Raw genomic sequence first — 132310 nt, forward strand, 5'->3', positions numbered from 1 at the left:
TTGTTCGCTATCTTGGTCCTAGTAGATTCTAACCAGTTTATGTCTGTCCTCCATGGCTGTCATTCTTTTAACGGTTGTGCCCTGCCCCCTTCCTGTCCCACATGCATTGAAACAATCATATGATTTTTCTCCTTTAATCTGTGTATGTAGAGTATTAACACTAATTGATTTTATAATGTTCCATCAAATTTACAATCCTGGAATAAACCCAGTCTTATCCCAGTATATACTATCTTTCTTATATGTTGCTGGATTCAGTTTGCTAATATATGTTTTAGAATTTTTAGCATTGGTGTTCATGTTCATGATTGAGATTAACCTATAATTTTTGTTTTGATATCAAAGTTTATACACTGACTTCATAAAATGAGCTGGGGTGTGTGTGTGTGTGTGTGTGTGTGTGTGTGTTTGTGTGTTTTCCTCTGGAAGGGTTTGGGTAAGTTTGGAATTATTTCTTCCTTAAATATTTCACTCCCATGAGTGTCTACGGCCAAGAAATACAGGATCCTGACCTGAGTGTCTCACAACCATTTTGCTGTATGTTTCTCTCCAGAGCCCTGGAGCGCCCCTCGTGGGTTACACTGACCCTTTACAGCCAGGAGGAGAGCACGTGTAGCTCATCCTCTCTGGGCTTTGCAACACTGGAGGCAATGGGCTGATCGCAGATCATTTACACCAGTCGTTCCTTAGGCTGAAGATATGTGATGGTTGGGGGAGGTGCCCCCATGGGTGTGTTTTTGGGGGTGGGGAGGAGATGGGGGATTACAGAAAGCCAAGGTGTAGAGCCCCAGGCACCCAGTGCAGCAGGGAAATTCACCTTGACTCCAAAGCTGTTCCTTGGAGGTTTGTCCAGAAGCAGCAGAATCAGTGTAGAAGCATGGACGACAGACAGTCGTCCACGCTCTCCAGCTCCGCTTCCTCCCTCTAACCCTCTCTTCTCCCGCTGGCCAAGGCATTCTCAGCATCATCTTCCTTGATGGGGAAACCTCCAGGGGCATTTGTTTGGAAGGACAGGGTGTGACACCGGTGGGGAGGCTGGCGGGACACATTCCAGGAAAGGAAGCATGTGACACCAGTGGGGAGGCTGGCGGGGCACATTCCAGGAAAGGAAGCAAGAGAGAAGGGTTCTTTTTGCCTCTTCCTGTCCTGCATCCTGGGGAGGTTTGCTGTCCTGGAGGCAGGTTGAGGTTGTGCTGGCGGAGGAGTAGAAGGAGAATCTACTTTCCTTTCCAAAGCTCTGTCCTCAACAGACCCCTCAAGGTTTAGCTAAAGTCCTATGCTAGCCGTTCTCAAAAGCCTTGTTCTCTGGACCTTTCTTAAACATTAATTAATTAATTAATTTTTGGTTGCATTGGGTCTTTGTTGCTGCGCGTGGGCTTTCTCTAGTTGCGGCGAGCGGCGGCTACTCTTCGTTGCAGTGCGCAGGCTTCTCATTGCGGTGGCTTCTTTTGTTGTGGAGCACAGGCTCTAGGTGCATGGACTTCAGTAGTTGTGGCACGTGGGCTCAGTAGTTGTGGCTCGTGGGCTCTAGAGCACAGGCTCAGTAGTTGTGGCTCGTGGGCTCTAGAGCACAGGCTCAGTAGTTGTGGCGCACGGGCTTAGTTGCTCCGTGGCATGTGGGATCTTCCCAGACCAGGGCTCGAACCCGTGTCGCCTGCATTGGCAGGTGGATTCTTAACCACTGCGCCACCAGGGACGTCCCTGGACCTTTTTTTATACTTTAAAAAATTATTGAGGACCCCAAAGGGCTTTTGTCTATGTGGATCCTATCTAGGGTTATTTACTGTGCTAGAAAATAAAACTGAGGCATTTAAAAATATTTAATTCATCTAAAATAACAACAACTAACCCATTAACAACAGTCACCCCTGTAGGGTCTGAGGCTCACCGTGGTTGAGCACTTTAGTCCAGAGCCTGACCCCCAGTGAAAGGAGAGCCTCATCTCTGGGGAAGAAAGGATGAGAAATCTGCATGGCCAGTGAAGTGAGCTGGCTAGAATTCATGAAAGAAGAGGCCCCAGTTTCTTTAAGGTAGGAGGGGTCTTAAAACCAGCAGACCCAAACTCCCACCCAGGCTCCATGTGAGCCACCAGGTGATGTGGACCTGTTCTGCCACTTGACCCTGGACAAGTCAGTTTCCTCATCTCTAGAATAGAAATGGTAATGTACCAACTTGGCCCACAGGGCTACTGTGAGGTCCAAGGGAAGTAAGGAATGTTAAAGCGTTTTGTAAAGAGTGAGGCTCACCTGTTTCTGCGCTACACAGCATTGTTAGAACTTTCTTCTTTCTCTTAAGCGAGAAGATGGGTCCTGTAACTCTTTCCCACTGGTCGGGACCTGTCTTCTCACTATGTGATCCCAGGACCAGCAGCGTCAGCACCGTCTGGGGGTGTGTTAGAAATGCAGACGCCCAGGCCTCACCCTAGAGCTAATGAACCAGAAGTGCTGGGGATGGGGCTCAGCTGACTGCACTCTAACAAGCCCTCCTGGTGATGCTGAGCCCTGCCGGGCAGGACGAGTCCTCCACTCACACCAGATGCAACTCATCGCCCCGGTTCTGCAGCACCAACCATGGTCGGGGTGTGGTCCGCGGATCAGGAGATTGGATACCACTGCAGTCGTCACATGGCTTTAAAAGCCTCCAAACACTCTCAATTTCTGTACTTATCCTGCGGGAGACCGTTAACAAACAGTTCAGAGGTGGGCACTGGCCTCTGAACCACAACGTGAGTAGAATCGCTCCAGATCTGTGCTTCTCAAATTGAATGTGCTCACAGATCACCTGGAGATCCTGTTCAGGGGCACATTTGGATTCACTGCATGTGGGAGGGCCTGGGATTCTGCATTTCTGAGCACCCAGGGGATGCTTCTGTGACTAAGGTGACGCTTTTATGACCCTCTCTACAAGGATCCCCCATGCCCACCACCCGGAAGCCCCCTCCTCCATCTCTCAGGACCCCCCCAAAGCCAGCCTTCAGCCAGGGCTTTGTTTCAGAAGATCCTTGTAAAATGCATTTGCTGGGAAGGAGCAGAATTGAGTCAGTCTCATGTCCTAACATCTCAGCCAGGATTCATCTATCAGATTAGGGAATAGGTTGCCCAGCCCCCAGGGCATAAAACTCACAGGTAGATAACTTTAAAAAATTATACACAGCTTTACAGAGAAATGAAACCTCAAAGAGATAAGAAACTCCATTTCATCACCCTGATTGTGGGCTTGTCTGACACAGGGCTGTCATCAGCATGTATATATTAACTTAAGCTTCTTTCATTTAACTTCTTTTAGTAAATATGTTAATATCTACATCTTCATGTAGTCAAACGCTGTTTGTGCTGTTGCCTTTTAAAGGATACATAACCCTCCAATTAATCCTAGACTAGCGTGGTGATTGCAAGCTCGGGCCCTACCACTTACTAGCTGTGTGACATTAAGCAAATTCTTAACCTCTCTGAGCCACACTTGTAATATGAGGAGAAAATAGGAGCCACTAGCAGAGAAGTTTTGTAACTATTAAATGAGATGATGCATGTCAAGTTCTTAAAACAGCGTCTAGCACATAAAAAGTGCTCAATTAATGTCAGCTGCTGTTATAACTATTACCATAAGGTATTCAGGGAGCCCTCGATTACTAAGCATTTTAGGTTATTTGCAATTATTTTATTATTGTGAAAATGCTGTTATGAATGTTCATCCTTTCCAGCAACCTCTATGGACCGCCTCAGCTGCACTAGAGGATTCTAAGATGATGAAGACGGTGCTGGCCCTTGAAGAGATGGCAGTTTAGTGATGCTGAGAAACCAGGAAGTGGACGATTACAAGAATCCAAGGGACCAGAGAGGAATGCGAGAGGGCAAGTGGGGCAGGTGAGAGTCAGGAGCTGCTCGGTGGAGCTCTGGAGGTTTGAGATGAACTTGTAATACCTTTGGGAGGAAGGCACTTCTAAGGCTTGTTATTTATTTCCCCACTTTGTTCCCAGAGCTTAGAACGGCTCCTGGCATGTCATAGGCCCTCTGTCAATCCACTGTTGGCCGGAGGCGTTGTCTGCTTGCTCTCCAGAAGGAGCAATGCCCCGGCAGTGCCACCAGCCTGCTGTGGGCTGGCCCTGGGTCCAGATCCCAGCCGTGTCCTGATCTGGGTCCAGATGTTTTGTCTGGCTCCACCCGGACCTCTCCCTCCTGACTCGTGAGACAGGAAGCTCCTGGCCTTGGGGCAGTGCCTCTGAGCTCCGGGCTTTTCCTTCTCCCGCCAGCAGTGAGAGTCCCGACGTGGAATTCAGGTCACTGGTGGGGGAGGAAATGATGTGATGTTATGAGAAGTTGCACGCTAGCAGAGTGTTGAAGGACGAGGGGTGTCTGCCGTGCCAGCTGGGTCCACAGTGAGTGAAGAGAGATCCTATACATACCCTATGACTGAGAAACTTGTGTCAGCAGTGGTGCCTCTTTGGTGGGAAAGAGATAAGTAAGGAAGAAAGGAAAATGCCAGCTGGCATTTTAGAAGCGCACTCTGTGCCAGGGGGTTTACAGCTGTCATATGGATTTGTCCACACAGTGACCCTGTGGGCAGGCAGCCCAGTTCCAAAAGCAGAAAGCAGACTCAGCAGAGCCCATGGCCGTGTGCTCATGAGCCCTCGTAATGAAGAGTTGGTGCCCTTTTTCCCCCGACACTGCTTCTGGGAATAGGAGCTTGACCTAGTAGGAGGAATAGGAAACACCCCTCCTGACTCTGGGTTCATGGGGTTTGGGTGCAGCTGGTCCCCCATGACTGAGAACTGACCAGTCAAAGCCTCACATCCTCCTACCATCTCCTGACCAGGGGCCTGACCATCCGGGCAATTACAGCCAATGAAAACCAGCCCTTTGGCTTTTGCAGGAACTCCTGGGAAAGAGAAGCTCTTAGGCTGCTGGCATAAGATGGTAAGATACAGGATATAAGCCTGGCCATTTTGTAATCACAGAGGGGCAGCCTTCCTGGGAATAAAGTTAATTTAGAGGAAAGCAGAACGGAGAGATGGGAAGAGAAAAATAAGAAATCATCTGAAAACCTAGATCCAACTACACGTCTGTGGGCCCAGTCAGCCTGAATATTGACTACCCTTGAAATGTTCATTTAGGTGAACCAATAAATCTTCTTTTTTGCCTAGACATTGAAGCTGAACTTCTGTCACAGCTGAATGAGTTCCTATGCCCCAGCCGTGGAATTGGGACTTGGATGGCATGGTCCACATTTCCTTCCCGTCCTCCCCACCTTCCCTACACTCTGCAGGATGCAGTTCTTAGCCCTGAGAAATCCTCTCAATTTGCTGCCTTGAATCAGTTGACCTGGTAGGACTTGTGGGAACATGAGGGTGGGCTTGGCCCTACATACTCCAGTATCTTTATATACAGAATTGCACATTTGTTTTTACTTGGGTTTCATTGGTTCCACTTAGTGGTGTGCTGGTAAATGTTTAACAAGCTAACAAATAAAAAAGCCCTGCATTGACGTGTTTGCCAGTTTCCGTGGTGTAAATATTTCCACCACCGCCAGGTTCAGGATCCCCCGTGACATCACTGAATGCGGAGACAGGAAGAGATGTAAGCAGCCCTCCATTGGAGAGTATTCCTACCACACAGATTTAATAGTCATAAATCATAGATCATGACAGAATGTAGTAAATTAGTTATATGTATTGATTTTTTATTACCTTTGTTTTTAGTATACAGGTCCTCCCTGACTTAACGATGGTTCGACTCACAATTTTTCAACTTTATGAAAGCAGTATGCATTTAGTAGAAACCGTGCTTTGAATTTTGAATTTGGACCTTTTGCCCGGCCTAGCGGAATGCAGTCTGATCCTCTGGTGATGCTGGCGGGGCCGCAGCCACAGCTCCCAGGCAGCAATGCAGTCACAAGGGGAAACAACTGATACACTAACAGCCATTCTGCACCCAGACGACTACGGTATTTTTCACTTTCAGTACCGTATTCAGTACATTACACGAGACAGTCAACACTTTACTATCAAATAGGCCTTGTGTTAGGTGATTTTGCCCAACTATAGGCTAATGTAAGGGTTCTGACCGCGTTCAAGGGGGGCTGGGCTAAGCTACAATGTTTGGTAGGTTTGATGTATTAAATGCGTTTTTGACTTAACAATGTTTTCAATTTACAGTGGGTTTACTGGGATGTGTCTCCATCGTAAGTCGAGGAAGATCTGTAATTTATCTCATTGTAATATTACAAAATTTAATTTTAGTAATAAGTAAATTATGAAATCTAATTTTAAGAACTGGTTCACAGAACTCCTAAAAATTTTTATAATTGGCTCTTGCGAGCTGGTACGAGCTGGTTCCAGGACACCACCGATGCCACTTAGATCTCAGCAGGAAAGGACTGCTTCTTCCTGGGTTTAAGAGCTATGAGTTTAAATGGAAAAAAGGGACCTGGGTGAAATCCTAAAAGCTTGATTTGAGGGGAGGTCTGTGTCAAGTTGAAGTGTACAGTGAAACTGAATGGGTCATTAGCGATCCGAATGGGATTTATGACCTGGAGATGTACGCTGGCCGCAGCGAGGTCGTGGTGCTTTGCATGGTCAGCTGGCCCCGTTCCATAGGCGGGCCGTGGAGCAGGGAAATAGATGTGCAGGGTAGGGTGTGTATCAGCCAGGGCTCCGGCAGGAAGCAGGCGACACACTCAGATCAGCATAATGTGTGGGGTGTTTGAGGGAGAGACTCTTTTGGGAGGTGTGGGCAGGTTTAGGGAGGCCACAGGGGTAGGGCAGAGCTCCAGGTGCAAGCGGGGTGAGGGGACCGGTCACTGGAGGTGGACACAGAGAGGGCTGGGGAGTGCGATGCCTGAAGGAAATGGGACCTTTGCCTGCAGGGAGGGATGCAGGGAATAAAGGGCCTCTCTCTCCTCTTCCCCTCTGCTTTTCTGTCTCAGCTCCCTGTTGGCTGGATCCACCCAAAGGCCAGAGGGCAAGGAAACCCATTGTTTCGACCCCTTTTGGGACAGGAGAAAGGTGGGAGGGGTGTGAAAGATCCGATGGCAAAGGTCTTGACTTGGGTATCTCACTGTGGAGTGGACGCCCTGATTCTTTGTCTTGGGCCTAGGAAAAGGGCCAAGAGACTCACTTTTGGAAGCTCCACGGGCCATCTTCATCCCAGAGAAACCCGGGGTCTGATCGCCCATCCCTGCTAGGGGCAGAGGGCTGTTTGTGGAGGTCCACTGCCTTCCACTCTGGGGCCAGCACTTCTCTTCCAGCCTGGTGGTTCCTGGGGTGAGGAGAGTGGGGTCTGGGAGAAGACCCTTGGCCATGGTCCCACCTTCTGCTGCCAGGGCCATCACTGGGGCCCACTCTCTGCCTGTCCGGTCCTAGACCTCCATCTCAGATTCTGCAGGGTCCTCTTCTACGGACACTCAGTTGAGGGGGCCCTGGTCTGGGAGCCCCGAGACCTGGGCGTCTGGCTCTGACACTTCATCCTGTGGGGTTACCAGATCCTATCACGAATCTGAATTTTCTCATCTGCAAAACCAGGGGCCTGGACGCGATGATCCTGATTCCCAAGGACACCTCTGACTCTGAACGTCTAACGTCAAGACTTCAGGGGTGCAATCTCTAGGTCATTTGCAAAATGAAAAGCATGTCTTTCCATAGCCAGGAGGTGGCAGCAAAGTTCTGTTTTGAAGAGGCCTGTGGGTCCGGGTAGGTTCTGTTCTCCCAGGCCCCAGAACTCGAAGCCCAGGTTTGGTGGCTAGGTTTCACTGCTGAATGATAACAATAATAATGACAACAACAACGATATCATTATTATTATCATTCTTGTTAGTAAAACATCTCCAGTTTGCACAGTACTGCGTTTCTGGGGGAAATCTCTTGCACAGCATCATGCAGGAATCTTTCAACAACTTCATCCTGAGGTAGGAAGTTCCAGGACTTCCTACCCCATGTTGAGGCTCAGAGACATTCCCTTACTTGCCCAAGGCCTTCTGGAAAGTATGATGTGCTGGAGATCTGGGGGCCCAGGGTGGGGAGGTGGGGGACCAGGTAAGTGCAGAGATGCTGGGCAGTTCCAGGTGACCTGGGGAGTGTTTGAGCAGATGAAATTCAGATCTGCTTTTGTTGGGGTGTCAGAAAGGAGTGATTCCACAGGAAATTTTTTTTTTATATGTATATATTCTTTTTTTTAAAATTTATTTTTATTTATTTATTTATTTATTTATTTATTTATTTTTGGCTGTGTTGGGTCTTCGTTTCTGTGCGAGGGCTTTCTCTAGTTGCGGCAAGCGGGGGCCACTCTTCATCGCGGTGCGCGGGCCTCTCACTATCGCGGCCTCTCTTGTTGCGGAGCACAGGCTCCAGACGCGCAGGCTCAGTAGTTGTGGCTCACGGGCCTAGTTGCTCCACGGCATGTGGGATCTTCCCAGACCAGGGCTCGAACCTGTGTCCCCTGCATTGGCAGGCAGATTCTCAACCACTGCGCCACCAGGGAAGCCCAGGAAATTTTTTTGATGATCCTCAAATGCATGGTGTGTTAGCTCCTCAAACCAGAGGAAGCTCCTTAGAGACACAGTCAAAGCCCCAGCCCATCTGGACCCTTGTCTTACACTCCCCCTGTGCCCTTAGACCATGTGTTACCTCTGCCCACCATGATGACAGGCTACCAGGGTACAAACTGTGTGTCTGGCTCCAGACCAAGGGCGTTCCTTGCATATTCCCACTTACTTCTCAGTAAAGCCCTCTAAAGTACATTGTTACATCCCGTTTTATACGTGAGGAAGCTGAGGCTTAAAGTCATGAAGTAAGTTGTTCCAAATCACACAGCTATGAATGGCAGGGCAAGACTGGGACGCCGGCAGGTTGGCCCCCAGGGCTCTCACCACGGAAGCCCACGCCCGCACAGAGGGAAGGCCACTGTGTGTGTGAGACTCTGTGCTGTACGGTGTGTCCAAAGAGCTGCCATGTCAGCTCCCGCTCAGCATTGGAAAAGCCACGGTCCATCTGCAACCCCGTTAGAAAACGAAGGTATTAATATCTGCCTGACCTCCTGATGGGCTTGTTGGGAGGCCAGGATGGAAAAGAGGAAAACGGTCCCATAAATACTCAGCATCATACAAAATTGTTCGTGTATTTGAAATTGTATTACTTTTATTGGGAGGGCGAGGCAGTAGGGTGGCAGAGATGTAGGATTAGGATCTGGTATCTGGGGGCTTTGAGAACAGCCTTGGTTTCCTTGTCTGTAAAATTGAGGAGATTGAAGAGATCATTTTTAATGACTCTTTGAGTCCTCAAGTTTAGCCATGATGATGGTGAGGATGGTGATGATGGTGATGATGGTGATGATGGTGATGGTGATGTCAGACATCTGAGATCACCCGACCTCAGAATCATTTCCTGCCACCACTACTGGTGCCACCCATCCTTAACTTCCAGCCCCACTGTGTCAAAGGCACAAGGGGTGGGCTGGGGATGAGATGGAAAGGAGGATCTAGAAGGCCAGAGAGAAGGGACGATCTAAGATGTTAAGAGAGTGCATCTCAGTGCCTGGTACATAGTAAGCCAGAAACCCTGCACCCCTTGCCAACACCCCAACCCCCCATCTGTCCCAGGGAAGCTGTGATTTTTATTGGTATCTCTGCCTTACAGAATAAGGAAATTGAGGCTCAGACCGTTAGTCTTAAGTTGCCCAAGGCCACACAGTTGGTACGTGATAATACTGGGATTCCGTGCAGGTTTGCTGGAACCCGAAGCCCATGCCCCTGACCACACGGGTCAGTCTGACCATCGAGGCAACTCAGGTTCAGGGAATGTATGCGGCCAACCCAGGCCACTCAGCTGTTGCTGCTAAGTGGTCAGGCCGAGGCTCAGATTTAGTCTTGGCTTCTGATCCTGTGCTTGTTTGTCCTGCTGCTTTACTACCCTTCAGGGTAAGCAAGCCAACATGATCACACTCAGCAAGATCTGGCTGGGATCTGGGAGTGACCCTGAGACTAGCTGCGCCCCTCACCCTTGGCTCAAGCACCGGGGGGAGGTTACATGTGCGTGGAGAGGAGGAGCAGGGCTTGCAGGATAGGCCAGCCCCGAGGCAGTCCTCCCCGAAGCATCTGTCCTCCCAGGAATGAATCCCAGGTTCAGGAGCGCCTACTACCTCCAAAGATGCTCTGGGAGCTGTGGGTGGTCTGAGAGGAGTGGAGACACGGCCGCTGGGGGGGACGGGATGGAAAAGCAGAGCTGCTTGGTGGAAAGAGCCCTGCCTGGGGGGCCTGGGATCTTGGGGTCTAGTCTCCCACCGCCCTAGACAACTACAGTCAGAGTGCTTAGTCTAGCGGGGTCCAGTTTCTCTGTCTGTAAATTTAGGGGAACTGAATTGGAAAGAATTATGAGTTCCTAGGCAGAAAAAGGGGTATGATTGTCTGAAAGGGTTTTTATTTTTAACTGCTGGGGAGCTGGTGATATATCTCGCGATGGGTTGGATTTCCACCTTTCCTTCTCGGGGCCAGGAGGGTCTGCTTTCACATCCCTTACTTTCTTTATAGTTTATAAATAAACCTGGCAAGAATCTGAAAACCACCGCACGGAGGAGGAATGGACGGTGATGATAAACACAGCAGAGCCAGGGATCCGAGTAGTCAGGAGAATTTATTTCTCACGACACCTTCTGTCCGTTTTCCCGAGGTGTCCCATGGCAACGGGCATTGGGAAGGGCTCATTCTTCCATCTTCCGGGGGGAGAAAAAGAATCCTACGCAGGAAATGAGTTAAACCAAAGGTGAGGCTGGGCACTGTCTTAAGTGGGGGCAGCTGGAGATGCTGGAGCCTCAGAAAAATATTCAGGCGTGGCTTTATCCCCCTTTGCGCGTTGTAAAAACAAACCAGTCGAGCTCCCGGAGTTGGGGGAATCCTCCCAAAAGCAGGGGCTTCTTGGGCAGCGCCTCTTGCAACAGGGAGGGGCGGGGATGATAGGGTGGTCTGGCCCCTGGTCCCGCACTGCTCCCGTGAGCTTGGAACCACTGGGGTCCAGGCTAAAGCAGAGACATTCGTGGATGCACGGCCAGCAGCGGGGAAGATGCGCTGACAGGCACCCTCCAAACTCTGCTGGGTGCTGCCTGGTCCTGGGTCCTAGGACGTCTGGGGAGGAAGTCTGCTCTCACCTGGGCCCCCATGTCTCGGCTCTCGGCCCTCAGCTTGCTGAGCCGGGACTCGGCGATGTCCGCCCGGTCCTTGGCCTCCTCCAGCTCGTGCTGGGCCCTCCGGCACCTGGACGGCTGCGTGCTGCCCTCCTGCTCCTGGACGGAAGGGGGAGGGGGCAGGAGGCTGAGGGAGTCCCTCACTCTGGCGCTGAGGCCCCCGGTCCCTGATGGCCTCTGGGGAACCAGGAGAGCTTGGGCCCCCAGTTCCCTGAGGGCAGAGGAGGGAAAGCTGAGCTCTGCAGCGGTGAAGACGGTGCCCCTGGCTCCTGTGTACACTGCCTCGTTACCTTGCGGGTCTGCTGCCCCCCAGGATGCCTGCATGTCCCCCTGCACCCCGCCTCTCTGCCATCCCCCCAACCCCAGAGCTCTTTGGAGGAAATCCAAGTGTCCCAAGGCATGTGGAGCTGTCAGAGACCAAAGGTCCAGCGCCCCCCCCCCCCACCCCCCTGCCCTGGGCCTGCTCCTAGTACTGTCTGCCTGCAGTCAGGGCATTGTATGAGTCTGAGGGCCATCCAGGGGTTTCTGATGAAGGCGGCCTCCCGGGGCCCCTCCAGCCTGGCCAGTCCTGCTGCAACTGTACTGATCCTCCCCCAACTTAACCAGTTCAGATCTGCTTCCCAGAGGTCAGGACAGAAGCACCAGGCTCTTGGGCGGGGAGTAAAGAGGACGGGGGGGAAGCCACATCCTCAGTCATTTATCTAGGGCAGACTCCCCCAGGTTCTGTTCCTCAGGACAAGTCCTGTGGGAGGCTCTGCCTCCAGTACAGAGATGCCAAGGTCCATTAAAGGGTGGGAAATGCTACAATCTAGAGCGCGTTTTCCACTATGGGGTCCATCCCATATTACCTGCAAAATCTGAGAAATCCTTGAAGTAAAGCCACCCATCCAACTCTGTGTAACCCAGAGTTTCCCAAACGATTTCTTTTCTGTAAAATACCTCCCCCTCCCCCCCACCTGCTGCCCCAACTTCCTGCTATTAACATCCTCCAGACCTAGTGTCCCCAGAAGATATTTGGGAAATGTTGGTTTCAGCCCAAACTATTTCCTCACTGTTGGTTTCACCTGTTTGCTCAAGGGCAGATAAAAAACGATGACCTGGAGGAGTGGAGGAGAGAAGATGGCGGAAGAGTAAGACGCGGAGATCACCTTCCTTCCCACAGATACAGTAGAAATACATCTACACGTGGAACTGCTCCTACAGAACACCCACTGAACGCTGGCAGAAAACGTCCGACCTCCAAAAAGGCAAGAAACTCCCCCCGTACTTGGGTAGGGCAAAAGAGAAAAAAGAAATAACAGAGACAAAAGAATAGGGACGGCACCTGCGCCAGTGGGAGGGAGCTGTGAAGGAGGAAAGATTTCCACGCACTAGGAAGCCCCTTCGCGGGCAGAGACTGCGGGTGGCAGAAGGGGGAAGCTTCGGAGCCACGGAGGAGAGCGCAGCCACAGGGGTGCGGAGGGCAAAGCGGAGAGGCTCCCGCACGGAGGAGCGGTGCCGACCAGCACTCACCAGCCCGAGAGGCTTGTCTGCTCCCCCGCCGGGGCGGGCGGGGGCTGGGAGCTGAGGCTCGGGCTTCAGTCGGATCGCAGGGAGAGGACTGGGGTTGGCGGCGTGAACACAGCCTGAAGGGTTTAGCGCACCACAGCTGGCTGGGAGGGAGACCGGGAAAAAGTCTGCAGCTGCCGAAGAGGCAAGAGGCTTTTTCTTGCCTCTTTGTTTCGCTGCGCGCAAGGAGAGGGGATTCAGAGCGCCGCCTAAACGAACTCCAGAGAAAGGCGCGAGCCGCGGCGATCAGCGCGGACCCCAGAGACAGGCGTGAGACGCTGGGGCTGCTGCTGCCGCCTCCAAAAAGCCTGTGTGTGAGCACAGGTCACTCTCCACACCGCCCCTCCCGGGAGCCGGTGCAGCCCGCCACTGCCAGGGTCCCGTGATCCCCGGACAAATTCCCCGGGAGAACGCACTGCGTGCCTCAGGCTGGTGCAACGTCACGCCGGCCTCTGCCGCCGCAGGCTCGCCCCGCCTCTTCCGTACCCCTCCCTCCCCGCGGCCTGAGTGAGCCAGCGCCCCCGAAGCAGCTGCTCCTTTAACCCCGTTCTGTCTGGGCGGGGAATAGACGCCCTCAGGTGACCTACACGCAGAGGCGGGTCCAAATCCAAAGCTGAACCCCAGGAGCTGTGTGAACAGGGAAGAGAAGGGGAAATCTCTCCCAGCAGCCTCAGAAGTAGCGGATTAAAACTCCACAAACAACTTGATGTGCCTGCATCTGCTGAATACCTGAATAGACAACGAATCATCCCAAATTCAGGAGGTGGACTTTGGGAGCAGGATATATTAATTTTTCCCCTGTTCCTTTTTTTTTGTGAGTGTATATGTATATGCTTCTGGGTGAGATTTTGTCTGTATAGCTTTGCTTTACAATAGCTTTATTTTGCTTCACTATATTATAGCCTCTTTCTTTTTCTTTCTTCCTTTCTTTCTTTCTTTCTCTCTCTCTCTCTTTCTTTCTTTCTTTCCTCCTTTCTCTCTTTCTTTCTTTCTTTCTTTCTTTCTTTCTTTCTTTCTTTCTTTCTTTCTTTCATTTTTTCTCCCTTTTACTCTGAGCCGTGTGGACGAAAGGCTCTTGGTGCTCCAGCCAGGCATCAGGGCCGTGCCTCTGAGGTGGGAGAGCCAACTTCAGGACACTGGTCCACAAGAGACCTCCCAGCTCCACGTAATACCAAACGGTAAAAATCTCTCAGAGATCTCCATCTCAACATCAAGACCCAGCATCACTCAATGACCAGCAAGCTGCAGTGCTGAACACCCTATGCCAAACAACTAGCAAGACAGGAACACAGCCCCATCCATTAGCAGAGAGGCTGCCTAAAATCATAATAAGGCCACAGACACCCCCAAAATACACCACCAGACGTGGATGTGCCCACCAGAAAGACAAGATCCAGCCTCATCCACCAGAGCTCAGGCACTAGTTCCCTACACCAGGAAGCCTACACAACCCACTGAACCAAACTTAGCCACTGGGGACAGATACCAAAAACAACGGGAACTACAAACCTGCAGTCTGTGAAAAGGAGACCCCAAACACAGTAAGATAAGCAAAATGAGACGACAGAAAAACACACAGCAGATGAAGGAGCAGGGTCAAAGCACACTAGACTTAACAAATGAAGAGGAAATAGGTAGTCTACCTGAAAAAGAATTCAGAATAATGATAGTAAGGATGATCCAAAATCTTGGCAATAGAATAGACAAAATGCAAGAAACATTTAACAAGGATGTAGAAGAACTAAAGAGGAACCAAGCAATGATGAAAAACACAATAAATGAAATTAAAAATACTCTAGATGGGATCAATAGCAGAATAACTGAGGCAGAAGAAAGGATAAGTGACCTGGAAGATAAAATGGTGGAAATAACTACTACAGAGCAGGATAAAGAAAAAAGAATGAAAAGAACTGAGGACAGTCTCAGAGACCTCTGGGACAACATTAAACGCACCAACATTCGAATTATAGGGGTCCCAGAAGAAGAAGAGAAAAAGAAAGGGACTGAGAAAATATTTGAAGAGATTATAGTTGAAAACTTCCCTAATATGGGAAAGGAAATAGTTAATCAAGTCCTGGAAGCACAGAGAGTCCCATACAGGATAAACCCAAGGAGAAACACGCCAAGACACATATTAATCAAACTGTCAAAAATTAAATATAAGGAAAACATATTAAAGGCAGCAAGGGAAAAAAAACAAATAACACACAAGGGAATCCCCATAAGGTTAACATCTGATCTTTCAGCAGAAACTCTGCAAGCCAGAAGGGAGTGGCAGGATATACTTAAAGTGATGAAGGAGAAAAACCTACAACCAAGATTACTCTACCCAGCAAGGATCTCATTCAGATTCGATGGAGAAATTAAAACCTTTACAGACAAGCAAAAGCTGAGAGAGTTCAGCACCACCAAACCAGCTTTACAACAAATGCTAAAGGAACTTCTCTAGGCAAGAAACACAAGAGAAGGAAAACACCTACAATAACAAACCCAAAACATTTAAGAAAATGGGAATAGGAACATACATATCGATAATTACCTTGAATGTAAATGGATTAAATGCTCCCACCAAAAGACACAGGCTGGCTGAATGGATACAAAAACAAGACCCATATATATGCTGTCTACAAGAGACCCACTTCAGACCTAGAGACACATACAGACTGAAAGTGAGGGGATGGAAAAAGATATTCCATGCAAATGGAAATCAAAAGAAAGCTGGAGTAGCAATTCTCATATCAGACAAAATAGACTTTAAAATAAAGACTATTACAAGAGACAAAGAAGGACACTATATAATGATCAAGGGATTGATCCAAGAGGAAGCTATAACAATTGTAAATATTTATGCACCCAACATAGGAGCACCTCAATACATAAGGCAAATACTAACAGCCATAAAAGGGGAAATCGACAGCAACACAATCATAGTAGGGGACTTTAACACCCCACTTTCACCAATGGACAGATCATCCAAAATGAAAATAAATAAGGAAACACAAGCTTTAAATGATACATTAAACAAGATGGACTTAATTGATATTTATAGGACATTCTACCCAAAAACAACAGAATACACATTTTTCTCAAGTGCTCATGGAACATTCTCCAGGATAGATCATATCTTGGGTCATAAATCAAGCCTTGGTAAATTTAAGAAAATTGAAATCGTATCAAGTATCTTTTCCGACCACAACGCTATGAGACTAGATATCAATTACAGGAAAAGATCTGTAAAAAATACAAACACATGGAGGCTACACAATACACTACTTAATAACGAAGTGATTACTGAAGTAATCAAAGGGGAAATCAAAAAATACCTAGAAACAAATGACAATGGAGATACGACGACCCAAAACCTATGGGACGCAGCAAAAGCAGTGCTAAGAGGGAAGTTTATAGCAATACAAGCCTACCTCAAGAAACAGGAAACATCTCGAATAAACAACCTAACCTTGCACCCGAAGCAAATAGAGAAAGAAGAACAAAAAAACCCCAAAGCCAGCAGAAGGAAAGAAATTATAAAGATCAGGTCAGAAATAAATGAAAAAGAAATGAAGGAAACAATAGCAAAAATCAATGAAACTAAAAGCTGGTTCTTTGAGAAGATAAACAAAATTGATAAACCATTAGCCAGACTCATCAAGAGAAAAAGGGAGAAGACTCAAATCAATAGAATTAGAAATGAAAAAGGAGAAGTAACCACTGACACTGCAGAAATACAAAAGATCATGAGAGATTACTACAAGCAACTCTATGCCAATAAAATGGACAACCTGGAAGAAATGGACAGATTCTTAGAAATGCACAAACTGCCGAGACTGAACCAGGAAGAAATAGAAAATATGAACAGACCAATCACAAGCACTGAAATTGAAACTGTGATTAAAAACCTTCCAACAAACAAAAGCCCAGGACCAGATGGCTTCACAGGTGAATTCTATCAAACATTTAGAGATGAGCTAACACCTATCCTTCTCAAACTCTTCCAAAATATTGCAGAGGGAGGAACACTCCCAAACTCATTCTACGAGGCCACCATCACCCTGATACCAAAACCAGACAAAGATGTCACAAAGAAAGAAAACTACAGGCCAATATCACTGATGAACATAGATGCAAAAATCCTCAACAAAATACTAGCAAACAGAATCCAACAGCACATTAAAAGGATCATACACCATGATCAAGTGGGGTTTATCCCAGGAATGCAAGGATTCTTCAATATACGCAAATCAATCAATGTGATACACCATATTAACAAATTGAAGGAGAAAAACCATATGATCATCTCAATAGATGCAGAGAAAGCTTTCGACAAAATTCAACACCCATTTATGATAAAAGCCCTGCAGAAAGTAGGCATAGAGGGAACTTTCCTCAACATAATAAAGGCCATATATGACAAACCCACAGCCAACATTGTCCTCAATGGTGAAAAACTGAAACCATTTCCACTAAGATCAGGAAGAAGACAAGGTTGCCCACTCTCACCACTATTATTCAACATAGTTTTGGAAGTGCTAGCCACAGCAATCAGAGAAGACAAAGAAATAAAAGGAATCCAAGTCGGAAAAGAAGAAGTAAAGCTGTCACTATTTGCAGATGACATGATACTATACATAGAGAATCCTAAAGATGCTACCAGAAAACTCCTAGAGCTAATCAATGAATTTGGTAAAGTAGCAGGATACAAAATAAATGCACAGAAATCTCTTGCATTTCTATACACTAATGACGAAAAATCTGAAAGTGAAATTAAGAAAACACTCCCATTTACCATTGCAACAAAAAGAATAAAATATCTAGGAATAAACCTACCTAAGGAGACAAAAGACCTGTATGCAGAAAATTATAAGACACTGATGAAAGAAATTAAAGATGATACAAATAGATGGAGAGATATACCATGTTCCCGGATTGGAAGAATCAACATTGTGAAAATGACTCTACTACCCAAAGCAATCTACAGATTCAATGCAATCCCTATCAAACTACCACTGGCATTTTTCACAGAACTAGAACAAAAAATTTCACAATTTGTATGGAAACACAAAAGACCCCGAATAGCCAAAGCAATCTTGAGAACGAAAAATGGAGCTGGGGGAATCAGGCTCCCTGACTTCAGACTATATTACAAAGCTTCAGTAATCAAGACAGTTTGGTACTGGCACAAAAACAGAAATATAGATCAATGGAACAGGATAGAAAGCCCAGAGATAAACCCACACACATATGGTCACCTTATCTTTGATAAAGGTGGCAAGAATATACAGCGGAGAAAAGACAGCCTCTTCAATAAGTGGTGCTGGGAAAATTGGACAGGTACATGTAAAAGTATGAAATTAGAACACTCCCTGACACCATGCACAAAAATAAACTCAAAATGGATTAAAGACCTAAGTGTAAGGGCAGACACTATCAAACTGTTAGAGGAAAACATAGGCAGAACACTCTATGACATACATCACAGCAAGATTCTTTTTGACCCAGCTCCCAGAGAAATGGAAATAAGAACACAAATAAACAAATGGGACCTAATGAAACTTAAAAGCTTTTGCACAGCAAAGGAAACCATAAACAAGACCAAAAGACAACCCTCAGAATGGGAGAAAATATTTGCAAATGAAGCAACTGACAAAGGATTAATCTCCAAGATTTACAAGCAGCTCATGCAGCTCAATAACAAAAAAACCAACAACCCAATCCAAAAATGGGCAGAAGACCTAAATAGACATTTCTCCAAAGAAGATATACAGATGGCCTACAGACACATGAAAGAATGCTCAACATCATTAATCATTAGAGAAATGCAAATCAAAACTACAATGAGATATCATCTCACACCGGTCAGAATGGCCATCATCAAAAAATCTAGAAACAATAAATGCTGGAGAGGGTGTGGAGGAAAGGGAACACTCTTGCACTGTTGGTGGGAATGTAAATTGATACAGCCACTATGGAGAACAGTATGGAGGTTCCTGAAAAAACTACAAATAGAACTACCATACGACCCAGCAATCCCAATACTGGGCATATACCCTGAGAAAACCATAGGTCAAAAAGAGTCATGTACCAAAATGTTCATTGCAGCTCTATTTACAATAGCCAGGACATGGAAGCAACGTAAATGTCCATCGACAGATGAATGGATAAAGAAGATGTGGCACATATATACAATGGAATATTACTCAGCCATAAAAAGAAATGAAATGGAGGTATTTGTAATGAGGTGGATGGAGTTAGAGTCTGTCATACAGAGTGAAGTAAGTCAGAAAGAGAAAAACAAATACAGTATGCTAACACATATATACGGAATCTAAGGAAAAAAAAAAAAAAAAAGGCCATGAAGAACCTAGTGGCAAGACGGGAATAAAGACACAGACCTACTAGAGAATGGACTTGAGGATATGGGGAGGGGGTGGGGTGAGATGTGACAGGGTAAGAGAGTGTCATGGACATATATACACTACCAAATGTAAAATAGATAACTAGTGGGAAGCAGCCGCATAGCACAGGGAGATCAGCTCGGTGCTTTTTGACCACCTAGAGGGGTGGGATGGGGAGGGTGGGAGGGAGGGAGATGCAAGAGGGAAGAGAAATGGGAACATATTGTATATGTATAACTGATTCACTTTGTTATAAAGCAGAAGCTAACACACCATTGTAAGGCAATTATACTTCAATAAAGATGTTAAAAAAAAAACAAAACAAAACAAAAAACGATGACCTGGAGGGTGGGACCTAGGGAGGCCAGGGAAGGATGGAGGTGGTAGAAGCCAGAGCCAGGGCTGAGATGGGATGATGTGAATTAGGGTCACGTGTTCAAGGTTAGCTGACAGGGCAGGGAATTCTGAGTAAGTTGGGGGTGGGTGGAGTCAGCCAGTGTGGGTGGGATTAAAGCCAGGTGGGCTGAGGCAGAGGGAAGGGATGGAGGGGCGGGGCCGGGACTGATGAGGCAGGAAGCCCAGGGGAGGGGGAGGGGGGGGCAGGTTTGCAGAATGCAGACCGGGGAGGGAAAGGGCAGGCGTCCTGAGCTTGTGTTTATAGCCTGCAAATGAAAACTCAGGCCTCAGCTGCCGCGGGCGCTGTGAAACATGGACGGACTCCTGCTCGGGGCCAGGGCGCCCCCGGGACCCCCTACTCACGGCCTCCTCCCGCCTGCTTCCTGGAAGCCTTCACTTTGGCCTGCAGCTTGCCCACCAGGTCCTGGAGCCTGAGTATGTTCCTGCGGTCCTCCTCGGCCTGCCAACACAGCGTCGGTGCCAGGGCCCTGGGCCCCCTCCCCCGCTGCTTCTGTCCGGTCTGATCCGGGGGATGCAGGAGAGCCGTTGCCTACCTGGTAAGTCATTTCCTCCACCTTCCGTTCGTATCTGTGCGTGCCCTTCGGGGCCTCGGCTGCCCCCTTCTGCTCAGCCTCTAGCCCGCTATCTAACTCCTGCACCTGCGCCCAGAAGAGAACACAGAGGTCAGGTCACGCCTCCCAGGCTTTTTCACCCACTCATGTGCCGGTTGTTTTAGGGTAAACTCAAGATGCTCTAATTATATTTTGCGCAGATGTCTCCTCCTAGGGCTCAGGGACATATGTGGTTCCCAAGGCCTCCACGAGTCCGTGCCGTGGCTTTGTGCGAGTGGCAACGAGACGCCGTCTTTGGGCAGGAGCATCCCCGGGCGCACGCGCCTTGCCTCGCGGACCAGGCTTTACAAAAAAGTGACGCCTCCTCTGGGGCCATGCAGCTCGGTGAGGGCTTCCTGATCAAGGAAGGTGGCAGGGGTCGTGGAGAGAACCTGGGCCAGGTAGAGTCAAAGGTGTGTTTCAGGCCCCGGTCCAGCTGATCGATCCAAAGTAAGTCAGTTGTCATCACTGAGTATGAGTTTCTCTGTATTTAGAATGGTGATGATAATTCCTGCCCAAACTGCCTCGAATGTGGGGATCAAATGAGACAAAGTCTGTGAAAGTATTTTTCGATGATAAAGCACTACACAGGTATTGTTGACTTCATAGCTGTGTCTGCCGTTCCTGAACTCGTGAGGGGGCAGGGCAGCCACTGAGAGCGCAGGTCACCACCTGGGGCCCGGTTCCTCAATCCAGAGAGAGCCCAGTGGTGGAGGCGGCAGCCAGTCCCTGGGCATCCCAGTAGCCACAGAGAGGGCGGCTCTGGGCCTGCAGACTCACTGGAGCAACCTTGAAACCTACCAGTGGAACAGGCAGCTCTGGGCACTGTTCCAGAAGAGGCCCCGCCCACCGGCCCTGGGAAGCTGTCTTCCACCAGCTTCCCTGGGAATTCTCCCTAGGCCTCTGCAAGGTTCATGGAACTAAGATAACTGGGCAGCTGGGGGTTGGAGGACAGTCAAGGTGCCTCACCACGCCAGAGGGGAGGTTGGCGGAGGGTTCCCTGCCGACCCAGGAATCAAAGTATCAAAGAGGGTGGCATGGGATCTAGTTCCTCCGTCCAGGGAGGGGTCCATGTGAAGGACAAGCCCAAGTTTGTTTTAATAGAAGAGAACTGGGAATAATTAAAAATAAGCATTTGAAGAATTTTGGGGGGAGCTCTGACTTCCCTGGTGTTTACTTTTGTTACTCGTGTGTCTACCAGCCTTGTAGTTTTTAGCCAAAAAATTGTTTCACATTGAAAGTGCACAGGTGCTGCTGACCACATCCCTGGGAGGCTGGCATGAAGAATGTGTTTGGATTTTTCCTGCTGGGAGAAGGTGTTTCCTTCTCTTCTCCTCCCCTTCCTCCTCTTTCCCTCTTTCCTGCCCCTTCTCTGGGGGACAACAGGGACAGTTCAACATCCCCCCCCTCCGAGCCCTTCTCCAAACTGCAGATGGGTGATGCAGCCTGTTTAAGAAAACAAATAAAACAAACCATCCAGGGTCTAACGGGAAAAGCAAGGGGTATAGGAAACAAAGGGAACCACCAGCAAAGAAACTAAAAACTACAAAATATGCTCCCAGGTAAAGAAAAATCAGGACGGTCCTGTGTGTGGATCTCACTTTGCTGGCGAGTTAGCCTGGGGGAAGCGCCAATCACCCTGCATTTAGGGTGGCGTGAGAAAGGCAGCAGAATTGCAAGTTGTGTTTCGAAATTAGGAAATCTGGGAAGGGTATGAGATCCCGGAGTGGGAGGGGAAGGAAGACTGCATATCTTATGTAGGATGGGCCATTGTTTATCAAAGTGGAGCTTGGTCCAAAATGTAAATTACACCAAAATGTGTAATCTTATGATTGTAAAGTATGTTTCCCCCTCCGTTTATGTAGATCTGAATCTGTATAAAAACAGAATGTGAACATTTGACATGTCATTACATGGTAGGCATCGAGGGATGCGCATTCGAAAGTGGGTTTGTGTGTGTGTCTTGGAGCGTAGGGACCGGAGAGGGAGAAGGAGGGGGGACGTCTGGCTCACAGGGAGTTTCACAAGTGGTGCTCAAACTGAACCTACAGTCGACTCAGTGCCCAATTCCCCGCCACCTAAGTTTCGGGGCTGTGGTTCTGCCAGAGGCGGCTGAACTGGTGTCACTTTGGGAGCGAGAGTCCTCTCCCGCCGCCCCACCCGGTTCTCCAGCTTCTGGATCTGCTTCCTCCCGCTCCCCCCCCCCCCCCCCTTCAGGGCCGGCTGCTCAGCCTCATCCAGGCGGCGCTGCAGGTCCTTCACCGTGGGCTCCAGGTTCTTCTTCATCCGCTCCAGGTGGGCGCTGGTGTCCTGCTCCTTCTCTGTCAGCTCCTCGGCCATCATGGCCGCCCGGTTAAGTTCACAGGAGGCATCAGTGGGCCACCCACCCCTCCTATTCGGGCACACGGAGGGTGCTTTGAGGCTGGTACTAGGCACGCTGATGCTTTCCTCCTTCCCGCAGCCACCACTGATGCTGCACGGCTCCCCTCCCACTTTGCCTCTGCTGAGGCTCCGTCTCCTTCCGTCTCTCCGGGAAGCCACCACTGACTGAATGCAGGGGTGAGGAGAGGAAACCTACTTGCAGGTCCCGGCGGCGTAGAAGCCCCTTTCTTATCTCCAGACAGCTTCTCTGATAAGAAAGAATGGAGCGCACATCCGTGACGGACTTCTTGGCCTTGTCCTCTGCATTTCTGGACTCCTGGATAGAGTTCTCCACCTCTGCCTGGCATTGGGCTATGTCAGCTCCCAGTTTTTTCTTGGTATTTATCAGGCACGTGTTCTACAAGAAAAATTAGATAAGAGGTTCGGGCTACATTTGGACACTTACAACGATTGGAAGGGAGAGGGTTGGGTGGGGAAGGAGTCAAGCTCGAGAACATTCCATTTCTTATTTTTCACACAGGTGAAAAAAAATTAAAAAGACTTTCATTTTTGATAGGACAGATATCCCAAAACAGGCCCGAGAATTGTACATAAAAGAATTGAGTAAATGATAAATGTGGACATTCAAATATTTGAGGAAGGATAAATTATTCAGTTAAAGGTGCTGGAACAGGGAAATGGTTGACATAACTATGTGAAATGAAAAGTAATGATCAAAACATTGTACAGAGTTGTTAGGATGATGACAAACGAGAAAACATTTGCAATGTGCATTACCGAAAAAATATTTCCTTCCTTAATATGTAAAAAAGACAAATCATTAAGAAAAAAGGGCAAAAGTACAAATAGCTAAGACACACCAGAAGAAATACAAATAGCCAACAAATACGACAAAATGTTCCACCTCATTAGTAATCAGAGAAATAAGAATTTTTAAAATGAGGCATTTTCAACCATAAAATCGGTGAAGATTAAAAAAAAAAATAGCTAAGCACTCTCACTTATTTTCCCCATGGGAGTAAAAATTGGGACAACTTTGTTAAAGACCAATTTACAACATATCATAAATGTCTTTGCTGTTTTGACCATGAATATATACTTCCAGGAATTTACTTACTTTTAGGAATATTAAGGAAATAGTAATCATGGATATATGTGAAAATTTAGTTATGAAGAAGTTAGTCATACAATCTTCTAATCATAAAAATTTTTATTGGGAACAGTCTAAAAATATCCAACCGTAGAAGACTGATTAAATAAATGTGCCATAATACACAACTAAAATGGACTGCTTTTCTGCCATTAAAAAACTGTATCATAGAAAACTATTTTAAAATATAGAAGTATGTTCACAACACGTTGTTAAATGAAAAAAAGTTGCAAAAGGATTGATCACGTTTACAAAAAATATCATATTTACGTATAGAAACAAGAGCCTAGAATAGGAGATCCCAAAATGCTAACAATATGGTTGGTATTTTTCTATTTTTTTGGCTAATTCAAAAAATAGTTTTTAAAGCAAGGAATTTTGGGGGAATTCCCTGGCGGTCCAGTGATTAGGGCTTTGTGTTTCCACCGCGCAGGGCGCGGGTTCGATCCCTGGTTGGGGAACTAAGATCCCGTATGCCATGTGGTGTGGTCCAAAAAAATAAAAAATGAAACAAGGAATTCTTTAACTTTCCTACAAGTAATTATTTCAAAAGACAATCCTAATTTTCTAAGCTTGCAGCTTAAATGTTACTGCCTCTGTGAAGCCTTTTCCAGCCCTTTTATGCAATAGTTCGTCATGCCTTGCTCTGATTTCCCCATGATCTTTTATCTTCAGATAAAAGAAAGCTCAGCAATCTGTCCATCTAGAGACAAAGTTATTCCGAGAACTAGGCCTAATGAAAGTTTGTCTTGACCACTAGCCTGGAAGGAGCGGTGGGAACTCCTCTCCATCAAGCCTGGGTCCTGCCTGCCTCCAGGGTGGACCCAGAGTGGAGTGAGGACGGACACACGTGGGGGTGAAGGAGCTGCACGCGGTCGCTGGCCTCCAGCAGCTCGTGCTCCGCCAGCTTGCGGGTGCGCTCCGTCCGCGCCAGGGCCACCTTCCTCTCCTCCGGCTCCTCCAGCAAGAGGCCATTCCTGCGCTCCACGAGGGCCAGCTGCTCCTTGAGGTCCGCGCTGCTCCTCAGGGCGTCATCCAGATGCAGCTGGGAGTCCTTCACGAGAAACCAGGGGTGAGACCGGAGCCCAGGGCAGGCTGAGGTCCCGCCAGCTCCTCCAGGGGCCGTGCACTCACCTTGAGCTGGCTCTGGACTGAGCACAGGTGTTTCTGGGTCTCTGCCACCTGGCGGTTGGAGTGGCCCAGCTGAATCTCCATCTCACTGAGGTCTCTCTCCATCTTCTTCTTCAGCCTCAGAGCAACATTCCGGTTCCGGATCTCAGCATCCAGCACACGCTCTGCATGGCCTTTGCTGCCCGCTGGCTGTTTCTTTTCAGCTGCTCGATTTCTTCTTCCTTCTCAGTGATCTTGCGGTCAAGCTCAGATTTCAGCTGGTTCAACTCTAGCTGGACATGCAAAATCTTGCCCTCTTCTTGCTTCAAGGAACCCTGATAAAAGTAAAGGAGTGATTGGGATTGCCGGGGGGCAGCCACCTTCTTGAAGGAGGTTTTTCATCCCCATTAGGATAAAAAGGGTATTATTAGGCTCATTTTACAAATAAATAGAACAGTACTCAAAAAGGTCAAACAGTTTGCTCCCAGATTGTTACTAGTAATGAAACTAGAACTGAAGCTTTGTTGTTAACAATCTTATGTCTTGAGGAGGACAGAGCATCGTTTTCAATTAGTAAAAATTTTGATTACTGTGTCTTTTTAAATAGTGACCATAAGTCAGGAGCCAACCTCTTCTCAAAAAAGACAGAGAAAGACAGAGGAATTGCTCTCCTGTTATCCTGCATAGTGCAGATTTCCCTAGACCCTCTTAAGCATCCGCCCCTCACTGGCCACAGCTGGTGATTGCATCAGGATCCTGCACTCTTTGGACCACACAGAATTCCCAGCAGCCAAAGATGACCGTGTATAACTCTCTGTTAAAACTAAGGGATTCTGAGCTGGCTCTCAGGATGTTTGGTGATTGAGTTCTTGCTTTCTGAGAGGAAGACGTTGAGGACATAATGAACAAGTTTATTTATTCAATAGGAGAAATACGATGGACTAGAGAACACCCAGGAGGCGAGGCAGCAGAGAGCAGCTGGTCCCCCCCCAGGGCGGGGGTGGGGCTGGATTCTTCCCATTGGAGCCCCAGTGCCTCCTGCAGGAAGGGCCCCTGGGGGTGGTCCAGTCCCCTTCCTCAGTGCCCCGCCCTCCTTCACATCCCAGACACGTGCCTCCACCTCTTCCAGGGCAGCCTGGAGGTCTGACTTTTCTTGCTGCACTTGCTTCCTGGTCTTCTCCACTTCCTGAAGATTCTTGCTCATTTCCGCAATCTGCATGGTTAAGTCGGAAAACTCTTCTGCAAAGGACAGGCTTGATTTAGGCTGTTTTCACAGGCTCTGTCTGATAGCACAGGCATTTGCCAGGGAATTTGGGGATTGGTGATTCATTTATGACCTACATATAGGAGAGGACAAATACAGTGAAACCTTTCCGGGGAGGTGTCGACAAGACACAGGTGTGTGGCCTCACCTGAAGATGCAGAGGGAGGAGCAACAGAACACCTGTATGACCCTGAACCTTCACACGGTACACAAAAGAGTCACAGAGAGGACTGGGGGAGACTACTGTGGAGAAAACACATAGAATCATGGTCTCAGAAATAGAAGGGGATTTAGAGGGCATTGGATCTGGTCTAGTTTTGTAGGTCAGCGGTCTGAAATCCTAAGGGATCTAGTGACAGGATCAAGGACACAAAGCCATGTAGAGACAGAATCCATGGAAGATACGTTCCGTAGAAGAGCACGGAGCTTAGCAGCCCAGTGAGCCCTCTGTTCTCGAGAACAAGGCTTGGCTGTGACTATGCCTTACATGGGGGAAGTTTGGGTCTCAGGGTAAACTGAGTGGATGTGAGGATTTTGTGGGGCATCGGGAAGGAGGAGGCTGTGGCCAAATGGGGGAGGGGTGGCCAGAAGAGAAGGGGGGCTGTCACACACCTGTGATAGGGAGAGAGCTAGGGGCTGTCACATACCGGTGATGGGGAGAGAGCTGGGGGCTGTCACACACCTGTGATGGGGAGAGAGATGGGGACTGTCACGCACCTGTGATATGGAGAGAGCTGGGGACTGTCACACACCTGTGATGGGGAGAGAGATGGGGACTGTCACGCACCTGTGATATGGAGACAGCTGGGGACTGTCACATACCTGTGATGGGGAGAGAGCTTGGGGCAGTCACACACCTGTGATAGGGAGAGAGCTAGGGGCTGTCACATACCGGTGATGGGGAGAGAGCTGGGGGCTGGCACATACCTGTGATGGGGAGAGAGCTGGGGGCTGCCACGCACCTGTGATATGGAGACAGCTGGGGATGGTCACACACGTGTGATGGGGAGAGAGCTTGGGGTTGTCACATACCTATGATGTGGTGACAGCTGGTGGCTGTCACATACCTGTGATGTGCAAACAGCTGGGGGCTGTCACATACATGTGATGGGGAGAGAGCTGGGGGCTGTCACATACCTATGATGTGGTGACAGCTGGTGGCTGTCACATACCTGTGATGTGCAAACAGCTGGGGGCTGTCACATACATGTGATGGGGAGAGAGCTGGGGGCTGTCACATACCTATGATGTGGTGACAGCTGGTGGCTGTTACATACCTGTGATGTGGAGACAGCTGGGGCCTGTCACATACGTGAGATGAGGAGACAGCTGGGGGCTGTCACATACTTGTGATGGAGAGAGAGCTGGGGGCTGTCACACACCTGTGATGGGGAGAGAGATGGGGACTGTCACATACCTGTGATGGGGAGAGAGCTGGGGGCTTTCACTCACCTGTGATGGGGAGAGACCTGGGGACTGTTACTCACCTGTGATGGGGAGAGAGATGGGGGCTGTCACATACCTGTGATGGGGAGAGAGCTGGGGCTGTCACGCACCTGTGATATGGAGACAGCTGGGGACGGTCACACACCTGTGATTGGGAGAGAGTTGGGGGCTGTCAGGCAACTGTGATGCGGTGACAGCTGGGGGCTGGCAAATACCTCTGATGGGGAGAGAGCTGGGGGCTGTCACCTGTGATGGGGAGAGCGCTGGGGGCTGTCACACACCTGTGATGGGGAGAGAGATGGGGACTGTCAAACACCTGTGATGGGGAGAGAGCTGGGGCTCACACATACTTGTGATGCGGAGACAACTAGTGGCTGTCACATACCTGTGATGTGGAGATACTGGGGTCTGTCACATAACTGTGATGGGGAGAGCGTTGGGGGCTGTCACTCACCTTTAATAGCGAGAGAGCACTGGGGTTTCGCACACCTGTGATGGGAAGAGAGATGGGGACTGTCAAACACCTGTGATGGGGAGAGAGCTGGGGCTCACACATACCTGTGATGCGTAGACAGCTAGTGGTTGTCACATACCTGTGATGTGGAGACAATGGGGGCTTTCACATACCTGTGATGAGGAGAGAGTTGGGGGCTGTCAAGCTCCTGTGATGCGGAGACAGCTGGGGGCTGTCAGATACCTGTGATGGGGAGAGAGGTGGGGGCTGTCACTCACCTGTGATGGGGAGATAGCTGGGGGCTGTCACTCACCTGTGACGGGGAGAGAGCTGGGGGCTATCACTCACCTGAGATTGGGGAGACCTAGGGGCTGTCACATACCTGTGATGCAGAGAGAGATGGGGACTGTAAAACATCTCTGATGGGGAGAGAGCTGGAGGCTGTCACATACCTGTGATGCGGAGACAGCTGGGGGCTGTCACATACCTGTGATGGGGAGAGAGTTGGCGGCTGTCAGGCACCTGTAATGCGGAGAAAGGTGGGGGCGCTCACATACCTGTGATTGGGAGAGAGCTGGGTGCTATCACATACCTGTGATGGGGAGAGTGCTGGTGGCTGTCACACAAAAGTGATGTGGAGAGAGCTTGGGGCTATCACTCACCTGTGATGGGGAGAGAGCTGGGGGCTGTCACACACCTGTGATGGGGAGAGAGATGGGGACGGTGAAACACCTGTGATGGGGATAGAGCTGGGGGCTATCACATACCTGTGATGCGGAGACAGCTGGGGCTGTCACATACCTATGATGGGGAGAGGGTTGGGGGCTGTCAGGCACCTGTGATGTGGAGAGAGCTGGGGGCTGTCACATACCTGTGATGGGGAGAGCGCTGGGGGCTGTCACATACCTGTGATGTGGAGACAGGTGGGGGCTGTCCTATACCTGTGATGGGGAGAGAGTTGGGGGCTGTCAGGCACCTGTGATGCGGAGACAGCTGGGGGCTTTCACATACCTGTGATGGGGAGAGAGCTGGGGGCTGTCACTCACCTGTGATGCGGAGACAGCTGGGGGCTTTCACATACCTGTGATGGGGAGAGAGCTGGGGGCTGTCACTCACCTGTGATGCAAAGAAAGCTGGTGGCTGTTACATACCTGTGATGTGGAGACAGGTGGCGGCTGTCACATACCTGTGATGGGGAGACAGCTGGGGGCCGTCACTCACCTGTGATGAGGAGAGAGCTGGGGGCTGTCCCACACCTGTGATGGGGAGAGAGATGGGGACTGTCACATACCTGTGATGCTGAGACAGCTGGGGTCTGTCACATACCTGTGATGGGAAGAGAGGTGGGGCCTGTTACTCACCTGTGATGGGAAGAGAGATGGGGGCTGTCAATCACCTGTGATGGGGAGAGAGCTGGCGTCTGTCACTCACCTGTGATGGGGAGACAGCTGGGGCTGTCACGCACCTGTTATATGGAGAAAGCTGGGGACGGTCACACACCTGTGATGGGGAGAGTGTTGGGGGCTGGCAGGCAACTGTGATGCCGTGACAGCTGGGGGCTGTCAAATACCTCTGATGGGGAGAGAGCTGGGGGCTGTCACTCACCTGTGATGGGGAGAGAGCTGGGGGCTGTCACATACCTGTGATGGGGAGAGTGCTGGGGGCCGTCACGCACCTGTGATTGGGAGAGAGCTGAGGGCTGTCAGACACCTCTGATGGGGAGAGAGATGGGGACTGTCAAACACCTGTGATGGGGAGAGAGCTGGGGCTCACACATACGTGTGATGCGTAGACAGCTAGTGGTTGTCACATACCTGTGATGTAGAGACAATGGGGGCTGTCACATACCTGTGATGGGGAGAGAGTTGGGGTCTGTCAGGCTCCTGTAATACGGAGACAGCTGGGGGCTGTCACATACCTGTGATGGGGAGAGAGCTGGGGGCTGTCACTCACCTGTGATGTGGAGAGAGCTGGGGGCTGTCACACACCTGTGAAGGGGAGAGAGATGGGGGCTGTCACTCACCTGTGATGGTGAGAGAGCTGGCGGCTGTCACTCACCTGTGATGGGGAGAGAGATGGGGGCTATCACTCACCTGTGATGGGGAGAGAGCTGGGGGCTGTCACCCACCTGTGATATGGAGACAGCTGGGGACGGTCACACACCTGTGATGGGGAGAGAGCTTGGGGATGTCGCATACCTGCGATGTGGAGACAGCTGGGGGCTGTTACATACCTCTAATGGGGAGACAGCTGGGGGCTGTCACTCACCTGTGATGGGGAGAGAGCTGGGGCCTGTCACACACCTGTGATGGGGAGAGAGCTGGGGCCTGTCACACACCTGTGATGGGGAGAGAGATGGGGACTGTCACATACCTGTGATGCTGAGACAGCTGGGGGCTGTTATATATCTGTGATGGGGAGAATGCTGGGGGCCACCCCGAAGGTGTGCATCTCACACGTGTCTTGCATGGCGGCTACCGTCAATCGGTGGGAAGGACCTTATCGAAGTTCCTCCGCGTCTTGTGCAGCAGGCGTAGGCGGTGTTGGCCCGCTCCAAATCCAGCATCGGGTCATCCACCTCTCCCTGGAGCCTCTGCTTGGTTTTCTCCAAGGAAGCACACTTGGAGCTCACATCCTCTGTGTTTTCCTTTGCTTCTTGGAGCCTCTGGGCCAGTTTTTTCCTAAGAGAACCAGGTTTGTTGTTGTTGACAAAGGTGGACCATTTCAGAAGTAATTATCCGATCAGAAGGGAACTGAGCCATCTATGAAGGACTGGAACTTGATAAGACCTAGAGTTTGATGATTGGACAGTAAGTGTCACCTGAAGAATCCCCAAATGGGCAAAGCAGTCACCTAGGAGGCGCCATGGGCAAGTACCCTGGGAGAGGGGCAGGGAGAGCAGGTCTGCGTGTTTAAGAAAACTCACAGGCCTGGGGAGGAAGAGAAGGTCTGTCCTCTGTCCCTTCCCTTGTGTCTTAGGGTCGTCTCTCTTCCTGTAACCTGGGAGCCCCTGCTTGGCCTCCTCCAGCTCCCCTGTGTGCTGGATGGCGTCCGTCTCGTACTTGGTCCTCCACTGGGCCACCTCGCTGTTGGCCTTGGACAGCGCCCTCTGCAGCTCGGCCTTGGCTTCCTGCTCCTCCTCATACTGTCCCCGCAGCAGGTCACAGTCGTGGCGGGAGGACCGCAGGGCGTGGGCCAGGGCGCTCTTGGCCTGCGGAATCACAGTGGTGACAAATTGCAAAAATGTGTGGCCATTTTCCAAGTTAAGGTCTTTTTGTTTCAACCAGTGTTTCCCAACTTGAATCACTCCCTTGCTGCCTTCACAAACTTTGCTGTTAGCAGTATATCTCCTGTTTTATTTACTTCTTTTTTTAAAAAGTTGACTACTTTATTATATTTAAATATATTTATTTAAATGGAAAACCATTAACATTTGCCATAAACAGAAGATAACCATAATAAATGCAATGGAGGTAAGGCGGTGTTATCACCTCCTGGTGAAGTACTTTGCTGCTGTGCCTCTGTGTCTGAGGCCTACTCTCTGCGTCTTAATGAGGAAGATAACACCAGTGTTAGAGAGATGGTATCCAAAGTGAGACCTTTTCCTTATTTAATCAGAAGAATTGAAGTAGAATTGGAAAGGGAATAATTTTCTCACTACTTAATGCAGTGTTATGGAGTACTGTGACCATGAAAACCCCAAAAGCATCTTTTGGTGTCACCAGTGGGCTGTGTCCCCACCCGGGAACTCTGACATGAGCTATGCCGTTTCCACAGCTCTGCCACCTCTTCCCAAGCAGGAGGGGGACATGCCCAGAGGCCTCCATCACTCACTCCCACCTGGTCGGGAAGACAATGTAGCTCTCATTATAATGGTCACAAAATACTTTCTGGTCAACCCAGTGCAATAACTCATACATTTTTATCCTTTTAAAGACCCAAGTAAACAACAAAATTTTGCCCAGGAAGGAAAGCTTAGCTGCATCCTGGCCAGAGGACAGCCTTGCTCCTGTAATGGACCTTCTCAGGTTCTGGTTCTCTCCACTCCCCCTGCCTCCACCCAGTCTACCAAATACCCCTACCCTATAATAGGAAGATGGGAGACGAATATAGCACTTCTTTTTTGGAAGGGGCAGATGGAATGTGGTGGAATTCCAAGAGACTGCCCTGTAAGTTTTAGCTGGCACATGGTAACCTCAGAATTACACTCATGCAGTTTTGCGGACTTCTGGATTCCTATTCTAGTGCTCAAACACCCATCAACAGCATTTACTAAGCACCTACTGTGTGCACTGTTCTGTGTGCTGTACTTAACTGTTTACCGTGACAGTGGGGAAAAATAATTCTTGCCCTTTAGAAGTTTACAGATTAGTGGGAAGACATGAAATTATAAACATAAATATCTTGATATTGACGTCAAGAGGGTGATAATGGTGTTCATGTTTATGCACATGTCCCAAGGGTGCTCCAAATGTGGTCTTTTGGAGGAGAGGGGCTTAAATGTGGGTGTTGTAGCTGGTGATACACAAAAGAGTGATGAAGGAGAAAGAGGAGGGCATTTCAAGGGGCTGGGATGAATTGCTGGGCAGAGTGAAAGAATGCACAGAGGCAGAGATGCCCAAGCTAGTACAGTGATGGGGAGGGGATACCCCTGGCTGGGGAGGGGAGTTTACCAGCCCCTCCAGTGGGGAAGAGAGGAGCTCTGGGGATGGAGCACCCTGGGAGAGTTTTCTAGCTCTGAAGAAGGAGATCCAATGCCAAGGTCCTGTAACCTCCAAGAACAGGTTCCTTCTACTCCAAGGAAGAGAGGAGGAGCATCAGACTTCATGATGCAGCAGTGCCCCCAGTCGGCCTTGTGACTTCTCAGGTTCTACCTGACTCTGCCTTCCTAAACAGAGGCAACCATCCTTACCTTGGTTTCTTCTTCTCGCTGCCTCTTAAGCTCCTCCAGCTGCCGGGTGAGGGCCTGCTAGCTTTTGGTTAGCTGTGAAATCACAGCCTTCTTCTCTTCCACTCGGTGGCTCCGCTCCCCTGGCAAACAGATATGGCCCCGCGTCAGAGTTTGGACCACCCTCTCCCACGGCCCAGTGGGACCACCGGGCCCTGCCCATCCTCACCATTTTGGGTCTGCAGCCTCGCCTTCTGCATGTTCAGATCATGGATTAACTGTGTCTGTTGGTCATCCTTGGCCTTGATTTCATTAAATTGGTCTTCCACAGTCCGGCACATTCTTTCCACATTACTCTTTGAAAAGAAAAGAAAAAGCCCACATGAATGGGAAGAATGGGTCCCTGGTGCCCAGTATTGAACCGTTCGACAGTTTAGCTTCTCATTAGGTAAAATAAGAATAAAAATACAGAACACATAAAGGTCAGTTTAAAAAATTGGTCATTTCAGGTTTTCTTTATTTTTATGTGTGATTGCTGCTTAATCACCAATATCTTGGAACATCAGCTTTTGATAGATAAGTATTTACTGGTTTGTAAACAAACCTTTGAGAAGATGACACTCAAAGGAACCATGGGATCTTCTTACAGTATAGTAATTCTACTGATGTGAATAATATTACCTTCTGATATGCCTGTGTGCAAGCAATATATTCAGGTGATGGTGTTGAGCATTTTATTTAATTATTAAAAAGGAGATGGCATGGGGGGATTCACCCCACAGCCTCCAGGTGGCCTGTATTTTTTTTGAAGTTTGTTTAAAAACCTCATATATGTTGTAGACCTCTTCCTTCCTCCTCTCACCTCATATAACATAAAATAAATACATCAAGCATGTATTCGTCTTTAGACTGCCAAGTGTGATATGGCAGCAGGAGAGGAAGGGATATTAGATTCAAAGGAAACCCTCAAGGAGCTTAGGGTATCTTTGAGAAGAAGACATATGAACATGAAATAATTAAATCAGGGGAGTTGGACAAGGGATGTTGACTCACAAGGAGAAAGATCAAAGGCTACACCAACTTTAAACATATAAAGCAATATAAAGTGCCTCTGGCACTGGATTTAAAAATTGAAAACGGAAAGCAGACAGCAGTGGTGGTGACAGGGAGGTTGTAAAGAGGTGCTGTTGATAGGCACAGCATGTGGGTGATCCTGGGGTTTCTTGTAACTCAGCAACCTGGCCTGGCTTGGGGAGAGGGAGAGAGAGAGAGAGAGAGAGAATACAAACACAACTTCTTAGAGGGAGACAAAACCCAAGAAGGGCAGAAAAATGGGGAAATCAGAAAGAGAGAAAAAGGAGTTGCAGTCAGGGAGTGAGGAAGAAATCAAGAGAAATCATGGGCAGTGTGAACCCAGACCCTAAACAAGGACAGCAAGGGGTACCATGGAGGCCACTTTAATTCTCTGATCCAAATCTCCTGTTTCTTTTCTCCACAGACACCCGGACCTTTTGGGCAACCCTCTGCAGGAGGCCCACGGCCCCTCATCTGGGGTCACTGCTTTTTCCAGCCCAGCTGAGCCGCCCAAGTGCAGCCTTGAGCACCCAGGAATGAGGGTAGCTCTTGAATTCAGGAGCACAAGTTGCTGTCTGAGGAAGCCTTTCCTTGGAAGTTACATGCAGAGGTGGGTGGAGTTTAAGCTTCAGGGCCCTCTTTTGCATGGGCCCCAGATAATGCAGAAGGTTCTAGATGAGGATGGGAAGCTGGGTGCAAACAAGAATATATTTCTAGGTAGGCATTTCCGGCACATGGCCAGAAGAGTCCTCAGAAGACCATGACCTGAGTCTCCAAAGCACCAGTAACTTGTGGCTTATTTTTCTCATTCTAAGTAAATATTTACTTTCATGCTTCATTTTGTATTCATAATGTTGTGTACATTTTTCTTAAAGAGGCCCTCCTCTCCTGAATTTTATGTGCTTCAAGCGCCACAAAACCTGGATCCCCCCTGATGTCATGCATAATGTCACACTGGCTCTGCCTCCCCGGGACTAATATTGTGGGCTAAGAAGGTGGTGGGCCCAGCAAGGCTCCTTGGTGCAATCCATCCACGAGTTTAGTTCTAGAAAATGCCAGACGGATTGGAAGCTTTCGGGAAAGACTGTATGGGTGATGAGACCTTGAGTGGTAGCAGATCTTTGGATCAGGGTTTGGGTGACTTGAATGAATTTGGGGAACCAGGAGTAGGTGGGAGTGGGAGAGGGTTTCTGTTTGGAACATGCAGTGAGTTGGAGGCAGTGAACTACACACGCCCACTGGGCAGGTGGATGTACTGCGTAGCGTTTGCAGAAGCATCAGGTACCTTTGACTTGGAGATGGTCTCGATGTTACTGGCCAGGTCATCAGTCTCCATCTTCATCTCAACTCTTCTCCTTCTCCAGAGTGGTCTGGGAGCTGACCTTGGAATCACTTGGGGCCAGCCCAGCCCTCTGCATAGGGTCATCTCCCCAGCGAAAGAATCCCAGGTTAGGGTCGGGAATGGGCAGGGATAGTTAGGGAGTTTGGGATTGACATGTACACACTGCTGTATATAAAACAGATAACCAACAAGGACCTACTGTATAGCACAGGGAACTCTGCTCAATATTATGAAACAGCCTAAACAGGAAAAGAATTTGAAAAAGAATAGATACATGTATAACTGAATCACTTTGCTGTACACCTGAAACTAACACAACATTGTTAATCACCCATGCTCCAATATAAAATAAAAAGTTAAAAAAAATCATAACCGGGGCTTCGCTGGTGGTGCAGTGGTTGAGAGTCTGCCTGCCAATGCAGGGGACGCGGGTTCGAGCCCTGGTCTGGGGGGATCCCGCATGCCGCGGAGCGACTGGGCCCGTGAGCCACGATTGCTGAGCCTGTGTGTCTGGAGCCTGTGCTCCTCAACAAGAGAGGCCACGATAGTGAGAGGCCCACGCACCACGATGAAGAGTGGCCCCCACTTGCCGCGGCTGGAGGAAGCCCTCGCACAGAAACAAAGATCCAACACAGCCATAAATAAATAAAAAATAAAAATAAAAAAAAATGTAATTATAATTTACTTAAAAAAAAATCATAACCAAAAAAACGAATAAATAAAAGATCTCACTAAGGTTATTAAAAAAAAAAAAGTCAAGAATCCCAGGGAAACCCTGGGAGGCTTGTGAGCTCACCAAAACACCCAGCTCCAGGAGTGCCTGTGGGGAATGCAAAAGGTACCCTCAAAAGGAGAGAGCTGCAAAGACAGGTGACCTACCGCTGTTTGAAGTCAACATAGAGGATCCGGCTGGGGAAACCTTTCCTGAAAATCCGGATGCCCTCCAGGACCCCGTTATAGTGCAGCTGGTGCAGGACCAAGTGGTGGTCCATCACGCCTGGGGAGAGAATGGCCCGGGGCATGTTTGGCTTTTTCCTTGTTTCCTTTGGTTATCTGGGCACGATGAGACACCCCAACACGCCCAGACTTGAGTGGGAAGGTTTGAGGCCAGTTCCTTTCCAGAGGGATGGGGATGGAGGCTGGACCCTGCCTACAGTCTCACAGTAGAAATAATCTCAATGCCTTGGGGAGACTCTAGCACCCCATAACCATAGCACTAAAAACCAAAATATTAATCTTTGCCCTGTTCATGGCCCTTGACCGTGATGAAGATGGAATGGTTGTCTCCATCTAGAAATGCTTCTCATAATTATTATTATTCTTATGATAATAATAGTCATATTATTACTATAATTGACAGCCAACATTTACTGAGTGTTCACAATGTGTTTGGCCCTATTTTCTTTTGTTTTATTTTATTTTATTAGTTCCTTGGTGGCCTAATAAATAATCAGTTGTAAGAGTTTCATGGGAATACACAAAGAAGTCTTCTCTATCATGAGAGTATTGTGTTTGAGATCTATTGATCAGACTGACCATATAATTTATTATATTGCATGCACTCTTACATATTTTGGTCTACCTCATTAATCATGAACTGACAGAGTTTATTTAAATTCACCTGCAACCATTGTTGTAGTGCTATCTACCAGCATTTAAAAAACATTGAGGTGTGAGGGATTAACCAAGATGGCGGAGTAGAAGGACATGCTCTCACTCCCTCTTGCGAGAGCACCAGAATCACAACTGGCTGCTGGACAATCATCGACAGGAAGACACTGGACTTCACCAAGGAGGATACCCCATGTCCAAGGACAGAGGAGAAGCCACAGTGAGACGGTAGGAGGGGCGCAATCAGAGTAAAATCAAATCCCATAACTGCTGGGTGGGTGACTCACAGACTGGCGAACACTTATTCCACAGAAGTCCACCCACTGGAGTGAAGGTTCTGAGCCCCACGTCAGGCTTCCCAACCTGGGGGTCCAGCAATGGGAGGAGGAATTCATAGAGAATCAGACTTTGAAGCCTAGTAGGAATTGATTGCAGGACTTCGACAGGACTGTGGGAAACAGAGACCCCACTCTTGGAGGGCGCACACGGAAGAGTGTGCGCATTGGGACCCGGGGGAAGGAGCCGTGACCCCGGGGGAGACTGAACCAGATGTACCTGCTAGTGTTGGAGGGTCTCCTGCAGAGGCAGGGGCTGGCTCTGTTTCACCGTGGGGACAAGGACACTGGCAGCGGAGGTTCTAGGAAGTACTCCTTGGCGTGAGCCCTCCCAGAGTCTGTCATTAGCCCCACCAAAGAGCCCAGGTAGGCTCCAGTGTTGGGTTGCCTCAGGCAAAACAACCAACAGGGAGGGAACCCAGCCCCACCCATCAACAGTCAAGTGGATTAAAGTTTTACGGAGCTCTGACCGCCACAGCAACTGTCAGCTCTACCCACCACCAGAGCCTCCCATCAAGCCTCTTAGGTAGCCTCAACCACCAGAGGGCAGACAGCAGAAGCAAGAAAAACTACAATCCTGCAGCCTGTGGACCAAAAACCACAGTTACAGAAAGATAGACAAGATGAAAAGGCAGAGAGCTATATACCAGATGAAGGAACAAGAAAAAACCCCAGAAAAACAACTAAATGAAGTAGAGATAGGCAACCTTCCAGAAAAAGAATTCAGAATAATGATAGTGAAGATGATCCAGGACCTCGGAATAAGAATGGAGGCAAAGATTGAGAAGATGCAAGAAATGATTAACAAAGACCTAGAAGAATTAAAGAACAAACAAACAGAGATGGCCAATACAATAACTGAAATGAAAACTACACTAGAAGGAATCAATAGCAGAATAACTGAGGCAGAAGAACAGATAAGTGACCTGGAAGACAGAATGGTGGAACTCACTGCTGCGGAACAGACTAAAGAAAAAAGAATGAAAAGGAATGAAGACAGCCTACGAGACCTCTGGGACAACATTAAACGCAACAACATTCACATTATAGGGGTCCCAGAAGGAGAAGAGAGAGAGAAAGGACCAGAGAAAATATTTGAAGAGATTATAGTTGAAAACTTCCCTAACATGGGAAAGGAAATAGCCACCCAAGTCCAGGAAGCGCAGAGAGTCCCATACAGGATAAACCCAAGGAGAAACACGCCGAGACACATAGTAAGCAAAGTGGCAAAAATTAAAGACAAAGAAAAATTATTGAAAGCAGCAAGGGAAAAACGACAAATAACATACAAGGGAACTCCCATAAGGTTAACAGCTGATTTCTCAGCAGAAACTCTACAAGCCAGAAGGGAGTGGCATGATATGCTTAAAGTGATGAAAGGGAAGAACCTACAACCAAGATTACTCTACCCGGCAAGGATCTCATTTAGATTTGATGGAGAAATCAAAAGCGTTACAGACAAGCAAAAGCTAAGAGAATTCAGCACCATCAAACCAGCTCTACAACAAATGCTAAAGGAACTTCTCTAAGTGGGAAACACAAGAGAAGAAAAGGACCTACAAAAACAAACCCAAAACAATTAAGAAAATGGTCATAGGAACATACATATCGATAATTACCTTAAACGTGAATGGATTAAATGCTCCAACCAAAAGACACAGGCTTGCTGAATGGATACAAAAACAAGACCCATATATATGCTGTCTACAAGAGACCCACTTTAGACCTAGGGACACATACGGACTGAAAGTGAGGGGATGGAAAAAGATATTCCATGCAAATGGAAATCAAAAGAAAGCTGGAGTAGCTATACTCATATCAGATAAAATAGACTTTAAAATAAAGAATGTTACAAGAGACAAGGAAGGACACTACATAATGATCAAGGGAGCAATCCAAGAAGAAGATATAACAATTATAAATAGATATGCACCCAACATAGGAGCACCTCGATACATAACGCAACTGCTAACAGCTACAAAAGAGGAAATTGACAGTAACACAATAATAGTGGGGGACTTTAACACCTCACTTACACCAATGGACAGATCATCCAAAATGAAAATAAATAAGGAAACAGAAGCTTTAAATGACACAATAGACCAGATAGATTTAATTGATATTTATAGGACATTCCATCCAAAAACAGCAGATTACACGTTCTTCTCAAGTGCGCACGGAACATTCTCCAGGATAGATCACATCTTGGGTCACAAATCAAGCCTCGGTAAATTTAAGAAAATTGAAATCATATCAAGCATCTTTTCTGACCACAACACTATGAGATTAGAAAGGAATTACAGGGAAAAAAACGTAAAAAAGACAAACACATGGAGGCTAAACAATACGTTACTAAATAACCAAGAGATCACTGAAGAAATCAAAGAGGAAATCAAAAAATACCTAGAGACAAATGACAATGAAAACACGACGACCCAAAACCTATGGGATGCAGCAAAAGCAGTTCTAAGAGGGAAGTTTATAGCTATACAAGCCTACATCAAGAAACAGGAAACATCTCGAATAAACAACCTAACCTTGCACCTAAAGCAATTAGAGAAAGAAGAACAAAAAAACCCCAAAGCTAGCAGAAGGAAAGAAATCATAAAGATCAGATCAGAAATAAATGAAAAAGAAATGAAGGAAACAATAGCAAAAATCAATGAAACTAATAGCTGGTTCTTTGAGAAGATAAACAAAATTGATAAGCCATTAGCCAGACTCATCAAGAAAAAGAGGGAGAGGACTCAAATCAATAAAATCAGAAATGAAAAAGGAGAAGTTACAACAGACACTGCAGAAATGCAAAGCATCCTAAGAGACTACTACAAGCAACTTTATGCCAATAAAACGGACAACCTGGAAGAAATGGACAAATTCTTAGAAGGGTATAACCTTCCAAGACTGAACCAGGAAGAAACGGAAAATATGAACAGACCAATCACAAGTAATGAAATTGAAGCTGTGATTAAAAATCTTCCAACAAACAAAAGTCCAGGAGCAGATGGCTTCACAGGTGAATTCTATCAAACATTTAGAGAAGAGCTAACACCCATCCTTCTCAAACTCTTCCAAAAAATTGCAGAGGAAGGAACACTCCCAAACTCATTCTATGAGGCCACCATCACCCTGATACCAAAACCAGACAAAGACACTACAAAAAAAGAAAATTACAGACCAATATCACTGATGAATATAGATGCAAAAATCCTCAACAAAATACTAGCAAACAGAATCCAACAACACATTAAAAGGATCATACACCACGATCAAGTGGGATTTATCCCAGGGATGCAAGGATTCTTCAATATACGCAAATCAATCAATGTGATACACCATATTAACAAATTGAAGAATAAAAAACATATGATCATCTCAATAGATGCAGAAAAAGCTTTTGACAAAATTCAACACCCATTTATGATAAAAAACTCTCCAGAAAGTGGGCACAGAGGGAACCTACCTCAACATAATAAAGGCCATATATGACAAACCCACAGCAAACATCATTCTCAATGGTGAAAAACTGAAAGCATTTCCTCTAAGATCAGGAACGAGACAAGGATGTCCACTCTCACCACCATTATTCAACATAGTTCTGGAAGTCCTAGCCACAGCAATCAGAGAAGAAAAAGAAATAAAAGGAATACAAATTGGAAAAGAAGAAGTACAACTGTCACTGTTTGCGGATGACATGATACTATACATAGAGAATCCTAAAACTGCCACCAGAAAACTGCTAGAGCTAATTAATGAATATGGTAACGTTGCAGGATACAAAATTAATGCACAGAAATCTCTTGCATTCCTATACACTAATGATGAAAAATCTGAAAGAGAAATTATGGAAACACTCCCATTTACCACTGCAACAAAAAGAATAAAATACCTAGGAATAAACCTACCTAGGGAGACAAAAGACCTGTATGCAGAAAACTATAAGACACTGATGAAAGAAATCAAAGATGATAGCGACAGATGGAGAGATATACCATGTTCTTGGATTGGAAGAATCAACATTGTGAAAATGACTATACTACCCAAAGCAATCTACACATTCAATGCAATCCCTATCAAATTACCAATGGCATTTTTTACGGAGCTAGAACAAATCATCTTAAAATTTGTATGGAGACACAAAAGACCCCGAATAGCCAAAGCAGTCTTGAGGGAAAAAAACAGAGCTGGAGGAATCAGACTCCCTGACTTCAGACTATACTACAAAGCTACAGTAATGAAGACAATATGGTACTGGCACAGAAACAGAAACATAGATCAATGGAACAAGATAGAAAGCCCAGAGATAAACCCACGCACCTATGGTCAACTAATCTATGACAAAGGAGGCAAAGATATACAATGGAGAAAAGACAGTCTCTTCAATAAGTGGTGCTGGGAAAACTGGACAGCTACATGTAAAAGAATGAAATTAGAACACTCCCTAACACCATACACAAAAATAAACTCAAAATGGATTAGAGACCTAAATGTGAGAATGGACACTATAAAACTCTAAGAGGAAAACATAGGAAGAACACCCTTTGACATAAATCACAGCAAGATCTTTTTTGATCCACCTCCTAGAGTAATGGAAATAAAAACAAAAATAAACAAATGGGACCTAATGAAACTTCAAAGCTTTTGCACAGCAAAAGAAACCATAAACAAGACGAAAAGACAACCCTCACAGTGGGAGAAAATATTTGCAAACGAATCAACGGACAAAGGATTAATCTCCAAAATACATAAACAGCTCATTCGGCTCAATATTAAAGAAACAAACACCCCAATCCAAAAATGGGCAGAAGACCTAAATAGACATTTCTCCAAAGAAGACATACAGACGGCCACGAAGCACATGAAAAGATGCTCAACATCACTAATTATTAGAGAAATGCAAATCAAAACTACAACGAGGTATCATCTCACACCAGTTAGAATGGGCATCATCAGAAAATCTACAAACAACAAATGCTGGAGAGGGTGTGGAGAAAAGGGAACCCTCTTGCACTGTTGGTGGGAATGTAAATTGATACAGCCACTATGGAGAACAATATGGAGGTTCCTTAAAAAACTAAAATTAGAATTACCATATGACCCAGCAATCCCACTACTGGGCATATACCCAGAGAAAACCGTAATTCAAAAAGACACATGCACCCGAATGTTCATTGCAGCACTATTTACAATAGCCAGGTCATGGAAGCAACCTAAATGCCCATCGACAGACGAATGGATAAAGAAGTTGTGGTACATATATACAATGGAATATTACTCAGCCATGAAAGGACCGAAATTGAGTCATTTGTTGAGACGTGGATGGATCTAGAGACTGTCATACAGAGTGAAGTAAGTCAGAAAGAGAAAAACAAATATCGTATATTAACACATGTATGTGCAACCTAGAAAAATGGTACAGATGAGCCGGTTTGCAGGGCAGAAGTTGAGACACAGATGTAGAGAACGGACATATGGACACCAAGGGGGGAAAACTGCGGTGGGGTGGGGATGGTGGTGTGCTGAATTGGGCGGTTGGGATTGACATGTATACACTGATGTGTATAAAATTGATGCCTAATAAGAACCTGCAGTATAAAAAAACAAACAAACAAAACAACTAACACTAAACTTTCATTGGGTTATTTGTATGGAAATATGTTAATATAAATGTTTCAGACATTACATGAAATTTCTAAAAATCTTATATGTTCTGGTATAATGTTATAAGTCATAATCCTAGTTATTACTTTAAAATGTGTATCTCAGAAATAACTAATTTTCTTGTCAACTGCATTATTATGAACTTTCATCAGATCTTTAACCGTGGTCATTTTTAAGTCTTTCGTCATTTACAGACAGTTCTGGGTGTACTCTGATGCTTTTGCAAATATGTTCCTATAAAAGGGTTTCATCTTCAAGAAATTCATGGAAAAGACTCTGACAAGTAGAGGCTTCTGGTAACTGTACTGCTGAACTGAATGAATAAGCATTTTCAGAACTGAATGAATAAGCATTTTCAGAACTCTAATGAAAAACTGATGAACTCATAAAAGTGCTAACAAAAGATCAAGATAAAAAAAAAATTAATTACATGGGACTGAGTGAACTGATGAGGATGAGTATAATTTTTGTGACTTTCTGTTTGAATTAAAAAAAAAAATCCCACAAGGACTCAGAGGCAAAGAATATACAAATCAATTTTCACTGCAAAGTAAAGGAGCTGTTACAGTGGAGGATTACTGGACTGAATGTCAATATTATGACATAGTATGAGTGTGTTTCATGTTTGGTAATTGCAATCATTGTTGCTTTTGTTGTGGTCATCCATGTACAATGCTTGGTGTCAGTCTATTTATCTCTTGTAAAAATAAAATACAGTGTGTGTGTGTGTGTGAAAAAAAATTGAGGTGTAATTGGCATATAACATTTTACTAGTTTCAGCTGTACAACATATTGATTCGATATTTGTATATATTTTGAGATGATCACCACAATAAGTCTGGTTAACCTCCGTCAACATACATAGTTACAATTTTTTTGTTCTTGTGATGGGACCTGTTTCAAATGCTTTACGTGTACTGGCTTATTTAATTCTCACAACAGCCCTCTAAGGCAGGTTAAATGAGTTAATATTTACAAAATGAGTCAACACTTTGTAAGCGCTCACTCAATAAATAAATGAATTAATAACTAAGTGAATGCATAAAGAAAATGCCATTTTAATCCTCCTTTTATAGACCAGAAGGCTAAAGGACTCAGCTGCGGTCCCTTGGGCAGTAACAGATGGAGCTGGGATCTTTTCCTTGATCATCTAATTCCTCTGCTCTCCTGTAACGTTGCTGAAGCAGGACCTTGATGCCAGAAGCCCAGCCTTTGGGATTCAACAGCTTGGCTGGTGAGACAGCTGCGTCGTAGCCACAGTCTGTGTGATGGTTTGTTCTTTCCTTTGTGACAAATGGCCCTGAAACTCAGCCATATTTGTGAATCCAGGATTGGTGATGGTTAAAGGTCTACTGTACCACATGGTGTTCTATGTCTATATAGCTGGTCTCTGACTCTCAGTTTTCTCATTTATAAAATGGAGATGATTATGCTTATCTTGCAGTGAACTGCTGTAAACAGTAGAGATAACATAATAATGGGACTGCATTAGGCTCAGAAAACAGTTGTTATTGATGCTGTTTTTATTATGGAACACCTAAGCTGATTATTTGCCAAATATAGTGGCTCTTCACTTTGGGGGGAAAGGTTTTTAAGAATCTTATGAAAGGTATGGATTTAATGTACCTATATATGTACATAATATTTTGGATATAATTTCATAGCAGGGATGCCAGATAAAATATGCCCAGGATGCCCAGTTGAATTTGAATTTCAGAGAAACAGTAAATCCTTTTTTTTTTTTTTTAGTATAAGTATATCCCAAATATTGCATGGGTCATATTTATACTAAGAAATTTTTCATTGTCTCATCTGAAATTCGAATTTAATGGGGCGTCTCGTGGTTTTAATTTGCTAAATCTGGCAGCCTTATTTCATAGACTGAGAAGTGATAAAGGCTATCATGATCCTGTCCTCAGGGAAACACACATGCACGTGCACACAGACACATGTACATACTCACGTGTGCACCCACACCCACACCCACAGAATTTTGCATACATTTCAGGGAGTCCTGTTCTGATGGATTCTTACTCACCAGGAGTCTTGGTCTCATTGGGAATCAGACATCGCACAAAGTGAGGATGAGTGCTCCTTAAATTGGCCATCAATTTGTTTAAATTTTCCTGAGACACAAACCAGAAGAAGCACATTAACCTTAGCAAACGCCGTTGCACTGGGCAGAAATACAACAGAATGTGGAAGTTGCCAAAAAACAAACCCTGAACACAGCGGACACGGTCTGGAAAGAGGAGCCCTTCATCTTCCCACCCTTCTTGCTCACCCCGGCGTCGCCTGGAGACAGACACAAGAGGGTGTGTCCAGTGAGTCCTGAGGACACAGTGGTGGCCTTTCCTACCCACCTGCCCCACCAGTTTTATTGAGATGTAACTGACATATAACACTGTATATGTTTAAGGTGTACAACATAATGATTTGATATATGTATATATTGCAAAATGATTACAGCATTAAGTCTACTTAACATCTATCCCTTCACTTACAGTTTCTTTTTCTTGTGATGAGAGCCTTTTTTTTTTTTTTTTTTTTTTTATGGCTGTGTTGGGTCTTTGTTTCTGTGCGAGGGCTTTCTCTAGTTGCGGCAAGTGGGGGCCACTCTTCATCGCAGTGCGCGGGCCTCTCATTATCGCGGCCTGTCTTGTTGCGGAGCACAGGCTCCAGACGCGCAGGCTCAGTAGTTGTGGCTCACGGGCCCAGTTGCTCCGCGGCATGTGGGATCCTCCCAGACCAGGGCTCGAACCCGTGTCCCCTGCGTTGGTAGGCAGACTCTCAACCACTGCGCCACCAGGGAAGCCCTTGTGATGAGCGCTTTTAAGCTCTACTCTCTTAGCAACTTTCAAATATACAACACAGTGTAATTAACTACAGTTACCATGCTGTACTTAACAACCACGGAACTCATTTATGTCATAATTGGAAGTTTGTACCTTTTAACCCCTTTCACCCAATTCTCCCACCTCTCACCCGCCACCTCTGGCAACCACAGATCTGATCTCTGTTTCTATGAGTTTGGTTTTTTAAGATTCCACATATATGTGAGATTATACAGGATCTGTCTTTCTGTGTCTGACTTATTTCACATAGCATAACGCCCTCAAGGTCCACTGTTGCCAATGGCAAGATTTCATTCTTTTCTATGGCTGAATAATATTCCATTATATATGACCTTTTCTTTATCCATTTATCCATCAATGGACACTTAGATCGTTTCCATGTCTTGGCTATTCTAAATAATGCCACAATGAACGTGGGGGTATCTCTTTGGGATAGTAATTTCATTTCCTTTGGGTATATACCCAGAAGTGGAATTGCTGGATCACATGGTAGTTCTATTTTTAATTTTTAAAGGAATCTCCATACTGTTTTCTGTAGTGGCTGCACAAATTTACATCTCCACTAACAGTGCACCGTTTTGTCAGTGGTGGCCTTTCTAAACCGCTTCCTCCAAACCCTGAAGTGAAAGTTTGGTTTTCTTTTGACATAGGAGAGCTGAGGTTTTTTGGTTTGTTCATTTCCGTATCTGATTCTTAAAATTCCTCTAAACTACTCAGATTTGGGAACACTGATTTTTATCACTGTGGGAACGGAGTGGGGTGGGATATGGGTGGCATTTAACTGGGAGTATAATTTAGACTCTCTGTATCCAAGGAGAATCTTTTCCTTTAGACATCAGACATGAAATCCAACTGAATAGTTGGCAAGACTAAGATGTTCCTCTTGGTGAGTGTGGTTTCTTTCATGAGTGTCCCTTTTAAAAATTCTTGAGTCCCTGTTTATCTCTTCATGAGGAAGTAACTGAAAGTAATACAACTGAAGTTTCTCAGAATATTCTACAAGTCAATTTTTTTCTTGTCTAGAAGGAACAATCCAGCTTAATGTGGCATCGGTGATATTGGGTCTACTTTTTCTGAATGGCTCAATTTCAGATTTAGCTTCTGATATGTAATCAAGATTCAGCCCTTGGGGAAATTTCATGTCTCATTTCCCCCACCCTCCTCTCACTCCACCCTCTTTGTCCCCAGGGTCTAGCATGACCATGTGTTTGGGTGGGGAGGAGAGGCAGGAAAGCCACTTCCCCAGGTTCATGCCTACACAGGAGCTTATGTTTAGAGTCCTGGCATCATTGCTAAGTGAGGTTATGCAATACAGTTACAGAGATGCCCTAATTAGATTTGAAGAAGATGGTGTTCATCATTCAAGTTTAAAGTTATGCCCATTTTTATATTATACTGCCCAATACACTAGACATTAATTGTAAAATACTATCTAATGAATGATTATATTGCATGAATTAAAAGCATTAATTTGTTAAATAAATGCGTTTAAAATAGTCCATAATTTTTAAACCTTATTCTGGAAATTACTTAAAAAATATATAGGTAATCTTAACAAGTGATACCGGCTTGTGCAGCCATTTGGGAAAATGGTCTGTAAGTTCCTCAAAAAGTTAAACATAGAGTTACCATATGATTCTGTAGTTCCATTCCTAGGTATGTACCCAAAAGAATTAACAATGTCCACATAGAAACTTCTATAAAATGTTCATAGCAGCATTATTCATAGTACCCAAAAGTGGAGAAAACGTAAAGGTCCATCAACTGATGAGTGGATAGACAAAATTGTGTAAGATCCACACGGTGGAATATTATTTACCTATAAAAAGAAATGAATTGCTGACACTTGCTGCAACATGGACACCTGAAGAACGTTAAGCTAAGTGAAAGAAGCCAGACACAAAAGACCATATAGTGTGTGATTCCACTTATATGAAACATCCAGAATAGGCAAATTCATAGAGACAGAAAGTAGTTTGGCAGCTGCCACAAGCTGGGAAGGAGGCAGGTGGAAAGTGGCTGCTGAAGGGTTACTGGCGTGATGAAAATGTTCTGGAATTACGTAGTGGTAATGGTTGCACAACCCATAAATATACCAAAAACAGCTGAATTTTTTTTTAATAAATTTATTTATTTATTTTGTTTTTGGCTGTGTTGGGTCTTCCTTCGTTGCTGTGCACGGGCTTTCTCTAGCTGTGGTGAGCGGGGGCTACTCTTCATTGTGGTGCGTGGGCTTGTCATTGTGGTGGCTTCTCTCCTTGAAGAGCACGGGCTCTAGAGTGCAGGCTCAGTAGCTGTGGCGCAGGGGCTTAGTTGCTCCGCGGCATGTGGGATCTTCCCGGACCAGGGCTCAAACCCGTGTCCCCTGCATTGGCAGGTGGATTCTTAACCACTGCGCCACCAGGGAAGTCCCACCACTGAATTTTTTAAAGGGTGAATTTTATGCTATATGAATTATATCTCAGTAAGAAAAAAACTATTAAAGAATGTGGTATTGGCTACTGTGTCCACTGGGAGGCCCTGTTCACCTCCATAGAACTCAATCTCTTTAAAAAAATTTTTTTTTGACTTAAAAATTCAATTTATTTTTTATTGAATGAAAATTTCTTTAAATTCTACAGTGCTTTACAATTTTCACAAGTTTCACAACATGATTTCATATAATCCCATAATAACCCTTTTTCCCTCCCACCCTTGTATTGCCCCTCCCCCTTCCCTCTCCCCACTGGTAACCACTAGTTTGTTCTCTATATCTGTGAGTCTGCTTCTTATTTGTCTTATTCACCAGTTGGTTGTATTTTTTAGATTCCACATATAAGTGATATCATACAGTATTTATCTTTCTCTGTCTGACTTATTTCATTTAGCATTATGCCCTCCAAGTCCATCCATGTTGCTGCAAATGGTAAAATTTCATTCTTTTCTATGGCTGAGTAATATTCCATTATATATGTATATATATATATATGTGTCACATCTTCTTTATCCATTTATCTGGTGATGGACACTTAGGTTGCTTGCATACCTTGGCAATTGTAAATAATGCTGCTATGAATATCGGAGTGCACGTATCTTTTCCAATTAGTGTTTTTGGTTTTTTTGGATATATACCCAGGAGTGGAATTGCTGGGTCATATGGTTAGAGCTTAATCTCTTAAGGAAGAGGAAGAATAGAAATAGGAGAAAGAAAAACAGAGATCAGAGACAGACAAATAAACCAAGCTCAACCTGAAGCTCATGTCCAACTACTGGTTCTTCATGAGTTACGAGTAATTACACAGAGTTTCCACAGGGGGAATTAAAAAAAAATTTCACCTGCTTCTGCACCAGCATAGTTGGAAGAAAGGAAGGACAGCAGCTTCAGCAAAGACTTCTGGTACAGCCCGACCACGGTCTCGTTCAGGGGGTCCCTGTTCTTGTTCAGCCAGCCGGCAATGTTGTAGTCCGTGGTGCCCGCATGGTGCACCAGGGAGAAGTGGGCCTCAGCCTTGCCTTTGGCAGGCTTGGGCTTCTGGAAGTTGTTGGACTTGCCCAAGTGCTGGTCATAAAGCTTGTTCCTGAAGGAGGTGTCTGTGGCCTTGGGGAACATGCACTCCTCTTCCAGGATGGAGAAGATGCCCATAGGCTGGAAGGAGGATAACAGACTATCCTCAGCATTTACTAGTACATCCCAATGACTCCATCATCTGTAGGAGGCAAGGACAACTTCTTTGGTGCTGTCACTCTGTTACTAGGAACACTGGGATGTAAGCACTGTGAGAACAAGGCTGTTGGTCTGTTTGGTGCGATGACAGAACAGTGCTCGACATATGGTAGGTGCTAATTTAGTATTTGTTGAACAGAAGAGCATGGAATGAAATTGCATGTATATAAAGGTAGCTCATTGTGAGGTAACAGAAACATTGTATATTGGTCTCTGTCCCCGGTTCCTGGCACAGAGCTTCTGAAGCCTTTGCAATTTTCCTTAGCGATAAGGGTACTAGGAGCATCTCTTGTTCTGTTGAGGTGACTCTGGGTGCGCTCCTGGATGGGGGCTGGTCACCAGGAAGACCAAGCCATGATTAGAAGCTTGGGATTTTCAGTCCTCTCCCCGCATCCTCCAGAGAGGGGAGAGGGGCTGGAAATGGAGTTAATGATTGATCGTGCCTACATGAGGAAGCCTCCATAAAATCCCAGTTGTAGGTGGTTCTGAGAGCTTCCGGGTTGGAGAACACATCCACATACTGATAGGGTGACACACGCCAGCCCGATGGGGACAGAAGCTCCTGCACTTGGGACCCTCCCAGACCTTGTGCCCAGTCAGCCCTGGGCTCCATGCACATTCTCAGGGATAACTGAGCCCTTGGATCGTAATCACCCACACACCTCTTTAAGTGTCTGAACAGATTCTGTGTGCTTTCCAAACATTCACCCTTCCTGCACAGGGAAGTCAGCTATCCGAAGGCTCAGAGCCTGGGGGAGTGGGTTTAGGGGAGCCAATCTATTAGCAGAAAAGAGTTAGAGTAAAGAGGTGGTGGTCCAACCAAGGTGGAGCTGTCCCTGGAGAGCAGTGTTTCTTTACCTTCTCGATGAGCTCAATGCAGGCGGCCAGGTCCATCCCGAAGTCGATGAACGTCCACTCGATGCCCTCCTTCTTGTACTCCTGCTCCAGCACGAACACGTGGTGGTTGAAAAACTGTTGCAGTTTCTCGTTGGTGAAGTTGATGCACAGCTGCTCCAGGCTGTTGAACTGGGTATTTCGAATACCAAAGAGTTTGAGTGAGTTTGGAAAATCCAGCGGAGACTCAGCAAAGCAGACACAAAGCGGAAGGGTGCTTTGGGGCTTGTCATTGATGCCAACAACTCACATGAAAGATCTCAAAGCCAGCGATGTCCAAGACCCCAATGAAGAACTGCCTGGGCTGCTTGGTGTCCAGCTGCTGGTTGATGCGGGTGACCATCCACAGGAACATCTTCTCGTAGACGGCTTTGGCCAGAGCGCCCACCGAATTGGTCACCCTGAAAAGACAGAACATCCACTCAACCCTCAAATTAATGTTTTTATGATTGTATTAAGTTGAAACATACAAAGTTCACGTCTTGAAAGTCAAAAGCAGCTGGAGATTGGCAGTTTCATATATTTCAGTCTAATATTAAATCTATGTTGAGACATCAGCTCAGTTCCATGAGGTCTATCCCATTTACAAAGATCGTTTTCTACCAACCTTGGTTGTAACACGTGACTCTAGCCCCGGCCACACCTAACTGAACCAGAGGTGGACATTTGGTCCAAGTTGGGCTAAACGGCACGTCTCTCCTGAGAATTTGGAATTGGGATCAAAGGATGCTGGTCTCAGTCTCAGGGTGAGGCTGGAACCACGGAGATGTAAACTTGGGAGTTCTGGGGTGGCCACGGGCAGGAGAGGTGGTGAAAGCTTACCCACCTAGTGAGAACACAGCAGAGCAGGAAAGAGAAGACAGCCCACGGTGCCCCAAGAAGGAGCTGGAAAGAGGCTGCCTGGCTCTGGAGGGCTCTTCACTTCCTGGCTCCAGACCCTCATGGCACCCAAGGCACTCCTTGAGTTACCCCTGAGGCCTAAGAATGAATTCCCCCTTCATGCTGAAGCCAGTTTCATATGTGTTTCTGATTCCTGCAACCGAAAGAACTTTAGGATGGCGGTTCAAACAGCAAAATACGTGAGCCATTCGAATTCAGAGCATCTCCATTACCTGCTGGACATTTTGCCCTTTAGTGACATATTCGTTCCCAACCTTCACCCTTGGACAGCATTTCTGCAGAATTCAGACCCATCAGGTACCCAGCTCTGTCAGCCACTGAAGGAGGAGGAGAAATGGTGTCACACAGACAGCAGCTGCTAAAGCAGCCAATTAGGCCCTGGGTCCTCCTAGAAGTATTTTCTATAATCCTTTTGGATGTTTTTATGTTTTCCTACACGCCCCAGGCCTGGACTTGACTAATGGAGTTTCAACCTCATAATCCAGCGTCCTGGGTTATCGAGAACTTTCACTTTGCCTTCTAGATACAATCTTTAGAAATACGTTGATCTTGACTTACTGGTATTTAAATTTCATTAAAAAACATATTGTTACGCAGTATTGTTGGAGTCTGATAATACAGCAACGTGGTATATGAGTTAAGGAAGTACCATCTGGACAGTTAATATAAGTTAATAAGCACCTTCTTAATTTCTGCAAGGTGCCATGCTAATAGCCGAGAGAGAAGTACGAAACCTTCATCCCGCCTGCAAGTATTTGGAGATGGTCAAGCTCAGTTGAATATGGGCAATTTCATATAGTTCACTAGGAGTTCAGTTGACTGTGGGATGGACCGGGCTGCCTGCATTGAGCTCATAGAAAAGGTGAAGAAATGCTGCTTCCCAAGGAGAGCTCCTCCTTGGTTGGGACCGTCGCCTCATTGCTGGTTCGGGAGCCAAGTTAATAAAAATCCAGTGCAGTGTTTGTTAAGGACTTAGTAAGAGACCAATTGTGTGTTTTACTCTTTGCTCAAACCATCCCTTCTTCCTACTTTGCCCATTTACCATTATTCTTCTGGTTACTTAAACTTGAAAGCTTGGGGTGGTACATCCTTCTTTTTCACCCCTGACGTGCAGTGTTGAGATAGGCATCTAAGTCCTGCTCATTTCACCTTAAAAATAGCTTGCATCTCTATGGTTTCTAAGACTGTAGGATAGTAAAGTGGCAAAGAGCCTGGGTTCAGATTTAGGCTTTGCTCCTTTATGCCTCAGTCTTGCCATTTGTCAGCTGGGGGGACAGTGGCAGCACTTACGTTACTGGGCGGCTGTGAAGCAGTCCTGGTGTATAGTGAGCGCTCAGCAAACACTGACTTGGGTTGGTAGCATCATCAGAGGAGCTCAGCCCCCGGTTACAGCCACCGTTTTCCCCTTTGCCAGGCTCTTCCTGCTTCTAAACACTGAACACGTGGCTGCCAGGGCTGGAAGAGGGTCTGGGACCTTGCCGTGATACATATCCATAAGGCCCGCCTGTGCTGAGGAGCCTGATACATTGTTTTCCTACACATTCCACACTCTGGGTGAGCATGACTACAGACAGATTAGTTCCAGGCTGTCACACATACTCTGCTGCTGCTTGGAGCGTCAGCGGCTTCTGGTGTCTATCACATACATTGTAAACCATTTATCCTGGCACTCAAGCCCTTTCCAAACTGATGCCAAAATAATCGCTTTTTAATTCCCATCTCTTACAAATCCACTACACACGTCGTCTTCTATAGCCAAAGTGGACCACTCTCTGCTTCTCTGTCCCCATCACATCCCTTCCTTAGCCCCCTTGCTCATCATTTCTTCTGCTTAGACTGCCTGCCCCCCCACCTTTTAGACTCCTACCCATCTTTCAAAGTCCAAGTCAATGTCCCCACCTCCCCCAGGAAGCCTTCCCTGATTACCCCAATCAGAAGTGCTCCCTGCTCTGAACACTTTGAATTTTTCTCCCATTACTTCGCATGCACCATTGGGAGGACAATGCACCCGTGGGTGTACATTTCCTGTATAATCCCCTTCACTTGAGTGTGGGGGGAACCTGTGAATATAATGAGATATCACTCCCATGACGAGGTTACCAATCAGTTGACTTTGAGTTAATAACAAAGGAGACCATCCTGGACAAACCTAACCTGATCAGGAGAGCCTTTCTGGACACTGATAAAGTCATGTATATTTTCCTGGCCTTTAATTCCTGGCTATTGTTCCTTCTTATCATCTGGGGTGCCAGACGCGCTGCTTCATGCAGTGTGGGGATGTTATCAAAAGGTAGAATTCTTAGGGATGAACCAGCCTTTTACTCTGGGAGCTTGTAAGATGAAGTACTAGAGGCATGAGGCATGCAGGGTATATGGCGGTGGGTCTGGCCGTCGGTCAGCCCCTACACTGCCCTCTACTCTGTTTCCAGGCCTCTTTGGGATGAGGCAGAGGCAGGTGGTGAGGTCATCCAGGTGAGAGTCACAGGGAGGAAGCTTTGTTCACCAGTCCTTGGTTCAGGGTCAGTTCAACAGATGTAGGAGGCGGGAGAGAAAGTGATAGGAGGGACAAATTTGGCTGCCACCTAAATTGGCAGCTAATTAATTAATAAATTTAGGTTAATTAATTTATTCACCTAAATTAATAGCTGCCTAACCAAGGTTCTTATTTTAGGCTCAGTGATCAGGACAATATTCTGGATATTAATAATGATATGTAAGCACAGAAAGGAAGGGAAATTCACTCACCGTAACCTCTCATAAATGTCCGCCCTAAAATAACAGGTAAACTGATGGTGAGAGACAGTGGACAGCGATTATTCACTTACGAGGTGATGCTCTCGTTTTCTAGGGAATCTCCACTAAATGATTCCTTGACCAAGTGAATGGACTTCCCCAGCGCATGTTCCAAAAGCTTTGGACGACCCAAATTCAGTTTGCATGGTTTTCCAAGAGCAGCTCTTGAGATGAACACAAAGTTTCTCTCCTGTGGTCCAGTCCACGCGTGAACACAGGGGGACAGTCAAACCTCTGTCCCCTTCCCAGATGTGGTACCTTCGGTGCCGTCTGGCTCTGCCTGCTCTTCCCGCTGTTTCTGCTTGAATTTCAGGTTCCCGTAATGCATCACGGTGCCTGTGAGCTTGTAGATCCCAACTTTCTCCTCTGAGCTGAAGCCCAGGATGTCAATGGCATTCTGGGAATTAGAAAAAAAGGACAGCCGTCACAGCAGGCCTCAGGGACCCAAATGCTGCTTTTCCCTGGCATTTTGTATAGCACGTGAGACAGCATTTACCCCAGTAAGTGCATGACAGGTGGGGTATGACAAGTTAGGGCTTAAAATCCATGTCTTAATTGAACATATTTGTGTGGGTGGGTGAAGATTATGGGAAGAAAATGTGAATAATCTGATTTTAATCCTTTCCCACTGTGCATAGATGTGGGCACTGCTTTCTGGATGAGAACACTGGGAAACACTGTGTGATGCTGGGAGGATGTACTTTCACGGGCACTATACCAGAGCTCGCGAACCTTGCATCGCAACCCAGGAATTACAGTGTAGTTCAGCATGGAGATAATATAGCACCGTAGACTATTAGAACTGGAAGGGAAGATGTTTTTCAAATGAGAAAGGAGCTAGGTAGGGGGGTACGCACTGAGAAATGGAATACTTCCTGCCATATCAGTAAACAAAGGATGTCAGTCATCAGCGATTGCAGCCCTCCAACGAGAGCCGTGAGCCCTGAGGAAACTCAGGAAGGAGAGAATACGTGCCATCTAGCAGCCATCAGACGGCAGCCACTCCCCAGGTGAGCCCTGAGGAAACTCAGGATGTGAAAACACGGGGTACTGGCCCCAGATGGCTGAGGTGCATATCAAAGGAATAATTTCAGTGAGCTCAGACTCTTGCATCTTCCCACACACAGAAAAGTGCTAAATTCCTTAACTTGGGATTGCTGGTTTTCTTTCATTAACAGTAATCTTTTGATGTTCAGACTACCTGCCCTTTGTGGCAAAACTTCTGTATAACCTGGCTCCCCCCTCGCCCCCTCAGAGCAGTTCTCTCAGGGTTACTTGAGATGCTGCCTCCTGGGCTTGAAGTCCTAAAGTTTCCCACCAAATAAAACATAACTCTCAACTTTTAGGTTGTGAATATGTTTTAAGTCGACAGCACCATCCCTATGTTATCTCATTAAGTCCCTATGAGAACCTTATAGGTGTGCAGATTTTTCCAAATTTCTAGGTGAAGAACTGAGGTTCTGAGGGACCTCCCTGCAGGGAGGATGTGATAAAAAGGGGACCGGAGCAGCGCTGGGTCACTTCAAAGCCTACAGCAGATGCTGATTTGGTTTTATAACCTCTTGTTCTACCACAGTGGTTTAAACTGGAAAATCCTTCTCTGGGGTATACATATGATTGTGTAGCAGGGAATGCAGCCCAAGCCTAAGCAATGCCCAGGGGTGGAGTTGAAACACGTCTGGATGTGTCAGGTAAGCTGGCGGGACGGACCATGGTATTGAAGCGTGAGGCACTCTTGGGGTGGCGCCCCCTTGTGGGGGAGGGAGAGTCCACGCCAGGAGCTGACAGAGGGGAGGAGAGATTCTGAGGCCCTGAATCCGTATCCCATCCCAGCTGGTGCATATCTGTGTCCTAGGAACGGGCGGCTGCGGGTAAATAGAGAAAGAACTTTCTTTCGCTAAGTGCTGAAAGGAAGCAGGTGAGAGCGCGACTGCGGGGGAGCCTTCTGGAGAATGCAGTCACTTGGAGGCACCCATCCCCCTCCATCTGGCCATAAACCATCACCCTGGAGAAGCTCCGTGGGGGGGAGGAACAACAGGCGGCCCTGATGGCAGAGATCTCTGGTGAGGACCTGAGATACTTCTGGGACTTTTAGAATTCCTTAGGAGGGCCTTTCGGGGGGTGGGGGAGGGTGGCTGGAGGCCTTGTATCAGTCACTAACCCTCCTCCCCAGTTGGTAAAGACTGGCGAAAGCTGGTTAAGAATATATAATAGCCAGACTAATGTCAAATGAAGTTTATCTGATCATGAACATTTTCTCCTTGCCTTAAAACAATTAGCACCACCTGGAAATGTCACAAAATGAAGGCCAGGGAGCTGGGCCCTGGGCAGGAGCCCCTGGGGTGTTGGGCGAGACCGCTTTCCAAAAGCTTTTACAGCTTCCGTGAGGGCAGAGCCAGCAGGGGTAGAGATTAATTGCACTGAGATGGTGTATTTTAGTTAAAAATGCAAGTTCTGGGGTTGGGCAGATCTGGGTTCAGACCGCCGTTTACAAACTGTCTTAGTGCAAATTGTGTGTTTCTTTTCTAAGACTCAGCTTCTACCTTTATGAAACGGGGGTAGCAGTGGTGCTGATCCCAGAGGTTTTGTTGAGGCAAAGCTCTTTTCTCAGTTCCTAGCATGCGTGAGTGCTCAATGCACTTAGTTAATATTATGGTTATTGACCCTGGAGATACTCCCCAAAGCTAAAGGCCAGAGGCCTGACAGGTGTGTTGAGGAGGTGGGTGCCTACTGTGAGCCCGAGGTGGCAGGTAGCCGGAGGAATGGAACGGCTGCTGCAGAGCGGGACTGTTTTTCTCCTGCTTTAGACTTTTCTGTATTTTCTAGATTTTCTTAAAAGAACCATGTAGATGGTTTTGTACCCTGAAAACTTCCAACAAAAACTTTAAAGACCTTATCCATGCAAACATTTACTCTAAAAAGCTGGAGAATGGAACTGAAGGCCTATTTTGGAGAACTTTCTGTATTCCCATTTCCTGGAATCTTCTGAAATGGAACCAAGTGGGGGAGGGGTGTGATCTGTACTAATTCTCTGAGCTCTTGGGTCTAATCACTGAGCATCCCTGCATCCCAGCTTCCTCCTGAGATCATGGGTACCTCTCAGTTCATAAATTCAACAATTCCTTACTTAAGTAAATAAACACACAAAATACTTACATCAGTGGCCAACAATTCCTCACTGTCATCAATACTGGCCATGGTGACCTCTCCTTGGCTCACAAAGGGGAAGTCAAAGGGGTTGGTTGAAATGAGAAGCAGGTCTGTGAAGCAGAAGGATCCCTTTAGCATCTTATGCACAACTGACTCTGAGTTTTTTTCCAATGTGATCAATTTGGAAGATGAGAATGATAACCAAGGAACTTACCCATAAGTTCCGGCTTCTTGTTTGACATGATTTGGTAAAAAAATATGATAGCCTCTCTCACGGGATAACTGAAATGTCACCCTGGATTTTTCTAAGAGATCTAAGATAACAAAAAACGATGTGATTTTAGGGTCCCCAGGAGATGCCTCTGTGGCCAAATCCAAGGTGCCAGATAGAGTGTTTGGACTCACAGGTTTCAATGTCCGCTGACACCAGCTTTCCTGTGGCTCCAAAGTGAACGCGAATGAACGTCCCCTGTCCAAAGACAGATTGAAAAACACAATTATTTTCTTTATATGGTACTGTAGCCAGCTTCTGTTAGGTACTACTGAGGATGGGTGGGCTGTGTAGGTTCACGGAGGAGGTGATGCCAGAAGCATGAGGACCTTCCTCCTCTCTGTTTGCTTGGCATCTGGTCCCCACGCCGGCTCAGCCAAGACTCAGGTAGCTCTGCCCAAAGCACCTGGCCCTGTTCCTACAGCTCTGGGGATGCCTGCAGGCTCCCTCTCAAGTCTCTGTTTGGGACCACCTCACACCTGACTGTCTCCTTGGTCTTTATCCTGCTCAAACTCTTTGTAATACCTTTGAACTGATAACCTGGTTGGACTATCTGACTTCTTTTTTGCCTCTGGATGTTACTTCTGAGATTTCTTGCCTCAGTTTTCCTTACTACTTACTACATGCAAACCTAGCTCCCAGGCCAGGCCTCCTGGCTCCCCAAAGACCCACTCAGCACTTGGGTTCCCCCAATCTTGGGGAGTGAGGGGTGAAATTATATATAGTATATATGTGTGTGTGTATACTCCCTTCTTACATCATCTGCTTAATTGGTCGCTACCACTCTGTGAGCCAATTGGAGGGCAAAAATATTGCCTTGCTTGTTCACCCACAGACCCTGGAATGTAGTACATACTCAGTAGTATTCTCAGTATTTTCTGAATGAAGCCTAAGAAGAGTTAATGAAGGACCAGTGTAGGTTTATGTGAATTATGTGTTCGCTCTGCAGGAGTTCTAGCTGCCGAATGGAAGTGCCTCTGGGTACTTGCTCTACTGGCCAGTGAAATTAGATAGGAGACTGGATACTTGTTTATTTGCCAGTGTCGGAAGTAAATGCCTCTTTGGTTGAGCTAATCCTAAGTGAAACATTGAAGGATGGGACATATCCTTCAATATCTTCAGTATCAACTTCTTCCCAATTTTTGAGCTCTGCTGCCTCCACCAGGTTTTCCCTCCTCCCAGCACCTCCTGACTTGGAGAAGGTCAGATCTGCTAACTAACTTCACACTAAGGTTTTCATGGCTAATAAGTCAGTGGATACTGTTCAATGGACTTAGGTATTTTAAAATGCTTCCACCTGAAGAGGCCAATTTTAGCATAGAGAAGTCATTTTGTACTTGTGGAATTTGAATCTTGAATCCTTGTGACTTCAGGAGGCTCTGAGGTGATGCTGATTAGTTAGGGAAGGACAGCTAAATCTTCCTTCGGCTGGGAATAAGACAGAATGTTCTTTGAAGGGTTATCAGAATATCCCGGTTGGGCAGCTTGATCTGAAGCGCTTGGGGGTAGACTAAGGCCGGGTATATCCTAGTTTATGTGGCCATTTTTCATATTCAGCATTGGAGGAGAGGGTTTTCTTTCTGGGGGTCATTGACAATTGGACTGAGTCTTACGAATCTCAAGGAGTTGTCATTCCTCACGGTCTTGGCATTTCCAGAGGCCTCCAGGAGGGGGTTGGCCTGGATGATCTGGTCTTCCAGGGTTCCCTAATAATAAGTGAGAAGAGGAAAAGAGAGGACTTTGGACGTCTTCCAAAGTAACTTCCCAGTGACTCAAAAGTGTGGATGCTCTGGGAAGGTCCCAGGGAGAGATGTCGCCCAGCTCAGGCTGGTGGCAGGTACAGTTGTGCTGAGTACCCACAGGCCCATCCCCACCCCACCCAAGGAGGCTTCAAGGTCCCATCGTAGAAGGAGTCTTAGCACAGCATCAAAGTGGCTTCTGGCCACACCAGATTCCAGGTTGGAGCCCTACCCGCTACTTCTCAATCTCCCAGACGGCCTTTCTTCTCTGATAACATTTTATTATAAATTATGGATTTGTAAAATATAGACCTCTGTTCCTGCATGCACCAGGACCCATTTATACAGATATTCAGGTTCAGAAGTAGAAACAGACTGTGAGCAATGAAAGTGACCCATATGACAGAAACAGTGGTTCTCAAAAAAATGTTTACGTTGCATGAAATATTTTGTGAGAATTATTACGTAGAAATCCACTTATAGAAAGCAGAGTTTTCACCTTTCCCCCTTCCCCACATGATTGCTCGCCTTTCTGACTTCAGAGCTGTTTGGAAACTACTGTCCAGCCCAGTGGTTCTCAAAGTGTGATCCCTGGACAGGGCATGAACAATGGGAACATGACAGAAATGCAACATGCCAGGATTTTGAATGTGAGACAGGAATTTCAGTCAGAAATTCTGGGCCTGGGGACCAGCAATCCGTTGTTAACGAACCCTCCTGGTGATTCTGACGTGCACTCCAGTTTGAGAACCACTGGCCTAAACCATTCCTTCGCCAAAGGAGGATGTGGAGTTGTTCAAGGTCACTCGGCTGTTGCTGATGGAGCTGGTGCTAGAGCCCGAGTCCACAAGGTGGAGCCATTTCCTGCCTTGCCCCGTAAACACCCCCTGGGGCAGGACCTCGTGCTGTGCATCTCTGCTGAGCACAAAGCCCTGCAGACACTTGGGGCTCACCTGGGGTTTCAGTTATACTCATTCCAGCAAGCCTTCCAGGTGCAGGAAGCTGCTCACCTGCATCTTGCCCGGCCGCTGCTCCTTCCTCTTCTCCCCAGTGACCGCAATTGCTGCAAAGTACTGGATCACATGCTTGGTGTTCACTGTCTTCCCAGCCCCGGATTCTCCGCTGTTGATTTAAAAGTAAGTGAGAGGGACTTCCCTGGTGGTCCAGTGGTAAAGAATCCGCCTTGCAATGCAAGGGACGCGGGTTCAATCCCTGGTCAGGGAACTAAGATCCCACATGCCGCGGGGCAACCGAGCCTGCACGCCATAACTACTGAGCTTGCGCGCCTCAATTAGAGCCCACGTGCCACAAACTACAGAGCCCACGTGCTCTGGTGCCCGCGTGCCACAACTACAGAGCCCACGCACTCTGGAGCCTGCGTGCCACAACTAGAGAAGAGAAAACCCGCCCGCCACAACTAGAGAGAAGCCTGTGCACCACAGCGAAGAGCCCGCGCACCCCAACAAAAGATCCCGAGTGCTGCAACTAAGACCCGACGCACCCAAAAATAAATAAAATATAATAAAGTAAAATAAAATAAAGTGAGATACACAGACATAGAGAACAGACTTGTAATTGCCAAGGGGACCAAGGAAAGGGGGAATGGAGGACAAATGGATTGAGAGTTTGGGATGAGTAGATGCAAACTATTAGATATAGAATGCATAACCAACAAGGTCCTACTGCATTGCACAGGGAACTATATTCAATACCTTGTGATAAAACATAATGGAAAAGAATATGAAAAGGAGTATATATGTATAACTGAATCACTTTGCTGTACAGCAGAAATTAATACAACATTGTAAATCAAGTATACTTCAATAAAATAAATTTTTTTTAAAAAGTAAGTGAGCTAAAGGAGAGCAGAAGGAATGGACAGCCCCTTCCAAGTCATCATGGCAACAACACAGGTTACTCACGCGATGAGGACGGACTGGTTGTCTCGATCTAGAAATGCAGAAGGAAGCAGGACAGAATAAATAAACAACATACAGGCAGGATATACAAATCAGGCAACATTGGGGGTAGACAGAGCCCATGAGTTCTAGTTCTGGCTTTGCCATTAACTAGTGGTGTGATGATTTGGGCAAGAAGATGTCTAATCTTCTTTGAGACAGTTTGTGCAGATTTCCCAAATGCTGGATGTGTAACGTGGGCAGCATGGGAAGTGAACGGTGAGTCCCACAGTGTGGAAGTTATTCGTGTTCACAGATCTTTACCTCCTCAATAGCACTTTCTTATCTCCCTTTTCAACAAAGAAAGCAAGTCTCAGACTTAGAACTTGTAAGAAGCCACAGCTTCTAATTAGAATTTATGGACACTGATTTGTTGTCATTGCATTTTTCTTTCACCTTTACTTTCTACCTGTGGATAGTGACCATGGTTTTCCATTTACAAGAGTGTTATAGGTTGAATTGTGTTCCCCCCCAACAAATTAATATGTTGAGGCCCTAACTAACCCCCAGTACCTCAAAATGTGACCTTATTTGGAAATAGGGTCATTGCAGATGTAATTAGTTAAGATGAGGTCATACTGGAGGGTGGGCCCCTAATCCAATATGACTGGTGTCCTTATAAAAAGAGAAATTTGGAGACAGATGAGAACACAATGTGAAGATGAAAGTGCAGATCAAGGTGATGATTCTATAAGCCAAGGGATGGCAAGGATGGCCAGCAAACCACTGGAAGCTGGGAGAGTGGCCTGGACCACATTCTCCCTCTCGGCCCTCAGAGGGAACCAACCCTCCTGACACCTTGATCTCAGACTTCCAGGCTCCAGAGCTGTGACACAATGCATTTCTGTTGCTTAGGCCACCCAGTGTGTAGTACTTGGTTACGGCAGTCCTAAGAAACTAATACTAATAGTGATATTATTCTTCCTTTTTTTAAAAAATAGTTTTCCTCCAGATCAAAGGGCAGATTTGTTCGGTTCCTATTTTATTTTTATTTTTGGCCACGCCACGTGGCATGTGGGATCTTAGTTCCCTGACCAGGTATCGAATCCCTGTCCCCTGCAGTGGAAGCACAGAGTCTTAACCATTGGACCTCCAGGGAATTCCCTATTCTTCCTTTTTGAAATGGACGGAACTTCAGTCACTATAAGGAAAGATTTTAAATATGCAGAAATGGCCAGGATTGCGAATGTGACATTGGAATGGCTGAAGTTTGGGCAACATTGTCCTGGATGACTTTTAAGCATCTTCAGATCTCAGATGCCTGCTTCTACTTCTTCTCTCTGCACCAAGTCAAATCAGGTGAAAGTTGAACAGACCAAAGTGATGTTAGGCATGACAGGGTGACAGTATTACCACACCTCTGCTATTTCATCTGCTATTCTGGAAATTTAAGGAGGAGAAAGAGGGAGCCTGAGAAAACAGGTGAAGGGAAGTTGCTGTGCCCATCTCTCCAACTTTGCATTCCTAAGTGGCTACTAATATAGTCTCTCTTCCAAGTGTGTTCCTGTTGGGGGTTTCTTTGGAGGTGGGGGCAGCGCATCTCCTTGTGCTTCACATCCACCCCCAGAGAAGCATGTACTTAGTGTGGCTTCAGTCCCAAGCTCTGGCTTAAGAACCGTGACTGGTAATGGAAGATACTGCGCCCCTGGCTTTCCATCCTGACATCCTCTGAATCTCCTGAGGTCACTTTGGTCATTGCACCATTTGGATGACCAAAGCCTGTGAAGGGCTCGAGTAATTAACTAAGAACCAGTGCAGTTAAAGGACTTGAATACTTCACTAAAACTATTTTTTAAAATATGGATTAAAGAAATTACTCACCAGTCAACATGAACTGATAGGCGTTGTCAGAGATGGAGAAGATGTGGGGCGGGGCCTCCTGGTGCTTTTTGCCTCTGTAGGCCGTCACCACCTCAGGGTTGTACACCGGCAGCCACTTGTAGGGGTTGACGGTGACACAGAAGAGGCCTGAGTAGGTCTGAGAAAATCAGAAAATTCAACCTATGGATCTTGACTTTACTAAGAGAAGGAAATGGAATAAAGAGAGGTTGAAGGGTACTCACGTAGATCATCCAGGCTGCGTAACGCTCTTTGAGGTTGTACAGCACTCCTGGCTCGTGTAGGTGGGTCATCATGGCCATGTCCTCGATCTTGTCAAATTTGGGAGGGTTCATGGGGAAGACTTGGTCACTGGTCGGAGTGAGTGTCTGGATATTGAGAGGAAAATCACATGATGAGTGGGAGAGCCGATGTGGTGACCTACCAGTGGGGTGAAAATGGTGAGATATTGTGGTGAGATTACCCCATTACTGTGGTTAACTTTATGGATCATTTCTGTGCCCAGAGATGCTCCGTAAATAACTGTTCTTGACAAATCTAAGACTGGTCAAACTGTATAACCAATTCTGGTCTGATGCCCCCAAGTCAGCATGCCATTCTGTGTGCCAGAAGAGGGTTACAGGTGTGCAAAGTTATAGAGCCCTTCAGCCTCAGGGTGGCCAGGTGGAACTCAGGATGGCCAAGGCCACAGCAGCTTGCCTCTGTTTACCCCATTTGCTATGAGTGCTGCAATGAGATCAAGCTTGGAAGATTGGAAAAAACTCTTCCAGTGTATTCTGTACATCTCCACCTCAATACCTCTGCTCATGTGGGTCCCTTTGTCTGGAATATATCTACATTGAAATTACATCTAGCAACCTTCAACGCTCTTCTGAAGTGCCACCTCTTCCATGACCTGTTTCTGCTCTCCCCTGTCTTTTCAAGGCTTCCAGAATTCCTTGCACCGCTGCCCTAATAGTTAAAACATTTGGACTTGAAGCATGGTCCATGCCTGAACAGTATTTTGAGACTATTACCTAATTTTCCCCTCTCTGCTTTCCCTCCCCTTGAAGCTTACAACTGGCACTCCATTACTCAGGAAAGGTAGAAAATAGGGCATAAAAGCGAGAGAGCCTGGAAGCCGTTCTAGCGTTTGTTTGCCAAAAGCCCGAATCCTCAGAAGAGCTTTGAGGGTTTTACCGAAAAGATAAAGGGGAGGAGCTTTGTTGATATAGACCAAATCTCTTGAGGAAAGGAAGCCCTTCTGCCCCACCGCCCTAATCTAGAGAGAGAGAGACATCCAAAATAGCATAAGGGAGATGGAAAAATCTGTGTGTCCTGAAAGTTCAGAAACTGGGGCGCTCCTTCCACTTCCGGGACTGCAGGGCCTGCGGTCTCCCGGGCTCCCGCACGCACCGACTTGCCAACGAGACAAAGGACGGGGGCGCGCTGCCAACGGCGACGCGTGGCGTCATGCGTCGCGGGGCGCGCCTCGGCGTGCGCGCTTGCGCGCGTCCTGGGGGCCGCTGACGGGCCTGCGCGCCGGTGCGGAGCCGGAGGCGGGCCGCGGGGGCCGAACGACGGAGAGGGCGGGGCCGGCTCCGGGACCGAGGCGGCAACACACCGAGCGAGCGCCTGTGCCCGCGGGCAGCGATGCTGTGGTTCCGGGGCGCCATTCCGGCCGCCATCGCGTCGGCCAAGAGGAGCGGCGCGGTCTTCGTGGTGTTCGTGGCAGGTGATGATGCGCAGTCTACACAGATGGCTGCAAGTTGGGAAGATGAGAAAGTGACCGAAGCATCTTCAAACAGTTTTGTTGCTGTTAAAATCGATGCCAAAAGTGAAGCCTGCCTACAGTTTTCACAGATCTATCCTGTAGTGTGTGTTCCATCCGGTTTCTTTATTGGAGACAGTGGAATTCCCTTGGAAGTAATAGCAGGAAGTGTTCCTGCAGATGAACTTGTTACCAGAATCCACAGAGTCCGGCAGATGCACTCGCTAAAAGGTGAAGTATCAGTGGCAAATAGTGGCCAGTGAGAAAGTTCAGTCTCTATGCCATCCACTTCATTTGATCATAACAACACTTCTGAAAACTGTCAGTCCAGAAATGTAGAGCTCTGTGAGACACCACCCACTTCTGATACAAAGTCAGATTCTGCAACAGGAGGAGAAATTTCAGGCCAGGCCACTGTGTCTCCAGAGCCTGGTGGATGCTCAAATCAGAGACCTACAGAGGAGCTCACCGTCAGAGTGGAAAGACTAACCAAAAAACTTGAAGAAAGGAGAGAAGAGAAAAGGAAAGAGGAAGAACAGAGAGAGATTAAGAAGGAAATTGAGAGGAGGAAAACTGGAAAAGAAATGTTGGATTATAAAAGAAAGCAAGAAGAAGAATTAACAAAAAGAATGTTAGAGGAAAGGAACAGAGAAAAGGCATAAGATAGGGCAGCTCGAGAGCTGTTTTATATACAGCAGATTGCCCTGGACCGTGCAGAGAGAGCTGCTGGTTTTGCAAAGACAAAGGAAGAAGTAGAAGCTGCTAAAGCTGCTGCCCTGCTGGCCAAACAGGCAGAAATGGAAGTCAAGAGAGACTCTTCCACAAAAGAAAGAAGCAGTGTTGCGAGAATTCAATTCCGTCTTCCTGATGGTTCTTCCTTCACAAATCAGTTCCCTTCTGATGCTCCTCTAGAAGAAGCAAGGCAGTTTGCTGCACAGACTGTTGGCAACACTTAGGGTAATTTTTCATTAGCAACAATGTTTCCCAGGAGGGAATTTACCAAAGAAGATTATAAAAAGAAATTACTGGATTTGGAACTTGCCCCAAGTGCTTCAGTGGTACTGTTGCCAGCAGGAAGACCAACTACATCCATGGTACATTCTTCCAGTGGCGCCTTTTGGACATTCTTGGGGACAGTACTTTACCTTGCCATCTGGAGATTGATCAGCAACTTCTTATTTAGTAATCCTCCTCCTGCACAGACCTCGGTGAGAGCAGCGTCATTGGAATCCTCAAACGTTGCATCCTCTAGCAACTCAGAAAGAAGGGAACCAGTCAGAAAAAGAGTGCTGAAGAAACGGGGGGAAGACTTGAAAAAGGAGGGCAAGATATACAGATTGAGGACTCAAGACGATGGTGAAGATGAAAACAACACTTGGAATGGAAATTCTTCTCAACAGATGTAGTGTGACAAGTACAATATGTGCAGTAATCATTGTTTCTCTTATGATTTAATTCAACTAAAATTCTACTGGAGAAGTGGGACTGCTTTATGTTTTCCAACTCATCTACAAAGTGTCTCTTTATTCCTGCTTAGTGGGTTAAAGTTGTTTACCCTCAGATAAGTCAAGAGATAAAATAACTGGCTGCTAGGTCCTTGTATATGGTAACCAACTGCTAGAAGCCTAAAATAACAAAAGGTCTGCGACAGCCTCCCTTTATCAGCTTTCTTGTTTAGTATTTCATATGCCCATTAGCCCTGTGCTCTCAGACGATATGTTTTGTTTAGGGCTGTTTTGCTCCAGAACTCCTCAGCCCACACAAAGTAACTGGTGTGTCACTGAATAATTTGATCTTGAGTCAGAGCGTTTTAACTAGCCAATCAGATGATAATTTGGGTTTAACTTTTCTCTTCTTGCTCATCAGCTGCAAGCAAAATCTTGTAGTTTTTAATCTTACTTAAACACTGAATAAAAAAATCTTTTCCAAAAAAAAAAAAAGAAACTGGGGCTTGTTTCTTAGCACATCCTTCAGGGGGGCAGTGACACCCCATGTGGTATTACTGAAAACGTGGCATGGTTCTGGGGAGGGGACCCCAATAGTAACTCCAGAAAATTTATTTCCGGCCCTGTGAAAAGAGGCTGACACCAGAGGTTAAGTTTAATAATAACAATCATCATCATCATCATCATCATCGTCATCTGTCTTGTATGCTTGAATTTGTGAACTGCGATTCATACCTACCATGTACTCTTTTTTAAAAAAATTATTTTATTTATTTATTTTTGGCTGCGTTGGGTCTTCCTTGCTGCGCACGGGCTTTTCTCTAGTTGTGGCGAGCGGGGGCTACTCTTCGTTGGCGGTGCACGGTCTTCTCATTGTCATGGCTTCTCTTGTTGCAGAGCACAGGCTCTAGGCACACGGGCTTCAGTAGTTGTGGCGCACGGGCTCAGTAGTTGTGGCTCGCGGGCTCTAGAGTGCAGGCTCAGTAGTTGTGGCACACGGGCTTAGTTGCTCCGCGGCATGTGGGATCTTCTGGGACCGGGGATTGACTCCGTGTCCCCTGCATTAGTGGGCGGATTCTTAACCTCTGTGCCACCAGGGAAGTCCCCATACCCACCATGTACTCTTGATTCCTACACTAGATGATAAACTTTGGGGAAGCAGGACTGAGATTTGCTCATATTTGCAAAGTGATAGGCACTGTGACCTAGACATGGTGCGTGTCCAGTAAGGATTGAATTGAATGGTGCTCTGTAATTCTCTGCATTAAATTAGGCATTGCCTCTGGAGCTCCCTCTGTAAGTCACTCTGCAGCCTAGAGAGTTCTATTTGGTATATTCGCCCATCCAGCAGCAATCTGTATCAATCTCTCCCTTAAACAGTCCAAACTCTTCCACCACCACCTTCCCCTTTCTCCAAAGCAAACATCATAAAAACTCTCAAAGCCCAAATCCTCAAAGGAAAGAGCCAGAGGAAAGGTATGTGCCATGGCAGTTTTTACCTGCGACTTCACTCAGAGTAGATCAATGTGAGTCTTGTTCTATCTTCAGATTCCTATGGACCAGCATGCAATTTCTACTATTCTACTCCAAAGGCAAAGGGGGATGCCCATGTTAGCAAGGACATCTGAGATCAACACTTACCTGGTCGTCGAGGGTCTTGACTGTGACTTTGTCATTTTCCTTGCTCTGGATCATACCTTTCACATAAAATTCCTTATCATCCACTGCAAAGCAAGCTTTCTTAGAATCAAATGGGTGATTTTGAGCCTCAATTCTCTCCTTCTCTGATTTCCGCAGGTAGGGAGCTGCTTCTCCAAAAATGGCCATCTCTGCTTCAGAGCTCATGACTGCAGGGGCTGGGAAGACCAGGGCTGCTGAGTCTGGAGCTTTGGGGAGCTCCATCCTGTTATTTCCATTCAGACAGGGGGCCAGATTCAAAAGTTCCTGGGATTAACCTACGTTCTGAGGAATCCAGGACCTGGTATAGGGGCCTAGAGTGGGCAAGTGGGGGTGAGCTAAAGGAGATATTTTACTCCAAGAAACAAGTTTGAGGGGACATCTCTTAGTCCAGCTCCAGGTGTGGAAGTCTAAACCAATTAGAGGAAGCCAAGCTGAGCCTAATAAAGGAGGCCTCAGAAAATACTTCCTTAATTACGCATCACATTTGAGCCTCATGATCTCGGTGTCATTCCCAAATCTTAAGGGTTATCTGAAAAGAATTACTGGAATGTTGATAATTCCTAGTAGAAAGTTCAGATAGCCCAGTGAAAAGTAATGACTTGAACATAAAGTACTGCCACACTTGCTTAGCCAATTACAGGCAACAAGGTGATAGGAGACATTATGGCCTAGTGCAATGGTTCCAAACTTTAATACGCACCAGAATTACCTGGAGAGCTTGTTAAAACACAGATTTCTGGGCCTCACCCCCAGAGCTTCTGATTCAGTAGGTATGGGGTGGGGCCTGAGAATATGCATTTCTAGCAAGTTCCTAGGCAATGCTGATGGTGCATTCATCAGCTGGTGGGGAATTCATCATTGTGGTCCAGGGACCACACTCTGAGAACTGCTGGTGTAGGGCCTTCTGACTCCAAGTGTGGTCCTTGAACACGTTGCGTCAGCATCACCGAGGAGTTGTTAGACATTCAGAATCTCAGAACCACCCCGCATTACAAAACCAGAATCTGCACTTTAACAAGATCTCCAGGTGATTTCTAGGCATAGTAGAGTTGAGAAGTACTGGGCTTAAGGCAGGGGTCTCCAAACTTTAGTTATGTGTAGCAGTGTCGGGGTGTGACAAACAGTGTTTAATTAAATACCTGCTTTAGAACTCACTGCTTAGCGTGTGTGTGTGAGTGTGTGTGTGTGCGTGTGCGTGTATGGTGTGTTTATGTATCTTTCTGCCTCTCTCTCTCTGTCCACCCTCCCGCTCATCCCTCCAGTCACTTCTTTCCAAACCATCCCCTTTCACAGACCTTCTCTTTATGTGTTTTCCTTGCTTAGAAGCTAGAAAATTTGGCTTAAAGTCCCGGCACTGAACTTGGTCAAACCACTTAACTTCTTTGGGCCACTAATTTCACTTAAAATGAAGAAGCAAGCCTAGCTCATTTCTAAGGCCCCTGCAGGTTGTGTGACTTTTCTGGTTCCTTTTCCTCATCTGCATTTGCTTTTCCTGTTCCCTCTGGACCTCTTCCCGTATCCTTCCTGACCCTCTACTTCTTTTCCCCACAACTCTCCCCCTTCTCCCTTTCTTTCTCTGCTTTTTCTTTTCCATACGTTCTTCTGTAAGGGACCATAAAATGGAGTTCAATTACACACATGTATCCCCATATCTCTCTTAAGAAATAGTTCATACGTTTTGAATAAAGCCTTTTATGTTTCCTATTAAAAGTGGGAAAATTGAACATTTTATAGTTGTCTCTTGGCACTTCCCCCGCCCCCAATCTTACACTTTATGAAATTACTCTTCATTGGTGACTGACTGTTGTTTCAATATCCCTCCTTGAGATTCTGGGAGGATCTAGTCCTACAGAAAGAGGAGCAACTGCTTCCGTCTGGACCTTATTCAGGATAAGTTGCATTTCGATTTTACTTTGGCCAGCGGCTCTGCTGAACCATCTGTGTGCTCGTGGTTAAGTTTTCATAGTTAAGAGATTGGAACTCAATATAGCACCACAAAGAGGACCTCTGGCTTGCAGGCTTCATGCGGTTTAAATTTTCTCAGTTACTGCCTGGTGGAGAGGAAGAATTCATCCATATTGTTTCCTCATCTGTGAAGATAGTCCCTACTTTTGTGGCTTAAGTGAGTTTTACGACAGCAGCAGTTCTCAAACTTTGTTTTCTCAGAACCCTTCCACACTCTTAAAAATCATTGAGAACCCAGTGAGTTTGGTTTATGCAGGTCATATCTACCAATATTTATGACATTAGAAGTCAAAATTGAGAAAATCTAATTCATTTAAAATTCCTATCAAATTCACTGCATGTTAACATTAATGACATATTTTTATGAAAATGACTATATTTTCCAAAACAAAAAAAATTAGTGGCAAGAGTACCATTGTTTTTCATTTTTGCAACTCACTTTAATGTCTGCTGAGTAGAAGATGGATGGATTTTCATGCCTGCTTCTGTATTCAGTCTGTTGCTGTACGGTTTTTTGGTTTTTTTGTTTTTTGGTTAAAGTAGATATAGAAAATCTTTCACAGATATATAATTTGGAAAAGGAAAGAGTATTTTAATTGCCCTTTCAAATAATTGCAGATATTCTTTTTAGATACTATACCAAAACTTGACACGTGGTAGTTTCTGTGGTAGTTCCTTAAAGGCTAGTTGCAATGTGGAATCTGAAACCATATCAACAAACATTATGATCTGTTGGTCTGTGTTGAACTTTGAATGAAACTTTAACCCATGTGTAAACATCATACATTGATCATTTGGAAAATATTGTTCACTGAATTATACAGAACTTGCAAATATTGGCACGTTTCATTATACAGTATAAAAAATCACAATCATTAATATCAGTACTGATCTCATTAGAAAATTCAGGGGCTTCCCTGGTGGCGCAGTAGTTGAGAATCTGCCTGCCAATGCAGGGGACACGGGTTCGAGCCCTGGTCTGGGAAGATCCCACATGCCGTGGAGCGACTAGGCTCGTGAGCCACAATTACTGAGCCTGCGCGTCTGGAGCCTGTGCTCCGCAACAAGAGAGGCCGCGATAATGAGAGGCCCGCGCACCGTGATGAAGAGTGGCCCCCACTTGCCGCAACTAGAGAAAAGCCCTCGCACAGAAACGAAGACCCAACACAGCCATAAATAAATAAATAAATAAATTAATTAATTAATTAAAAAAATAAATAACGTCCATGTTTTTTTTTAAAAAAAAAAGAAAATTCAAATATTAGGAAGTTGTCAAGCTAATGATAGTAGATACAAGTCTTCCAAAATTTTAATTTTTGCTTAAAAACTCAACTATATCATTAGTAAAAAATACTGTCAGTAGTTTTCCTTGAAAGGATAAACACACTTCACTGCTTTTTGAGAAACTGTCTGCCAGATCTCCAAGTCTGAGAAACAATAGTTTGTCTGCTAGTCATTCTTTCAAGTAAAAATGGTGCTTCATGAATCAAGTGGCTGGTTCATCTTGCAACTCAGACAACTGCACATGTGTTTTTCCTTGAGACAAATGTCAAAGTCCAGTGTGCAAAAGGAGTGCTTTTCATGGACTTCCTGTTTGATCATATAGAATATTATAAAGATGTGGATAAAATTGAGATGTAATAAAATTAATACTTTCCACTGCTGCAAATTTTAGGTCATTTTTCAATGAAGCTGGCTTTTTAAAAAATTTTTTTATTTATTTATATTTATTTTTGGCTGCATTGGGTCTTCGTTGCTGTGTGCAGGCTTTCTCTAGTTGCGGCGAGCGCTACTCTTCGTTGCGGTGCACAGGCTTCTAATTGCGGTGGCTTCTCTTGTCGCGGAGCATGGGCTCTAGGCGTGTGGGCTTCGGTAGTTGTGGCACGCGGGCTCAGTGGTTGTGGCTCACGGGCTTAGTTGCTCCGCAGCATGTGGGATCTTCCCGGACCAGGGCTCGAACCCGTGTCCCCTGCATTGGCAGGCGGATTCTTAGCCACTGTGCCACCAGGGAAGTCCCGAAGCTGGCTTTTTAAATTAAAAAAAATTCTTTTTCACTGTCAGTGTATGGCTGTGAAGAATACTATGACTACTAGTACAGCTTGGTGCCATGTCTTGATTTGTAATAAAGCGTCAGAACTTCTATCCATCCTTGCTTTTGCATCATTAAGTCAACACAGTGAAGAAAGCACATTGCATCTGGGTATTATTATGAAAATTGTTTTGACCTCATGTAACTCTTGAAAAGTTCTTAGGAATCTCCAAGGATCCATGGGCCACAGTTTGAGAATGGTTGCACTATAGTGTGAGGGAATCTCGTCAGGCTGCAAGTGTATGATCTGATGTCATTTAGCTTGACTTAGTGTTCAGCCCGCTACCCAAAGTGTTGAAAGTTGATCCCCATCAAAATCATCTGCAACAGAATCTCTGTGGTTGGGACTGAGGAAACTGAATTGTTCTCAAGGGCCTCAAACACAGTGATGTTTGGGAGCATTATTTCGCTTTTATAAAGCCACTCTTTCCAAAACCATGGCATGGTCCCAATGGTCAAATACAAAATGATTTTAGGCAACTATTTCTTAATTTTAATCGTTATATTAAAGTCTATTACCTTATTTTAGCAAAATGTAAGATGCCATCGATTGTAAGATAACCTATTTTGTGTCCCACTAATAAAGGAAAACACCCTGCTAATTACAATACTCCTTTCATTGATTATAAGATGCATCCCAAGTTTAGAGATAATATTTTGTGAAAATGTGAAGAAAGTTAGAATAAAATAGAATAATATGTGCTAACCACTTAGAGACAGTGAAATATCTGTTTATAGTAGTGATATAAAGCAGTCTTTCTCAAACTTTGGTGGGCATAGGAATCCAACTGGGAATCTTGTTGAAATAGATATTCTGATTCAGCAGATCTGGAGTAGAGTTTGAGATTTTGAATATCTAAATGTCTCAGCTGATGCTGAGATAGACGGTCCAGACTTTCATAGCAAGCATATAGGGTAACTTTGAAAAACACATCTAAGAAGAAAAAGGAATCAAGGTAAATCAAAATATTAAGTGAATTAGCAGTACTGGTCTTAAATGGGTATTGCAAAATTTGTGATAGTAGTATAAGAATGAAGTCTGAAGTTGGGGAAAGACTACAATGACTCATGGTCAAACTATACCTTTAGGTCTCTTAGAAAAACAAGACTTTCCGTCTGGGATTCAAGTCACTGTGTGTGTTGAGGTGGAGATTTTTCTTCTTCCACCCACAGCTCTAACCAAGACTCAGAATCCAGTATCTCCTAGTTTTACTGCCTAGATGATGCATGAGTTGTCTCAGCGATATTCTTGCAAATGTGTTGTCCAGCCTACTCAAATGCCTTCAAGATGACTTTTATCCCTTTTGGAAAATCATTTGGGGTAGTTTCTGCAGGCCAAAGATACTTCTTGCTTTAAACTGAAATCTGGCTCTCTGTGACTTCAGGATGTTTGATCCTCCTTTCGGCTCTTGGTAACAACAGAAAGAGTTCAAACCTTCTCCCCACAAGACAACTCTTCACCCATTTGATGGCTGCTCTGGGTTCTCCTTAGCTTTTTTTTTTTTTTTAATGTGGACCATTTTTCAAGTCTTTATTGAATTTGTTACAGTATTGCTTCTGTTTTATGTTTTGGTTTTTTGGCTGCAAGGCATGTAGGATCTTAGCTCCCCGACCAGGGATTGAGCCTGGAAGGCGAAGTCTTAACCACTGGACCTCCAGGGAAGTCCCTCCTTAGCTTTTTCTTTTCCAGCCTAAGTAGCCCCAGTGCTGTCTTCATCTGTTTCTTCCGTGATGTGCTTCTGCATCTCCTTTACCATCACAGTGAGCTCACTCCTGTTAATCTCTTAAGTGTGACATCCAGACCACATGTTGTCCTCCATCAGCATGTGCCCTCACCTCTCCTGACCTAGGTGTCATGCCCGAGGTGGTGACTGCCCTCTGGCAGCCTCATCACACTGATGACTCACCACTCACTGTCAAGCAAAGCCCCTCAACGCACGCTGTGTGCGTCCGGTTGCTAAGTCAGATCTTGTCCCCATATTTATACAACTGTACTCTGGGGCCCAGGGCTAAAACCATGTATTCTTGGCTGATAAAACTTCCCCTTGTTAGGTCTCATCCAACTCTCTTGGCATGACTCATGGTGTCCCTGGAAACTCTACCCCCAGAAAGTCCCCTAATTATCTGCTTCTTGGTTTTGAGAGCTTGACCTGCTTCCAGCCCTACACAGCTGTGTCCCTCCAACCATCCCCTCTGTTCCTGTCTTTAGGGGTCTTCCAATGGGGATGGCCATCCCAGTCTCCCTGACCTCCAGCACCACCTTCTGAGTGCTCCCCAACCTCTCTTACTGCTGTCAGCGCGCTATGACACTGCTCTCAACTTTCAGCCCTCTCCTGGGAATTGCTCAGCTACTGCATCTTGTCAGCAATGGTGTGGTCATGACTTAATTATACTTTGGTTTCCTTGGTCCTAATTCATCTAGAATTACTTCCAATAAACACAAATTCTGAGGTGGGGGAGTAATTTTTTTTTATTACTACAGTGGACATAGGTTTGAATCCATTTCTCCTTATTCTCTCAGCATCATCTGTGAGTAAAGACACAGCTGAGGGGATTCAGGGGTGCCGCCTCTGCTCAAAAAACAGCAAAGTTAGACTTGTGTGAAGACTGAATCTTGAGCCTACGAACATCATGTTTGGGGCCAACCTAAGTATATTGACCTGGAGCTTGTGTGTCAAAGTTCTGCAGTGTGTTTTATTCCTGTTAGTGTGATGAGCAAATTTGGGAAGCCCTGCTTCCTTAGCTGCATATTTTGTAATCTGCCTTTAGAAATACTTAAGTAATGGATTTTAATTTCATCAGTTTCAGATTCCTATGAGTGTGGCAAGAATGAGAATGTGTAAATCACTGTTTGCTAATTTCAATTATTGTATTCCCAATCAAGATGAAAGTGACTCTTACCTTCTTGGTTTCCAAAGCAATGGTTAGTGTCCTTCAGGAATGAAGTGGCTTCTGAGAGAGTGATTCCAGAAATCAAAACTAAACAAAACAAAGAACAAATGAACTATGAAGAGTTTAAATAAATCTAGAAATTGTACTTTTCTAAGTTTAGTTACATTTAAATAGTACACGGTGGATGGTGTGGGATGGAAATAAATTTTCCATTTTTCCCTTCGGTTAAATCATCATTCTTTAAGTAATTGGGTAATTACAGCACTGATTAACAATTTTTTCGAGTATCTTCTGTGTGTGCAAAGTACCATGTCAGCTCCTTAAGGGGGTATAAAAAAGGATAAAGACAGTCTCTACCCTGAAGGAATGCAAAATTTAGGAACAGTTAAGAGAAATGCTCAAATAAATCTTTGAACAAGGACGAATAATACAAATTCTGTAAGCGTCTAAATGACGTGTTATGGGGACTTAGAGAGATGATGCTTCCGGCTGAGGGTAGGGGGCTGTGAGGGGTCAAAAAAGAAAGGAAGGAGGGAGGGGAATGATCCGGATTGTAACTTGGATGCTTTTAGACCAGAAGTTGAATTCTTTGGCAATGAGAGAAAAGTTGTGAATTATGGGAAAGACTTCTTTAAGATGTCTAGGAAGGGCACTCTCTTAAATATCCTATATTCTCTTGGAGAAGATGAAGGTAGGGTAGCTGACAACTTATTTGGGACTAAGGAATCTCAGTCCAGAAGTTTATAACCTACATGAAGATCTCAGGATACCATAAGAGTCTGAATAATTTTCAATATCAAATTTAACTTAAACTTCCCATTTACCACACAGTACTTTTATGGAACCTGGGGAACATGTCGTGAAATACCATTTAGGCAGGAAGAGACATTTCAACACTTGCTTTCCTACTTTGGTCGCCTACTCTTGGTCTCTTCCTTTTAGGAGTCTCTAATAATCTCCAGCTATATCCTAAAGTTCTCACAACTTTCTCAGGAAAAGATTAAATGATTAAGTATCATATTCTGAATCCTTGGTTCAAACGAAATCACACTTGGAGGCAGAACCTTGGTTTTCTAATGCCAGCTCTGTAAAGTAGCTGTTGTAATTTCCTTGAGCTTTGGTTTCCTTCTGTAAAATGAGACAGATGGACCAGAAAATCCCCAAGATTTCTCTTAACCCTGTGAATGTATGACAGAAGGTATTCTGGTGAAGATGGTGGCCAGAAATCAAAGCATCGCAAGTCTCCTAAAGCTACAGAATCCCTCTGAGGGATGCTCCTGCAGTGTCAGACATGACCCAGCCCAAAGTCCACAAGGCATGCCATGCATGAGCAGTCTGGAAACTGGTCATTAATAAGCAAACTAGGATGCATTCTGAGATGGATCAAATGCATGGGAGAATTTCTTCCCGCAATCATCTCCCAGAAATCCTGACATAAGAAAAAAATTTACATAACCACAAAAATTTCAAATAATATTTCAAGGCAATCACAGAAGAGATATCACAAATTAGCATGTTTATTTGCTAACTGCAATTATAATACTGACCTAAACAATTAGAGGGGTAAGTACGTATTATATTCAGCTTTATATCCTGCAGGTTCGTTTTTCTTTTGGTGTCATAATTGCTTATATTCTTGTCTTTTTACTCTTTGTAGAAGCTTCTTGAAAGGCCTCACCATCTTGTCTCCCATATTGCCCTTAACACAGTTCCTTACGCTTAGTGGGCCCTCAGCAAAGGCTGCTGTGTTGCCTTCTCTCCTCTCCAGGCAACCTGATCAGGTATAATCACAGCTACACGGAGCAAAAAAGCGGGCACTTGTGAGCACTTATCTTGCGATGCTGTGGTCCAAGCAGTGTCGAAAGTGTGGCCCCCCAGCTCCCTTTATACTCCCAAATGCGCAAGCCCAGCACTCTAACGTGGCTGTATTTGGGGGGATCACCATTTACTCCTTAGATGTAAATGCATCGTAGCCCTGATCTTTCACTCTTGTTAAGTTACTTGGATAAATGACCAGCGGAGGCTGTATAATGCCAAGTCAGCTGTGTAGGGATTTTGACGTTGGACACAGATCTTTGAGACTTAGAGAGTCCTAGAGGCCGAGCAGAACTGGGGCAGAGTGTGCTAAGAAGGTCAGTGAAGGGCAGAGCCACAGGGTGAATTGTCAAGCGATGGATGATCTATAGCATGGATACTAAGTACATCTCCTTTACCCAGCATCGTAAACATGAGGTGGTGTGCGCCTCTTCTAAGAAATCTCCGGAAAACATAAGATTGGCCATTTAACACATCCATTCTTTTTTTTTTTAAACGTTATTTTTTAATTGTAGTATATTTGATTTACAATGTTGTGTTAGTTTCAGGTGTACAGCAAAGAGATTCATATATATACACACACACACACACACACACACACACACGTATATATCTATATATTCTTTTTCAGATTCATTTCCCTTATAGATTATTACAAAATACTGAGTATAGTTCCCTGTGCTATACAGTAGGTCCTTGTTGTTTTTCTATTTTATATACAGTAGTGGGTATATGTTAATCCCAAACTCCTAATTTATCCCCCACCTCCCTTTCCCCTTAGGTAACCATAAATTTGTTTTCTATATCTGTAGGTCTACTTCTGTTTTGTAAATAAGTTCATTTGTATCATTTTTTTTTTTTTTTAGATTCCACATATAAGCGATATCGTATATTTGTCTTTGTCTGGCTTACTTCACTTAGTGTGATAATCTCTAGGTCCATCTAACACATCTATTCTTATCCATTAATTTATTTTGTTAAAAAATCCATTGTAGATGGAAAACTTTCTAAAATGTATTACACATTATCTTGATTTATTTAATCTAGTATCTTGAATAGACTTCAACTCTTCCTTGATCACTCAGGGGCCTGGGAGGTGATGTAATAAAGTTGTCAGGGATATTATAGCTTCTTCGCGGATTTTACCCTGCACTAATTGTTCCTAGGTTGCAACGAATTTTTGTGTCACCTTTCTAGTTTTTATATCTACACCTTCACGGCAAGGTACACAGCTGTATTGTCTGTGGTTAGTGTGTTTGCCTCTGTGAGCCCAATTTTCCTTTTTCTAATCTGCTATAGAATGGGAAACAGATGAGCAAGCTAAAGGAAAAAACAAACAAAAAAAAGGAGTCATAAGTTCCATGGGAAGTTCTAGAAGTTCTAATGAAAATACATGGTCTTTGTGACAACTCTTATGGTTGCTCGGGGTTGTTTTTTGGCTGAAACATAAGTAATGTTTGACTATGTAGGAATTACCATACATTTTAGAAGTTAGAGCCATTTACAGCAATACAGTCTGACTTGTTTACGTTGTATATGATCAATGTGTACTGAATTATACTCAATATTTTGTAATAACCTATAATGGAATATAATCTGAAAACAATATAACTGAGTCACTTTTCTGTACACCTGAAACTAACACAATATTGTAAATCAACTATACTTCAATTAAAAAGAAAAAAAGATTCTCTAGTCTTCCAGTGGGTAGTCTCATATAGGTGAGGCATTTCCAAGGACAGTTTGCATTAGTCAAAATGAAATTGTGGACAAAGGAGAAACAGATAGGAATAGGACTTCCACGTAGCATTTTCCGAAGTAGATTTGACAGAATGCTGATTCTGAGAGAAACTGTGAAATAAAAGGTCCCGTGGCTAAATGAGTTCAGGAAATGTGGCCAACTCTATTCCCTGTTGCTGGAGATTCACCATAAATACTAGCATGTTAAGGGGCCTGAGAAGCCTTTCAGTAAAAAAATATGAAGAACTTTTTTGAACCTGGTGATCTGATGTTGGAACACCATCTTATTCCCTGCTTGAGAAAACAAGAGGAGAAGGCTGAAGGCTGCAATCCACAGAGAACTTGTCTCATTCTTAGTACCATTTGGCCCAGAAGAAAGCAACAGAGAGTGATCAGGCATAAACACAGCTGCTTTTATCCAAGGGACAGTCTTTTGTATGTAACAGATGCTCAGTAGATTTTGTTCCTGTGTATAAATGAATAAGGACGATTCATGGGGAATCTGTGTTGAAAGAGGGCTGAAGTGATAAGGCAGAAAAGAATGGAATCAGACTCAGTCTCACTTAATAGTAATAGTTTATATTTATTAAGAACTCACTACGTGCCAGGCTTTATCCATATTGGCTCACTTAAACATCACAATAGTTTTGTGGGGTAGGTGCTAACATCATTCCCATTTTATGGCTGAAGAAATTTGGGCCACTGAGAGTTTAAATAAACTGCCTAAGGCCACACAACTAGTAAGTGGCAGAAATGGGATTCAAATCCTCTCTGGCTCTAGAGCCAATGCCTATAACCTTTCACTTTTGCAAGCCCATCACTTTTGAGTGCTGGCAATGGGGAAAGAAGATATGAAATAGGGACATTGCTCCAAAGGAGGTGATAATGGACATGGGAAGAGAGTACATAGACACGAAAAGATAAATTACTTTTCCAAGGTTAAGTGCCAAGATGAGTGAGATGCACAGTGGACTAGATGTATGGACAAGGTATTTAAACCCCGGAAGGTATGTTGTGTATGTAAAATATTCTCAGAATTGTTATTAATGATAATGATACTGCTTTGGAGGAGAGAAGAGATCTGAAGGGGATGGTGACTGTGGAGATAATAATAATAATAATAATAATAACGCTTTTTATAGTTCTTTCCAGTTTACATGGCATTTTTGTATATTTTATTATGTTTATTTTTCTCTGCAAGCCTTAGGGGGCTATACTGTTTATATTCTTATTATTCCCATTGTCCATATGGGGAACTGAGGCCTAAGAGAGTTAAGTGATTGACCAAAAGGCCCCACAGCTAGTAGGCAATGGAGCCAGAATTGGAATCCCAGCTTGCTGATTCCAAAGCCTCACCTTTTCCTCTAACCTCTACTCTCTCTTAAAGGAGGCAGATTTTAAGAGTACAGGGAGGAGGTTCCAGGCTTAGGGAACGTAGGGATTGTGGTTAGAAACAAGACTTCCCAGGGTGTGTTTCAGGAAGGTGGAATGGGCAAGCCTGGATGGAAGGGTTGGGGGTAACATGGAGGTGAGGCTGGAGAAGTGGGCTGGGCTTGTCTGTGATGGGCTCCCAATGCCCATGGAAGGAGTCAGGACATTATTCTGAGATCACTGGGGAACCTTTCAAGGTTTTAAGCAGAAAAGTGAACGTGTGTGTGTGGAGACACACACATATATCTGAAGATTAGTATAGAACTTATGGTAGGATATAATGGAGAGGGAGAACCTGGGGTCCTAGAACCACTTAGCAACTATTTAGAAAATCTTGGTGTACAACTTGCCAAGATGATTATACAGGCTCTGATATGATTTATGGGAGTAGGTGGGCAGTTGGAATTAACCCCTGGATGGCCCTATAAATTCAGATCTGTGTTAAAATTCTCCATAGCACCAGAGGGCTGGCTTTCACAGTGATTGTCCCCTGGTATCTCCGGGTCCATCCCGTAGGTTCAAGAAGAGTATTGTGTGGGCTTGAAGTTGTCTGCCTCACTGTCCCGTTTAGGCCTGGCAAAAAGAGAACCCCAGGAGGTGAAAGGAATATGTTTAGCTCATTTAAGACCTCTCTGAGCTCTAGACTTATTATTATTATTTTTAATATTTATTTATTTATTTAGGCTGCTCCAGGTCTTAGTTGCGGCATGTGAGATCTTCTTTGTGGCACGCGGGATCTTTAGTTGTGGCATGCACGTGGGATCTAGTTCCCCGACCAGGGATCCAACCTGGGCCCCGTGCATTGGGAGCATGGAGTCTTACCCACTGGACCACTGGGAAGTCCTCTAGACTTATTTTTCGAGGCCCTATCCCACATTAATATATTACAATCCTCTCAACATAATATTAAACATGCAAGTAATATCTATTTGCATTGAATATAAAAATAATCATGGTGTAAAATGAAGAGGGCCTTGATTAAGCAGTACAGAAATGAGATGTAAAAGGAAAGAGAAAACCCAAGGGATACCCTGAAGGCAGGATCCACAAGACTTTGATGATGCCGAGTTTGAGGAGGAAAAAGGAATCAGAGGATCCTACCTTTCATCCAGCCCTCATTGCAGCCTAGAAATCTAGGGGCATGATACCAGCCCAGGAGAAATACTGAAGGGGGGGAAATGTGAAATTAGATTTTGGACAGATTGAGATTGAGATGATGGTGATATCCAGCTAAGTAGGTAGAGATAAGGATTCAAAGTTTACATACAGGAGAGATTAAGACTGAAAGATGCAGGTCTGTGAGTATGAGGGTGTCACCTGTATGCAGTTGATAGTTGAACTTATTAAGGAAGTTGGGTTCTCAGAGAAAGGCTGCATGTTGAGGAGGTGAGAGGCGGAAGTGACAAAAAGAGTGGAAAAAAAAAAAGGTTATTCTTCAGGTAAACAAATACCTGAGTGAGATCTTGCTGGAGTCAAAAGAGCCACGTGGATCCATAATTTACTTCTGTCATTTACTGCCATAAATGGCAAGTCCCATCACCTCTCTTCGCAGCTGTGATGTTTTCTCCTTCCGCTGCAAAATCAGAAACATAATTCTGTTTCTGCCCAAGTCATGAGGATAGTGTGGTGATCAAATGAGATACTGCCAAGATGTGGCTGTCTCCGCAGGCAGTCTCTTTCCAGCCAGTGCCAAACAGTATGCTTCAATCTGTATCAACCTTGACACAGACCTTGGCAAATAATCCACTAGCACAAAAAACATAAGTGAGCAATGCAGGCTTTACTGATGATTTTGTAGAGCAGACTAGAAGAGGATTATATTACATCCCCTAAAGTATTCAGTTTCCATTAGCAATGACTTCCACGAAGTCCATTTTCCTTCACACTGATGCAGGTGGTTGATTTCCTTTCTTCCCCTGAGGTGTCTGCCCGACCCCTACGGGTACTCAGTTGTTCCTCTGTTACATGGGGCTGTTTAGCTCTGCCATTGACCTGCATGCCTACTCATCTGGTTACTCAACAAAATAAAAGTCCTCAAGTAAAGAACACCACTTTTATCCTTAGAAAGTTTGGTGATCACCTATTTTCACTCACATATTCCCTTTGGGAGCTTCATCTTTATCCCACCACTATGCCCTGTAGTCCCCAGCTCACACCCCACACCATCATTCCATCTCTCCCAACCCTGAGAGGAGTTCTGTCAATGAGGGTTTTCTCCAGTCTTGTTACAAAATCATTTTGTCAACTCTAAAGTGATGGGAACTTCATTATTAGTGTCAGAAGAAGTCAAGGGAGGTGGTATTTTCGAGAGGGTGGTATTTTCAAGAGAGAGGATATAGTAAAAAGCTCTACAGAGAAGATGGAGAAAAGGAGGACCATGAAAAGGGCATTGGGTCAGTCAGAGAGGTGATCCTGACATTAATGTCAGCAGGATGGTGGGGGTGGAAGCTTTGAAGGCAAGGATTAAGGAGTGAGCAGGTGTTAAGGAGGAGGAAGAAGTTTTCCTGATTTCCTTGGGAGCAAACCTCTCCACCAATCACTATATAAGGCGCATTCAGAGGAAATGCAGATTTGGATGGAGAAAGCAGCAGCAGGGCCAAATAGAGAGGCCCAGGAAACAAGTGTAATCAAGTTCATTCCGCAGAGGGCTACTTGAGAAGAAAGGGCAGTTAATTGTGCTGATAGGAGGATCATCCCTTACCCGTTACAACTATCTAAGAGCTATGTAACAGATGAAATTTCCAAAAGCAGCAAGAAGTTCCCCAGCCAGAAACAGAAGTTTCTGGGCAAAAGTCACAGGACAGGTACATTAGTGAATGATACAAATTTATATTTAATCGCCTAATTAAAAATATTGAGTGAGAATATTAGATCCAGAACTAAAGGGGAACCTTGAATATTACCTAATCTAACCCTGATGTTACAGAATCAGAAACTGAGGTTCTGGACAGGTTACCTAATTAATGCTAATTAATTAGACAGACCCCCCTTCCCATTCTACTCTTAGATCCAAGAGCACTAGTTCAGAACTCTTTCAAGCGCAATACATAAACTTCCATACTGCTGGCATTTATACACTACAATTTTGCAAAGCAAAAAGTTGATGGGGGATTATCCAGAGAAATATTTAAACTGATTTTCCTTCAATCAGTGAGGACATAGATTTATCAGTTTTACAGGTTGGAAAACTGAGGCCTGGCAAGATTAAGTGACTAGTCATACAGCTAGTAAGTGGCAGAATGGGAGCTAGAACAAGTCTGGTTTGAATCCAAGTCCAGTTTGTGTTTTCACTACAAGACAGCTGTTTCTGGCTTTGCAAGATCCTGTTAAGACACTAACGCTCTCAGAATTATACATGCTTCTCAGAATTACACACAAATGAGGCATCCTTCTCTGAAAATATCATGGAGAGAGTGTGTGCATGGCCTGGGAACATTGTGTTCAGAGAAGAAATTCTACCAGTTAGGTCTGTCCAGTAAACTGGAGACTTTCTTATCTGGCCTCATAATCTTGACTGATGCCTGTGGGAGTTAGGGTCTATGTCATTTGCCCTTTTTTGTCTAGTAGTTGTATTTTTTTTGTTGGTTTCTTCAGTGCTTAAAGCCTCATTAGAACTAAGAAACGCGTGATCAATTACTTTTAATTTCAACTGTTGGGGTATGAAACAACATAGCCTAAAAAAAAAAAAAAAAGATTTTAGGCCCTTGGCTAGGCATAGCCCAAATGTATATTTACATTGTTAAGAGCTGCATGATAATGTAGTGACTAAGAGTGGACTTTGAGAGTCAGAATACTGAGGTTCAAACCCTGACTTCACTATTTAAACTATTTGAATTTGCGCAACTTATTCTACTTTTCTGAGCCTCAGTTTCTTCATCTGTAAAATGGGGATAATAACAATACCTAACTCATGGGGTTCTCGTGACAACTGAGTTAATAAATGCATGATAGGCTACTTTTTGAAAGTGACATGGAGTGGGTGAGGCCATGTCAACAGCAGAGCCTGAGACTTAGAAGCCAGGAACTTTCTCTAGAGAATGTACCAACCATTGCCTGTGCCAGAGGGCTCTGGAAGCCAGGACAGCATCTTCTATGTTGTTCTTTCATCTCTTTTTTGTTGCTGTTTGGTAAGGCCCATCAGCTGACCACAGCCTCACTACTGTCCATCCAGCCCTCCCATTCTACCCACTACATATAGCCAATTTCCTCTCCAGATGGCCCAGAACACTCTTAAGTCACCGCCACCCCCCACCCCCACCCCCTCATTCCACACACTCACAACAATAAAACAAGACGAGGAAGATGGAGCCTAGATACCTCAAAGCAGGGTGACCAACCTTCCTAATTTGCTTGGAATTGAAGAGATTCCTGAGACTTCAGTTTTAAAATCAGGACAATCCTGGGCAAACCCAGATAAATTTATCACCCTACCCAAAAGGTGGTTGGGGGTATGATGGCAAAATCCTCAAACTTGACCAAGATGGGGCTAGATGGAACCAGCTTGAGATCTCTCACAAAACCAGGATGGTGATGAAATTCACATATGGAGTTGCTAATTTTGAAGCTGTAATGTACAGAGCCGGTAACAGGGAGCATGCACTTATTCAATTGTTTATTCATCAAACATTCATTGAGGGCTTACTACATGCTGGGAAGATTTTAAGCACTAGGGAACAGAACAGGCAAAGTCTCTGCCCTCATGGAAATTCTATTCTAGTGTGTGTGTATGTGAGGACAGACAACAAACAAACAGATATCAAATGTCAATTAGTGATAAATTCTCTGAAGGAAAGAAAAATTAGGATAAGGAAACAGTGGCTGTGTGGGTTTGAAATGGATCAATCAGGATAAGTTTCTCTAAAGAGATGATATTTGAGCACTTAGAGAAAGAGCAAGCCAGGAGAATATCAATGGCGCACAGTATTCCAGGCAGAGGAAACAAATGCAAAGGCTCTGGGAGGGGAACTTGCCTGCACAAGAACAGAATAAAGGCCAGTAGGGCAGGGATGAAAGGAGCCAGGGATACAGTAGCAAGGAATGAAGTGTTAGAAGCGGCTAGGGACCAGATGCTTAGAGCCTTGCAAACTAAGGTAAGGATTTAGAGTTTTAAATGCCAGCTGTTATTATAAAGGTAACGCTATTCTTCCATATTCTCTGCTGAGCGTTGGCTCTGTTATCTGCTGTTTTTCTACTCAGCTTTGCTTCACTCTGTCAAACAAAAAGTTTAGCTGCTCTTCATTTAGCAAATGGCTTACAAAGACACCGTTCCAGGCATTGGGGATTAGAAGTTGGTTCTCTCAAACAGCTTACCATCTAGTTCGGGGAGGGTGGGTGGATCACAGTATTGAAAACACGTGAAAAAATCAGCAGCCGTGGACTACCAAGGAAACACCCGGTAACTACCGAGAAGAAAGCCGGTTTCAATTTCCCAGAGAGGTGAGGAGTTGCTTCCGGTGCGCCCCGGGGCATCGTGGGAGGGGTGCGCCCCGGGGCATCATGGGAGGAGTGCGCCACCGGGGAAGGAAAGGCTGGAAGTGATTCCGCCGTGGTTGGGACCAGCCTGGAGACGGTGAGGGGCCCTGGCCGGTGAGTGTACGTTTGGAGTTTGTGAGAGAGGCAGGCCTTTCTCGTCAGCTCCGCGATTCCAGAGCTTAACTGTGCGTGTGGTGGGAGGGTGTGAAGCCGGAAGTGGCGAGGGAATTCGAACCCCCGGCTCTTGACGTGACTGGGCTGCAAGGAAATTTCTGAAAATTCTCAGGTCGCCAAATTCCATTTGAAGTTTTTCAGTACGTTTATAGGCATTTTATTACACTGCATAAACATATACTTATGTAATATATAGGGCTAAATCCATTTTTGGGTGCTAAAAACTGTGGGTATCAATAGAATTATTTTTCAGAATATACCGGAAAAAAATATGATTCTGTTGCTCCAAAGATACCACCTTTCCCATCCATCCTCCTAACAACATTTTTCATAATTTGAGGGTTCCCCCTGTGTTGTACCTCAGTTTCCCCGAGAGAGAGCCATAAGCCGTTGTTTCTGTGAGGAGCTGAGAAAATAGCCCGCCCTCTTGGGAAGGTCAGGCTCCTATAATATAAGAAAAGCCCTGTTTTGGGTGTGTTCCCCAAGGGGAATGTTTTTCTCCTTCATCAGCGAAGAGGCTTTCTTTTTCTCTTGTGGGCTCCGGAAGCAGCATCTTGGTGGCGCTTGGAGCCAGGAGGGAGGAATCAGGCTGGTAAATTCCATCCTTAAATAAGTAAGGTTCTTTGCATCTGCCCACAGCTGATTCTTCAGCTTCCCACCTAGGAAAATGTGACCGACTAAGTCCGCAGTGAAGGTGCCTGGGGACACTGGTGTCAGTGTAACATGTGCCCAAACCTCTGTCACAGCCAGGAGGCAGAATTTTAAGTTTGCTCACCGACAGCTGCTGTGTTAGCCCTGGAATGTTAATGCTTACGGAAAACTTGGCTGAAAGGCAACGGCTTTTAGTAGTTGTGCTAATGGTTTTGTCCATCAAATGACCCTCTCCTCTTCACCTTTCTCTTGTCAGTTATACCCATGTCTTTGATGAGAATTGGGTATGAAGTCCTCTTAAGAAGCACGTTCCTTTTATTTATTGTATTTAAAAAATACGAGCCTTTAAAAAAATTCCCAAAGTGAGGTGCACATTGTAGAAAGATTGAAAAACATAATCAAACATACCGAAGGAAAAATTTAAGTCCTTTTACACTTTTTTTTATGTTTGTAAACACATACACAGTTGTTTTTTTTTTTTTTAAACACGTGCTTTAAACAAATACATAATTAGGGTATCAGCCTGTAAGCATGGTTTTGTATTCTGCCTTTACAACTTAACAGATTATGGGAAATTTTACCATGATATTAACTCTTCTTCTACATCATGATTTTTAATAGTTACATATCGTTCCATCCTATGACTGTACTCAGTTTTCTATTTTGGGGCACTTAGGGTGCGCTAATTTTTTTTTCTTTTAAATATTCCTGTAAACATATGTGTGCATATGTTTATGCATATCTTTACGATATTTATAGAATAGACTTTCTGGGCAAAGGGTATGACTGTTTTAAGGTTTGCAGTAGTACAATGCCTGTTATTAGAGTCTCCACAGTAGTGATGTGGCATAAGAAAACAATAAGTATTCTCTAATGATTGTTACGGAGCCCAAGCTCATATTGCTTGCCGCACAACAGGTCAACAAATCGAGAGACGAGTGGTTGGGGCAAGGAATAGTGACTTTATTCGGAAAGCCAGCAGACCAAGAAGATGGTGGGCTAGGGTCCTCAGGTAAGATGGGCTAGAACCATCTTCCCCGAGGTAGAATTCAGGCTTTTTTTATACTAAAAGGGGAGAGAGTGTTGTTAGCTGTTGCAAACTTGGTGTCGGAATCCTTTGTTCTTGCACTGTCCACTTAGGTCAGGTCATGGTGTTCCTGTAAACCTCCAACAAGACAAATGTTATTCTCTGTTCTGCAACTTTTTATCTCTCTATGAATGGAAAAGTGTTACACCTGTAAAGGCCAGAGCCTTGAGAATTGGCTATCCTGTATATTTCAGGCTATAGGCAACATTAAGTTGTAGCAAAAACAATAAAGTTCAAAGGTTAAAGTAAAAGAAACAGATCTGATATGGAGTCAGTTTTGTTATTCCCTAGTACATGAGCATACTAATTATCAGGTGTTGTAAATATGCAATAGTCAGTGCAACATGACTGCAAAATAAAATGACAAATACTGCAAAATTTTCAGAATTTAATGAAGTTGATGAAAGTGGTATTAGAAACCTGCTTGAATTTTGCAAAGCCACTGGCCAGGGTGATGCAGCAGCACTGAACTAGTTAATAATTAAAGTTCTGAACATGGACAATGATGATCCAATAAGTGCTTCAAGGGAGTGAGTTTAGGATCAAAGGATTAGGAAGACCCTTAAAATATCAATGAAGACATCATACAGTTTTTGCAAAAAAGGACATTCTTTATGATTGCATTACAAAAGTTAAACATAAAGGGTGCCACATCATACAAGATTGTGAGAAGGATGTTCCTTTCCTCCCAACTCCAACATTGATTCATTCTTTGTTCTAAGAATTAACAGAGATGCAGTTATAACGTAAATCTTGTGAAGTATAAGAGAAAATAAATTTATTTCAGTAGTTCTGGCTTGATTTTTATGATAAAATCCCAATCAGACTTTTTCCCCACAATTTACTGTGTAATTTTGGACTTCATTTTAATTAATTTAGATTCACCTTAAGTGGTTGTTTTCTGAGGTACATGATTGTTGATGTAGAAAATCCCAAAGAATTTCCCCCCAAACTCAGAACTATGAAGTGAGTTCAGTAGGGTTTCAGGGTATAACATAAACATACAAAAATCAGTTGTATTTCTTTAGGCTGTATGCTAGCAGTGAACATGTGGACACCAAAATTAGAAATACAGGGACTTCCCTGGTGGCGCAGTGGTTAAAAATCTGCCTGCCAATGCAGGGGACACAGGTTTGATCCCTGGTCCGGGAAGATCCCACATGCCATGGAGCAACTCAGGTCGTGCACCACAACAACTGAGCCTGTGCTCTAGAGCCTGAGAGCCACAACTACTGAAGCCTGCGTGCCTAGAGCCCGTGCTCCACAACAAGAGAAGCCACCGCAATGAGAAGCCCGCGCATCGCAATGAAGAGTAGCCCCCGCTCGCTGCAACTAGAGAAAGCCTGCGTGCAGCAACAAAGGCCCAATGCAGCCAAAAAAAAAAAAAAAAAAAGAAAGAAATACAATACAATTTACAATTACTTAAAAACAAAAAGAAAGAAAAAGAATTTAGGTGTAAATCTAACAAAACATGTACAGGACTTGTATGCTGGAAACTGTAAAACAAGGAAGACAGAAATTGAAGAAGATCTAAATAAATGGAAAAACATACTTTATTCACGAATTGGAAGAATCAACATAGTAAGTAAGCTAATTTTCCCCAAACTGGTAAATAGATTTAATGTAATTCCTATCAAAAATTATAACTCTGGCTTTAAAGTTTGACATACAGTATCCTAATTATTATTTTCCCAAAGCACTATAATTGTAGTATTTCCCCCAATGAAAAATTTTAACAGCTTTATGGGGATATAATTGATGTATAATGAACTGTACATATTTAAAGAGTCTTGACATATGTATACACTGTGACACCATCATCTGAATCAAGATAATGAACATGTCCATCACCCCCAAAGTTTTCTCCTGGTCCTTTGTAATACATCCTACTGTCCTTCTGTGCCTCCCATAAATCCTGCCTCTCTATCCCTAGGCAACCACTAGTCAGCTTTCAGTCACTATAGATTCATTTTTTTTCCCTAGAATTTTATATAAGTGGAATAATAGAGTCTACACTTTCTTGGTCTGGCTACTTTCCATCAGCATTATTATTTTGAGATCCATCCATGTTTTTGTGTGTGTTAATAGTTTATTTTTATCATTTTTTAAAAAAAATTTATTTTATTATTTTATTTATTTATTGTTTCTGGCTGCGTTGGGTCTTCGTTGCTGCGGGCAGGCTTTTCTCTGGTTGTGGCGAGCGGAGGCTACTCTTCGTTGCGGTGTGCGGGCTTCTCGTTGCGGTGGCTTCTCTTGTTGTGGAGCACGGGCTCTAGGTGCGTGGGCTTCAGTAGTTGTGGCTCTCGGGCTCTAGAGCACAGGCTCAGTAGTTGTGGTGCATGGACTTAGTTGCTCCACGGCATGTGGGATCTTCCTGGACCAGGGCTTGAACCCGTGTCCTCTACATTGGCAGGCGGATTCTTAACCACTGCGCCACCAGGGAAGCCCAATAGTTTATTTTTATCATTTTGTAGTATTACATTATATGGATTTACCACAATGTGTTTATCCATTCACCTGTTAATGGCCATTTGGGTGGTTTTCAGTTTGGGGCTAGTACAGATAAATATGCTGTGAATATTTGTGTGGACATATGTTTTCATTTCTCTTGAGTAAATACCTAGAAGTGGAATGACTGGAACAAATGGGTAATTTCTTAACTTTTTAAGAGGCTGCCAAACTATTTTCCAAAATGGTTATGCTGTTTTACATGACCACTAGCCGGTGTGAGAGGTCCAGTACCTCCACCTCTTGGCCAACACTTGGACTTTTAGTCATTGTAATAGGTGTGTTGTGATATCTCATTATGTTTTAATTATTAGTCCCCTAATGATTCATGATGAGCATTTTTCATGTGCTTTGTGTATATCTTCTTCGGTGAAATGTTTGTTTAAATCTTTTGGCTCTTTAAAAATTGGGTGATTTGTTTTCTTTTTAGTGAAGATATAGATTTCTATATGTATTCTGGACACAAGTCCTTTATCAGGGGTATAATTTGCAAATACTTTTTCTCAGTCGGTGGCTTGTCCTTTCATTCTCTTTAACAGTGTTTTTCAAAGTGCAGAAACTGAATTTTGATGAAATCCAGTTTATCAATTTTTTCTCTCATGGCTTGTGCTTTTGGTGTTGGCATCTAAGAAATCTTTGTGTAAACCAAGGTCACAAAGATTTACTCTTATGTTTACTTCTAGAAGTTTTTTTTTTTTTAATTTATCTATTTATTTATTTATTTTTGGCTGTGTTGGGTCTTCATTTCTGTGCGAGGGCTTTCTCTAGTTGTGGCAAGCGGGGGCCACTCTTCATCGCGGTGCGCGGGCCTCTCACTATCGTGGCCTCTCTTGTTGCGGAGCACAGGCTCCAGACGCGCAGGCTCAGTAGCTGTGGCTCACGGGCCTAGTTGCTCCGCGGCATGTGGGATCTTCCCAGACCAGGGCTCGAACCCGTGTCCCCTGCATTGGCAGGCAGATTCTCAACCACTGCGCCACCAGGGAAGCCCTACTTCTAGAAGTTCTTGTGATTCTACTTTTGGTTTCCTCTTTGATCCAAAATTTAATTTAGGAGAGTATTTTGAATTTTTTTGTTTTAAACTGTTATTAATTTTAGACATTTTTGCGATTGAGGCCTGTGCAGTTTATACTGTAAAGGAATGAGGCTGATAGGGGTTGGGAGGCAAGGGAGTGTGGATGGTAGAAGGTGGAAGAAGGACAGGAGTGCATAAAGTACAATTTTTGTCTAGATTGCATTTTTGTTCTACTGCTTCCTCTCTTTCTAGATACCAAACTCCTCATGTTTATACTGCACTAAATCTTTCTTGTTTTATTCTTTCTCTTTTCATAAGTCCTTTCTCTCTCTCTCTCTCTCTCTCACCCACTCATCCATCCAATCTGTCAGAAAACCCTATGTGCGCTACCTTCACAGTACATCTAGAATCCATCTGCTTCTCGTCATCTCCCAGGGCCTATCTCTCTGGTCTAAGCCACTGTCATTTTTTATCTTTTATTTTGCAGTAGGCTCCTAACTGGTCTCACAGTTTCTACCTCTGCCCCCTTCAGTGTATTCTCAAAGCAGCAGAGTGATTCTTTTTTTTTTTTTTAAAGACTTATTTATTTATTCATTTTGGCTGTGTTGGGTCTTCTTTGCTGCGCACGGGCTTTCTCTAGTTGCGGCGAGAGGGGGCTACTCTCCCTTGTGGTGCAGAGGCTTCTCATTGCGGTGGCTTCTCTTGTTGCAGAGCACGGGCTCTAGGTGTGAGGGCTTCAGTAGTTGCAGCATGCGGGCTCAGTAGTTGTGGCTTGCGGGCTCTAGAGCACAGGCTTAGTAGTTGTGGTGCATAGGCTTCGTTGCTCTGCGGCATGTGGGATCTTCCAGGACCAGGGCTTGAACCTGTGTCCCCTGCATTGGCAGGCAGATTCTCAACCACTGCGCCACCAGGGAAGTCCCCAGAGTGATTCTTTTAAAATGTGTGTTAATATCACTCCTCTGCTCAAAACACTCCAAAGATTTCCCATCTCACTCTGAGCGAAGAAAAAAGTCCTCAGGTGGCCCTGAAGCCCTACATGATCCCTGGGGTCCCAGGTTCCTCTCTTATGCCGTAACTATCTTGCTCATTCTCCTCTAGCCCTGCTGGCCTCCTTCCTGTCCCTGGGACATGCCAAACTGCCCCTGCCTCAGGGCCTTTGCATTTTCTTTTGTTCCCTCTGCCTGGAATACTCTTGCTTCCTTCAGGTCTCGGCTCAAATGTGTTTTTCTTAGAGAGGCCTTGCTTGACTCCTCTCTACAAAGTACTAACTGCCTCCCTCTTACTTTTTTTATTTCTCATGAGCACTTATCTGACACATTACACAGCTTCTTATTTTTTTTGTAGATCTTTTTACAAAAATTTTATGTTGGAGTATAGTTGATTAACAATGATGTGTTAGTTACAGGTGTACAGCAGAGTGATTCATTTATACCCATACAAGTATCCATTCTTTTTCAAATTCTTTTCCCATTTAGGTTATTACAGAATACTGAGCCGAGTTCCCTGTGCTATACAGTAGGTTCTTGTTGATTATCTATTTTAAATATAGTAGACACAGCTTCTTATTTGTTGACTGCCTTTCTTTCCTTGCAGAATATAAGTTCCCAGAGGGAGGGAACTATGCTTTGTTCACTGCTATTCCCATAGTACTGAGAGCAGTGCCCGGCGCATAGTAGATGCTCAGTAACCACCTGTGGAGTGGGTGCATGAGTGTGTCCTGTCTGAAGGGGTAACCTCAGTGAGTGGTTTCCTTAGTAATTTGTAACAGTCTAGAGAGATTTAATAAAATTAAGTCCAGTAAAAGATAATTGTGTGTGTGTGTGTGTGTGTGGTGGAGCTGGAGATGGGAAAGGGGATGCTGGGTGGTGAGGGAGGTACAAATATTGAATGTTCCACAAAGCCATATTTAATGTTAAAAAAATAATAGCTAGGTGAGAACTGGGTTTGAGAATAAATAATTTTGGAAATAAATGAATCTGGTTCAGTTTATCAGTTCACTGTAGTTTTTATTTATTCAACATTAAGAGAAAAACACCACAAAGCAAGTGACCCAAAATAGCACATTTTGTGCATTTCTTCAGCCCCTTGGCAGCATCAGGCAGATGTGTTCACTCTGCACTGACTTGTGTGTGAATCTCCCGGCTCTTCACCCGCAGCTTGTTGACCTGGGACTCGGCAATGTCAGCCCGTTCCTCGGCCTCCGCCAGCTCGTGCTGGAGCTTGCGGAATTTGGCAAGATTAGCATTGGATTGCTCCTCCTAAGAATAAAGTTGTGAGAGTTAGACTTTGTGGTTCTCATTGCACTTGTCACAAACAGGATTATTTCCTCAACTCAGATATTTCCTTCTTATGGTTTGTTTGTCATATCTGATTTCAAATCCAGACAGAACTTGTAACTTCAATTACATTTTTTACTCTAAAGAATGGAAGAAGAAATAGTTTTGAAATGGAAGAGACGAGCTCATTATGTCAAACGCATGTATACGTGAAGTCTATTTACGATGTATGGACTGAGTGGAAAGGAGGAAGAGACCCATGTGCGCTCGCTCACAGAGGTTAGACAGTAAATGTAAGGTCAAATTCTAACTTCGGGAAAATCCCAGTTGAAATGTTTTTGCCATATATTTTGACTCTGGTATACAGAGACGCTGCGGGTGGGGGGATGGGGATAGGAAGAAAGTATGCCCTTTGTTGGTTGGACTTACTGCCATTCGTGCCTCTCCCTTTCGTGTTCCCTTTTCTTACCTCTTACCCACTACATTGTGTCTGGAAGAGTGGGGAACAACCAGGAAAAGTGAAGCTGGAGAATCTTCCAACACATCCTAATTTGCTACAGCGAATGTGCAGGGATAAGTCCCTGCTGATGACAGTGGTAGTGAGGGAAGGAGTCAGCTGGGGTAAAAGATTTCTGTTTGGCTTTTGGGAACAATTGATTTTGTGCATTTCTAGAGGGAGAGGAATATTTATCATGGTGTTAGATTTTCTGCTGGATATTCTTTCCAGCTATCAAGTAAGGTGGGTTATTTGGAATTTTCTTTTTTTCCCCCAACCCCTACAAATTGCTTAATAATAAAAATATCTCGTCTTGAGGTCTTATTCTATAATTAGGATTTGGGGGTAAATTCATATTTATATCATCTCTCTTAAAATAAGAATGACATATTCTTACTTGGTCTCTTTCTTTCTCATTAACACATTCTCTTAATAGACTTTCTACCCCCAACGAAGTTTTCTTCTTCCCTCAAGGGCTTAAAGATACTTACAGCCTCCTCAGCTTGTCTCTTGTATGACTTCACCTTTGCCTGTAATTTATCTACCAGGTCTTGCAGCCTGAGAACATTCTTGCGGTCTTCCTCAGTCTGGAAGTTTGAAAAAAATGGTCTGCATTGAATCCAACAAAATAAACCCACACAGGTGGTGAAGTAAATCACTTTGATATGATGGCAGGTGGGCCTGGGGTAAATGTGGTCAACTCTGAGGCTTCCTTCATAGTATTAACAGTAGCCACTCTTGTTAAATGTCCACTGTGTGCAGGCACTATATTGGAGAGTTATACACGTCTCTAATCCTTACCTCCCTACTCTGGTGAGTAGATGTTTTTATTCTATTTTACAGGTGATGAATTAAGGTTGAGAGTGTTAGGTAACCTATCCAAGTTTAAAAAAGTAAGAGGCCAAACTAGGACTAATACCAGTTTATCTGTCTTTGAAACCTGTATTCTTTCCTCACTTACACGATTTTCTAAAGGCCTTCCTGATTTTCCTAGCTTAGGAAAGGGTCTGTGATAGGTGATTGTGTCATTTGCCCCTTATGTATATCAAGTTAACATGTAGCTATTTGTGAGTACCACATAGTCACCAGGTTTTCAATTTCCCTTTGTGCAGGAAGTCTGGATATTCTAGAAAGCTCTTCCCCTTACCTGGTAGGTGAGTTCCTTTACCCTTCTCTCGTGTTTCCGCAGACTTTTAACAGCCTCGGCATTACGTTTCTGCTCACTTTCAACCTCTCCTTCAAGCTCACGTACCTACAATCAAGAAAGATACTTATATAGTCAGTTTTGGGGGATGTTAATTAACTCAGGACCTACTGACGATATTGGGTGGCTGTCCCCAGCCACAGGATAAGGATGGGAGTCAATATACAAGAAGAGAGAAGGATGGGGGAGTGCCGTTTTCACTTCCCGGATTCAGAGAGATTGAGAGACCCACCCTGGCCTCCAGCTTCTGGATGTTCTTCTTGCCGCCCTTCAGGGCCAGCTGCTCAGCCTCGTCCAGGCGGCGCTGCAGGTCCTTCACCGTCTGCTCCAGGTTCTTCTTCATCCGCTCCAGGTGGGCGCTGGTGTCCTGCTCCTTCTTCAGCTCCTCGGCCATCATGGCCGCCTGATTAGTAAATAAACCAGTATAATAAACCTGGTAATGGCAGATAACACACAGTGTCGTTAAACAAATGCTCATTTGCTCACGTCAGTGATGGCCTTCTTGGCCTTCTCTTCTGCATTGCGCGATTCTTGAATTACTTCTTCCACTTCACTCTGGAGTTGTGAAACATCATTTTCCAATTTTTTCTTGGTGTTGATCAGGCTGGTATTCTGTTAAAAGTAGTGGAAATTTACAAGACCTGCAGTTTGCACACTTGGGATTTTACAAATGTCTTACTCGTTGGCTTATGCAGGGGACTAATGGCAACATTTCACTGAACTTTAAATATTTGTTCAGTGCAAAATGTTAATCATTTGCAAGGTTGGTTACCCCGCCCCGCCACTGCCCCAATGTCCATCTGATTTATGCATAAGGACATGGAGGTTCAAGAATGTCTATATTAGTTAATTGCTCTTTCAATTATATGTCAACCAGACATCGCTAGTGTTCTGTCCTTAAAAGGTTGGAAATATTAGAAAAGAGTAGATTCTTGTTGTGAGAGCCTGGCACTGAGAGTTTCTCAGTTAGAAGGAATCTATTCTCTGTTAACTTGAATGGTTTGCTCCCTTGGGGAATACTGAATTACTCTTACGAAACATTTTCTTAAAATTTCAACCCAGTGGTTCTCTAAGGGAAGCAATATCACCTCAGTGGGTATTTGGAAATGTATGGGGGTGGATATTTGTGGTTGTCAGAATAACTAGGGCGTGCTACTGCATTTAACGCCCGGGCTGGTCAGCGATGCTGAGTATCCTGCAAGGCACAGGGACTGTGAACGTAGCAGTGCTGAACGCTGAAGCGCTCCTGGTGGGAAACGCTACGCGGAACATTTTCAGATTTTGGAGTCAACAGATATCTTTATTCAAGTTTATTCCACACCATGGTTTTCAAAATAATCTAGAGTCAAATCTTCTTTTTAAATAAAAAACAGTAATACCCCTGCCCCGTTTTGGTAGAAAATCTTAAAAAGAACACACAGCAAAAAATCATCTATAATCGCATCACTTCAAGGTAATTGCAATTAATATTTTAAAGCATCTCCCCCATCCTTTTAAATATACACATATTTATAAAAATAGAGTACTTCCATATTATAATTCTGATTCGTCACTTTACAGTACACCGGCATTTGTTTGATGTGAGGGTCCCACCTGGGTGTGCAGGAGCTGGACGCGCTCGCTGGCGTCCAGGAGCTCCTGCTCTGCCGTCTTCCTGCTCCTCTCCGTCTGCTCCAGGGTGGCCCGCAGCCCCTCGATCTCGGCCTGCAGCAGGTTGGCTCTGCGCTCCACCATGGCCAGCTGCTCCTTCAGGTCCTCTTGGCCCCGGAGAGCATCATCCACGTGGAGCTGGGTATCCTGTTAAGTTAATAAGAAGGCTTAGACACTCTGAAGAGGATGTGAACATCCCAGGAGATGAACTGGAAGAATGGGTTGGTGCCAGGAACAGGAAATGGCAGGCCTGTCATTTGAAGGAGCATGAAAATGGGGATGTCACCTGCTTAGGTGAGAGAGGATTATCAGGAGACTGATTCTTGTTGTGTTTTATGCCATCAACTTGTTATTTTTCATGTGCGAGTCACCAGTATCTATAATTTATGGAGCATTTTCCATATGCTGTACCCAGCACTTGACATCTGTCTTCTCACTTCATCCTCACAAGTAACCCTATGAGGTGGGTAGTTTCATTCTTAATTAGTAGAAGAAACAGGGGTTCTGAGACGTTATAATAACTTGCCTAAAATCAGGCAGCTAGTAAGTGACAAAACTAAGACTCGACCTCAGGCCTATTGGTGCCAAAGTCTTGTGATTTCTCTCGTATTATAGCTTATCTCTGGGCTTCTGTTTGTTCTTTTATATAACGTTTCTTTAAAAATAATATATTCGGACTTCCCTGGTGGCGCGGTGGTTAAGAATCTGCCTACCAATGCAGGGCACGTGGGTTCGAGCCCCGGTCCGGGAAGATCCCACATGCCACGGAGCAACTAAGCCCGTGTGCCAAAACTACTGAGCCTGCGCTCTGGACCCCGTGCTCTGCGACAAGAGAAGCCACCGCAGTGAGAAGCCCGCGCGCCGCAACGAAGAGTAGACCCTGCTCGACGCAACTAGAGAAAGCCTGCGTGCAGCAACAAAGACCCAGTGGAGCCAAAAATAAATAAATATATATTCTATGTGTATTTATTTTTAGCTACCTCCATACTATGAACTGTATAATTTGTTAAAAGAAAAAAAAAATGGATGGTGTAACAAGAAGGTGTTGTGATGAATGGGAGACGGGTCACTTCCCTGACTTGTCTGGGCTGTTAATGTGGACCCATCTACCTTCAGGATCCCTTGGGTGTTCCTGTAGTTCCTCAAGCTCTCTGCTGCCAAGCGGTTGGCGTGGTTCAGCTGGATTTCCATTTCATTCAGATCTCCTTCCATCTTCTTCTTGACTCTCAGGGCATCATTCCTGCTCCTGATCTCAGCATCCAGTGTGCTCTGCATGGTCTCCACGACTCTAATGTGGTTCCTCTTCAGCTGGTCAATTTCCTCATCCTTTTCAGCGATTTTCCTGTCAACTTCAGACTTGACTTGGTTCAACTCCAGCTGGATGCGCAGGATCATTCCCTCTTCATGTTCAAGAGATGCCTTAACAAAACAGTGATCAATTAATTAATAATCAATTAATAATGGAAAATGAATATTTGGAGGGTATTCCCTTGTGAGCCAAACTCTTAACTAATATCAGTTTGTCTAATATTACAAAGTATAATAAAACAGCTCTAGGACCCTACTAGGTAAATCATCCTTTAATTTATTCAGTCATAGACTTTATTGGGCAACTCTGTAATAAGGGTGCTTTGTAAAGTATAAAGTGCTATACAAATATTATTCACATGAGTAGTAACAAAAATTATATGATTAAACTTATGTGTAGTAGACAGGAATTCTCTCCCGTTCTATAAATTAAAATGTTCACGTGATTCCTGTTGTAGAAATTCTCAGTTTTAAAACATATATATATTTTTGATTACAAAATATGTGTCCATTGTGGAATGTGGGGTAATTTATAAAAACAAAACCTTCCTATTTTGCCTCCACTTAGAGGCACAATTTTAATGTGGTACATTTTTTTTCTAGTTTTTTTCCTATTTATGTATATTTATACATGATAAAGTTATATTGTATATGCAAATGTGTGTCTTGCTTTAAAAATTATCCTCTACCATAAATATTTCCCCATATTATAACTACATTTAATGGCTGTAGAAAATTGCATCATATGGATGTTCTATAGTTTGCTTTACCTTGTTTTTGGATTGGACATCTTGTGTGTAAGCTTTGCCTACATTTAGGATAATTTTCTTGGGATAGATTCTTAGAAATAGAACTGATAGGTCATATTATTACGTTTTTAAGACTTTTGATAACTATTGCCAAATTGCCCTTCATAAAGGTTATATGAGTTCAGATTCTCACCTGCTCTGTAATAATGGATCCATCTCATAGTACCATTGCCCAATGAAAACAGTGGTGTTTCCACCAATGTTTATCTTTGATTTTCCCCCCACAACATCAATATACATACCTCTGCTTCCTCTAAGGCAGCCTGAATTTCACATTTCTCTTGTTCCACTTGCTTCTTTATTTTCTCCAGTTCATGGATTTGCTTCCCTCCCTCAGCAATCTGCCCAGTGAGGTCGGAAATCTCCTCTGTGGGTGAACAGAAGGGAGAAGTGGTCAGACTGATATAACACGGAAAGGTCTTTCCAGGGCCATATAGGGTAGGGAAGTTCAAGAGCACTCACGCTGCAAGTTCTTATTTTCTCTCTTTAGCATTTCAAGTTGTTCCAGGGATTCCTCGTAGGCATTCTTGACCTTGAACAGCTCAGTACTGAGAGAACGGGACTCCCTCTGGGAGGCCTCAAGTTCAGCCTGGGTTTCCTCATACTTCTGTTTCCATTCTGATAGGACCTGAAAAGCGGTAAACTGTCAGCTAATGGAAGGAGAAAGGGAGACTAAGTAAAACATCGGTAGAGTTTGAGCAGGCTGGGCCACCTTGTCAAAGTTCCTTTGCTTCTTATCGAGAGCCGCGCAGGCAGCATTAGACCGCTCCACATTAAGCATGAGGTCCTCCACTTCATTCTGGAGCCGCTGCTTGGTCTTCTCAAGGGAAGCGCATTTGGCGTTCGCGGCTTCTACGTGTTCCTCGGCTTCCTGCAGACGCTGGGCCAGCTTCTTCCTGAAAAGTTAGCCAGGCAGTTAAGGAGAGAGGTCAGGAACAGGGGCAAGTGCTAAACTCCTCAGCCCCCTTTCATAGTCCTTTTTCTACAATGTCAAGTAGCATGGTTTTCAAAACTGTGGTAGCCAGAACTGCTTTCCAGGTGGATTAAACTGTGAAAAGGTCCAAAGTGGTGAACAACTGGACTCAAGTCCTTTTTGTTTTTGAATTGTTAGAGGCCATTGTTGGAGCTGACGTTGTATGTATCTTACAGCATATGATTTCAGGATCTTCAGGGCTTCTGATTGAGTGTGGTATGGAGAATGATTAGCCAGGGCAGTTCTATTGATTGATTTATATCTCATCTCATTCCAAAAAGGATTTGAGACTAACTAGATATTTTATTGGTCACAGATATACTGGGCATATTCTTTTGCTTTCTCAGACTTTACATTTTATTTTATATACTTTTCTTCCTAGAGAAAAATAACCAGTTTCTTCTAATAATATATATTTGGTCAGTCTCACCTGAGAGAGGAATGGATAAATAAATCAGGATAATTCATGTAGTCTAAGCAAAGGCAGGGTTTTTCTTTTTATTCCTTCTGAATTGCCTTCATTCTTGCTTTACTCCCAATTGTGTGCCAACTATACATGCCTAATGTACACAAAAACCTTTAGCCGTAATGCTCTAGAAGATCTACCTGAAGGTCTCCTTTGGTCTGTACCCAGACTAAGGCTTTACTTTATTCAGACTAACCCTGAACATTATGCACAGTTCAGATGGCCTCCAACATGAGTTTTAAGAGATCTGTCTTTGTACTACAGTACTTAAGAAGGTGGTCTCTGGAATCAGAATGTCTGGTTCTAATCCCAGCTGTACTATTTATTAATCATATGCTCTTGTGTTAGTTGGTTAACCTCTCACAGTCTCAATTTCCTCATCTGTAAAACAGGGATACGAATAATAATGCAATGTAATGTTGCTATGAAAACTAAATGAGTTAATAATAGGATAGTATTTGACACAGTATGCACTTAGGGTAGCTTCTGCTTTTGTTATGTTATCATCATCATCACAGCTGTTTCTGGGAGTTGCTGAGTTGGGCAGCTGGGAAACCATGTCATGTCCCTCCTCTAGAGTTCACAGTACACACTTGGCCTCCTCCAGCTCCTCTGTGCGCTGGATGGCGTCCGTCTCGTATTTGGTTCTCCACTGGGCCACCTCGCTGTTGGCCTTGGACAGCGCCCTCTGCAGCTCGGCCTTGGCTTCCTGCTCCTCCTCATACTGTTCCCGCAGCAGGTCACAGTCGTGGCGGGAGGACTGCAGGGCGTGGGCCAGGGCGTTCTTGGCCTGTGGAAGTATGAGTTCAGTGACTTAAATTCATTTCTTCAGTGATATTTAATTTATACACTTAAAGGAGAACCTAACTGAATATGTTTAGATTTGATCAGTCGAGAATACTTTTGGTAAAACTTACTTTAGTTTCTTCCTCTAGCTGATATTTCAGCTCCTCAGTCTGCTGCGTAGATGCTTGTTTGGTCCTTGAAAGCTGAGAGACCAAAGCATCTTTCTCATCCAATTGTCGGGAATGTTCACCTAAGAATTACCGAAGTAAAGGAATTTGTTCATGGCATAAACAAACAAGCCTAAAGTTTGTATATATAGTTATATGTATATGACAAATATATACTTTATCTAATTATAAATATTGTTACAGAATTGGCTAGATTAAAAAGCAGCATTGCTATTGTAGTGTAACAAATAAACTAGTCTGCTGATTCTTTCTTGCTTTTTTTTATTTCTTCTAACCCGCTCAGCAAATTCCTATAGTTGATTACTCCCCTCTAATATGGGAGTATTGCTGTTAATTCAGAACCTCCGGGATTGCTTTTGTCTAGTACATAATTGCGGGACTGAGGGAATCTCTACCCGCTTCCGTCTGCAGGCGTGCTCTCTGAGCCGTCAGGTCATTGATCAGCCGCTGCTGCTCTTCCTCCTTCGTCTTAAGTTCACTCACTTGATCTTCTAGAGCGCGGCACATCTTTTCAAGGTTTCCCTACGGCACATGTACCCGTGAAAGATGAGACATTGAATACAGTTAAAAAAAAAAAAAAAGTTACCACTGGATTCTTAAAATATTTTTAGAGTGAATAAATTTATGTCAAGTGTGAGTAGAAACTTATGGCACCAACTCTATGGAACATGCTAGGATTCAAGTATGACGGGTGCATAATCTCCCTAAAGTGCTCATTGTTGGAACTCATTCATTTATCCCAGTGATACTTGACACTGATACTTAAAGTAGATTTGGAAATAATCAACAAATTATATCCAGTATTTTAAAAAAACGAAATAAAATGGAATATATTAGAATACAAAATTTTAGATCAGTGCTATAAACTGCCTACAAACAATGTTTAATGCCAGAGAACAATGAGGGTTCTTACAGGTTATTAACTATGCTCATTTAAAGACAGTATTGGGTACCTTGGCTTTGGAAATGGTCTCTGAATTACTGCTAAGGTCGTCAATCTCCATCTTCATCTCACTCTTCTCCTTCTCCAGCTTCTGCTTGACCCTCTGCAGGTTGTCAATCTGCTCCCCCAGCTCGGCCACACTGTCCGCGTGCTTCTTCCTCAGCGTGGCCGCCGTGGCCTCGTGCTGCAGGGTGGCCTCCTCCAGGTCCCTGCGCATTTTCTGGAACTCGGCCTCCCGCTTCTTGTTCATCTCAATCTGAGCCGAAGTGGCCCCGCTGGCCTCTTCCAGCCGCTCGCTGATCTCGTCCAGCTCCCGGGAGAGGTCCGAGCGCTGCTTCTCTGCTTTGGCGCGGGAGGCCCGCTCCGCCTCGATCTCTTCCTCCAGCTCCTCGATGCGGGCCTGGCAGTGACAGAGCACGTTAACGTGAACTCATCTCAATTTCAGTTTTTTTGGGTGCAGAAACAAATGGAGGTGAGATGACTCACCTGCAACTCTTTGATTTTCTTCTGTAGTTGAATTTCTACTGCCTGCTCATCTTCAATTTTGCTTAGCAGATTACTGATTTCAAATTCTTTCCTTTAGACAGAAGAACAAGGCGTATTAGTACCCATACGAATTGAAAGATGACGTTGCATAGAATCTTTTTTCTGGAGTTCCTACTTTTTAAGTTTCTCATCAAGTTGCTGTTTGTCATTTTCTATATCTACTATGGATTCTTGGGCCAATTTTAGGTCACCCTCCAGTTTCCTCTTGGCTCTTTCTAGATCCATTCGAAGTTTCTTTTCTTGTTCTAGAGACCCTTCAAGCTAATGAGAAAATAAACTTTGTTAAAAATTGAAAGTATATTAAAAAAAAACTTTCAAATGGGTATTAAAAACACACATCATCCACTTGCTGCTCTAGCTTGGCTTTAGTTTTGTTCAGGGTGTTCACTTTGTCCTCTTCTGCCTGCAGGTCATCCAGCGTCCGCTGATGGGCCTCCTGGAGGGCCTTCTTCTCCTTGGTCAGCTTAGCTATGACTTCGTCCAGGCCTGCCATCTCTTCTGTGAGGTTTTTCACCTAGAAAGGTTAAGGAAGAGATTATCTCTGCTCTAAAGCAGCTTAGTTAGATGGCAGAGTCTCTATATGCTGTATACAAATATATTTCATACCTTGTTCTCTGTGGCGTGTTTCTCCTTCTCAACCTTGGCCAGTGTCAGCTCAAGGTCATCTATGTCTTTCTTCAGTTCCGAACATTCGTCCTCCAATTTCCTCTTCTTGGCCGTCAGCTCAGCATTGATCTCTTCCTCATCCTCAGCTCTCTCAGTCACCTCCTTGATCTTTGCCTCCAGCTGGATTTTGTTTTTAATCAGTTGCTCACACCTTTCCTCTGCATCAGCCAAGGCATCAGCTTCCTGTGGGGAGATTTGCTGAGCTGTTTAGAGAATTGTTACTTATTTTGAACTTGTTCTTTGCACAAAGTAGTAGTGTTTACAGAATGCTAATGAATTTTTCAGTATGAATATAAATTAATTGAACATCATTCCATTGACTGGAGAAATGTAGCTAATTAGATACGGCACTATAGATTTAGAAGCAAATTAGCCTGAAAAATGACTGGATTGAAGCAATTGACTATTTTGAAAAGTATTGTGTAGAAGAGTGGAAGGACCAAAGGAAGCCTGGGTTCTTGTCCCAAATTTGCCTCCATATGTATGACCTTGCGCAAATTGATTTACTCCTCTTACCCTCAATTATCTCATGTAATTAAGAGGATTGGAATAAATGATTGCTAAGAGCATTTCAACTATAATATTCAAAGATTTTTGACTTAGTCAAATTGGTTAGTTTTGGTTTTCATCATTCCCTACTTGCCTCAAACAACTAGTTGCTACATTGAATTTTAAAAAGGAAAACTACGTAATATTATGCCTATAAATACATTTCCATGAAGCATTTTTCATATACTCAAAACCTCCCTGATAGACCATAACAGTGCTGTATAATTGTCCAGGGTTTCCATTTCCATTTTAAGAATTACCTATTAGTCTCAAAATGAATATTAGACTACATAAGAACTTGTAATTTTGAGAAACTACATAACTCAATGAGGTTTTTATAAATGATTAAAGGACTCATAAAAATCAGTTCAGCCACGACCTTATTACTCTGGGCTGGGGAATTTCTTTAACTTCTCAGTGTTTGTTTATATCTTAAGTTTTTAAAATGCTTAAACGTTTGATAATGAGGCCTTCCAGGGTTCCTTTGCTTTTATTTTATTTATTTTATTTTTATTTTTTTAATTTTTATTTATTTTTATGGCTGTGTTGGGTCTTCGTTTCTGTGCGAGGGCTTTCTCTAGTTGCGGCAAGCGGGGGCCACTCTTCATCGCGGTGCGCGGGCCTCTCACTATCGCGGCCTCTCTTGTTGTGGAGCACAGGCTCCAGACGCGCAGGCTCAGTAATTGTGGCTCACGGGCCCAGTTGCTCCGCGGCATGTGGGATCTTCCCAGACTCCGGGCTCGAACCCGTGTCCCCTGCATTGGCAGGCAGATTCTCAACCACTGCGCCACCAGGGAAGCCCCGCTTTTATTTTTAATAGTCATACACTCAGTATATATTTACTCACTGACTAATGATAATACCTATGAAAAGAGGTTAAGATGAAGAGGCTGTGATTGGGAAAATGTAACCTTCATATAAGTGAACTTGTCAGAAGGAAAAGTTGAAAATAGCTTAAACATTTTAAGAAAACTATCCTTTTTTTTTTTTTACAGATTTCTTCATGACATTGTTGGGCTTGTTGGACCAAGAAAATGGGAGGTTGTATTTGGCCAGAGTGCTGATGCCAAGCCTACCCCCACTCTGATTACAACTTCTTCCTTAACCAATAAACAGAGGCCTTGAGAACTCAGGATCAGTATCAAAGGAAGAATCACAGCGGTCACTAGCTCTGTCTTCCACCGTGGTAGTTCAGTTTAAGTAACTGCAAATGAATTTATTGAGCTAAATCCTGGGGGTTGAGGAAAAGAGATACAGAGAGAAATAAGAATAACTGTCTTTTATGAGTTTAAATACAATCTCATACACTTGTATTCAGGAAACAGGGCTCTTAAGACTGGGATGAAGCAGGCAAGGCAGATGAGTAAAATGACTGAGATTTGGGGGCTTGCCTTTAAACTGCTTCCTTCATGCCTATTAAATTTGTGATATTGTTAAATAAATTCTTCAATCTCCCATTTTCCATTTGCAATTTGGAAGTAGTTGCTGCCTTACTTCTTCACAGGAATATTGAAAGTTAAGTGAAATACTGAAAAAAGCAACTAGAAATTTTCTTTTTCAAGAAAAGGCCATTTGTAAATCCAGAGTGTATGTGAATTCCAGAAAAGCTTCCATGACATGGTGCATTCAGCACACAGAGTACTCACAGATTGGACCTGGAGCTGCAGCTCATTTTTCTCTTTCAAGAGAGTCACCATTTTTTCCTCCAGTTCCTTTCTTTTTGCCTCTGACTTGGCAAGTTCATCTTTGGTTTTCTGGAACTCTTCCTTCATGGTGGCCATCTCCTTCTCCGTCTCCGCACTCTTCAGCAGGGGCTTGATCTTGAAGAAGAGTTTCATCCAGGGCCAGTGCTTGACGTTCATGAAGGCACGTACATTATACTGGATGCAGAAAAGGACTTCTCTGAAATGACCGAAAAGTATCAGTGTAGATTGATCCATTAGAGACAATGTTATTGTTAGTATTATTTTTTTTACATACAAACTCCCCTTTTAATGACCCCCCCCCCCACATGTAAATGATGTGTCAAATTCTGTATATTTTATATGCAGGACACACACACACACACACACACGCCCTCACACTCAGAGCGGTCCTCAGTGTGACCACTTTGCTAATGTGCACTGCTCATACTGAACGATTGTGTGTTCTCAAGTCCCTGTCACATTAGCAAAGAAGCTGACTTTAGAGGAGGAATACTTCGTATATATGAGCAACACGTACCATTTTAAGAACATTTGAGAAATCACAATATTAGTGACTTGGGAGTGGGTGTGGCAGGTGTAAGTTAATTGTGCTGCTTGGCCTTCGGCACACTGACGTGACCTGTGAAAGGGCATGGCTTGCTTTCCTAATTGCCCACCTAAATTGAGCTTATGGTTTATCCTGTTTTCCTTGAAGCCTCTCCTCTTATTTTAATCGCTGCCGAATCATCTACTCCATAAACAACTTTTGTTAGTTTCTTCACATAATAGACTGGCTTTTCTCAAGTCCTTTCAAATACCTACTTCTTACCTGCTCAGTTAGATTGTTAATGTCTGCAGAGCATTTAGCTACAAAATTTGTTTTATTTAAATAACATTTTAAAATAGTAATAAAAGATATTCCTGCACGCTAGCAATAGACTGGCAAGGTTTACCTGCCTTATAACAATGTGTTTGCCTCTTCAAGCTTGTTAAAATGGAGATTCTATTTCTGTAGGTCCAATTTATAAGAACCATATCTCTGAGAAGGCAGATATCATGACATAAACCATAATGTTGACACATGGAAAAGACTTGGGAACACTTATACGACAGAAGTAAATAAGTACAGATGAGCAAAATGAATGCAAAACATGTGTGTAAGGACAGGGAATGCAGTAGTGCTGGGTGGATGGGTTGGATGAGGTTAATTAGAGGAAGCGGAAATGGAAGTCTTGAATCGGTAAAGAGATAAATTAGGCTGAGAGGGGAGGGCTTGTGCAAACAGGAGAGAAAGAGGTAAGCAAATTGTTTAGCCTGGCTGGAAAAGGCTGTGCGGTGGGAGATGATAGATGAGGTGGGGAGTAGACAGTGGCCTTGACAGACACACGGGCAACTTGGATTTGATGTGGGAGACCGTGGGGAACCGCAAACAGATACGGCATGATGAAAATAGTGCTTACCGCAAACGATTCCTGCTGCTGTATGTGAGATGAATGAAAGGGAGCAACTGAGGGAGGAGAGAAGTTTTGAAGGGAATCCCAGTGTGAGGGGTTGAGCAGAGGCTGATGTGTTGTAAGAGTGAGTTCCGAACTGGGTGAGAAGTGCATGTTAACCACAAAATGAAGGAGTTACTGAGTAAGGAAGACCGATGTAAAGTCTCTAAGAGACCTTACAGTCCTTATCCTCTGCATGGTTACCTCCTTTGCAACATCTGCTGATAGTCTACCCTCATTAGGAATCCCCTACAGATGGCTTGAGTTCTTGTTATAATCTGGGCCAACTTTTCATCTCTCATTTCTTCCAGAAGACCCAGCAGGCCAGCTTTGAAGAAAACCTGGAGAGAGGGAAAGTTCCAAATCATCCCCAGACAACAGGAGATACAGCCATGGCAGAGGACTTGGATCAGGTGTAAGTAATAGCCATACCTTTGTATGTCCAAATTTGTACTGGGTGTGATCAATATCAATAGAGGCGAGAAGTTTCTCAGAAGCCTTCTTGCTGTCAATGAACTGTCCATCTGGAATAGCACTTGCATTTAAAGCTCTGTATCTGTTCAGTCGAAGAAAAAAAGAATGATTAGGGAGGTGTGATCATACATGAAAACCAAACGACACCAAAAAAAGTCAGTAAAAAGAGAAAAAGCAAAAGTGGAAAATCCAGCTGTCCTTTTAGGTTCAGATAGTAAAACAATACGATTTTTCCACGAGCGAACGCATGCTCCCATCCTATCTTTAAGAAATGCCACCTTCTGTAGCCTGTGTTCTGTTCTGGCACCACGAGACTATATTATTTGACTTTAATTTCGTAGTACTGATGAAGCAGGATACATAAAAACAATGAGCGGAGGACAAGAGTGAAAACGATTTCATTAGTCACAGCATTCAGTGAAACATGACAGGGGGAGACTGGCCTCTGTTTGAAGTCCGCGTACAGGATTCGGCTTGGGAACCCCTTCCTGCAGATGCGGATGCCCTCCAGCACGCCGTTGCACCTCAGCTGGTGCAGGACAAGATCATCCTCCATGGCGCCTAAAAACAAGTCAGAGTACGGACTCCTGGGCACTGAACTTTCAGACTTGTGCCTGTTTGATCATTTCATGCTCTTAGATCTTACCGGGAGTCCTGGTTTCGTTGGGAATGATACACCGTACGAAGTGAGGGTGTGTGCTCCTCAGATTGGTCATCAGTTTATTTAAATTGTCCTAGAAAACCAGGTAGAAGGGACTTGATGAGAAAGTTCTATTTCAGATGGCTTTTCTTGGGTGATTATATGGAACGAACCTAGGCGCTTTCTTAACTATATTAGGTAAAAGTCTATGAGGCTTCAGTTGCTCTGTGTTCTAAAGGTCTCAAGAGTTCCAGCCTGCCAAATAACTGAAAGGCTAAAGTGCTGGGAAGAAATGCAGCTCTCCCTGGTATTCATTTATGGCACCTAGGCTCTATCCTGTAAACAAACTGCAAATTCAGTAGCCTTGACACACAGGAAGTATTCTTGACCGGGAATCAGAAGACAAAAGGCTACAGTCTCGCTTTGCCACTAAGGAGCTGCTTGACTCTATAAAATCCCTTTTCTCTTTCCGGGCCTCATCTGAAAATAGTTGAGATTACCTCTAGGGCCCCTTTCATCTCTCTCAGCGCTAATATTTTTCACAGTAGTAGTTTACAGCGGTAACCTAGGTTAGCCACTGTCCCAGTGTTTGCCATTCCTTCCTTGAGTGTATTATTCCCTGGGACCTGTAACCTCTTGCTTTTGGTTTTTGGTTGTTTTTTTTTTTTTTCGAAGAGTCTAAAATCATAAGACTACATGACCTTGTGTGAGTGGCTCTTGGGTACCTGAGAATGATCACAGTCTGAAGCATACGGGGGGAGTTATTCCAGAAATAGAGTAACCGATTATGACAGACAGCGGTGTTTTACTCCACCACAGAGAACTAGCAAGTAGCTATTTCTCAGTATTTCTTAGGTATATTCGTTGAGAAGGCAGAGTTGCTTTAGTTTTCATATCTCAGTTAACTATTAGGAAATAAAGTGAGTAATGTGAGTTTCTAATCTTGCAGTTATGTACAAGGATAAGTTGATGAAACAAGGGCATATTTGGTGAAATAATGCAAATTGGTAGTGAGAAAAAAAGAACAGGGCTGTTTTCTTGTTTAGGTCATACATAGTATCTGCATTTTAGTTTTAAAAAGAACGAGACTTAGCCGTAGAAATCCTGACAAAGCAGCCATTAGACCAGATGCTCCACATGTTCCCCTTTAGAAGAGCCAGTTTTTAAGCCATCTAAGAGAATCACATTATGTGTAGTAATGTTATTATTACTGTTATTCTTAAGAGAGATTTTTCTATCTTAATCATCAATCTAAATCACTAGGTTTGGCTTTAGATAATTTTCAGCTATTACAAAAAATTAAATCCACCTCGGAGGACAAAGATGTGATTTGGTGGAAGGATGTCCTGAAGGGTGTGTCTCAGGCTCAGTTCTCAAAGGGGAACTCAGGAACATTCTCAAAGGGCAACATTAGTGGAATAAAGATACGGCTTTCCACAGGGAGACCTTTGAAGTTCAGCTGTGCTTCCTTAAAAATCGGCCTTATTATATAGCGAGAAAGCTTCGAAGGGCATTTTGGAATTCCTGAATACATTAGATGAGCATAATAAGGAATAAGAGGTAAAACATTCAGCCCTACAGGAGGAGTATTGCTTTGGCTGTACCCTGACAAGAAGGAATATTTGAAGTAATTCCTGTTAACATTCCATTCCCTCCTAATCTATTCTAAATCCTTTATTCTTATCCTGATTATGATAAGTCATAGAAACTGAATAGATTTTTCGAATTAAATTTGTACTTTACCCTGAAAAGGGCTGACACAGTCTGGAAAGAAGAGCCCTTCTTCTTAGCACCTTTCTTTGCGCCGCTGTCTAAGAGAAAAAGAAAACCCATCAACGAAAGTAGAGTCCCAGAGGCTGGGATGGTATATGAACGTTCTGTGGGGAAGAGGTTAATTTAGATCAGGGGCACAGAAAGTACCGGCTTCAGCACTAGCATATGTGGAAAAGAGACGGGCCAGAGTCTTCACTGCAGACTTCTGGTACAGCCCAACCACACTGCCGTTCAGGGGGTCCTTGTTTTTGTCCAGCCAGCCGGCAATGTTGTAATCCACGGTGCCCGCGTAGTGAACCAGCGAGAAGTGAGCCTCGGCCCTGCCCTTGACCACTTTGGGCTTCTGGAAGTTGGCACACTTGCCCAGGTGCTGGTCATACAGCTTGTTCTTGAAGGAGGTGTCTGTGGCCTTGGGGAACATGCACTCCTCTTCCAGGATGGAGAAGATGCCCAGTGGCTGAATTCAGAAAAGTAGACATTGGTGTCAACCTATCTGGTCTCGAAAGATATAGACATAGTGGCTGTCGTTTGATTGAATTATGAGCACTCCTAATTAAATATATTTATAAAGTAAACCAGGGCCATAGCTCAAAGAGGTCCTTTTGTTATCACTAGAATGGCTTTTCCACCATTCTTTCTCACATTCAATACATAGCATTATTTTCAAGTAAAAGAATAGCTGGATATAAACTCCAAATGTCAGCACTGCATAAGTGGGGGCGACTTATTAAAATGTTCTGTGATTATGTGATTACCACATTTTCCCCTGTTTGGTGAATTAATCTATTGTCAGAGTTTTATTTTTCTATGAAAAGGACTTACTGACTTAGAATGATGTTTACTTTATATGCAATAACTTAACGGTATAAATAATGCAAACCTTATTTAAGACATTTTGTGCATTTAATCCCTTAAAGATAGATTATGAAGAAGCATAGCAGTTTGACTCTTGACTTCCAAACAGATTACCTTTGATATAAGCCCTAGCTGTGTGACCTGTGCATTAATTTTGATTTAGAAAATAGTTATTTCTATTGTGGACATCTTGGATCATAGTGGAGATAGATTTAGAACAAGTGAGGTGGTTCTTCTAGTGAAGCAGACCATCTCAATAGAGATGCTGCTTTAAACTTGGATCTGAGTCAGTGTTAGAACAGAACTTGTTACGACAAAATGAAGCTAAACACTCTCTGATTCTTCTTACGTAAAAGTTGAAAAGAGAAAGTCATTTCTAAAGTAATTTTCTAACTTGTTCTGATATCAGTCTATTTAAGATTACAGTAATACATTCTGGAGTTGCTTAAGGCGCTTGGGAAGGTTATCCTTTCAGTTCGGCTTTCCTTTAGAAGTCAAACAGACCTTCTCGATGAGCTCAATGCAGGCGGCCAGGTCCATCCCGAAGTCGATGAACTCCCACTCGATGCCCTCCTTCTTGTACTCCTCCTGCTCCAGCACGAACATGTGGTGGTTGAAAAACTGTTGCAGTTTCTCGTTGGTGAAGTTGATGCACAGCTGCTCCAGGGTGTTGAACTGCACAAAACCAAATTTCCAACATTAAGTGGATTTTTATAGCAGTAGAATTCATTACTGAAAAATCTTTTATTGAAAATATGTGGAATACAATAATGAAATAAAGTTTAAACTGATTGTTGTCTCTTCAGAAATCCCAGGGAAAAAATAATCATTTTTGACATGAGCCCTTTTCATGATTTCTGAGCATTATTTAAAGGCACAGCTGTCAATCACACAGCAAGAGTTCTGGTAGAATCTACCTCTTTCCACCTCTGAAGATTGCATGGGCAAAAATGTGCATTAAAAGTATAACCATGATCCTATGAGTTATGGTTCAGATTTAAGGATGAAAGTAATTCATTGCAAAGCCTCACTTCTTTTACCACCCCCCCCCCGCCCCCAATTCAAGATAAAGGTCACATTTTCACTTTTGGCGTCACCTTATTAAGGAAAGCTTTTCTTAAGACCTTCAGTTGATGTGCAGAGTGAAATTAATAGGCTAATTGCTCTTCTATTCATATCAAACATTTGGTAAATCCTCATTGTCAGGTCTGTGAAAGTGGGGACCTGATGTTGTATAGAAATTGAAGATCTGATGGAGTCTTTATAATAATTGACACCCTCATTTTATAGATGATAAAGCTGATGCCCCAGAGGGGAAATGGTGTGTGTCAGATGAATCTGGAAGAGGGAAGACTATGAACTGTCACTACGCTTCTACCTCTAGGCCGTTTCTCCTCCATGGGAGGTGCCTTGTGTATGGACCAAACGTTACATAGCCAGGTTCCTGTCGTGGCTTTGCCTTATATGGCTGGAGGACCTTTAGCAAGTGTTTTGATTTTCTTGCATCTGTTTCTCCACATGTAATTAGAAGTAATATCAGTTACTCCTTCATGGGTTGTTGCGAAGATTAAATGAGGTGACATTTTGAAGTGCTTAGTAGAGAAGCCAGAAATACAGGCTTTGTGATAAATGTTAGCTATTATTATTACTTCTGTTATTATCCAGTTACCTCCTAGCTATTTCGTTCTAGGTGCCATGCTGGAGAGAGCAATGTAGACACTGCAAGTGTAAATGAATAATAATGCTCAGTATATCAAAACCCAAATTGCCTTTCTCCCACTTTTTATTAATATGAAGATAAACTCACATCAAAGATCTCAAAGCCAGCGATGTCCAAGACCCCGATGAAGAACTGCCTGGGCTGCTTGGTGTCCAGCTGCTGGTTGATGCGGGTGACCATCCACAGGAACATCTTCTCGTAGACGGCTTTGGCCAGAGCGCCCACTGCATTGTACACCTTCATGGACAGAGTAGTGTTTGTTGGCACTATGAAAGGCCTGGGATGTGTGTGATTCATTGAGGTTGTGCACTTACCTGCTGCACAGTCTGGCCTTTGGTGACGTATTCATTGCCGACCTTGACCCTGGGATAGCAAAGGGCTTTGAGTAGATCAGCAGAGTTCAGACCCTGGAGATAGGCAGCTTTGTCAGCAACTGCAGAGGCACAATTCAAGGAATGTTGTTTAACAGCAGATACTTCTTCAAGGTAGTCTTTCCATTTTCCTCCATCCATTTTCGTTATTATTTAAATAAAAAGCTTTAAATAATTCTATAGAAGATCAGGTGAGGCTCTCTGTATATTAGAGCATGTACTTGCTAATAAATGGTCAGTCAGTTACACTGGCCTTTGGTGATTTGTTGCAAGCAACTCCTGAGAAATTTAACAACAATACAAATATGTCCAGTGTTTATGGAAATAATTTATGTAACACAAAAGCCAGAGTCCCTGCTCTTAAGACACAGTAGGTGGGGGTGGAAGGTAAGATAAATACACCTTATCTCAATTTAGCTCCTCCCAGTTTAACCTCAACGAATTAGTTTCTTTATCTGAAAATGGGAGGATTAAATTTTAGTGCATGATTCCTACAGAGTCCCCTTCAAAAATTTTGTCAGTGACTATGATGTAAATGAGGGAGAGAGAATGTCGAGCCAGGGTGGTCAGGAAAGGCTTAAAGGAGCAGATAACTTTAGCTTCCGTGGTAGATCCTGTAAGTTCCATGTTCTTTCCATGCACAGAGTATATGATTTTTCTTTCTCAGTTTCTTTTTTATCTCACTTGTTGCCTAGATTGTCTGAGGGTTAAATGTAGACAACACACACACACGTGCACAGATGTCCTCCAACCCCAGCTCTGTGTTTGGGCGAGACCCTGTATCCCTCCACTAGGTTTACCCAGCTGGTGCTGAAATAGACCAGTATGCCAAGTTATCCTGTATACCTTCTCGCCATTGCTAAGGCGAAGCAAGCTCACGGTTCTGTCTCATTCCCTCTCTAATGATCTGGCCCCAGGTTGTGCTTTTTAGGTGTATCCTTGCAAGTGGCTATTAGGGTTCATTTGGGCTGCATAGAAAGATGGAGATATGGAGATGTGAGGAGGGAAAGGGGGTGAGGAAAGCATGCAGTGTGTGTAAATGTGTGCCTGCCCCTCAGAAGTCCAGCTACAAAGGAAATGTGAGTTTAGAATAACCTTTTTTTTTTCTTGCCGTATTCTCTAATTTAAACCCAGATGGAGGTTCATTTGGTACCTTCGGTGCCATCTGGCTCTGCTTGCTCCTCACGCTGCTTTTGCTTGAATTTCATGTTCCCATAATGCATCACAGCCCCTGTGAGCTTGTAGATGGACACTTTCTCCTCAGGAGTAAAGCCCAGGATGTCAATGGCGCTCTGCCAGGAGAAATGACAGGACAAAGTTAGGGCAGAAGAGACTAACATATTTTGGAGAATTCACTCTATATTCTAAGGTAACCACACTTACAGTGTGGTTGCTATTGTCATTTCCATACATAATGGATTTTTTAAAAGTGAGTGTGTGTCTTACATCAGTGGCCATTAGCTCTTCTTGGTCATCAATGCTAGTGACTGTGATCTCCCCTTGACTGACGAAGGCATAGTCATATGGGTTGGTGGTGATCAGGAGCATTTCTGGATACATAGAATTCAGGGTGTATGTTTTACATTAGAAGTTGTTAACAAAAATGTTAACTTTTGTCTGTGAACTTAAGTTCATCCTTACCAATCAGATCTGGCTTCTTATTGGAAGTGATCTGATAAAAAATATGGTAGCTTCTTTCTGCCTTTAACTGGAAAGTAACTCTAGACTTTTCTAGAAGATCTGGAAAGAGAGGGAAATAGACATTGAATTAGAAAAAAATATCAATGCTGCTGAGATATTAAATGAACTGCAGTGTCTTTGGCTAAAATTGGGGACATGACGTTAGGCTCCATTGAGATTTCAACGTGATGATCGATCCTGTTGGTACTACATGTAAGAATTCCAAATACGTATGGCAATTACCCAAGGTTCTCACCACCTAAGAGCAGAGAGTGAAGTATGCGTGCTCTAGTAAAAATCAACTTTGCATACGGATGACCTGCGACCTCTGTATTATAATTGATCCTTAATATCCCCTCCTTCCTCAGATCACCTTAGATTCTTTGGTGAGGGACTACCTTGGAAACACCTACCAAAGCTCAGATTGGGCTTCCCTGGTGGTGCAGTGGTTGAGAATCCGCCTGCCAATGCAGGGGACACGGGTTCGAGCCCTGGTCTGGGAAGATCCCACATGCCGCGGAGCAACTGGGCCCGTGAGCCACAACTACTGAGCCTGCGCGTCTGGAGCCTGTGCTCCGCAACAAGAGAGGCCGCGATAGTGAGAGGCCTGCGCACCGCGATGAAGAGTGGCCCCCGCTCGCCGCAACTAGAGAAAGCCCTTGCACGAAACGAACACCCAACACAGCCATAAATAAATAAATAAATAAATAAATAAATTTATTAAAAAAAAATAAAAAAAGCTCAGATCAAGAGCGAATCACAGAAATGTATTGTAAGCCTATAGATAACTCATAGGAGTCCATAGATAGTCCTGCTGTTTTTCCTGGAGAAAATGTCGTAGTTGCTTCTGAGGCAGGAATTGCAGAATGTGTTACAGAGCCATCAGTCTGAGACTGAGGTAAATAGAGCACGCAGCGATTATGGCTAAGTTTGGCATTAGCTCACGGGCAACACCGCCAGCAGGCTCAGTGCTCAACAAGTGTTGCAAAATATCCCTGCAAATGATATCACTTGTTTCTCTGTTTGATTTTCAATGGTCCTGTTACTCACATGTTTCAATATCAGCAGAAGCCAGTTTCCCTGTGGTACCGAAGTGGATCCTGATGAACTTACCCTTGCAAGTGAAAAAGATGATGTTATATACAAAACTGTTAGCACACGAGTAACAAGAAGTTGAGTTAATAACTCAGACATGCCTTTTTGGGCATTTAAGACCTGAGAAAACCCTTCTGTGACCCAGAGACTCACAAAGCGAGAGGAGTTGTCATTCCTCACAGTCTTGGCATTGCCAAAAGCCTCCAGCAGGGGGTTGGCACTGATGATTTGATCTTCCAGAGTCCCCTGCAAAGGCAAGAACAGTCCTCACATCTGGGGCTTCCTGCACGCGCTGCCAGTCTTGATTCTGACACGCCAGTCAGACCCACCTGCATTTTGCCAGTTTCCTCCTTTTTCTTCTCTCCAGTGACTGCAATTGTTGCAAAGTACTGGATCACACGCTTCGTGTTCACAGTCTTTCCTGCCCCAGATTCTCCACTGTCAAAGAGAAACCAGAGAAGAGATCAGAACTACAGCTCACATTGTCGACATCTAAGACAATCACCACAAACCAGAGAAGAAGAAAAAAATCACATACGTGATCAGGATGGACTGGTTCTCACGTTCTGTAAAAAAGAAATCAAGACCATCAGTTTTTAAAAATAGTACACATTCAGTACAAAGATTATTGACTCTGTAAAGATTAATCAGTTTATCCTTTTTAACATTTTGAAGATGTTGCCTGTGATCTTGGTTTTGTGTGTAGCTCCCAGATAGTTAGTACTTGCCTCTTGGAGTAAAACTTATGAAAATGAGAGGCAAAGAATCATCTGTTTCTTCTTAAAATATTATTAATTTTAAAACCTATGGGACGTTTCAAACGTATACAGAGGTAGAGGCAATAATGTATAAAGAGCTTCTATGTACCCATCATACAGTTTCAACAGTTACTATTTGGCCAACTTTGTATAACCTGTACTCCCATCCTAAACTCACTTGGTTATTTTAAAGAAAATTCCAGGCATCATACAATTTCATCTGTAACTACTTCAGTAAGAATCATACAATTCTGAAGTTTCATTTAACAGATGAAGAAACAAACCCAGAGAGAAATAAGTGACTTTTCTAATAGTTAACATAGCTTATCAAGATGTTTAGGTCTATTTGACTTCCAGCTTATATATTTTTCTGCTACCTGGCCTCCTCCCGGTTGTTCATATGAATTTGACAGCTGGTAATACTAAAAAAGGAAGGGATCTGGAACTGTAAATGTTGGTGTTCATTTACTTTTATTTTCCTTTTCATTTTGTACACGTTTCTAAGTAATAAAAATAAAAATTGTCACTAGTTATATGACTGATATGTTGGATATATACCAATTTTCTGATTTGTTAAATCGTTAATTCTATACTGATATAGATTTTAGAGCATTCTCAAATCTAAAAAAATCTATTCAGAGGAATAGATGCTAATTTGGGTGCTATTTAGATGTGGATATAGACTTTAGAGAACTTCAAAGCTCTATTCAGGGAAGTAGAGACAGATTTTGGAACATACTCAGATTGATTTCTTTTTCCAATAGAAGAAAATACAAGAAAGATCATATCACATCTAGTGGGAGCATAGATAAGAAAACAATGTTCTAGTCTCTAACCTGGTCAGATGCCACAGTTTGGGGTGGTTTTTTTTATAAAAATCATGTTTGGAGATAAGTAATCTTGAATTTGGAGCAGCCCCAAAACTTGGGGGAGTGGGGACCTCTGTAGGGGTGGTGGTGTACAGAGCAGTGTAAATGCAACTGCTAAGTGTTAAAACCTCTGGAATGAGCCCACATTTGGATAATTTCTGGAAGGTAGCTAGCTTCTGCTGACAACTAAACAACAGTTTCCTGGCATGATATCCTTGTAGAACTGCTGGCCAATTTGTAATGGAAGATTCCTATTTTATCCCTTTCTCTTCCCTCTTCTCCTTTAAAAGACAATTTAAAAACAGTGCAAAAAAACAAACAATCAAATAAAAAAACAAAAAGGAACAAAATCTTCTCCAGTTTCTAATATCTCATGGAAGAACAGGAAACTCAGGAATTTAGAATATTTCCAAAGGCAACACATTTGGTGTGTGCCGATAAAAGGTTTTCATGCTGTATTTGGGCCTACAGTTCGCATCAAAGCCATTTGTTTATGCTTTGATAAGACAGGAATAACAGACTTTGATATAATTTTAAAAAAATATTTTCGGGACTTCCCTGGTGGTCCAGTAGTTAAGACTTTGCCTTCCAACGCAGGGGTTGCAGATTTGATCCCTGGTCAGGGAGCTAAGATCCCATGTGCCTCGCAGCCAAAAAACCAAAACATAAAACAGAAGCAATATTGTGACAAATTCAATGAAGACTTAAAAAAAAATGGTCCACGTCAAAAAAAAAAAAAAAGTATTTTCAAAGAAAGAGGGATTTCTATTTTCTTCTATTCTTGTAGGAAAATGCTTCAAAATCTTTGAGAGGAAAGTCGTAGCTCTTTCTTTACTCCTGTTCTACCCCAAAGGCTAGTGATACTAGCTGTGTCTTTTAAAGATAAAGAATTCACAAAGCTTTCCCGCTATGGCTGGTAACTATTTTCCTTGATTGCTGTGGATGTGGATATTTTTTAAAAATCTACTTGAACTTTTTTTCTGTCCAAATCAGAAAGTAAAAAATGTGAGAAAGCAACAACAAATATGTTCACAGAGGTCTACTAATTATTTCAACTAGGCTTCTGGCTACCAGCTGGGTTAGCTTGGGTAGGTCCATGCATTCAGTGAGCTTCACTTTACTCATCTATAGAATGGCTGCAGGGAAGAATATGTGATATTACGGCTCTGAAAGTTTCTTGAAAGCAGTGAAGCCCCATGTGGCTGCAATGTATTATTGTAATCAAAGCCCAAAGTCTGTTTGTTCGTTAAAGATTCTATTTCCACATTTCTGCAAATAGATGCATCACTCACTCACCAGTCATCATGAACTGATAGGCGTTGTCAGAGACGGAGAAGATGTGGGGCGGGGCCTCCTGGCGCTTTTTGCCTCGGTAGGCAGCCACCACCTCGGGGTTGTACACCGGCAGCCACTTGTAGGGGTTGACGGTGATACAGAAGAGGCCCGAGTAGGTCTGAGAAAATCAGAATATTCAACATGTGGGATTTGTTTTTACTTGGAGAGATAGGTGGAATAAAGAGGTGTTGAAGGGCGCTCACATAGATCATCCAGGCTGCGTAACGCTCTTTGAGGTTGTACAGCACTGCTGGCTCGTGCAGGTGGGTCATCACGACCATGTCCTCAACCTTGTCATATTTGGGAGGGTTCATGGGGAAGACTTGGTCTTCTCTGACAGTTAGAGTCTGGTAAGTAAAGTAAGAGACAAGTTTGTATTAATGGTTGGAGGGAGGATTTATGTTTATCTGCTTTAATTATAAGACTACAGTTGTGGACATTTTCCATTATATTATTCGGTGTCTTTTAAATAAAGGCATGAAAATACATTCATCTTGGCGTTTGATGGTAAGAAAATCTGTTTCCTCTGATGAGCTAGAATAGGTACTAGTCTTTAAAAAATACTTTTTTCCTCCCACATTTCCTTGTCCCAGGTTTATTTATCAGTTTATTTCATTTTACTTAAATGGGTTTAATTTTTCATTTTTCCTGGCCATTTATTACAAGAAACTTCAATTTGGGGGGAAGTAATGGGGATATTAATACATTGTTTACCTAAGTAGATAGTAATCGTTTTGATAGGAGAAGCTAGTTTTTGTTTCTCCCAAGTTTGGGGATTTAGACTGGGAAGTGAGAAATTGAAGGGAAATGCTGGAGGCCAAGCCTAGTGGCTTTAAAGTCCTTTGGGTAGTTGGGAAAGGGAGAAATGAGGTTACTGCTGAGAATTTCTTTAACCTTCCGAATCTGATGTCTGTTAATGGACCAGAAGGGTGTCTGTATTGGCAGTAGGCTTAGAGATTCTGAGCAACGAAGGCTTCAACTTGAAGCGAGGAGGTGGAGGAATAAAGCGGGGAGTATTTTCTCCTTATGTTTTTACTCACTGCTCCACGTTCTGTCTTTACAGTTACTTTCCCTCCTTCTTTGCTTTGTATGATGCTCTTCACATAGGATTCCTTGGGCTCCGCCACAAAGACTGATGATTTAGCATTGAAGGGCCTGTTTTGGGCTTCAATCCGCTCCTTTTCCGATTTTCGAAGGTAGGGAGCAGCTTTGCCAAAAGCAGCCATCTCACCGTCCAAACTCGCACTCATGGCTGCGATTTATTTAGAGAGAATTTTGCCTTGGGGAAAAAATGAGGGAGAGGAGAAATAGAAACCGGAAGTTATACATGTGAGCTAGGATTTGAAGTGAAAGAAATGTTGAGGCTCCATCGCCTGCCTGGTCTGTAACTATTCTCCCAAGCTGTTGCTGACCAGTGTTCTCATACAGTAACCCTAGCACAGGACTGGTTTGGAATGAGACTGCAGTTTGAGGCTTCATTTTTAGGGCTTTGAAAATTTCCTTCCCAGAGGGCGTATCTTGATCTTCAGGGCTAGGGCATCCACAACTGAGTGAGAACGGAATCCTTGCATGTTTTATTCTCTAAACTGTAACAATATCTATAGCTAAGACTGTTGTTGATGGATTGTTTTATAGCAACTGTCATTCTTTAATCCCCACTTTTCCTTCTGCATAATGTTTGCATCTGCCATTTGCTAGGACAGTCATAGAGTTAGGAGGGAAGGTTTGTTTTGTGCAAATGGAGATTGATATCTTCCAAGCTATCGAAAACATCTTTGCCTTTTAGATGGCCATTTTTTCTCTCACAAGCCAAATAATTATTTTTAATGTCTACTTAATGTTAATATTTGGTGTTATATCTCTTGGTGGGTCATTGAAAAAACCCATAATAAATTCTTATCATTCTAGGTTTTTTGTTTTTTTTTTGTCATTTGGCTTGTTACCAAGAGACTTAGCATTGCCTTAATTCCAAAATCTCTTTTAACATTCTCCTTTTGGCATGAGAGATTTCAACTGTCAGTTAACAGATCTAACCACTGAGAAATGAGAGCTTCAGCACGAGGAAGTTTCTTCATCCCACATAAATTCCACAGGCTTCTTTTCTTTCCGTCCAGAAAAAGAAAAGAGACAAAAATTTAAGACTTCATCGCATGTATGTGAGCCATTGTCCTCCGTCGATAGGTATGTCTCTCAGTGTTGGTGTGTTACTTCGGTTGGGTCTTTCCTTTGCTCTCAGGCAGTGAATTACTTGGGGGGAGGGCCAGGATCTCTTCTAAATTAGGTACGATATTTAGCCCTCTGTGGGTGTAATACTTGTGATTTTTTAAACGAACAATAACAAACCTTTCTAAAAACTACAGTGAATCATGAAAAGGTAGCTAAAATACTATGGTTTTAACAAGATGTTTGTTTTTGTTTACATTTTTAGATTAAGAGTTTTTCTGGGTATTTAAAAATTATTGGTAAAATGTGTAAGTATTCAATGCTTGTCAGGAGGGGGAGGTTGGCATGGAATAGTCCATTGCCCCTGGACAGTTCTAAGTGCAGCTGAGAACTCACTGTCAAAATTCATTCTTTCCTAAATGGTCCTTTAATCCTGGAATTCAGGTGAGGGTGGTCTCTGAGAATAAGACAGTCTGAAAAAATGATTTCCCAGCATTTATAAGCAGACATTTGGAAGCACAATCTATTTACATAACTGCAAAAATATGGAAACGGTGCACAGTGAAGAGCTGCCCCCAGCTTCGTTAGCCTAAATGAATCCCCTCTGTCATCAATGAATGAATAAAGCAGAGTCTTACCTCTGGCTTCCAAATGAAGATGCAGGTTCAGAAGCGTCTAACACTGTAAAACAACAAGTTTCTTATTAGTGAAGCTCTGAAATTCCAGTAAGATAGTTACAGAATTAAAATATTTCCCTGGTCTGAAACTTGGCTGTATGAAAATAAAAGTCAAAGTTGGGAGGAACAGTCTCATGCTCAGAGATGGGCCACGGGGTAAGCTGTTTCTGCCCCCGGAGTCCTTCAGGTCCCAAGGCCCCCATCACTTACCTCTGGGTTCTTGGTGGAGATGAAGCAGGAGGGCTCCTTCGTGCTTATATAGGGGCTGATGTGCTGATGCTGCAGCTACCTCCTCTTTGTTAGAGCAAGACATTCGGCAGCATGAACCCTCAGAATAACTTGTACTGACGTTTGTCATATTTGGATATAATTAGAAGTATTCATGTTACTTTGAGTATGTGAACCAATCTCCTATAAATAATTTGACAGCGACCAATTTGCTGGCAGAGAATGCTTTCTAGTGTGCTGGGAAGGTAATCTTTGACAGTGCCTGGTGGGGCCTCCTAAGAGCTATATTCATTTTGGCAAACTCTCTCGCACATGCCTGTGGTGACCCAGTGATCACATACTCAGCGACACATTGCTTTCAGGGCCCTATAACCACTTTTCCTTCTTTGGTACCACAGGAACCCCCACCTCCTCCACACCCTTGGGCTGCTGCCAAGGCTCCCCCTTGGAGTCTGGGCTCGGGCAGCAGGGCCAAAGTGAGAGGAGGTGCTATCCTGAGTCTCTACCGTCGGGTCAGTGCCCATCCACCCAACACTGAAAAAAATGATTATTTATTACAAAATTATATGTATTCATTGTAGGAAAAAATACAGATAAGCAAAGAGAAAAAATGTCTATAATCCCAATATGCAGAGATAAGATATAGACATATAAGTACATATATATATACATATATATATTTTCATACCACTAATGAAATTTACACCCTTATTCTTTCTTTTTTAAATTAATTAATTAATTAATTAATTTTGGCTGCGTTGGGTCTTCGTTGCTGCGCGCAGGCTTTCTCTAGTTGCGGCGAGTGGGGGCTACTCTTCGTTACGGAGCACGGGCTCTAGGTGCGTGGGCCTCACTAGCTGTGGCATGTGGGCTCAGTAGCTGTGGCTCGCGGGCTGTAGAGGGCAGGCTCTGTAGCTGTGGTGCACAGGCTTAGCTGCTCCGTGGCTTGTGGGATCTTCCCGGACCAGGGCTCGAACCTGTGTGCCCTGCATTAGCAGGCGTACTCTTAACCACTGCGCCACCAGGGAAGTCCCTACACCCTTATTCTTTAAACAAATTATATTATGATCACTCTTTTAAAATTAGAATCTTTTCTTCTTTTAATGGCTAGGGATATTGAGGTATAATTTATGTACAGCAAAATTGACTCTTTTTAGCTGACGGTTATATGAAAGTTTTTCTGCTGCTATTTAAAAAATTTTTTTAATTTACAATAAAATTCACTTCTTTTGTTTTATAGTCCTATGAGTTTTTGCATGTGCACTCTTTCTTGTAACCACTGGCATAGACAGGATGCAGAACTTCATTTCTGTGAGTTTCGATAAACATGTGCTGTTGTGTAACCTCTTACGTTCTATTTATATGAAAATTAAAGCCTTGTAGATTAGACTGAAATTAACTGGATTGCATCTAATGTCTCATCAAATATGATATTTGATGTATACTTTATATCTGGTTTTCTAATAATTGTAATCATAAATGTGAATTAAACTGTTCCATTCGTAGATATAAGGCCAAGAGGATTGAAAGCATACGCTTATACAAAGACTTGCACATAAATGTTCATAACAGCATTATCCATAATAGCTAAGTGGAAACAACCCACATGTCCATCAACAGACAAATGGATAAATAAAATGTGGTATATCCATACAGTGGTATATTATTCAGCCATGAAAAGGAATGCAGTACTGATACACGATACAACATGGATGAACCTTGAAAACACTAATGCTAAGTAAACGAAGCTGGATGCAATGTGTTCATATTTGAATAACAAGAACAGGCAAATCCACAGAGACAAAAAGTAGATTAGTGGCTGCCAGACAATGGTCTGGAGAGGAGAGATTGGGGAATGACCGCTAATGGGGTTTCTTTTTGAGGTGATGAAAATGTTCTGGAATTAGATAGTGGTTATGGTTGCATAACTTTGTGACTCTACTAAAACCACTGAATTGTTCATTCAAATGGTGAATTTTATAGTATGTGAATTATATCTAAAAAAATGCATTGGATTTTACCAGTGTTTTTTCTGTATCTATTGAAATTATATTTTTTTCTCCTCTCACTTGTTAATATAATGAACTGTGTTAGATTTCCTCACTTTTACTGTTCTGCAATTCATGAAATAAAACCTATTGATGTAATGTTTAATTTCCTGCTGCTTTAAGTTTACGCATTTTTTTTAAAATGTGGGATTTCTGCATCTGAGTTCATGTGGGACTAGGCCATAATTGTCTTTTCTTGTGCTATCCTTTTCTGGTTTTGATATAGGATCGTGCTAGTTTTGTAAAATGAGTGCCTCCCATTTGTTTCTATTTTCTTCAACAGTGTGTTTAGGATGTGAATAATCTGTTCCATGAAGGCTTGGAACAGTTCCTTCAGGAAACTCTTTCTGCCTGTAGCCTCTTTGGAGGAGAAATCTTTTCACTCTTAATTTAAGGTTTTTCATGACTATTGATTAGTTTGTTCAGAGTTTCTACCTTTTTTTTTGTTTGTTTTTGCCCATTTGGAGAATTTATATTTTCCAAGAAAATTGCCCATTTCATGTGGGTTTTTAGATTTTTTTGTGCCTATCTTTTTTTTTTAAGTTTTTTTATTTATTTATTTGTTTATTTATTTATGGCTGTGTTGGGTCTTCGTTTCTGTGCGAGGGCTTTCTCTAGTTGCGGCAAGTGGGGGCCACTCTTTCATCACGGTGCACGGGCCTCTCACTATCGTGGCCTCTCTTGTCGCGGAGCACAGGCTCCAGATGTGCAGGCTCAGTAATTGTGGCTCACGGGCCTAGTTGCTCCGCGGCATGTGGGATCTTCCCAGACCAGGGCTCGAACCCGTGTCCCCTGCATTGGCGGGCAGATTCTCAACCACTGCGCCACCAGGGAAGCCCCCTATCTTTTTATAGTTAAAAACACTCCCGTGTAGGCATCTATTCCTTGTAATTTTTTTACCATATTTTAATTTTGTTCTTTTTATTTTAAACCATATTTGCCAAAGTTTTGTCTTTTGTGTTGGTCTTTTTAATTTAGGTTTACCAAATGAGGTTTTTTCTGTTTTATTATTTTCTGCTTTTAATCTTATTCATTCCTTTATTTCTTTTTTTTGTTTGTTTGTTTTTGTTTTTTTTTCTTTGTTTGTTTTTTGTTTTTTAATTAATTAATTAATTTATTTATGGCTGTGTTGGGTCTTCGTTTCTGTGCTAGGGCTTCCTCTAGTTGTGGCAAGCAGGGGCCACTCTTCATCGCGGTGCACGGGCCTCTCACTATCGTGGCCTCTCTTGTTGCGAAGCACAGGCTCCAGACGCGCAGGCTCAGTAATTGTGGCTCACGGGCCCAGTTGCTGCGCGGCATGTGGGATCCTCCCAGACCAGGGCTCGAACCCGTGTCCCCTGCATTGGCAGGCAGACTCTCAACCACTGCGCCACCAGGGAAGCCCTCCTTTATTTCTTAGGTTTATTATATTGGTCTTTAATCTAGCATCTTGAACTGAAAGCTAACTTCATTTATTTTCATTCTTTCTTATGATCTTGCATGTTTATTTATGGTTATAAATTTTTCTTTGGTTACTGCTTTGGCTAAATCCCATGGGTTGATATGTAGTACCCTTGTATGATTGTCCTTCAATTATAATTATTTTAAAGCTTCTATTTCCATTTCAACTCCCAAATTATCTAGAGTTTTTTTTTTTTTTTTTTTTTAATTTCCAGATGTATAAACTTGGGCTTTGGGGAGAGGATTCTCTTTTAGCTGATAGTTCTTTTTATCGTATGTGTGTGTGTGTGTGTGTGTGTGTGCGCGCACGCATGCATGTGCAGTTTATTTCCTAGTAGGTCCAGTAGGAATGAGGGATCTCATGTGTTTATTTTTGTGCATGTAAGTAATACAATAATTCAGATAGCATCCAGATCAGAACATTATCAGCACCCCATAAACCTCTCTTGATCCTCCTCATTATAACTCTTATTTCCCTCTCCTAAAGGTAACTATGATTTTTACTTTATTTTTTATTAAAAAAAAATTTTTAACATCTTTATTGGAGTATAATTGCTTTACATTGTTGTGTTAGTTTCTGCTGTATAACAAAGTGAATCAGCTATATGTATACATATATCCCCATATCCCCTCCCTTTTGCATCTCCCTGCCACACTCGTTATCCCACCCCTCTAGGTGGTCACAAAGTACCGAGCTGATCTCCCTGTGCTATGCGGCTGCTTCCCACTAGCTATCTATTTTACATGTGGTAGTGTATATATGTCAATGCCACTCTCTCACTTCGTCCCAGCTTACCCTTCCCGCTCCCCAGGTCCTCAAGTCCGTTCTCTACATCTGCATCTTTATTCCTGTCATGCCCCTAGGTTCTTCAGAACCATTTTTTTTTTTTAGATTCCATATATATGTGTTAGCATATAGTATTTGTTTTTCTCTTTCTGACTTACTTCACTCTGTATGACAGACTCTAGATCCATCCACCTCACTACAAATCACTCAATTTCATTTCTTTTTATGGCTGAGTAATATTCCGTTGTATATATGTGCCACATCTTCTTTATCCATTCATCTGTCGATGGACATTTAGGTTGCTTCCATGTCCTGGCTATTGTAAATAGAGCTGCAATGAACATTGTGGTACGTGACTCTTTTTGAATTATGGTTTTCTCAGGGTATATGCCCAGTAGTGGGATTGCTGAGTTGTATGGTAGTTCTATTTTTAGATTTTAAGGAACCTCCATACTGTTCTCCAGAGTGGCTGTATCAATTTACATTCCCACCAACAGTGCAAGAAGGTTCCCTTTTCTCCACACCCTCTCCAGCATTTATTGTTTGTGGATTTTTTGATGATGGCCATTGTGACCAGTGTGAGGTAATAACCTCATTGTAGTTTTGATTTGCATTTCTCTAATGATTAGTGATGTTGAGCATCCTTTCATATGTTTGTTGGCAATCTGTATATCTTCTTTGGAGAAATGTCTCCTTAGGTCTTCTGCCCATTTTTGGATTGGGTTGTTTGTTTGTTTTTTTGGTATTGAGCTGCCATGAGCTGCTTGTATATTTTGGAGATTAATCCTTTGTCAGTTGCTTTGTTTGCAAATATTTTCTCCCATTCTGAGGGTTGTCTTTTTGTCTTGCTTATGGTTTCCTTTGCTGTGCAAAAGCTTTTAAGTTTCATTAGGTCCGATTTGTTTATTTTTATCTTGATTTCCATGTTTGTAGGAGGTGGGTCAAAAAGGATCTTGCTGTGATTTATGTCATAGAGTGTTCTGCCTAAGTTTTCCTCTAAGAGTTTTATAGTGTCTGACCTTACATTTAGGTCTTTAATCCATTTTGAGTTTATTCTTGTGTATGGTGTTAGGGAGTGTTCTAATTTCATTCATTTACGTGTAGCTGTCCAGTTTTCCCAGCACCATTTTTTGAAGAGGCTGTCTTTTCTCCATTGTATATTCTTGCCTGCTTCATCAAAGATAAGGTGACCATATGTGCATGGGTTTATCTCTGGGCTTTCTATCCTGTTCCATTGATCTATATTTCTGTTCTTGTGCGAATAACATACTGTCTTGATTACTTTATAGCTTTATAGTATAGTTTGAAGTCAGGGAGGCTGATTCCTCCATCTCCGTTTTTCTTTCTCAAGAATGCTTTGGCTATTCGGGGTCTTTTGTGTTTCCATACAAATTGTGCAATTTTTTGTTTTAGTTCTCTGAAAAATGCCATTTGTAGTTTCATAGGGATTGCATTGAATCTGTAGGTTGCTTCGTGTAGTATAGTCATTTTCATAATGTTGATTCGTCCAATCCAAGAACATGGTATATCTCTCCATCTGTTTGTATCATCTTTAATTTCTTTCATCAGTGTCTTACTGTTTTCTGCATACAGGTCTTTTGTCTCGTTAGGTAGGTTTATCCCTAGGTATTTTATTCTTTTTGTTGCAGTGGTAAATGGGAGTGTTTCCTTAATTTCTCTTTCAGATTTTTCATCATTAGTGTATAGGAATGCAAGGGATTTCTGTGCATTAATTTTATATCCTCTTACTTTACCAGATTCATTGATTAGCTCTAGTAGTTTTCTGGTAGCATCTTTAGGATTCTCTATGTGTAGTATCATGTCATCTGCAAACAGTGACAGTTTTACTTCTTCTTTTCCGATTTGGATTCCTTTTATTTCTTTTTCATCTCTGACTGCTGTGGCTAAAACTTCCAGAGCTGTGTTGCATAATAGTGGTGACAGTCGGCAATGTTGTCTTGTTCCTGATCTTAGTGGAAATGGTTTCAGTTTTACACCATTGAGAACAGTGTTGGCTGTGGGTTTGTCATATATGGCCTTTATTATGTTGAGGTAAGTTCCCTCTATGCCTACTTTCTGGAGAGTTTTTATCATAAATGGGTGTTGAATTTTGTTGAAAGCTTTTTCTGCATCTGTTGAGACTATCATATGATTTTTATCCTTCAATTTATTAGTATGGTGTATCACACTGATTGATTTGCGTATATTGAAGAATCCTTGCATTCCTGGGATAAACCCCACTTGATCATGGTGTATGATCCTTTTAATGTGCTGCTGGATTCTGTTTGCTAGTATCTTGTTGAGGATTTTTGCATCCATGTTCCCCAGTGATATTGGCCTGTAGTTTTCTGTTTTTGTGGCATCTTTGTCTGGTTTTGGTATCAGGATGATGGTGGCCTCGTAGAATGAGTTTGGGAGTGTTCCCCCCTCTGCTATATTTTGGAAGAGTTTGAGAAGGGTAGGTGTTAGCTCTTCTCTAAATGTTTGATAGAATTTGCCTGTGAGTCCATCTGGTCCTGGGCTTTTGTTTGTTGGAAGATTTTTAATCACAGTTTCAATTTCAGTGCTTGTGGTTGGTCTGTTTATATTTTCTATTTCTTCCTGGTTCCATCTGGGAAGGTTGTGCTTTTCTTAGAATTTGTCCATTTCTTCCAGGTTCTTCATTATATTGGCATATAGTTGTTTGTAGTAATCTCTCATGATCCTTTGTACTTCTGCAGTGTCAGTTGTTACTTCTCCTTTTTCGTTTCTAATTCTGTTGATTTGAGTCTTCTCCCTTTTTTTCTTGATGAGTCTGGCTGATGGTTTATCAATTTTGTTTATCTTCTCAAAGAACCAGCTTTTAGTTTTGTTGATCTTTGCTATCGTTTCCTTCATTTCTTTTTCATTTATTTCTGATCTGATCTTTATGATTTCTTTCCTTCTGCTAACTTTGGGGTTTTTTTGTTCTTCTTTCTCTGATTGCTTTAGGTGTAAGATTAGGTTGTTTATTTGAGATGTTTCTTGTTTCTTGAGGTAGGCTTGTATTGCTATAAACTTCCCTTTTAGAACTGCTTTTGCTGCATCCCATAGGTGTTGGACCGTCGTGTTTTCATTGTCATTTGTTTCTAGATATTTTTTGATTTCCTCTTTGATTTCTTCAGTGATCCCTTGGTTATTTAGTAGCATATTGTTTAGCCTCCATGTGTTTGTAATTTTTACAGTTTTTTTTTCCTGTAATTGCTATCTAGTCTCATGGTGGTGTTGTCGGAAAAGATACTTGATATGATTTCAGTTTTCTTAAATTTACCAAGACTTGATTTGGAACCCGAGATATGGTCTATCCTGGAGAATGTGTCATGAGCACTTGAGAAGAAGGTGTATTCTGTTGTTTCTGGATGGAATGTCCTATAAATATCAATTAAGTCCATATTGTTTAATGTGTCATTTAAAGCTTGTGTTTCCTTATTTATTTTCATTTTGGATGATCAGTCCATTGGTGACAGTGGGGTGTTAAAGTCCCCTACTATTATTGTGTTATTGTCGATTTCCCCTTTTATGGCTGTTAGCATTTGCCTTATGTATTGAGGTACTCCTATGTTGGGTGCATAAATATTTAGAATTGTTATATCTTCTTCTTGGATTGAACCCGTGATCATTATGTAGTGTCCTTCTTTGTCTCTTGTAATAGTCTTTATTTTAAAGTCTATTTTGTCTGATATGAAAATTGCTACTCCAGCTTTCTTTTGATTCCCATTTGCATGGAATATCTTTTTCCATCCCCTCACTTTCAGTCTGTATGTATCCCTAGGTCTGAAGTGGGTCTCTTGTAGACAGCATATGTGCGGGTCTTGTTTCTGTATCCATTCAGCCAGTCTGTGTCTTTTGGTTGGAGCATTTAATCCATTTAAGTTTAAGGTAATTATTGATATGTATGTTCCTGTTACCATTTTCTTAATTGTTTTGGGTTTGTTTTTGTAGGTCTTTTCCTTCTCTTGTGTTTTCCTTCATAGAGAAGTTCCTTTAGCACTTGTTGTAAAGTTGGTTTGGTGGTGCTGAATTCTCTTAACTTTTGCTTATCTGTAAAGGTTTTAATTTCTCCATCGAATCTGAATGAGATCCTTGCTGGGTAGAGTAATCTTGGTTGTAGGTTTTTCCCTTTCATCACTTTAAATATGTCCTGCCACTCCCTTCTGGCTTGCAGAGTTTCTGCTGAAAGATCAGCTGTTAACCTTATGGGGATTCCCTTGTATGTTATTTGTTGCTTTTCCCTTGCGGTTTTTAATATTTTTTCTTTGTATTTAACTTTTGATAGTTTGATTAATATGTGTCTCAGCATGTTTCTCTTTGGATTTATCCTGTATGGGACTCTCTGTGCTTCCTGGACTTGATTGACTATTTCCTTTCCCATATTAAGGAAGTTTTCAACCATAATCTCTTCAAATACTTTCTCAGACCCTTTCTTTTTCTCGTCTTCTTCTGGGACCCCTATAATTCGAATGTTGGTGAGTTTAATGTTGTCCCAGAGGTCTCTGAGACTGTCCTCAATTCTTTTCATTCTTTTTTCTTTATTCTGCTCCCTGGCAGTTATTTCCACCATTTTATCTTCCACCTCACTTACCTGTTCCTCTGCCTCAGTTATTCTGTTATTAATTCCTTCTAGAGTATTTTTAATTTAAGTAATTGTGTTGTTCATCACTGTTTGTTTGCTATTTAGTTCTTCTAGGTCCTTGTTAAATGTTTCTTGTATTTTCTCCATTCTGTTTCCGAGATTTTGGATCATCTTTACTATCATTACTCTGAATTCTTTTTCAGGTAGGTTGCCTATTTCGTCTTCATTTATTTGGTCTTATAGGTTTTTACCTTGCTTCTTCGTGTGTAACCTATTTTTTTGTCGTTTCATTTTTTTTTTTTTGATGGGTGGTGCTGTATTCTTGTCTTACTGGTTGTTTGGCCCGAGACATTCAGCCCTGGAGTTTGCAGGCAGTTGGATAGAGCTGGGTCTTAGTGCTGAGATGAGGACCCCGGAAGGCCTCACTCTGATTGATATTCCCTGGGATCTGAGGTTCTCTGTTAGTCCAGTGGTTTGGACTTGGAGTTCCCACCGCAGGAGCTCGGGCCCAACCTCCGGCCTGGGAACCAAGATCCCGCAAGCATGTGGCAGGCGAAGTAGTGGTCCTCCAAAGACATGGACATCCAAATCCCTCGAACTGCTTGGCTGATGTGTGGCGATGGGGACCTGGAGCCACTGGAGGGTCCGGGCGGTGGCCTGAGGCGCACAGGGTGGCCTGGTGTCCTCGGGGTCAGAGCCGGGACATCTGTGCCACCTGTGCCGACCAGCGTGCCAGGGACTCTGCCTGAGCTTGACAGGCATCTGCACCCTGGATTCACGTCCGATGCCCCGGATTTGCTATTCACATTTTGTTAATTGTTTTGGGTTTGTTATTGTAGGTCTTTTCCTTCTCTTGTGTTTCCTGCCTAGAGAAGTTCTTTTAGCATTTGTTGTAAAGCTGGTTTGGTGGTACTGAATTCTCTTAGCTTTTTGTATCTGTAAAGGTTTTAATTTCTCCGTCGAATCTGAATGAGATCCTTGCTGGGTAGAGTAATCTTGGTTGTAGGTTTTTCCCTTTAATCGCTTTAAATATGTCCTGCCACTCCCTTCTGGCTTGCAGAGTTTCTGCTGAAAGATCAGCTGTTAACCTTATGGGGGTTCCCTTGTATGTTATTTGTTGCTTTTCCCTTGCGGTTTTTAATATTTTTTCTTTGTATTTAATTTTTGATAGTTTGATTAATATGTGTCTCGGCACGTTTCTGCTTGGATTTATCCTGTATGGGACTCTCTGCGCTTCCTGGACTTGATCGATTACTTCCTTTCCCATGTTAGGGAAGTTTTCAACCATAATCTCTTCAAATATTTTCTAAGTCCCTTTCTTTTTCTCTTCTTCTTCTGGGACCCCTATAATGCGAATGTTGGTGCGTTTAATGTTGTCCCAGAGGTCTCTGAGACTGCCCTCAATTCTTTTCATTCTTTTTTCTTTATTCTGCTCTGCTATAGTTATTTCCACTATTTTATCTTCCAGGTCACTTATCCGTTCTTCTGCCTCAGTTATTCTGCTCTTGATTCCTTCTAGAGAATTTTTAATTTCATTTATTGTGCTGTACATCACTGTTTGTTTGCTCTTTAGTTCTTCTAGATCCTTGTTAAACGTTTCTTGTATTTTGTCCAATCTATTTCCAAGATTTTGGATCATCTTTATTGTCATTACTCTGAATTCTTTTTCAGGTAGACTGCCTATATCCTCTTCATTTGTTTGGTCTGGTGGGTTTTTACCTTGCTCCTTCATCTGCTGCGTATTTCTCTTCTTCTCATTTTGCTTAACTTACTGTGTTTGGGGTCTCCTTTTTGCAGGCTGCAGGTTTGTAGTTCCCGTTGTTTTTGGTGTCTGCCCCCAGTGGGTAAGGTTGGTTCAGTGGCTTTGTGTAGGCTTCCTGGTGGAAGGTACTGGTACCTGTGTTCTGTTGGATGAGGCTGGATCTTGTCTTTCTGGTGGGCAGGACCGCATTCAGTGGTGTGTTTTGGGGTGTCTGTGAACTTATTATGATTTTAGGCAGCCTCTCTGCTGATGGGTGGGGTTGTGTTCCTGTCTTGCTAGTTGTTTGGCATGGGGTGTCCAGCACTGGAGCTTGCTGGTCGTTGAATGGAGCTGGGTCTTAGCGTTGAGGTGGAGATCTCCGGGA

At 43.7% G+C, this 132310-nt stretch overlaps 2 protein-coding genes and 2 pseudogenes across 2 annotated transcripts; 2 read left to right on the forward strand and 2 right to left on the reverse strand.

Annotated features, from left to right (window-relative positions):
* Window positions 1-10599: 10599 nt before the first annotated feature.
* LOC137755587 (myosin-13-like) lies at window positions 10600-67971 on the reverse strand. The gene is given in 36 exon segments (XM_068531788.1): window positions 10600-10720; window positions 11130-11264; window positions 19854-19961; window positions 20056-20160; window positions 22273-22461; window positions 22766-22891; window positions 24495-24698; window positions 24779-24934; window positions 24937-25089; window positions 25869-26148; window positions 30400-30448; window positions 30451-30599; window positions 30933-31129; window positions 32831-32949; window positions 33036-33162; window positions 35166-35322; window positions 35408-35461; window positions 36102-36219; window positions 44868-44955; window positions 45051-45124; window positions 49000-49309; window positions 50246-50413; window positions 50532-50702; window positions 51394-51454; window positions 51456-51498; window positions 54233-54371; window positions 57131-57234; window positions 57339-57378; window positions 57380-57438; window positions 57530-57593; window positions 59009-59101; window positions 60145-60256; window positions 61057-61084; window positions 62914-63070; window positions 63156-63299; window positions 67768-67971. Coding segments are annotated over 36 exon segments (4587 nt in total). The 3' UTR covers window positions 10600-10618.
* LOC137754407 (UBX domain-containing protein 4 pseudogene) lies at window positions 64539-64944 on the forward strand (annotated as a pseudogene).
* On the forward strand, window positions 64930-66525 carry LOC137754406 (UBX domain-containing protein 4 pseudogene; annotated as a pseudogene).
* A 24670-nt stretch (window positions 67972-92641) lies between the features above and the next one.
* Window positions 92642-119500, reverse strand: LOC137755496 (myosin-8). Its single transcript, XM_068531696.1, has 38 exons — window positions 119291-119500; window positions 118454-118597; window positions 118212-118368; window positions 115827-115854; window positions 115618-115726; window positions 115442-115534; window positions 115244-115307; window positions 114155-114253; window positions 113960-114063; window positions 113667-113805; window positions 112457-112575; window positions 112230-112379; window positions 110927-111097; window positions 109715-110024; window positions 109538-109605; window positions 107801-107888; window positions 107598-107715; window positions 107113-107236; window positions 106885-107021; window positions 105149-105404; window positions 102894-103136; window positions 102625-102801; window positions 102403-102548; window positions 102228-102318; window positions 101752-102141; window positions 101194-101320; window positions 100742-100860; window positions 100418-100614; window positions 99098-99281; window positions 98848-99013; window positions 98628-98752; window positions 97379-97687; window positions 96212-96415; window positions 95105-95230; window positions 94851-95021; window positions 94562-94666; window positions 93906-94001; window positions 92642-92900 (listed from the first exon to the last, which is right to left on the reverse strand). Exons 1-38 carry the CDS (start codon window positions 119498-119500, stop codon window positions 92751-92753), a joined length of 5814 nt encoding a protein of 1937 aa, XP_068387797.1. The 3' UTR covers window positions 92642-92750.
* Window positions 119501-132310: the final 12810 nt, after the last annotated feature.

Source organism: Eschrichtius robustus, chromosome 20 (genome assembly GCF_028021215.1).
Source record: "Eschrichtius robustus isolate mEscRob2 chromosome 20, mEscRob2.pri, whole genome shotgun sequence".
NCBI classification, from domain to species: domain Eukaryota; kingdom Metazoa; phylum Chordata; class Mammalia; order Artiodactyla; family Eschrichtiidae; genus Eschrichtius; species Eschrichtius robustus.

What these genes read in the sequence shown, in the direction of transcription:
- LOC137755496 (XM_068531696.1), bottom strand. Translation starts at nt 119,500, where the DNA reads ATGAGTGCGAGTTTGGACGGTGAGATGGCTGCTTTTGGCAAAGCTGCT. An exon ending in GAGGAGCTGGAGGAGGCCAA is followed by an intron (nt 99,282 to 100,417) that starts GTGTGTACTGTG and finishes CTAACTTTTCAG; the next exon opens with GAAGAAGCTGGCCCAGCGTC. An exon ending in TAAAGGAACTCACCTACCAG is followed by an intron (nt 94,002 to 94,561) that starts GTAAGGGGAAGA and finishes TCAAACTTCCAG; the next exon opens with ACTGAGGAAGACCGCAAGAA.